At 38.7% G+C, this 144,179-nt stretch overlaps 5 protein-coding genes across 7 annotated transcripts in view; 3 read left to right on the top strand and 2 right to left on the bottom strand.

Annotated features, from left to right (window-relative positions):
• The first annotated feature begins 11,926 nt into the window (after window positions 1-11,926).
• gucd1 (guanylyl cyclase domain containing 1) lies at window positions 11,927-30,758 on the top strand. Its single transcript, XM_066643642.1, has 6 exons — window positions 11,927-12,248; window positions 12,589-12,673; window positions 12,761-12,926; window positions 20,248-20,339; window positions 20,505-20,746; window positions 30,227-30,758. The coding sequence occupies exons 1-6, from the start codon at window positions 12,140-12,142 to the stop codon at window positions 30,316-30,318; spliced, it is 786 nt and encodes a 261-aa protein (XP_066499739.1). The 5' UTR covers window positions 11,927-12,139; the 3' UTR covers window positions 30,319-30,758.
• An 8-nt stretch (window positions 30,759-30,766) lies between these two features.
• On the bottom strand, window positions 30,767-51,947 carry upb1 (ureidopropionase, beta). The gene is made up of 10 exons (XM_066643641.1): window positions 51,535-51,947; window positions 45,874-46,045; window positions 45,650-45,737; window positions 42,851-42,945; window positions 41,537-41,698; window positions 36,244-36,413; window positions 36,080-36,161; window positions 35,740-35,782; window positions 32,168-32,322; window positions 30,767-31,631 (listed from the first exon to the last, which is right to left on the bottom strand). The coding sequence occupies exons 1-10, from the start codon at window positions 51,636-51,638 to the stop codon at window positions 31,548-31,550; spliced, it is 1,155 nt and encodes a 384-aa protein (XP_066499738.1). The 5' UTR covers window positions 51,639-51,947; the 3' UTR covers window positions 30,767-31,547.
• A 3,816-nt stretch (window positions 51,948-55,763) lies between these two features.
• Window positions 55,764-64,935, top strand: asb6 (ankyrin repeat and SOCS box containing 6). Of its 2 annotated transcripts, none has more exons than XM_066644043.1 (7): window positions 55,764-55,896; window positions 56,308-56,442; window positions 56,856-57,028; window positions 57,478-57,584; window positions 57,680-57,788; window positions 59,053-59,139; window positions 63,532-64,935. In XM_066644043.1, exons 1-7 carry the CDS (start codon window positions 55,859-55,861, stop codon window positions 64,251-64,253), a joined length of 1,371 nt encoding a protein of 456 aa, XP_066500140.1. In that variant the 5' UTR covers window positions 55,764-55,858; the 3' UTR covers window positions 64,254-64,935. The 2 variants fall into 2 exon arrangements, with proteins under 2 accessions (XP_066500140.1, XP_066500141.1); XM_066644044.1 differs by having other exon boundaries at window positions 55,849-55,919.
• Window positions 64,936-70,023: 5,088 nt separating this feature from the next.
• Window positions 70,024-73,035, bottom strand: nefmb (neurofilament medium chain b). Its single transcript, XM_066644615.1, has 3 exons — window positions 72,065-73,035; window positions 71,538-71,662; window positions 70,024-71,417 (listed from the first exon to the last, which is right to left on the bottom strand). The coding sequence occupies exons 1-3, from the start codon at window positions 73,004-73,006 to the stop codon at window positions 70,823-70,825; spliced, it is 1,662 nt and encodes a 553-aa protein (XP_066500712.1). The 5' UTR covers window positions 73,007-73,035; the 3' UTR covers window positions 70,024-70,822.
• Window positions 73,036-129,755: 56,720 nt separating this feature from the next.
• Window positions 129,756-144,179, top strand: part of dock5 (dedicator of cytokinesis 5) — a 208,447-nt gene continuing 194,023 nt past the window's right edge. For both annotated transcript variants that reach the window (XM_066643473.1, XM_066643474.1), the window contains exons 1-2: window positions 129,756-130,175; window positions 136,777-136,860. In XM_066643473.1, the coding sequence (XP_066499570.1) occupies window positions 130,133-130,175; window positions 136,777-136,860 (127 nt within the window). In that variant the 5' untranslated portion in view covers window positions 129,756-130,132. The remainder of the gene's footprint in view (window positions 130,176-136,776; window positions 136,861-144,179) is intronic.

A 144,179-nucleotide genomic window follows, 5' to 3' on the forward strand; every position in this document is an offset into this window, starting at 1 on the left:
TCCATTTTGAAAAGGAAAATGACCCACTAAAAAAGGCATTTACCTCAATCTTAGACTCTATTGGTATTACTCAAAATGTAACAGGGCCTACACACTTCTGCAGTCACACTTTAGAGTTAGTTTTGACACTAGGTCTTAACATAGACAAAATAAATATCTTACCGCAATCCTCAGCAATCTCCGACCATTACCTAATTTCATATGAGCAATGTCTTAGCCATAATATATGTAAGTCCCCTCGCTATTCTACAAAGCATATAATAAAACCATCTACCGCCCTACAATTTATACAAAACCTCCCAGAAATATCAACACCAGTTCCCACTCCATCAGGCCCAATGGAGCTAGATGTACTAACTGACTACTTAGAAAATACCTGTCGATCTACTTTAGAAAATGTGTCACCACTTAAAAGAAAAAGTATAAGACAGAATAAGCTCGCCCCATGGTATAAATATAAAACCCGTACCTTAAAACAAACATCACCAAAACTAGAGTGGAAATGGCGATCAACCAAGCTGGAAGTGTTCCACTCTGCCTGGAAGGAAAGGCTTTTAGAGTATAGAAATGCCCTCACTAAAGCTCGCTCAGCATATCTGGCCTCGCTGATCTCCAATAATAAAAATAATCCTAGAGTACTGTTTTCCAGAACTACAAAAAATCAAGCAGGTTCTGAACAACTAATTCCAGCAACTCTCATCAGTAAAGATTTTTAACTAATAAAATTGAGAATATTAGACAACAATCTCAAGCCACAGTATTAAATCCAACCTGGCTGCCACCCAATGTGACTGATATAAAACATAATGTAATTGTAAAAGAAAGACTTGAAACCTTTTACCCAATCCCACAGTTAGAACTAGAGAAGATTATCACCTCCGCAAACTGTACAACTTGCACACTTGATGCAATTCCCACAAAATTACTCAAAGAAGTACTACCAGCTATTATCAATTCTCTTTTAACTATAGTAAACTCATCCCTTATCCTGGGCCATGTACCCAAAGCTTTTAAACTAGCAGTTATTAAACCTATGATCAAGAAACCAAATCCAGGCCTATTTCTCATCTGCCATTTCTATCCAAGATCCAAGATAGAAAAAGCTGTGGCCCAACAACTTAGTTCATATCTACATAAGAATCATATATATGAAAAATTCCAATCTGGATTCAGGCCACATCATAGTACAGAGACAGCTCTAGTCAAGATAACAAATGATCTTCTTCTTTCCTCTGATCAAGGCCATGTTTGTGCTTCTTGACCTCGGCACAGCTTTCGATACGATAGACCACAATATTCTCCTAGAAAGGTTAGAAAACATGGAATTAGAGGGACAGCCCTATTATGGTTCAAATCTTATTTAACGGAACGTTATCAATTCGTAAAAGTAAAGTCGTAAAACAATTTAAATTCAAATTTTTCTAAAGTAAGATTTGGAATTCCACAAGGCTCTATTTTAGGACCATTATTATTTACATTATACATGTTACCGCTAGGCACAGTTATAAGAAACCATGACATTAAAATTCACTGTTACGCAGATGACACGCAATTGTATATTCAGCCAAGCCTGATGACAAACACAGATTAAAGAAAATAGAGGACTGTGTAAAAGGCATGAAAGGCTGGATGTTGCGTAACTTGCTCCTTCTAAACAGCAACAAAACAGAGGTCCTGCTTCTGGGTCCAAAAGTGGCAAAAAGTAAATCATCAGATTTAATTTTAAATCTCACTGACTTTCCAGTTAAACCTGGTTCAGCAGCAAAAAATCTTGGTGTCATAATTGACCCGGATTTATCATTTGATCAACACATAGGCAGTATCACTAGGACAGCTTTTTTACATCTTCGGAACATTGCTAAGATTAGAAATGCCTTATCCCTGCAGGACGTAGAAACATTAGTACATGCCTATATTACTTCAAGGCTTGACTACTGTAACGCACTACTGTCAGGATGCGCCAGCAGAAATTTAAGAAAACTTCAACTAGTTCAAAATGCTGCAGCCAGTGTCCTCACTAAAACTAGAAAATTTGAACATATCAGCCCTGTTCTATCATCACTTCATTGGCTGCCTGTAAAATTCCGCATCCATTACAAAATTCTGTTACTAACATATAAAGCTCTATATGGGCTTGCTTCAAGATACTATTTCCTATTATGAGCCTCCACGTTTTCTCAGATCACAGAATACTGGATTTTTAATAGTTCCTAGAATTCAGATGGCCTCAGCTGGGGGAAGAGTTTTTTTTTATAACGCCCCCACAACTCTGGAATGATCTTCCAGAAAATGTTCGGGACACAGTCGCAATCTTCAAATCTAGGCTTAAAAACTCATTTGTTTAGTTTATCTTTTGGTAGTTAATGCTCCCCCATAGATAAAGGCGGCAGATCCGGGGGGTCCATGGACACAGGGAATTATAATAAACTGAGACGCTGGTACGACACTACACCCTACACTTCACGCGATCACTCAGGTTTGTTGACGGTGGACCAGAGGGATGCCAGTGTTTCAGGATGCTCGCATGTCTGTGTGTCCTTCTTTTTCTCTTCTTTTAGGTAAAGCTGTCATAGTCAGATCTGCCAGAGTCATCTGCCACACTCTGTAAATATTCACATTTTCTGCTTTACAAACACCAAACAGTTCAAAACAGCTGCCCTTACACTGAAGTTCTCATGGACTCCTAACTATTATTACCAGTAGATTGACCAGAGGAGGATAGGTCACCCCTTGTGAGCCTTGGTTCCTCCCAAGGTTTCTTCCTCAGCTGAGGGAGTTTTTCCTTGCCACTGTCTCCCCTGGCTTACTCACCTGGGGATTTTTACATTTCATGTCAAATCTTTGTCTTACTGGAATTCTGTGAAGCTGCTTTGTGACAACATCAGTTGTAAAAAGCGTTATACAAATAAATTTGATTTGATTTGAATATAAACTGAACTGCTTTGGCATTACGTTTACATCAGTACAAATGTACGTTGAAGATTAAAATTTCTTTTGGACCGTTCTCAAAGTAATTAAAATTTAGCAAAATATCCAAAAGGTCCAAAATACACCCTCCCTCTTCGGGGAGACGTGTTCGTTCCGGAAGAGTCGCAGAAACCAGTCGAGTGAAGTTCAAAGCAAATCAAAGTATTTATTTAACAATACTGGATCCAGGAGAACTAATACATGGAAAAAAAAAAAACAGTGTAACACCCCTTCCACGTAAAGCTCTGACCTCTCCAAGATCTGACTCCACAGTTATACCCCATATGACGTATCCCCCTGCTGGTGAGGCGTTTCTGTCTGATTAGCATATATTAATATGCATAATTTCACATGTTAGTACTTCGCATGCAAGTTTCACATGCATCCCTTGACCCCAAAACATTCATCACATCCAGTCTTGAAAATGGACCTTTTCTTCCCATGCCTCCTTCTCCTGTGAGCAAAATTTAGGGAGTTCCTAATGGACTTCAAGGTCATCAGCCTGCCCCTACACTTCAGCCGTGCTGACCAACGCTTGTGATTAATGTGAGCATGCTAAAAGCCTATAGTGCACATCTGTTCAAGGTTAGACGTTTAAGAATTAAGAAGGTGAGTCATCATGCCAGTTAGTCGTTCATATAAATGCATATAAGGTACAAGATTTCACACAATTATAAATGCTTAATTTTAACTAATCATCATTTAAGAATATTTGTCCACAAACATAAAGTAATACAATTGTTTCCTACAACAATTCCCCCTTACGACGTGTCCCAAGACATGTCATCACACTCTAGGTCCTCCAAACATATTTTTGACATGTGTTTAACCTGTGAGAGCGAAAACCTGTCGGGCAGCCAACCAACCAATTTTTTGACAGGAAAAATTCTTCCACTTGCCCCTTCTGCCCCCAGGCGGCCAAAATTTTAACCATGTCAACAGGAGGAAGTAACATTATTTCCCTGTTTGTTATCTCCCAGACTACTTGTTCTACAACAGTAATTGTGTCTGTATTTTATCCTGTCGCACCCCCTTTTACCATACCAGCCATTATTAAACAATCAATGTGTTTCCCCACTAAGTTTCCTTATACTTAATAAAATACTATCTATACTCTTATATGTATAAGTGTTAAAGTTACAGGGTGCGTTTTTTTTTTTTTTTTTACAATTTGTTCAGAAAGTTCAACCTGCAAGGAAGGAAAAAGGAAAAAAAAATTAAGAGTCCAAGCAACCTGTAAAGAAGAAGAGTCCACGTCAACCTGTAAAGAAAATAATAATAATGTGTTCTGGACCTTCAAGAGCTTCAGACAGCTCTCCGGTGACACCTGTCGTTCGCAGAGTGTCCAGCTGGCACTTGTTACTAATTAGATGCTTGCTTCTGCGTCTGGTGCTCCTCTGGTGACAGTGCTGGCTTGCACTGAGACAGGTGGTACCATGAGCTGCCTTTACCCTTGAGTCGTACCGCATGGCTGGTTCTCTCTGTCACCCGGAATGGGCCTGTCCAGCGAGGCTCTGACCACTTTCACTTAATGGCTCTCAGATACACCCATGGAGCCACGGCCACCTCGGGAGGTATCTCATGCTCCTCGTCTCCTCCTCTGTTTCTCCGTACCTGCAGAGATAGTTCCTCACACACTGATTTTAGTTTCAAAAACAGTTGACGATACTCATCTGTGTTCGTCCCAGGCGAGCCCACATCAGGATTCAGTCTTGTTTTTGGGCCTGGAAATGCTACGCCTCTGACCAGTTCAAATGGGGAGAAGCCTGTGCTGCTATTAATAGAACTCCGAATACTGATCAGGGCAATTGGTAGGGCATCTAGCCAATTCATGCCCGTGGTCAGTGTAATCTTAGCTAATTTGGATTTCAAATTTTGATTCATCCTCTCCACCTGACCTTGTGAGGCAGGATGATACACACAACCATAGCTATGGTGCAGCCCCAACGACTGCTCCACCCACTGCTGTGTTTTGCTCATGAAATGACTCCCATTATCTGAAAAAATTTTCCTAGGAAACCCATGGTTCGGAATCCAACAATTAATCAGAAACTTACAGACTGATTTTGCATCTTCCCTCAGAGTGGGGAGTGCCTCTACCCACCCCGAGAATTGATCTACAACGACCAGGAGATATCTATATCTCCTAATGGGGTCAATCATATCTGTGTAATCCATTTGAATCTCATGTCCATGAGAATCTGGCAATGTAAACCTTCCTGGAGCTAGTTTAAATGCTTTTGCTACGTTCTGTGTGTTACAAATCTGACATTTAGTGATGTAATCAACCACTAATGCTGACATGTATGGGTGCCACCATTGTTTTAGATTTTCCAGTGTCTGTCGTCTTCCTTCGTGCGCCACTGTGTGTGCTTCTTCTAAAACTGCTTCTGCTAATGACATTGGTAAAACTACTTGTCCTTCTTGTGACGTCCACACCTGACTGTTTGGGCTAGCCCCCTTTGCTAGCCATACTGACTTTTCTTCTGGACTTGCCTGATCCTGTATGTGTCTACGGTCTTGTCCTGTGGGAATCGGTTCCCAGGGTACACTGGAGTCCAACACAAGCATGTTGTTGGGTTCCGTGTATCCTGCTGCTCTTTATGCTGCCTCATCTGCAGCTTCATTCCCTCTGTTTATTATTGTGTCTCCCTTTTGATGTCCTTTACACTTCACAATTGCTACCTTATTTGGTTTGTGTATAGCTGCTTCTAATCGCATCAGTTCTGTCTTGTGTTTGACTGGTTTCCCTGTGCTTGTGACATATCCAACCTGCTTCCAATGTGGAATGTCTACGTGTGCAGCTGTGACTACGTACGCTGAGTCACTATAAATAGTGACGTCCCTTCCTTCTGCCATAGTCAGGTCTGGCTAAGTCAACTGCAACGGATAATGCTTGTTTAACATCTATAAACGCCTGTTCTGACTCCACCGTCCAAGTGAGCTTAGCAGACAAATTTCTCATCCCTAGAGATTTCACCATGTCTCTAAGAGGTTGTGTACGTCCGACAAAGTCAGGAATGTATTGTCTGCTGTAGCCAGTCAGTGATAATGGTACATATTTATATGTTCCTGTACTAGTGGCCACTAAAGGAAGCATAGTGCCGACGTTAGTGTCAGTCCTATACCTGTCAGGCGGGTGTCGGGGTCTGGTGCTTCGTCTCAAAATGTCCGTTTTGTCTGAGGTGTGCATGTCGCATTCTAAAGTCTGTTGTTGTAATTCCAATTGTCTCTTTTCTTCTAGTATGAGGTTTTCCATGGCACGCAATGTATGGTTCAAATCAGTCATCCGTCTACCACCACGTCGTCCGTTCGCACTGCCCTCATCATCTGCTATATGTCCCTCATCATGGTCAGATTCGTCAGTTGTGACATGTCCTTCAAAATCTGCTTTACTCCTGATGTTTTGTTTAGTTTTATGTGGCATCGGGTTCTTAAATGGTGTTGTCAGTGTTTGTTTATTGGCAAGGCGCGGCTTATCCTGTTCTACATAATTTCCCGTGGTATCTATAAGGTCAGAACAGTCGGTGTTAATATTTGTGTGTGGAATTGAAATTGACTCATTCGCAATTGAAATGGATCTTCTGTGTGTGCGTTTGTGTGTGTGACTCTGTGGGCTGCCTGCTGACAAGCAGAGCCCCTCCCTTCTGTGTCTGTCTGTAAACTCACTGTGCCTGAGTCTACACTAAAGACAGGTAGGATAGTATCAGGTGGTGGGACGTGGCCTAAGTTGTATGGCGGAGGCGGAGCTGTAAGCTCCTTCCCCTTGTGTTTTGTATAGTCACTTTCCACTTCCGCCTTCTCGGCAGTAAGTGAAACAGCCTTCGACTGTGACGGACCTGATGTTTTCATTGTAACAAGCTGCGCGGTCATACTGAGGAATGCCATTTTAATAGCTATTAGCCCTGCAATGTCCGTTTTAGCTATTTTCAAACTTTTCTTTGCCTTAGCTCTTTTGAAAAGGCTAGCCCTACTTACCTCTGCTTCAGCCTGACGTAATATTTGCTCCTTTTCTCTCTTCAACTGATTAACGCAGGTTATCAAAGATACAGTATCCCCTGTGTGTGTTTTAACCCAGTTATCAAATCTCTTGAGCACACTTTTGTGCACAATATCCCACTTTTTCAAATTTATCACTCCATTTTTCACTCCCTCAGCTATCATTTCAATTTGCTTAACTAACGGTTTCCATTCCCAATTCCCCACGCCGTAAATGGCGTTTAATTCATTATGCAAATCTCTAGTAGTAGCCATGTTGTCTGTAAGGAGCTGATTAAAAAAAATTGGATCTCACCTGAATGGGTCTTCGTTCTAGTTCACTCTTTAATTGCAAATCAATTAACACCGCAAAGTTTCATCACAATTCAGAGTGAATAAAACAGCTTCCCAAGGTCACCCCCACACAGCGCCCAGGCAACTGCACTTAGCGCTCTCCGCCTCAGTTTATAAAAAAAAGGAAAAAGTCCAAGGTTTAGAGTCAAGTTTTCAAACTCAGCCAAGAAAAGAAAAGAAAAAAAAAGTACCACCTCAGCCCTGTGAAGAATTTCACAGGTGGATAAAAAACATAAGCGTGTCTTCAAACACAGTATTGAATTTAAAAGCAAGCAAAGTCTAATTTACATTAATTATCAAACCGGCCCACAGACTGAAAAAGCTCTTTAGTCAGAAACATATAACACACCAATATATGAAATAGAGTTTGTAGTAAATAGAAAAAACTATAAGGACAGGACAATTATCTCACAATACAGAATTAAACCAAAGACTATATTTTAGGAACGAAAACTAGTTACCGGACACACTTAACAGTCAACAAGACACAAAAGTGTCTAATATGTGGAGGAAGAGTTCCAACCAAACAGAACGAACATCATCAGCACACCGTTAAAAGGCAGTCAAATTACAAGATATATTATAACAATTGAAAGCAAAATTTTGAGAACTACTGAAATAGCAAGCAAGTTACAAAATATATTATGATGAACGAAAAACTAAACCGAGGCAGAAAATAAATTGTTAACACAAACTATTACAGTCAAAAAATGCAAACAGAACCGGAAAAATAAGATTATTTGTACAATAAGTAGTAAGCGAAGTACAAAATATATTTTATCTACAAAAATCCAAATCACCCCAAAAACAAAGGAAAATGATTAGGAATTAGAACAGGTGGTCTTATACAAATAAATGGACCAGTTTATGCAATCCTCTATCGCCCTCTAGCGAGCAGAAACATACTCAACAGTCATGTAAAGAAACCCTAAGAAATAACACAGCCTCTTAGAACATAGAAAACATGAATACACAATCAAGTTTCATTAAAATACACAACAAACCCAGGTGGGAACAGCATCCACCAATATCAAATTTGCGGGAACAGCATCCGACAATATAAAATTTGTGGGAACAGCATCCGACAATATAAAATTTGCGGGAACAGCATCCGCATGTGATTATACTTAAGAGGAGATAAAATCTCACGTACGGACCCTCCGACTGGGCAATTAACTCGATACCTCATCAGGTTCCGAGTGGAGCACGCCAAGTCTCAGTCTCAAAATGGGAACAGCATCCATCTATTATATTTTTTAATTTATTTTGTTATTCTTATTTTTATTTTTATTTTTTTTTCAAACAAACAACCCCAAATATATAAACAAATTGATTTGCTCTATGCCCCACTCCGGACCGCTGTCGGACCTCCGCACCACTCCAACTTAGAGAATTCAATATGCAGAATTTGAATATAACAGGGTCTGCGCACCCACCTTATTATATTGCGGCCGCGAGTGGAACGGAGTCCGAAGTCGTCCGCCGTCTGGACCTTGCGCACGTCGGGGTCACCAATGGAAGATTAAAATGTTCTTTTGGACCGTTCTCAAAGTAATTAAAATTTAGAAAAATATCCAAAAGGTCCAAAATACACCCTCCCTCTTCGGGGAGACGTGTTCGTTCCGGAAGAGTCGCAGAAACCAGTCGAGTGAAGTTCAAAGCAAATCAAAGTATTTATTTAACAATACTGGACCTGACCTCTCCAAGATCTGACTCCACAGTTATACCCCATATGACGTATCCCCCTGCTGGTGAGGCGTTTCTGGCTGATTAGCATATATTAATAATATGCATAATTTCACATGTTAGTACTTCGCGTGCAAGTTTCACATGCATCCCTTGACCCCAAAAACATTCATCACATCCAGTCTTGACAATGGACCTTTTCTTTTCTTCCCCTCCTTCTCCTGTGAGCAAAATTTAGGGAGTTCCTAATGGACTTCAAGGTCATCAGCCTGCCCCTACACTTCAGCCGTGCTGACCAACGCTTGTGATTAACGTGAGCATGCTAAAAGCCTATAGTGCACATCAGTTCAAGGTTAGACGTTTAAGAATTAAGAAGGTGAGTCATCATGCCAGTTAGTCGTTCATATAAATGCATATAAGATACAAGATTTCACACAATTATAAATGCTTAATTTTAACTAATCATCATTTAACAGGTTAAGGATATTTGTCCACAAACATAAAGTAATACAATTGTTTCCTACAACAACGTTTACATCAGTAAAGGGAGCTTTTCCCTTAACTTTTTCAAAACATGACTCAAATCACATTGGTTTTGATGCTTCTGCGAGGAATGTCACAGGCTTGTAGTAGAACATGGGTAATTCCCATCATGAAAATGTCACCTTTGTTGAGGAAAATAAAATTATTGGGACACTTGTACATTTAGTTAGGCAGGCACAATACAAGGGCTGTGAGGGTGCAAGTTCAAGTATCGGGACAGTGGTTTTAGAATTTTGTTTTTCTTTTTTTAAATGTTAACTGGTAACAGGTCAGCTCAGAGATGTAGATGAATTACAAGTTTTGAAAAGTGAAATTTCCAGAGGGTATTTTCAAGCCGAATTTAACCATCTGAAATCCTGGACAGAAATCCTAAAGTGACGTTAAGAGAAAGTGAAAACAATATGCACTGAATAATAAATGTGATTTTTTAACAATGCTTTGGAAATTAATATGGGTTATTGAATATATTTTAAATGAATTTCTCCACAGTGATGACATTATTTTGGGTAGAGAGCTCAAATTTTCCCTGTTAAAAAATACAAACTGCGCACACAGAAAATATAAGCCATTTGTAATTCAGTAAGTATTCATTCAGTTATTTTTATTCAACCAGTAATTTTTATTCAACCTGTTTTTTACTTCAATAAATATTGTCACTGAAATACTTGCATACAAGTGTTGTCTGTAATTTTTGCATGTTAAAGTAGATAAAATATTTTAAATGCCTGTATGTTCTGTAAGTACCAGGGTGTGTGTGTGTGTAGTGTTGGAAGTGATCATTTTAAGATTGTGGTCTAAACTTCTCCCCTCAATGGTTTTGTTATAAAATGTGCATAGGAAGTGACCCATGTAAAATGAACCAGAAAGTACTGTAGCACTGAAATTTTTTTTACATGTTTACTCTTAACATGTACTCTAACATTTTTTAGAAAGAATGTAATTAAAATTGTGTGAGCATTTGTTCTTTACTTAGGATAACAATCAAGAGGAGAAAAAATGATCATCATTGATGTGACACCACAGACATGAACATGGCCACTGTCATCATGCTTTTTGAAATGTTGTATTCACTGAACTTGGCATATCCAAAGAGACTACATTACACATTTGGGGCAGTGCAAAACATTTGTTGGACATTTGTTTAAATTTTATAATTGATTACTTAAAGTGTACATGATTTGACTCAGTACTGTTCATCATCCAGCCACCTAACGGTACACAAAAGGACTTGGACTGAAATGTATACTTATATTAAACATATACTATAGTGTATTGTGTAGTAAGGTGTACCATAACAGGGTAAAATATTTTTAATAATATATTATTGAAATATTTGTTTAAAAATACTTTTATGCATATATTTGCATAACACACACATATATGAGAAGAAGAGTCAGTCACATTTTTGGGAGAGTCAGTTATATTTTGTAAATATAACTTAACATAATTTTAAAATATTTTACATATGGGAATTATTAGGAAGTATTTTTTACGCCTAAGTGTATTGAAAAATGAAATATTCAGTTTTAATACTACATGGATTTTTTTTAAACCCTTTGAGGTTCTGATTTTTCTGCATTATCACAATTAAACTGACTTCTGTATGAAAGTTTGTATAGCATTCTCTTTTATGAGTAGTGCAATCATGGCTTCTGATATTTTTAAGTATGTTATTAGATTAAAATTCTTGTTTAAATTTACAGTTCTTGATAATAACCACAGCCTATGATGGATTAAATGTTGTATTAATAGAAGTCACTTGGCACTGATTCAATGTTCATTAAGGAACCATAAATCAGTCGAAAGCAATGGTTGATTTTTTGTTGGTTTTGTGTTGTGGATGCATCACAACATAAAGTTGGACCAATATTTATTCATTCATTCATTCATTATCTGTAACCGCTTATCCAATTCAGGGTCGCGGTGGGTCCAGAGCCTACCTGGAATCATTGGGTGCAAGGCAGGAATACACCCTGGAGGGGGCGCCAGTCCTTCACAGGGCAAACAATATTTAATCAACATAATATCTATGTTCACAAATATTCTTACGTCGGAGATCACCGCTGGTTCAACCATTAAGACGATAAAAAATGAACGTTGAATCAACGTACTTTTGCTATCTGGGTAATTACAGAATATAAATGAATTAATGTTTGTTAGAACTGTTACTGGCTTTCAGTCGACTTGCCATTAGATAATAGCACCGCAGTTCCCACCTTATTTTGGCTGCGTTAAAAAATAAAACAAAATAACGGACTGTTAAATCTGGCTACTGATTGGCTTAGTAAAAATGATTGACAAATAAGTCTAGTATCTGATTAGTTGCGGTCAAAAAATATTTAACATATGCCCCGTCCATTTGTCCCGCCCATTTGTCAAGCCTGCAGCATTACGTACATTGAGACGTAGAGCCGGATGTAGGTGCTGCTAAAGGCAAAACATGAAAACAAATAACTGAGTGTTATATGCACGAATTATCATGATGATCCCCGGAGAAAGCAAATAGATGGATTATTTCATTCGTATTCATACAAAGAAAACACATCGAATCGTTGAACTGAAAGCAGACAGTACTATTTACTTGCGAGTTCACCAGTCAGCTAGCTAGCTAATGCTATTAGACGGTAGATTTCATGAAATTGCAAAGCTATGGTTAAGTACCGAACGAAGGACTAAGCTTAAATTCGTGGAAAATATACTCGCTATTTACATAATGACAGGTAAGTTAAAACCATCAAATGTTAAGGTTAAGCTAGCTAGCTTCAAAGAACCTTAAGTTATTTAAAGGAAATTAGAAATGAGTTTCAGGGTGCTAATTATTTCAATAGCTGTTAGGAATCCAGCTGGCGAATATCATATAACGAATAGCATCAGTTTTATTTTCTCAGCTCTAGCTTCAGAAAAATAAAGCCTCACTGAATTAAATTCATTTTGTTCAGAGTTACATCTATGTGATATATAATTTGCTCGTTAAGCCAGTGGATATATATTGTGTTTTAGCGGTTGATATAAATTAAAGATATTGCGTCCAAGCTAAAACAATACATTTTTTTTTTGTAGATGATGTCGTTCTATTAAGTGTACCGATTGTCAGACAGCTTTACCACTGGGACTGTGGTTTGGCATGTTCCCGAATGGTTTTAAAGTAAGTTCAAACCCGTACGACTTAAAATAATTCAGCTTGCTTCGTCTTGCAACTTTATGCTTTAATATGTTGTTCCAAACGGACTAGATATCTGCATCCGGTGAGTGAGGAGGAGTTCCAAGGAGCCTGCTGGGATCTGAAGTTGACTGAGAGTGTGTGGACTATCGACCTTGCATATCTCATGTGTCAACTAGGTGTGAGGCACTGCTTCTGCACTCAGACATTAGGTGTTGACAAGGGCTTCCGAAATCAGGTCAGTCAGAAACCTGGACATTTGTAACTCCTGACAAAAATAGTGGAATCCTAAAACCTAAGAGGTTCATATAGCTTTTTTTATTATTATTTATTTAATTTTTAAGCAGTTAAACTCCACTAATGAAATACACAATAATTATCGTTTACTAATCACATTTTCTGGCTGTGTTAAACATAGTGCTACATCCACCATTAAATGCAAAAAATAAATATAATTATTTAATGACATTTTAAATACATTGTTGTCCTCTTGCTTGTAGTGATTGAAGTATGAATTTTATTAATGAAAACCAATCAAGGTCCATTCCTGTTTCCCAAATAGCAGTTGACAAGAACTTGTCATTGACCATCTCTCTCTCTCTCTCTCGCCCCACAAGTATGCTTTAATATGCCATTTCTAACACTCCTTGCCCTGTGGTTAGATGCGTTAATTAGAGCTAAATCAAACTCATAATAATCAATTAATCTTTTTTTTTTGTTAATTTAAAAAAAGAATCAGTATTTAAATAAAATCAATTGCATCATTTTAATGAAATGCATAGGACAGTGCAATTTAAAATTAATTATTTAAACAATAAATATATAGAGTTCTCTTTCTGAAATAAGAAACCCAACAGAAGTAGCATTACTCACAAGTAACACAATATTAAATATATACTGTTGATGGCAAAAAGGGTAAACAAAGACAAGGTCATTGCAATCGAATTACAATATTTAGTATTTGGATAATGCCCTGTGATATGTGAGATGGACTGGTGCCCTGCTCAAGGTGTGTTTTTGCTTTGTGCCCAGTCATTCAATAGGCTAAAAACTCACTTTGACCATGAACAGGATAAAGTGGTTACACAATATGAATGAATGAATTGGATACTGAGAACACAAAAACACAGAGAAAAAGTACATTTTGTATGCTCACTTTGCAGAGCAAAAGAGTAAACAGAATGTTTTAGAACAAAAGTTTTAAATGAGTGTATACTCTGTCTCAGAATTATGTATTTAAGTTTAGTGAAAATTTTTAATATTATGTTTACTATGATTCTTGTGGCAATAGTATTTGAGCTTGAATTAGGCAGATCTGTGTGGGTTTTGTTTCTTCATCTAACTTTAATATTGGAAGTTGTACATTTGTATTCTATAATATGAATATATTTAAGTCAGTTTTAAATGTGGAAAATTAAGATTTAGACTGAAAAACATAAAATTCAGACTCAACTTCTCCAACTCAACAACCAGGGATTGTGGGAAATCGCAGATTCAATCATCCACATCCATTAAACCCAGAATCCCTTCTCACCTTTTCTTCTCAGCTTTATAACTATAGAGAGAAAAAACATACACATACACAGCGCAGCGTAACGTAACTCAGGAATAAGCGTTGGCCGATCCTATCGTTTCTAAAAATAGTACCCTCATTGCAGTGTGGTGAAACCTCTGGGAGAAAGCTAGTGTGAAAGAACACCTGTCCTTCAAGTAGGCTGTCCTTCAAATGTTTATTTAGCTATTATAACTAATTTGTTCGCTCAAACACATGAATTACAGTGTTTATATTCAGCTTCATTTTTAGTAAACCTGACATTAACACTCGCAAATTTCAGGGCTGAAAAATCTCATTCAGAAAAAAAACCCATGAAATTCTCTTTATTTGCATTTTTATTTATTTATAGTGTTTCTAAAATATTTGTATGAGGTTTTACAAATATTTGTTTAGCTAACCAAATAAAACCTGAAAAGCATGAATAATTTTTTTAGTGTGTACTCTAAATAAGTAAGTATTTATTTAATCATATTTTAGAAAGATTCTTTTAATAATAGTTACAATTATAATTGGCTGGTTAACTGTCAAAACAGTTTTTATTAGTGGGGGGATTAGCCTTATTGGCCATGGATAAAACGCTCAAAGTTTTATCAGTCAGATTCTAGAGCTGAGAATATCAAGAAAAACATGTCCATCTGATGCTACTCATTTATTTGGTCACAGTAATGTCACAGTAATTTAATAAATTATCATTAAAATGCTTATATTTTTAACTTACTGTCATGGCTGGGCAGGAAGACAAGGAGGTGGACATACATGCAAGGAATTTTTATTAAAAGAACAAAGCTATAACAAAACAAACACGAGTAATGGAGAAATGTGGACTGGACAGGGCCAGAGACAGGAGCGGAGCTAGGTGACTGGACAGGGGACAGGATAGGAACAGAAACATTAGACTGGACTGAGGACAAGGCAGGAACGGAGACAGGAGACGAGTACTGGGACTGGACGGGTGACAGGACAGAACCAGAAACACCAGATGGGAATCGGGACAGATACTGAGACTGAACGGGGACTGTACACTGGACTGGAAAGTGGACTAGACTAGGCAGGGGAACAGGGACAAACACAGTGACAGGGACTATCCAGGGGAAGACGATTCCACAGTTTAGGTGCACATACAGCAAATGCAGAGTTTTCATTTTGCTGTAGTTTAGTTATTGGAATAACAAACAAACCTTTATTTGTGGGTCTCTGCAACCTGGTACTTAAGTGGGGGAACTAACAGTTTACATATTCATGTGCCTCACCATGTGCATCCAGTGAAGAGAGGCCAGAACTGGGGGGGGATGTAATGTGCATTAATTTGTCGTTGACAACTTAAAAAGAAATGTGTCTTCTGCATCACCTCAGCCCTAGGATTGAGGGAGGGGGACATTACTGTTCCTTCAGTCCCATTGCCCCCAATTTTCCTGCCGGTCATGCTAATTGAACCAACAGTCTTTCAGTCCTAAGCCCTCTTCTCTGAACATTAGGCCATGGCTGCCTATTGCCATTTTGTTTTTTGGTATAATTCTTAACTCTCCTCAAAAATGACCAATACTGCTCTCAATGTAGAATGGGCAGTCCTAAAAGTGGGTAATGCTTATGTCACTATTACTCTGACCAATCACAAGGCTACCTTAGCCATGCCTCCTGTTCAAGAGACTTGTGAGCTAAAGCTTAGAAGCCGTTAGTAAACGAGCTAGCTATCCAGCTATTCACCAAGCTAATGGGGTGGAAATGAAAGAGCAAAAACAGAGCAAGCAGAACACAAAACAATACTGAATGAGACTGAATGGATTATGTCTGAGTACAGTAGAGATAGCAGAAACATCTGGTCAGCGTGTTTAACGGCATATCTGCGGGGATGTCAGCCGCAATTGGCCGGCTCACATTTTCCTCAAGCACCCTCTGATACAGTGAAGAATTCATAGGAGATTCTATGATGGAGAGCTTGCCACGCCCTGCTGCAGCAAAGCAGCCCCCCCAAAAAAATTTCTACCTCCCTGCTTCACGGTTGGTATGGGGTTCTTGTGCTGTTAGTCTTCTGTTGCTGTGGCCAGATAATTCAGCTTTTGGATTCATTTGTCCAAAGCACATTGTTCCAAAAATCCTGGTCTTTGTCCATATGCTTTCTGGCAAACTTTAGTCTTGCCCTGATGTCTTTTTGACAGCAAGGGTTTCCTCCATGTGCAGTCGTTCCTTGGTGCTATATGCATATACCTTGACATCAACAAGAGCCACTTATAGGTCCCGTGATGACATTTTAGGATAGTTGGAGACTTTTTAATGCACCTTGCGGTCTGCTCTTGGACTGAACTTGTTAGGATGGCCTAACTTGGCCATGTTGGCAGGTGGTTTAAATGTTCTCTCAATACTGTTCAAATGAAGCTCATATGTCCATATGTTTAAAAATGTTCAAAAAGACCAAGGTTTTCATGAGGTGTCCTAACTTTTTCACATAACTGTATGTTAACATATATATAATACTATAAAAAATTACACGAAACCACACATGACAACTGCAGTTCATAGTAAATATGTGACTGCTCTTTCTTGAGGCTGTATGTTGCCATGGTAATGTAAACAGCATTCTGTTCTCAAGTGAAAGAGAGCTGAGAGTCATGCACAGTCATTTGTATATTGGACCATGCCCTCACCGTTCTCAGAGAGTTCCAAAGAGCATATTTTGGTCATATTTGAGGAGGGATTGATAGTATTTCTGTTTTTTTTTTTTTTTTTTAAACTTTGTTCAGCTTTAGATTGAAAAACGGGTGCCACAGTAAGGTAGTGTTGCAGTCACACAGCTCCTGGATCCTGGGTTTAAGTCCCACTCTGGGTGACTGTCTGTCAGGAGTTTTGTGTATTCTCCCCATGTCCGCATGTGTTTCCTCCAGGTGCTTCAGTTTCCTCCCATGGTCCACGAACACACGTTGGTAGGTGGATTGACTTCTCAAAAGTGTCAGTTGGTACGAGTGTGTCACTAAATTTTTGAGTTATGTCGCCCTGCGCAGAACTGGCGCCCCTATAGAGATATAGTTGTGCAAAACCCCTGTGTACGTGGGATAGGCTTTGGACCCACCACAATCCTGAAAAGGACAAGTGGGTACAGACAATGAATGAAACACAGAGGCAAATATAATGCCTTTATGGTCAGAAGCACACGTCTTCAAACTGACATGTCTCTGTCCTAGAGAAAAAACTATATCCAAATATGCCCATGGTTTTGTAAGGAATTGCTCACTGGTATGTGTTTGTGTTTTCACTAACATGGATGGGTCAAATGCAGAGAAGCAATTTCAATTTTAGGATCAACAAAGGTCCTCCTCCTCCTCCTTTAAAGTCACCCACTAGCTGAACTTTGTCATAATCAATCACAATAGAAGACAATAAATCTGAAAACACTGATGAATAAACAGTCAAGTGACATAATAATTGGTAAAATACAGAAAATGAACCAGCATAAACTATAAAAGACAACTGCTCAAACAATGAAAAAGGTTTTTGAAAACAACAGAAAGGCCCCAACCTGGCCCACTTAATCTAGGACAGTTAAAATATCTGTAGTCAGATGGGCACAGTTCAGTGGGTGGCAGCCTCCAGTGAATGCAGAATAATAGAGTGGCCGAACTGCTTGAACACACCAGCAGAAAGAGCAAACTGTCCTGGTTCACAGAAAACCTGTGCACAGCCCATAAACAGCTACTTAAACCAAAACAAAAAGCCTAATTTTCCCCCATCGTTTTTCCGCCTTTGTTTTCACTGGTTAGACTGTCGCCCACAGCAAAGATGACAACAAATCTCAGGAGGAACTGTCAACTTCAGTAAAGGTGTGGGAAATCATTTTGTGAATTAATCCTAGTTGCTGCACCAGATAAAACCTCTACACGCTCTTAAATATGATGCAAAGTTTCACGATCATAGACAACAAAATAACAATGCCAATAATAAAAACAAACACAGGACAGAGAAGCATATTTGAGGAGATGCTGCCAAGGACCAGCACCATCATTGGAACTCATATGTACTTGTCTGACTACAGAACATGTTTCTGCTGCATTTAGAAATGCTAAATGCTTAAACTACTATGCAAAGAGGAATCCATATATTTATTTGGACCCAAAGTCATCTGAGGTGTACCAAAAACAGTAGAAACATGTTCTGTAGTCAGACAAGTACATATTTGAGCCGGCACAGGAACAGAGGCAGCCTGGTTGGCCGTCTTCACAGGAACAGCTGCGGTGACGTCCTCGGAGGCAGGGGGCCCTGCAGAGACGTCCTCGGAGGCGGGGGGCCCTGCAGAGACGTCCTCGGAGGCGGGGGGCCTTGAATCCTCTGGATCACCCAGGGGCTCTGGATCCTCTTGAGTGACTGAAGGCTCTGGATTGAGGCTCCAGTCTCTTCGGGGTCGTGGACATTCGGGCTTAGTAGTTGGGAGCTCCTCAAACAAATTCACTAAAATAGTTAACTTAAATATAAAGTCAGCGAGTTCTCCATTGCTGTTGGCCCTGAACTCTGGTAATGATTGTTTGATGGACCCAACTTGTTCAGTTAATTTTGCCCTTAAAGATCGGGCATATACCTGTATTACAGTGTCCACGTACCCAAAATCACGGCTGGCTTTGAAGGAGTGGTACTGGAGACAGGAGCAGGACTGGAAGCTGGAACAGGAATGGAGACAGGAGCAGGACTGGAAGCTGGAACGGGAATGGAGACAGGAGCAGGACTGGAGACAGGAGCGGGACTCTTGGACTTCTTTTTGATCTTTTTCTGAACTCTAGAACAGTCCACTAGAGTCTCCCTGCACTGATCCCCAGCCATAGTCAGTTCCATAAGTCCCACAGACAATCCAAGTTCTTCTGCTACCTCTATGATTTGGTGGGACATTCTGTCATGTGGTGGTATGTAGGGGAGGTCAAAGAGCAATGAACAGGGAGGAGGTAATCACAGGAGACTTTTAATTAACACAAAAAGGGAACTAAACAGAGAGACAAGGGATCTAAACAAAGACTACTAAACTCACTTAGCAAGACTAATATAACTCATAGAACAAAAACAATACAAAATCTTGAAACAAAAACAAAGAGCACTAAACAAGGCTAGACACTAAACAGAAACTAAACACAAAAGGGACTAATACTAAACAAGACTAAAACTGAGAAAGTAAACAAGAACAAAACAGAACAGGCTTAACACTTAACAGATGATGAACACAAAACAGAGGTTAACTATACACAACAAAGCTAAACACAAGAGCTAAACACTGAACACTGGAGTAAACACGAACAGATCTAATGGGGCAAGACACTAAACCATAAGATAAACATTACACAAGGCTAAACAAGAAGGCTAAACAGCAGAACACCAAAACATAGCATCTTAGAATCTTACACACAGCCATGGGCCATGAACCACAAACATACATGCAATCACAATGTCCCACAACCAGGAACCACTGACATGGACTATAAAAAGACTACACAAACAAGAAACACCTGGGACAGATAACGAGGGGGCAGGAACACAAAGGAGACACAAGAGGGAGGAGCAAAGGCGGAGATAAATGAGACAGACAGCAGGAACACACTAGACTGGGCTATACATGACAATTACTCACCTCAAAGTACAAGCTATGTCGTTAAGCCAACATTATTTTAAATGGGATGATTTATTTAATATATTTTGACAAACTTAACATGTTCCTACATCTCCATCCAAGGGTTTGACATGCTTTAATTTACATGCTCAGCATCATAGTTTTGCTTCTGTGCTATCTAAGTCAGCTTAATACATTTTGCAGATAACAGCCTTTATTTGAAGAGGCTAAAGTAAAATGTTTCTGTATTTTGGAGGACTTTGGTTTTACAATTTCTCACTAATTTCATCCACCATTTTCATAAAATTTGTTTATATCTCCTGTGTTTGAACTGCAGTGTTAAAGCAGGTCTGGAGATGAGTTACAAGAATTAAGGAAAGCATGAAATCTTCATTTACACAATATATTTTTTCTCTATCTTTGTAGTCGTTCTACAAAAAACACTTTGACACAGAAGAAGACAGAGTGAATGAACTCTTCCTGAAAGCAGAGAGCAAAGGAGTTGTGGTAAAAAAATGGTAATGATTTTATTCTTCTTTTAATGAAATTATTCTTCAGCTTGTATATACATTTAGTGTGTTACATGATCATATCAATTCCAGTTTACACCATAGCCTATGTTATCTCTTGATTATTAATGTATTTCTATATTTAAAATATATATAATCCTTGTTTTTATTTAGCTCTGTGACTGTTCAGGAAATCCAGGCTCATCTGATCCAAGGTCATGTAGCCATTGTGCTAGTCAATGCTGTAGTGCTGGTCTGTGAACACTGCTCCAATTCCGTCAAATACTGCTGCTTCCTCCCTGTGGGTCAAAAGTGTTTCTGTCGGAAGCCTGACTATCAGGGCCATTTTGTGGTAGTATGTGGATTTAATCGTACGACTGGCTGCATTTTTTATAACAACCCTGCATACTCTGACCGTAAGTACTATACACATTTAAAGGTGAATACGTGTGTCTAGCTGTGAAGTGTTCTTATTTGAAAATTGGCCAGAACGGACTAGGCATTATTTGATTATTTAATAAAAATACACCAGGTAGCTTTTACATATCACCCATTCTAATATATTTTGCATACATAAAAGAGTGTAAACAGTATTACATATTACATAAGCATATTACAACAGTATTGCAAATAAGTCTGTGGCACAGTGACACAGCAGGTAGTGTCGCTGTAATACAGCTCCAGGGACCTGGAGGTTATGGGTTCAAGTCCCACTCTGGGTGACTGTCTGTGAGGAGTTGGTGTGTTCTCCCTGTGTCCTCGTGGATTTCCTCCGGGTGTTCCGGTTTCCTCCCACAGTCCAAAAACACACATTGGTAGGTGGATTGGCTACTCAAAAAGTGTCTGTAGGTGTGAGTTAATATATGTGTATGTGTTGCCTTGTGAATGCCTGGCGCCCCCTCCAGGGTGTATTTCTGATGATTCTGGGTAGGCTTCGGACACACCGCAACTCTGAACTGGATAAGTGGTTACTGATAATGAATGCATGAACTCAAAAACGTGAATTAACACGATTGAACCCTTGAGTGAAGTGACTGACTGAAGTGCAAAGTATATTTCTTATTTTGTCACTGAAAATATTGATTGTATTATGTAAACATAAACAAATTTTAAATCTTCAGATTCTTTAGATACCTGTGACACATTATTCTGTCTCACAAAAACAGTAGTGGTGTTGGATTGGATCACAAGTTTTGAGTCATAAATCGGATTGTTTTTTGGATCACCAAAAAGAAAAGGTAACAGAGACAAACGCGAAACAGGAATTTTTGTTTCCAATTTAATAGCATTGTAGGAAGTATCAAAAAAGTGGTCAGAATAGGCATAACCCAATGCTGAGAAGTGGGGAACCTCATTCACAATTACAGACATCATGCATACACATGCAAGTAGTGACAAGTTAAGCTAACATAGGGGCTTTGCTAAGCGACCTCACATTCCCAACATTACAGTGGACATGCACCCCAAACAAATCTGAACAGTGAAAAGGGTAATATAGGGGTTAAATTGGTAAAATATAGCAGCTTCCACAAGTCACCCCCCATTATGGATGCTACAGTAATTATTACTGAGTTGTTTGTATTACATACTTTTACATTGAAGTGTTGTTTGTGAAATAGCAGCTGAGTGGGGTGATTGCTCTGTTTAATTTTCTTTTGTTGATTTCTCAATTTTACACTCAGCCCTTGTCCATAAGACACTCTCTTGCATTAAACAAATATAACTGTGCTTTCCATTGACATGCCACACACTCCATATATCAAAGTGATGTCAATGCAGATTTGCAGGTTTCATCATAGCCACCCTGGCTCCCATATTACATTGTTTACAACAGTAACTGTTTATTCACCTACTTTGTTCAGATGAATTATCTCTAATCCATTACATTACTAAACAGAGACATGTGTACCATCGTGTTACATCACATTTCCGTATAATTCAACCCTATTTCCAAAAAAGATTTGACGGTGAGCCGAATATAAACACAAACAATATAATAATGTGCAACTCCTTTGAATCATACATTTAATTTAAAAAAAAAATCATTAAATGTATCATTTTCATTCTCCAGAGCAGAGCCTGCATACTGAACTATGGAGATGTTTATGTTTTAAGAATGTATTTTTGACACGTTATTTTTTGTTCCCTATCAGTCGATTCACTCGGTACAACACAAGCTGTATGGGATATTATGCCTCTTCCATATCTGGCTGAAGACACCTCTAATCACGCCTGTAAGGCAGATGACGCATAGTGACGAGGGTAGGTGGGCCCGCCCCTCACCTATAACCTCTGGACACTAGCGTTTCTCCTCAGTTCTTATGCTCTTCACCTCGCTAAGAACACCTTACACTTCTCTGCTAATCTAGCTAGCTAGTTAGCTCTTTTCCTTAGCAAAGACACTACAAATCGCTTACTGTTCCAATAGGAAAGAACGGCAACAACCTCACGTTGGTGAGTCGTCTTTCCGCGGAGCGCTGTTTTGGAACGTCTTTTGCATTCTTCTCTTGAGCTTGCTTTGCCTAGTCTCGGTGCTAGCCCGTTTAGTTTTGCTAACGGCTATCTAAATGAGCTCGCAAGCAGCTACCCGCCATGGCAGGAAAGTCCCCCGCCCTTGTCCTCAAGGGTGTGGGTTCGCTATTCATGAGAAGGACCTACATGATGCGTGCCCAGTTTGCCTGGGAATCGTTCATGCTAGAAGGGCCTTACTGCAGCCTGAGGCGTGCGAGTTCTGTCACCGGCTCAGACGTTCTACCCTGGAGCGCAGGGTGTCGTTTGTTGAAAAAATTCTCGGACAAGCAGCGTTGGACCGTGAGGATCCCCTGTTTTCCGAACAAGTTGAGCCTTCTCACTCGGACGCTGAAGAGGCTGAATCAGTGGGTGAGCCGTGTATTAATTGGGCTGAGCACATGGAGAGTCTGGGGGACGTGTGTGAAATGGGTTCGCAGTCACCTGCTCTCCTAATGAAGCCCCGGATCCCCGAGCCCGCAGCTGAACTAGAGGACGACGACCCTTTCGATCTCGGGTTAGATGAGCACGGTCTCTCCGAGGACGAGCAGGAGGACCTACCGGCTCCTCTCGTTGCAGCGGCTTCAGGGGGGAAACAGGACGAGGCGGACACGTCCTTTATCTCCCTTTATCGCCGTGCTGCTCAGAAACTGGATGTCCAGTGGCCCGCTCCTCACACAACCAAAGCGGCTACGAGATTCTCTGGGTTTTTCCTTCCCCCGGTCCCGACAGCGGTGAAACACCGTCTCCCGCTGTTTCCGGACTTCATCGCCGAGCTAAAGTCCTTATGGGCTAAACCACTGTCGACCCGTACGGCGGAGGAGACAGGTCTGCTGAACCCCCCTCCCATGGAGCCGTCATTAGCAGCTTATCTCGCCCCATCACACAACCTAGGAGTAGCAGGACCAGCCGTGCTTCCCTCTAAGCCCTGCCGTTTTTCCTCCTCGCAGCTGGATAAAGTTTACCGCGCTCAGGCAGGCACAGCTAGGGCTATGAATTCGGTCTCTCTTCTCCAAACATATCAGGCGATGTGTCTGGCCGAGCTCAGAGAGCAACTGCCGGCGGAGAGCCCGTTAACCGCCTTGCTTAACGAGGTCAGAATTGCCTCGGATTACATCCTGCGCATGTCCCGCTGTGCTGCACTTGGAGCTACTGGCGGTTCATCTAGCCTTAAAGCACTTTCTCCCCGTTCTGTGTGGGCAGCATGTCCTGGTCAGGACAGACAACACCACTGTGGTGTCTTATATAAACAGGCAAGGGGGGGACACGTTCCCTTCCTCTGTTGAAGCTGTCCCTTTTGTTGTGGAGCAGTCTCCACCTTCTGTCACTCAGGGCGACGCATATACCAGGTCACCTGAACCTGGGGGCAGACCTCCTCTCCAGAGGGGGCCCTTCAGCACGGGAATGGAGAATCAGTCCTCTGGTGGCAATGCAGATATGGGATCGGTTTGGCAGGGCCAACGTAGATCTCTTCGCATCCAGAGAAAACGCGCATTGTCCTCTGTTTTTCTCTCTAACGGACCACAGCGCGCCCCTGGGAGTGGATGCGCTGGCACACCCGTGGCCCAACACTCTTCTCTATGCGTTTCCTCCAGTAGCTCTTATATTGCCAACACTGGAGAGGGTGCGCCAGGGAAACCTTTCCCTAATTCTGGTAGCCCCCTGCTGGCCATCGAAACCATGGTACGCAGAGATAATCAGTCTTCTTGCAGGGGACCCTTGGCCTCTCCCTCTTCACAAGAACCTCCTGTCTCAGGCAGGTGGAGAAATAGTTCACCCTCGACCGGAGTTGTGGTGTCTCCACGCTTACCCGCTGAAAGGTCAATGTTAATGGCTCGTGGCTTACCCTCCAATGTAGTTGCCACTATTCAGAGTGCAAGAGCAGCCTCTACAAGAAGTCTGTATGCATTTAAATGGCATGCATTTGAGCTTTGGTGTCAGGAGAGGGAATTGGTCCCTTTCCAATGTTCCATTGTTGATATTTTAACTTTCCTTCAGGAGTTATTTGAACGAGGGCTCTCTTTTTCAACAATAAAAGTCTATCTGGCAGCTATATCAGCCTGTCATGAGGGCTTTGGTGGGTTGTCACCAGGAGCACACCCCCTAACCCCACGTTTCATGAAGGGGGTGAGGCGCCTAAAGCCTGTATTTAGGCCCACTGTTCCTCCCTGGGACCTGTGTATGGTACTTGGTGCACTATGTGCACCTCCCTTTGAGCCACTGGAGTCTGTGGACATCAAGTTCGTTTCATATAAGACTGCTCTACTCCTAGCTTTAGCATCTGCAAAACGGGTGGGTGACCTCCACGCACTGTCAGTGCACCCTTCTTGTACCCAGTTTGCACCAGGGGACACTAAGGTGACTCTGTGTCCTAATGCAACATATGTGCCAAAGGTGTTGCCTATGTCTTATAGCTCACTGGCTTTTGAGTTAAATTCTTTCTCTCCTCCTCCATTTACATCTGAGGTGCAGCAAAGGCTACACATGCTCTGCCCCGTGCGGGCACTGCGCACATACATTAATCGTACTCAGGATTTCCGTAGGTGTGACCAGCTTTTCGTCTGTTTTGCTAACCCAGTTCGTGGCAGGGCTTTGTCTAAACAACGTCTCTCTCACTGGGTTTTAGAAGCTATTTCTATAGCTTACAGCAGCAAAGGTATGGATTTACCAGAGGGGGTGAGGGCTCATTCCACAAGAGGAATAGCTACATCCTGGGCTCTTTTTAAGGGTGTCCCAGTTGGAGACATCTGTGCCGCTGCTAGCTGGGCATCACCTCATACATTTGTTCATTTTTATCGCCTGGATGTGCTGGCCCCTTCGGTAGCTCATGCTGTCCTTTCTATAGGGTCTAACATGCACTAGGCTGCTTTCTTGGTTCGGTGTCTGTTTCTCGGGGCGTGAATTTAGATCCCATACAGCTTGTGTTGTACCGAGTGAATCGACTGATAGGGAACGTTAGGTTATGTATATAACCACTGTTCCCTGAAGAAGAGGAACGAGGTGCAACACGGGCTGCCCCGTTTCACTATTAGCTCGGTGAAGATCAGCATCTTGAACTGAGGAGAGACGCTAGTGTCCAGAGGTTATAGGTGAGGGGCGGGCCCACCTACCCTCGTCACTATGCGTCATCTGCTTTACAGGCGTGATTAGAGGTGTCTTCAGCCAGATATGGAAGAGGCATAATATCCCATACAGCTTGTGTTGTACCTCGTTCCTCTTCTTCAGGGAACAGTGGTTATATACATAACCTAACGTTTTTTAGTGTTTGTTCATTACCTTGGCAGGCTAATAAGAATTTATATTAAATTCACACGTAAAATCTTTGCTTATGGATTTGTATACTGTACATGCATATTATTTTCTGATAAATATTTTCATATTTTAAATAATAATATTAAAAGTACTAATATTAAAAACATTTTGGTGTATCCAACAAAAGATTTAATTATCAGTCAACATAGAAAAATGTATTGCGATATCGTTTTTTTTCATATGGCCCGAGCCTACATCTGCATGAATGTTGAATGAATACATGAATGTTAAAACTGAAAAGAGTATTATATTGGAAAATAACAAAATAGAATATAAGACATTTAATGCAGCATACAGTACTGTGCAAAGGTTTTAGGCACCAGAGATTGAGATTTAAAAAGCTATTTACCTGAGCAGTAAGTATTTATTTGATTTTTAAAAAACAACAACAAACTGATTGATTGATTTACAAACAAACAACAAATAACATCAACATTAGATACGAGATGTGCAGAACCTGAAACTACGGATACTGGAAGCCTGTGCTAGCATTTCTCCTGCGGTGTTGCTATCAGTGTGTGAAGAATGGGAGAAGAGGGTTGCATTGACAATCAAACACAATGGGCAGCAATTGAACACATTTTATAAGTGGTCAGACACTTGTAAATAACTCATGAAAGAATAAAGTTACGTTAAAACCAAGCACACCATTGTTTTTCTTGTGAAATTCACAATAATTTCAAACAAAGTGTCTCATGACCCTCTTCCCATTGAAAAAAACAAAAGTTTGATCCAAAATGGCCACCATGGTCACTACCTATAATGAAAAGTTTCCCCCCTCCTATATACTAATGTGCCACAAATAGGAAGTTAATATCACCAACCATTCCCATTTTATTAAGGTGTATCCATATAAATGGCCCACCCTGTATATAATTTTATACAAGCACCACACTTACAGAGAAGGCATTAGTTTAAATATATATATACCTCTGGTGCCTAAGACGTCTGAACAGTGCTGTAAATTGCTCTAATATCTCAGTCAGGGCTAGACAACAATTCAGTGTCAATATATACCGCAATATAAACTGTTTCAATAACAATTATATTATTTTTATACACATTTTTAATATTTCAATATATATTATTTACAGCATATTTCACTGACTTACCAGATGCTGCCATCAGTTAATTGCACTCAGTTTTAATATTGACAAAGTCAAGAGGTTGTTGCTTGATGGTAATATTATGTTGCTTTCAGTTCTTGTCAAATTTTTTGTGGCATTTTTATTGTTCATATCTGTGTCTGTGTTATATTTTAGTGTGTTATATTGTGTTGCGCTGTATCGGCACCGATACTGGCACTTAAACACAGTATCCGTATCGGTTACAGAAAGCACCAATACCATAGGTGTGTTTGAAATGGTCCACTACTCACTGTTCACTACATGTAGTACACAGGGCACATTTCGGGACACACCCCATGAAACAGATGCTTGCTGCTAAATGCAGTTCGAATTTAAAGATGGGGCAGATTATAAACAGACTGGGTATTTCACACTGCATGACTGTTTTGTCCATTTTTAAGGAGACGAAAAATGTCACATATACTAGACGACCGGGGATAACACGCTACACAACCCCAAACTCCCCAACCAAACACGTTTCCTTGGAGACACAGATATATATGGATGTACAATTTGCTGCGGTTATTGTTTGCGCTGCTATTTGTGTAGATCCACGAAGGAAAAAAAAACACATAAAAATGTCTTTGGGTCGTGGATAAAAAGTTTACACTACACCAATATATCCATAGTTGGGTCAAAAAACTCAAATGTTTGATATGCTGCGACTGGTCTGAAATGAGATTTCAAGGCAAAATTATTTAAAATCAGGCTAAAAGTGGTGTAGTGTAACCCCAGCTTAAGGCATGCCAAAGAACACTGACTTCATTCAAGAAACCACAAAGACTTCCTACTTGTACTTTTTACAGCATTTTGGAAATATTAATTATTTCATGGCTCTGAAAAGTAAAATTTTTTAGTGTGCAGTTAATAAAGACGTAAATATGGTTCATTCAAGCTTATATCTTATTAGCGATACAGAACACTGCTTTAACAAAATAAAATCTCTGTGTATAGCAATATAGAGTTTAGGCATCTATCTAGTAGTTAAGATAGATAGAGTTGATATCGGCAGATACTTGAACATGAAATATCAGTATCGGAAGGGAAAAAGTGGTATCAGTGCATCCCTAATATTGACAGATTAACTTCTTCACAGAAGTGTAAATGACCTTTTCCAGGGTCATTGACAAACCCTGGTTTTCTGACCTTTTACTGACAAGTCTGGATGGTCCTTTTTTGTCAGGAGCACACCAAATCCATTTATTCAGATTATTCAAAATATTTCATCATGCATTTTTTGACAAACTGGAGATCCTATGCCCATCTTTAAATAAATAAGCTTTGCTAATCAAACACCCAGCCTTTCATGGGTACAGCATTTTGCACCAATTTATGATAAAAATCAATATCATTATTTAGTTTATCTCACTAATGTCCATAAATTACCCCATCCCATATTTTGGACTGTGTTTTTGGCCTAAAATGCAGGAATTGCAGGTATATTAACAAATGTAATGAAGTTGCCCAGACGAAACCAGAAAAACCTGGGTTCATACTGCAAGATTTTCTGCTTTTGTCTGGGCAACTTTATTTCATTTGTTAATATACTTGCAATTAATTAAAATGTAATAGAAAAGTAAGTGTAATGTAACACTTATTTACAACCTCAATTATAAAAAAGTTGGGATACTATGTACAATTTAAATGCATGTAAATAAAACAGTGCAATGATTTGTAAATCTTATAGAACCACATTTTATTCACACTAGTACATGGGAAACTTATCAGATGCTGAAAGTGAGGCATTTATCCATCTCTTGAAAAATATTCACTCATTTAAAAATTGATGGCCACATTACATCCAAGTAGGGGAACTACATCTCTCTCAAGCTAAAAAAAAGTTCAAATTAAATAGTCACCACTAGAATGATTCAACTGACAGTAATGAAACTTGTGCCTAGGTTTGACATCATGATGTTAATAATTCAGGTTTCATGCTCAGCCTCACATGTGACCTAAATAAGGACAGGCCTCATTGCTGTACTTGACTGGTCGTCCCATCGCGCTTGATTCCATTCTGACTTGTGATGTTGTGTTGATAGCATCATTTGCAGGCGAAGTATGCCTTGGAGAAGAGTTCGAAGGCAATTTGAGCAGTTGGATTGAGAAGTTTCACAACGTAGGGCTCTGGGAGGCATTGTGGTCTTATTGATGTGTTTTGTGCCATGCTAGTTGTGTGAATATTACCATGGTATGCTGTTGGCAGCAGTGACTAGAAGAAGACATGAATCAGTGACATAAAGGATCTGGGAGACCTACACAGACCATGGAGAGGGAGAACCGATGGGTTGTCCAACGTGGTGTGACAACAGCCATACCTGCAGGCATTTAGCGAGTGTATACACACTCGCTAAATTACATTTAGCTGGATTACATTTAACAAGCCTCTATTAAATTGCCTCCTTATAATTCAATTAAAATATTAGTTTCAGTATAGACGAAATGTAGATATCTGGATATATTATTTATTCAGTTAAGAATGTTTATTCTTTATATTTTTTATTATGAATTATAGAAAGTTAACTGCAGTGTTTGTACTATTGGTTACCAAAATCAATATTGTGTAACAATTTGAGAGGAAAGTTACCATGATGATGTGAAACACAATCAAACACAAGTAATCATGCTATAAAGCATGAACCTCCAAGAAGACCCCTGCAAATGGCTTTTATATTCTCATGTATCTGCTTATAGTCTAATGTTTAAGAACATTGTATTGGAATATTATATAAAATATGCCCTGTAACAGCTTTTTTGTGTAACAGGTATCAAATTTATTTTTGTTTATATTTACAAAATACAGTCAAACTGATCAGGCAAAATATGACTATTTTCTTGGTCAGTTATAGGTTGAAGAGAATTTAAAATTCTTAATTATTATTGCATTTTGCACACACATTTTTATAAAAATGTAACATAAATAACTGATCTTTTGATCTTTTTGGACAGGTGTGTGCTGCACTAGCATAAGTAATTTTGAAGAGGCAAGAATGAGCTATGGAACAGATGAGGACATTCTTTTTATCTTCAAGGACAGCTGAGGACATTCATAGATGACTCTTAACTGTGAGGCTGGAATGATTGAATATTTGGGCTGTATAATTTTAAACAGGTGCTTGTGCTGCTTACAAACAAGAAGTAAATTATCTTTGGCTTTTATTTAAAAAAATATAAAGGGACAGCACAAAGATATCTACCACTACAAAGGAACTTCAGTCAATGGTGCTAAAAAAGCCAAATGAGATCAAAAGAGTTTATTGTTAAGATATAAGAAAAAATTAGAGAATATATAGTCATTTGTAAGGAAAATGAAGTATTATTTAAAGCTTTTATGAACAAATAAATTCATAGAGCTGTAAAGAGATTTTAATGTTTTTTCCTTGTTAGTACTTTATTCTTTCATGTGGTATGTATATTTTAATTGCAATAAAATACAGAGATGTACAGAAACTCAGGTTTAGTAAAGTTTATTAAAACCCAGTGCACCAAGATCACCTTAATGTCACATAAGTGGATTCATCCTGCAATTACTTAATAAATAATCATGAAAAAAAGAAAAATCTATCACATTTCTGGTGTAATAAAAGGGTGTGTGACTATGTCATGTCAGCATTTGTTCACAGTTGTGCCCAAAATGAGTCCTTTTTGTTATTTAATTAGCTCTAGGACTGTTATAGTCTTTATTTGCTGTCCAATTAAAATGTTTTCATTTTTGTTGATTTTTAGTTTGCTACATCATTTATAAACAGAAGCTCTCCTTCAAATCGTAAAAATTTCATAATAAATGAACAGATTGGTGTGTCTAATACACAGTGGACAGTGGTTGGATAGGGATACACAAATTGGGGGAAAAGGATGTGCAAATTTTTTTTTTTTAATATAGAATAAAGCAAATATTATATAACTCCTCAGTAATATATTGGTGTACAATTTAAAACATATTTAAAATATATGTCTGATGTGTGAGCATGGGTTTATGCCCATTCTGACATCTTTGATGTTTGCTACCAAATTTTCAAACTGAAAATGAAAATTATTCTTCTATGTTTGTTTTCCTTTTTTTTTTTTTTGATCTGTAAAATAATCAAACTCATGACTCAAAACCTGTGATCTGACGTGAAATGTGAGTTTTGTGATCCATTAATTACTATTAAATATTTATGTTGACTCCTGCTCAAAACAATATGGTGCTTCACACATCATTAGAGGATTTTCCATTAAAAAGATTTTGGAAGGGTGGGACCCAAGAAGTTTTCTGTGGTCTTGAAGTTTATTCTTTGACAACATTAGGCTTGAAATCATGCTGGATAGCACTGGTGAGTTCCTCTGCATACATTTCATGTCTCCCTGTCATCTGCAAAAAGATTCATAGTTCACAGAATTGGGCATTTGTGAATATGCATATTTATGGAATATGAACTGCAGGCTTTAAGATTTGTGAATATTTTGGATTTATGCATTTGATTTTGTGAATTGCATTTATGAGTGTCAAGTACAACGATGCAATCCAATAACTATTTGTTAATTCCTAACCTAAAAGATTTAAGCAGGATTTAGAGATCCATACCTATATTTAACAGCATCACAGAAGAAGGACAAAGCCATACAGTGTGTATATTTTGCCAAAAGACTAAACTGATTCTGCTGGTCAGAATTTATTTCTTTTTTCAGAGTTTAAATACATAGTATAGCTGAAAATATATATAAGTAATGAACATTGAGTATATACAAAACTTCACTTTTGTCTTATTTTGGACCACCACAATACTAATATTGTAAAAAAGCTAATATATTTGGGAAAATCACAAATTAAATTTTGTTTGTTAACACTTTAAACCAATTATATCTAGTATAATTAATTATATATCATATATAACATTTTTATCTCACCTTGAAATTCCACTTGTCTGCCACTTGGCGGTTCAGGTTCAAGTCTAGTTCTGTAATTAATAACCCATCACGTACTCTGGATAGTCCTGGGGTCCGACTTCCATCGGGGGCAGACACATAACTGGAGCCATAAAAGTGGCCAAAATCGTGATGAGCTTTAAGGGGTAAAAAAAAGTAAAATAATGTGTAAGTAATTAATTATAACCCTATGCCAATCTACTAGAGCTTCACATAGGTCCCAGCAAACTCTCTTCCTACCTGCAGCCACCTAAATTCCTGTTGAATCCTACACCTCAACCTACACTTTGCTGTGGCCGTTTACGATCTGATCAGCAACCAGCTATCCTTAACAACTATGGTTACTCACTGAGTCCAGCCCATGAGTACACAAACCACTCACTGTATCACAAGCTCTTTACAGGAGTCATCAGGCAGTCACTTACCTTACCCTTTACCATCAACAACTGTAAATCCACACGGGCCTCCCTGGTGACTAAGTATGTACCTAGCCCCACTTGCACCGTTGATGCATGCTCAGTGCAACCAATTTCATGTGAACTTTACATGCTACATCAACAACAATACCAATAGCATCTCTACAGTGCATTTCCCAAGTAATTTGTGCTCTCCTTATCCACAACCACTGACTACACCTTCCAGCTATTTCTGATAACTCCTTCACAGCTGCCCATAGTTTCCAGCCCCTGATGCCGAACTGCACAAGCAGGTATGTGGCCGATTTGGCTACAAATCTTCTAACCATTATCTCCAACGGTCTTACATGTGCCTGCCACCTGCTAAGTCCACATACTTCAACTTCTTCATTTCTAAAGCTTCATCTACTGCATCCTCAAATGGAACAGTATATTTCATAGAGTTAACCATCTGTTTAGTTACAGAGTACAGCACCATATCTGACCTCAGTGTAATTAACACAATGCACTCTGGGGCCTGCAGCTTTTTTCCCACGTCCACCAGCAATGTCCAAACTTGTGCTTCACCCCATCTACCAATATTCCCTCTCACGTACAATGCTAAATATTTTATTACTACAGCCACTCATGAATGCATTAACTTCTAGCCTTTAGCTGTCCAACACTCATAAAATATTCTTTAGAAAGTTTTATGAAATCTCTTTTCCAAGCTACAGGGCAAGCAATTTCTGATACCACTCGTAAGAAACATTCAGATGTGTTTGGCAAATATTTATACTCAAGTTCGTTTCACACTGGTAATGTCTATCCAGAAGGATTGTCTGGGAGCTAATAAAATATTAATAGAAACTGAAAGCAGGTTTCGTGGCTAAATTTGACCAGCCTGGTGGCCAATCTTGCACTCTCGCCCCTCGCTGCCGTTGTATGCTTAGCTGAACCTATGTGTGCTTTTAGGTCCTTTACACCTTTATTTGCTACACAAAACATGCAAATTTCTTTATTAATTCATCCGAGAACTTACATTTATGTTTTGGCATAGCAGCTCGAGATGAGGGTGGGTACAAGAGATTTGCCTGACGTAAACAAGGACTACTGATGTGCAGACTGACCAATTAAATGTTTACAGAGAAGGTTATCGACCAATAATGGTAACTCTACAGTCAGACCGTCCAATCCGAAGATTTTAGGCTACTTCACCACTCCCTCTTCTCACTCAAGCGAACCAAACGGAGTAGGGGAGGGCGGGACTAGTTTGTGAACGAAACAATTCTCGAAATTCTATGTAAGCTCTAGAAAAACAAAATCCCGGACATTTGTGAAATTCCACCCGGACATTTTTTTTTAAGTCTAAAAAAGAGGACATGTCCGGGGAAAAGATGACGTCTGGTCACCCTAGACATACCAGAGTTCAAAAGAGGACAAATTGTTTGTGCACGTCTTGCTGGTGCATTTGTGACCAAGACAGTCTTTGTGATGTATCAAGAGCGGCGGTATCCAGGGTAATGTCAGCATACCACCAAGAAGGATGAAACACATCCAACAGGATTAACTGTGGACGCAAGAGGAAGCTGTTTGAAAAGGATGTTTGGGTTCTAACCCAGATTGTATCCAAAAAACATAAAACCACAGCTGCCCAAATCACGGCAGAATTAAATGTGCACCTCAACTCTCCTGTTTCCACCAGAACTGTCTGTTGTGAGCTCTACAGGGTCAATATACACGGCCGGGCTGCTATAGCCAAACCTTTGGTCACTCATGTCAATGCCAAAGGTTGGTTTCAATGGTGCAAGGAGCGCAAATCTTGGGCTGTGGACAATGTGAAACATGTATTGTTCTCTGATGAGTCCACCTTTACTGTTTTCCCCACATCCGGGAGAGTTCCAGTGTGGAGAAGCCCCAAAGAAGCGTGCCACCCAGACTGTTGCATGCCCAGAGTGAAGCATGGGGGTGTATTAGTGATGGTTTGGGCTGCCATATCATGGCATTCCCTTGGCCAAATACTTGTGCTAGATGTGCACTGCCAAGGACTACCGAACCATTCTGGAGGACAATGTGCATCCAATGGTTCAAACATTGTATGCTGAAGGCGGTGCCATGTATCAGGATGACAATGCACCAATACACACAGCAAGACTGGTGAAAGATTGGTTTGATGAACATGAAAGTGAAGTTGAACATCTCCCATGGCCTGCACAGTCACCAGGTCTAAAAATTATTGAGCCACTTTGGGGTGTTTTGGAGGACCAAGTCAGGAAACGTTTTCCTCCACCAGCATTACGTAGTGACCTGGCCACTATCCTGCAAGAAGAATGGCTTAAAATCCCTCTGACCACTATGCAAGACAAATTGATGCTGTATTGGCCGCAAAAGGAGGCCCTACACCATACTAATAAATTATTGTGGTCTAAAACCAGGTGTTTCAGTTTCATTGTCCACACACACACACACATACATACATACACATACATACACACACATTATATATATATATATATATATATATATATATATATATATATATATATATATGTGTGTGCTGTAGTGGTGGAAGAATTTCCTGTGTGGTGCTTACCATGGCTCAGCACTGAGATATGCAGCATTACTACCCCAGATTACTTAATTTATCCTTATTCTAAGTGCTACAATTCTGTCCCCTGGGACCAGCTTGAACTGTTCCTTTTGAGAATGCTCCATGACTTTCGTGCTAGTGGAGGCAGTTGGGTTTTGGTGTCTGGATGCTGGTAGCTAGATGGGATCTCAAATGCACATTACCCCACTTCACAGTTTCCTTTCTGGGACAGATTTTGCATACTGCCCCATTTAAATTGCCTGGCTCTATTTTCATTTGGTTGAAAGCCAAAATGCTCCCAAACTGTCAAAGTTGCATTTGGATTTGCTGCTAGGTTTGCTGCCATTGTGTCCATTTTATAAAACAAATACTGGCACTCAACAGACCATGCAAAAATAAAATGGTAAACATACAGTGGTGAGGGTTCTTGCCATTCCCTGCAGTTGGCTGGTAAATAGTGAGGTATTAGCTCTTGTTTCTAGCAGCAAGTGGCTGTATATTTACATATATACTAGCATTACTAGACATGACAAAAAGCAGCCTACTAGTTTTCAAAAGGAAACTTTTACCTTTTGATGCATCTCCAGACGTGAACTCATTCTTGAAATATTCCTTGGTGTTATGTAATAACATGTAACAAAAAACATTTTCATTGTCAGTTCCTCTTGTTAGCTAGGGCCACGCCAAATACAAACAATACTTTCAGGCTGTGCTTTTATTAAGGCACAGAAATCACATTAAGGAAAAACTTTATGAAATCACTCATGTTAAGGAAGAAGTTCAAAAGCAGAGTCTAACAATTCATGAGTAGGCTACTGCTGTATCTGTAAAATGCTAAAGTAAATAAGAGACAGGTCTTCCTAAATTGGCTCAAATTTTTCACAAATATTTTTGTCTTCTTCTACATACCGTTCCAACTCTGTTGATAGCACAAGTGAAACAGTGGTTGGCAATGGCTGCATTTCTTGCTTCAATGGGCCACATTGGTTCACTGTAATACAAGGCTAAACCATAAGTACCAAAGAAAAATAATCTGTTTTCCTGAAAGAGGGACAACAGTGCATGTCTCCTACCTCAGAGCTCCCACAGTTGCTGAAGGGTTAAAGATAATCTCAGCTCCATGCATGCTGTACATGAACCAGTTAAGAGGGTGGTGGCGGCCATAGCAGATATTCACACCTATTTTTCCAAAATGTGTCTGAAAGACACGGTGCTTTGTGTTGCCCTCTAAATAATATGATGACTAAGGAGGGGAAAAAAAAAAAGAACACAGAGCATTGGATTAAAAACTTTCTAATGGAAAAGTGACCAGTTAAATGCCAATGCGTGAAAATAAAGAAACATACTGTTGATCTATTAAAAGTGATTGAATGTGATTAATTTTTTTCCATCTTAAAGGCAACATTCACAGTTTTAATTTAAAAATGTTTAAATAAAATTCTGATGAGTTTTCCTCAAAATGTGCTTGCCCTCCAGTCTGTTTACAAAGCCCCAGTGTAAATGGCTTAAAAAAGGTGCAACTGGAAATGTGTGAGAGCACTAACTGCATAAAAGTAAACAGAGCGAAAGTGCTACAAAACTAAACAACTTGAGTTACAAATGAGTTTCTGTGGTAATTCAAACAGTGGATCAAAACCTAAAGGCTAGTTAAACTTCAGCCACATATAAACAATAATTTTCTTCCTCAAACATACCATTCTACCTTAAAATATTCAGAGCTTCTGAACCTTATTCTGAACTTCTCACCAGATGTCGGTAACAATCCATCCAATCCGCACTTGCAAAGAAATTTTGTGTCAAAATCCGCAAATGTGAATTTTGTGTTTTACCAAAGGAAAAATAAATCTGCAAACAAAATTCTTAGAATCAAGAGTAGTAAGTATATGTTGTGCAAAACAGGAGAAAAATATTTAATATATTAAGAAATTGGTTACTTTATTAATTTTTGCAGCTATTTGACACTTATATGGGTTATTGTTTTTTGTCTTTTTTTTTTTTTTTTTTTTTTGGAGTTTGCCAGTAACGTCTTCTGCTTCTGACTTTTGGAGCACTTTTCATGGGTGGGTGGGTCTTAGAAGAAGGCGTTCACTTTGAATGCATAAAGAACTTGTACAAAGAAATGCCAATTTACAAACTCAAGACAAAACAGACCAGTGAAGCAAAATTAATAAAACACAATATTGAGGCGATAATAAAACAATGGGAGCCCATGGAAACAGGTCTGCATTCCCAGATCTTGCACAGGGAGGGAAAGAATAATAAGTTAAAACAGATTACATTTCCTGTCATAAAAAATTGGGTCTTATTACAGACACATATAGACGCCAAGGTAACCAATTATCATTAAAGACATCAATTTGCATCCTCTGCATAAAAGTAATTCTCTCCGTAATATATATCCATCTGTAAAATCTATCCATTTGTTTACTGTTGGTGAATCCTTTTTAAGCCATTTTCTGGTCAAGCCCTTTTTACATGCCACTAAAAGCACTCTAAGCAGGTATTTATATAGGATTATATTATATAGGATTTTATATCACTTAATGCACTCAAGTTCTTCCAAATCACAAAGGTACATTCCTTTGAAGTCCTAATTCATTTTCATCTTAAAAACTTCTTCCACGATGTTATGAAATTTTTTTCAAAATGAAGCCACAGAGGGACAGTTCCAGAAGATGTGGAAATTATTTGCTACAGTTTCTCCACAAACTCTCCAGCAATCAGACCGACCGGAATAATGCAGCTTTTGAGCTGTAGTACAGAAAAAACTAATCAGATTATTCCAGCTAGAGATTCTCCAGGAAAGAGAGCTTGTTGTTAACCATTGCTGTCTACAAATCCTATCCCATTCCTCATGTATTATTAGAAGCTAAACCTTTGATTCCCATCTTGCTTTAATTTTCAAGGTATTGTCTCTTTTTGATTCTGTAAAGCTAAGTATTTTTGGTGAGTTGTACCTTCATAAGCTTTTAGAAAAATGTTGATAATTTCTAGGATTGTGAATTTAATGATGTTTTAATCTATGAAAAAAAAGTGGCTTGACTAAGAATCAACTATGGACATAAATTTAAATGAATGTTTTTATTTAATCTTATTATAAAACCAGAGAGTGCCTCTAAAGTACTTAACCAACAGCAGCATTATTAAATTAAATTTTTCCTATAATTGTAAAAGTTATTTTTGTTGGTAGTAAAACCTTGAGCTTGATATTTTGCTACACCTGAAACTTTTCAGGGTTGTTGACCCAAAGAAAATCTTCTAGAAACCCCTCCCCATATGACTTTTACCAGAATTGTCCTTTTTATAAATTAGGATCCCTAATTTCAATTTAAATTCATGAAATAAATTATGTGAAGGTTTCTTTAAATGAATTTAGTTGCTGTGATTTCTCCTGAATTTTAAAGTAATTATTTTTTTCAGCTTGTTCTAATCCTCTGTTAATAAACCATCCATCCATCCATCCATTATCTGTAACCGCTTATCCAATTCAAGGTCACAGTGGGGGCACCAGTCCTTCACAGGGCAACACACACTTTTGAGTCACTAATCCACCTACCAACTTGTATTTTTGGACTGTCGGAGGAAACCAGAGCACCCTGAGGAAACCCACACATACACAGGGAGAACACACCACACTCCTCACAGACAGTCACCCAGAGGAAACCCATGCAGACACAGGGTGAACACACCAAACTCCTCGCAGACAGTAACCCAGAGGAAACCCACACAGACACAGAACACACCAAACTCCTCACAGAGAGACACCCAGAGGAATTTAAAAGGAATTTTTTCCGCTTGTTCTAATCCTCTTAATAATCCATCCATCCATCCATTATCTGTAACCGCTTATCCAATTCAGGGTCACAGTGGGTCCAGAGCCTACCTGGAATCATTGGGCGCAAGGTGGGAATACACCCTGGAACTCCAGTGAACACACCAAACTCCTCACAGACAGTCACCCGGAGGAAACCCACGCAGACACAGGGAGAACACACCACAGTCCTCACAGACAGTCACCCAGAGGAAACCCACAGGGACACGGGGAGAACACACCACAGTCCTCACAGACAGTCACCCGGAGGAAACCACACGGACACGGGGAGAACACACCAAACTCCTCACAGACAGTCACCTGGAGTGGAAATCGGTCCCTGGAGCTGTGTGACTGTGACACTACCTGCTGTGCCACTGTGTCACTCTGTTAATAATAATAAGTTATGCTTATATAGCACCTTTCCTAAAACCAAAGATGCTTAAAGGACACTTGTTATTCAGATGTGCCTTTAAGATATTAAAAACACATCACAAAAATTTAATCAACCAGCCAAAATAAAAGTCCAAGACTTATCATCGACAATAGAACACTTCAAACACAAACAACAATGATGAGCAAAGGAGAGAAACTCAGAGGAACACATTTGGCATCAGTGACCAGTTCCTTTGCAAAATAGTGGGCAAATGCAAAAAACTCTTAACTACTAGGAATGACTAGTAGTTCACTATAGTGCTCACTATATGTCAAAAAAAAGCGGTGTAGCCATTCTAAAAAAAAATTAATAATAATAATAATAATTATTTATTCATATATCAATATCACAGACCCTGAAGGCAAATTTATTACCAAACCAATGTTCTTTCAAAATGCTTTTAAATAAATCTCCAACATTCCCGACTCCCCAGTTATAATTGGTGGTGATTTAACACAGTCAGCAATCCATTGATGGATCAAAAATAAAACACAAAATAAACGTGAACAATCAAATTACAAGCTGATCCAATTTGAGTGGAAATTCCTGAAGAAAAGTTAAAATGTGGCTCAGTAGTGTGTGGCACCACGTGCCTGTATGACCTCACTACAAAGCCTGGGCATGCTCCTGATGAGGCAGCGAATGTTCTCCTGAGGGATCTCCTTTCAGACCTGGATTAAGACATCAGTCAAGTCCTGGACAGTCTGTGGTGCCACATGCCGTTGGTGGATGGAATGAGACATGATGTCCCAAATGTGCTCAGTTGGATTCAGGTCTGGGGAACGGGCAGGCCAGTCCATAGCATCAATGCCTTCATCATGCAGGAATTGCTGACACACATCTGAAGGAACCCTGGGCCAATTACACATATGGTCTCACAATGGGTCTGAGGATCTCATCCTGATACCTAATGGCAGTCAGAGTACCTCTGGCTAGCACATGGAGGGCTGTGCAGCCCTCCAAATAAATGCCTCCCCCCACCATTACTGACCCACTGTCATGCTGGATTATGTTACAGGCAGCAGAACATTCTCCACGGCGTCTCCAGACTCTGTCACGTCTGTCATATGTGTTCAGTGTGAACCTGCTTACATCTGTGAAGAACACAGGGCACCAGTGGTGAATCTGCCAATCTCTGGTAAATGCCAATTGCCCTGCACGGTGTTGGGCTGTAAGCACAAGCCCCACTTGTGGATGTCGAGCCCTCATACCTCCGTCTTGGAGTTTATTTCTGACAGTTTGATCAGAAACATGGATATTAGTGGCCTGCTGGAGGTCATGTGGCAGGGCTCTGGCACTGCTCCTCCTGTTCCTCCTTGCACAAAGGAGGAGGTAGCGGCCCTGCTACTGGGTTGTTGCCCTCCTACGGCCCCCTCCACATCTCCTGGTGTACTGGCCTGCCTCCTGTTATCTCCTTCATGCTCTGGACACTGTGCTGACAGACACAGCAAATCTTCTTGCCACAGCTTGCATTGATATGCCATCCTGCATGAGCTGCACTACCTGAGCAACTTCTGTGGGTTGTAGACTGCAAAAAAAAACTGCAAAAGTGACCAAAACATCAGCCAGAAAGGATGAGAACAGAGAAATGGTCTGTGGTCACCACATGCAGAACCACTTCTTTATAGGAGTTGTCTTGCTATAATTGCCTCTCATTTCTACCTGTTGCCTGTTCCATTTGCACAATAGCAGGTGAAACTGATTCACAATCAGTGTTGCTTCCTAACTGGACAGGTTGATTTCACAGAAGTATGATTGACTTGGAGTTACATTGTGTTGTTTAAGTGTTCCCTTTATTTATTTATTTTTCTTTTTTGAGCAGTGTATATTATACAGGGTGAGTCAAAAGTTGCATGACACCCTTTTGTTTCTTTGGTATGCTACATGACCACCTTCCCACTGGAAAAAGTTCCCCTTGATCCAATAAGGCAGCTTTCAAGTTGGTGGCCATATTCCAGACATTGCTTAAAAAAAATAGGTCCCCCCTCACCCATTATTTGCTGGGGCATTCAGATAAAACTGTGTCCTGTGATTTTTGACTCACCCCATATATAATAGGGTTGGTATATTAACCCTCTCCCCTCTGTCCATCCCCACTCTCCCCAAGATACACACTGACCTCATTGAAATCTCCCACGCGTGGAATATGATTTTTTCTGCTTTTTCCCAGGACATTCCCAGTATTAGACACCACAACTGCAGTGTTCCAAAGTGTTGATCCATGGATCTCATCCCTCTCCAAAATAGGAGATACTATTACTATGTTGTACTTTTCTGCCAACTACAAACAAGAAACAAAAAACAATATTAGTGCTTTAGAAATTTGCAGTTTCAGTTGATTTTATAAGCAGTTTAGTCTGGACTGTAGAGGCTTATGCTAGTTTTTGTTGACATAAACAACATCTATATACTTATTAACCCTCTGGGGTAGAAGAATGCGACAGCGCGTCAATGACCATTCGTGATGTTTCTATTAATATCTTAGCGATAGCACAGCACAGAAATGCAGTTCAAACACTGTGAATGTGCAGAAACTACTCTTTCGATTGCATGTTATTGCGACTGTACGCGATATTATACATCGCAAGTTACGAGTCTATGAATAAGATGGAAACAAGTCTCCTCTGCCTCTCGCTGTGGATTTGCTAGTTTTTAAGAGTCTGATAAATCTATTTAATCCACATGAGTAAATGGATGTTTAGCTAGCTAGAAATGCTAGAAATGCTAGCATTTCTCCTGCGGTGTTGCTATCAGTGTGTGAAGAGTGGGAGAAGAGGATTGCATTGACAATCAAACACAATGGGCAGCACTTTGAACACATTTTATAAGTGGTCAGAAACTTGTAAATAACTCATGAAAGAATAAAGTTATGTTAAAACACCATTGTTTTTCTTGTGAAATTCCCAATAAGTTTAATGTATCACATGACCCTCTTCCCATTGAAAAAACAAAAGTTGGATTCAAAATGGCCACCATGATCGCCACCCATCTTGAAAAGTTTCCCCCCTCCCATATACTAATGTGTCACAAACAGGAAGTTAATATCACCAACCATTCCCATTTTATTAAGGTGTATCCATATAAAACGACCCACCCTGTAATTAGGCATGTGCAATGTTTCTTATGTCCCGCAAACCTATCTCCAGTAACTTATTAAAGTGTGCCCTATGTCTCAAATGTACATTGCACAAGATCACACTGAACACTAAATTAACATTTTCCCCACACTCAAATCTGGCAAGCCTGTGTACTATGGATTTATTTGTTACATTCATTGTTTAGTGCTGTTTTGCAGAACTCAGAACATCTTGTCTTACTGGTTACATTTAATTTGATTATTAGATTCATTTGATTAAAATTCATACATTTGAATTTTTGCTAAGGTATTACTTTAATCTTGAATAATGTTATAGACACAAATTTAACTTTTCACCTCTCTGCAGTAGTGTGTCGTGAAACCTTCTTCGGCAGACTCAGCAAATTCTGTCCATGGTGCTCTCTCTCTTGTGCAGAAAGCAAAAGGCATTGCTGTGGGGGTGGACACATACCAAAGCATTTACATTACCCTTGAAAATTATTGGTAATGTGCACAGGGTGGGTGGAGGCACTAATCAGTTTTATCCAGATGCATGACAGGGCCTATGCTATGGACATTGTTAGACCTGTTTTAGGTGGGCTGTAGAGCACTATGACCTGGGGGAGCTGCAGCTGTTATGCCCATATTTTTTGACAGAATACGCAGACGAAATGGTGCTAACCATCCCGTAATATACGGGATCATCCAGTGTTTCCACACTAAAAATACGTTCCGATTTTAACTGTATTTTTGAGGTCACACAGTTATGAAACATGCAGCTCTCTCTCAGGCAGAGTGAGTGGCAGATTTTCTATGGTTCCTAAATGGAAAACACACTTTTCAATGGCACTAAAAACAGCACAGCTCTATTTTCAGATAGAACTAATGTTAGCATCATGTCCTGAAGAAACTACATTTAATTCTCCCTCAACATACCACAGATAAATCTTTGAATCAAAGTAATTATCTATCCATCCATCCATCCATCCATCCATCCATCATCCACCGCATATTCGAGTCTGGGTCGTGGGGGAAGCAGTCTGAGTAAAGAAACCCAGACGTCCCACTCCCCAGCTGTTTCCAGCTCCTCCAGAAGTATACTGAGGCATTTCCAGACATGTAGTCTCTCCAGCGTGTTCTTGGTCTTCCCCGGGGCCTCCTCCCCATTGGACATGCCCGGAACACCTCACCAGGAAGGCGTCCAGGAGGCATCCGAACCAGATGCCTGAACCACCTCAACTGGCTCCTCTCGACGTGGAGGAGCAGCAGCTCCACTTCGAGTCTATTTCAGATGCTCTGAGAATTGCTCCTCAAAGTCGTTCATGTTTGTGTTGTGACATGCCTCTTTTGTACTGACCAACAAAAAGCTTTGTCGCGTGGCATTTATGCAATGGAGTGTACGGCGTAATTAATGGCGCCACGCCAGGAGAAACACCGTATTTTTTGCCATTTTATAAAGTAAATACGTCTTTTTTTTTACCCTCTTGGCGTTCCATATCTTCTTGCCAGATCAAAATATCACAAAAAGTAATGCCATATTTGGGGATCTGCTCTGGGAAAATGTGGTGTGGCCTGTGCTCAGGCCTGTCACTAAAGATGAATGATTAGGGGGGCTAAGTGTTAACCAGACATGTCTGGGGTAATAGCAGAATTGTGGCACAAAAAGTGCAGAATTGTGGCACAAAAATAACGCCTTACCCAAGCCAGCAGAACAGCAGCTGTCCATATTAGCACAATGCTAATATGTGTGATGCTACTACTGATGGTGCCTCTGCTCCACCCCTAATGCATTTTTCAAACATTCAGTGATGGCAGGGTTTACATACACTTTAACAAACTATTTAAAGACACAACCCAGTTTTGAAATCAATTTTTACCATTTTTCTGCTTTATTAATTTATCTATGATCTACATAATATGACACACTTGGTCACTAATATACCCATTTTTTTTAAACCCAAAGAATTTGACATCCATTTAAAATGAGAAGTTCTGACTTACTGGACCACACCAAATGATTATCTAATTAATCCATTTAGGATGAGCTAGAGTCTTGAGCTTCTGAATTCAGCTGTATTTCTATTATAAGAACTAGGGCTTGTTATGTATTCAAAATAAATAGACCTTTTATTTACTGTCCAAAACCACTAGTGTCTTTTGAGTTTATACTGTGTTTTAGGTATATGGAAAATTGTATTTCAAAATAAATGCACTATGCATCTAAATAACTTGTTTCAAACTACTCTTGCAACAGGGACAATATTCCAGATTTCAGTAGCATAAACCACCTTTGGAGGCATGGTGCCACCGCTTTCTGTTACAAAGGTATTTCAGGGAAGTTTCTGGCATGCTGAGTGTCTGCCACCCTGTGAATTCCCAGTGCTGATGATCCACATCTTTGTCCAGCGAGGCATAAAGCATTTGGATCCCTCACCGAAGTGGAGAAACATATCCAACAGCATTTAAAACAATATGAGCCAAAAACAACTTAGACTATTTCGGGCTAAGCTAAATATATGCATGCTCATGCTGACATGCCTCACGGCATGCAGCATGCACTTAATCTTTTTGAAGCTGAGTGTCTAGAGTCCAACATGCAAATCACAACGAGTCTTTGAATTTCTCAGTGGAAAAATGTTGGCATTCTTCCACCAGTTAAATTGTGAGGGCTAACCCCAGTGGAGTGGAATAATCTTTCAAACATCAATCAGTAATTTTTTATTTATATTATCTGTGTATTATTACAGATGACTCTCATTTAAGGCCAAGCTAATATTAAAATCAATAATTAAATCCAACAGTATAAACTCTAATTTAAACAAAGCATTACACAGAGTAGTCTAGTGCCAAAAAGTAAGAAAATAAATAAATGTATGAACAGAAATATAAATCTTTAGAAAGATGGAACTCTTTCAGATGGAAATTTGGTCTCACTCTTCATGATAAGTTTAAATGTACTGGAATTTGGAAGGAGCATGAATTAGAGCCACTATCCCTTTACAATGAGAAGTGCCAGGCTGACAAGAATGCCCCTTGGTCTCCTCCGACTAAGGAGAATATTGCCACCTCTGTCCTGAATCTGGACTAAACAGAAAAGGCTATATTGTGAGAGACTTATTATTCCAATAGTATAAATATAATTATGAAACTTCTTACTCCAGGCTTCCTGGAAGCAAACTATATTGACTCCACAAAGAGCAGCTACCTCCACTATCTCACCCACTCGCTTGTGAAGAGCAGTAATCTATAAGAACAAGACATCAATTAGCCAATAATCATGGTATCAGAATGACTGAATGAACATTCACTGAAAATTAAATGAGCTTAGAGGTAAGGCTATGCCACTTTAAATGGATAAGTGTACATTGTCTGAATCTTACCTGATCAAGCACAGGGGCATCAGTGGGAAGAACTATCTTGTTCTGAATGAGCCCCACACGGACAATCCTGGGAGCCCTGAGCTGCTCTGGTGCAGCCTCAAACACATAACCTTGCAGGTCAAAATCCCTGTTCAGCGCAGCATCCAATGCACTCTGGGGCAAGATTAGTTTCCTGAAATTATATTTTAATTAATGCTAAATGTTGTATACATGTATGCATGTATAAATATCGCAGTCACACAGCTCCAGGGTAGCATGTGGATTTAATCGTACCTGACTGCATTTTTTATACAGACCCGTAAGTACTATAGGCATTTAAGGGTGAATACGTGTTTTTGTTGTGATGTGTTCTTATTTGAAAACGGGCCAGAAAGGACTATGCATTATTTGATAATAAAAATACACCAGGTAGCTTTTACATATCACCCATTCTAATATATTTTGCATACATTTCTGAGAGTGTTAAACAGTATTGCATATTACATAAATATGTTCACTCTATAACTCAAACAGTGGGCAGCACGGTGGCGCAGCAGGTTGTGTCACTGTCACACAGCTCCAGGGAGGTTGTGGGTTCAAGTCCCACTCCGGGTGACTGTCTGTGAGGAGTTTGGTGTGTTCTCCTCGTGTCCACATAGGTTTCCTCCCACGGTCCAAAAACACACGTTGGTAGGTGGATTGGCAAGTGTCAGTAGGTGTGACAGTGTGAGTGAATGTGTGTGTGTGTTGCCCTGTGCTTGCACCCATTGGGCCTTGTGCCCAATGATTCTTTGTAGGTTCTGGACCCACGGCAGCCCTGAACAGGATAAGCAGTTACAGATAATGAATGACTATATGAATTTTCTTTAAATATTCATTCATTCATTGTCTGAAACCGCTTATCTAGTTCAGGGTCACGGTGAGTCTGGAGCCTACCCTGAACACATTTACCCCACATTCACTCACACCTCTGGACACTTTTGAGTCGCCAATCCACCTAGCAACTTGTGTTTTTGGACCATGGGAGGAAATCTGAGCACCTGGTGGAAACCCACATACATGGGAGAACTCGCCAAACTCTTCACAGACAGTCACCCAGAGTGGGGCTCGAACCCACAACCCCAGGACCCTATAGCTGTGTGACAGCAACACTACCTGCTGCGCCACTGTGCTGCCCCAACAATTTGATGAGTTCTGTTTAGTCACTGAAAACTAAAACATATTGCACAGCTGCTAGATACTACAAATTATACAGGTGTAATGAATATGTAAAAATTCTTCTAATTTCTTGGAAATGAACTAACAAAATGAACTTACCAATTTTACAAACACTATAACTTGATGCTCAGCTATGTGCTCACAGATATGAGGCTCAAGCAGTGGATATCGCTCATCCCTACTTGGTGATATATTCAGTTTTCCACTTCTACATTTATCAGCTCTGTCCTACATTTTTCTGTACAATCACAGAATTAAAACCACATATAGGCCTTTGACATGTCTATTAATGAGATGGGGGTGTATTTTGGACAGTACCTTACCATTGTTGAAATGCCAGAACACACCTGTATGACAAAACACAAAGCAGCTAATGGCGGTCTGGATAATCTAGGCTTGCTAGTATATGACTTTTTCCAAGGTATATAAAGAAATCATCAGATCATTAGTATTGCTGCAACTGCTACAAATATTAAAACATTATGAGTAATACAAGTATGTTTCAAAAACATGTAAACATTGTTGTCAGGCGGACTGACGGAGGCGGACGCACGTGCTAGAACACAGCTTTTATTAAACTATAAATAACAAAACAGAGACAGACTTGGGTAACATGACAGAATACCTACCAAAGAAAGACCTAGACTGAGAGACTTGGACAGGATGGCCTGGACAGAGGGGCTTAGACAAATAGAGAGGGAACTGGACTGACAGGGAACTGGACAGACAAACCTAGACAGATAGAGCTAAACAGAGAGAGCTTAAACAGAATAAACTTAGACAGGGGGAACTAAACAGACAGAGAACGCTAAACAGACTAACCTGAAGAAGTACACAAAGCACAAGGAAGGAACAAACATACCAGACTAACAAATAAAGAAGCAAATCAAAAGAAGTAATGTGAGAACCAACGATAGACAGATTAGAGAGAGTGAAACAAATGTCCAACAACCAGGAAATGACACAAAGGAACTTAAATATGCAACACAGACAAGGGACAACGAGGATGCAGGATTACAAATGAGACACCACGAGAGGGCGGAGCTAAGGCAGGACAAGGGCAGTGACAACAACAACAGCAACAAATAGCCATGTGCTATGTGAGCACATGATGGAAACAGATAAGACGGGGCCAGGGCGTGACAATTGTGTGCATATCTGTGGATCCCAGAAATGTATTAATCCTACTTTTTTAATACATGAATTTAGCATTGAGTGATTTTCACCTGTTCACAAATTTTTGAATTAAATTATTAAATTATTTTTTAGTAATATGAATAATGATCATTGTGCTGTGAACTCTGTTTTTGCTAAAACATGGATTGTTATCGGCATTATTTTAGGAGAATATGCTGCAGGCTCTGGTTACACAGAGTTGGACGTGGCTTGTTGGAATCCACTAAAAGTAATCCACGTTTGTCAATATTTGCTATCTACAATTCACGCCAGTCCATTTTGGGTGATTCTTCAACTTTGGGAAATTTTATGTCCCCAGGTTGTAAATTCATGTTAGAAATACTTTATTACATAAAAAGTAGCTTAAGTATTAAATATATCATTTATTGTATCACCAAACAAACATATCAGACAAAATTATTATAATTTCTATATTTTGAAAAGTTATAAAATCAATATTTAAGACATTCAGACTTTAAAAGTTCTCAGCTCCAGTAAAATGATAAAGAGTGATCATCCATCCATCCATCCATTATCTGTAACCGCTTATCCAATTTAGGGTCGCGGGGGGTCCAGTGCCTACCTGGAGTCATTGGGCGCAAGGCGGGAATACACCCTGGAGGGGACGCCAGTCCTTCACAGGGCAACACAGACACACACACATTCACTCACACACTCACGCCTACGGACACTTTTGAGTCGCCAATCCACCTGCAACGTGTGTTTTTGGACTGTGGGAGGAAACCGGAGCACCCGGAGGAAACCCACGCGGACACGGGGAGAACACTAAAGAGTGATCAATTCATAAAAAAAAATCACAATGTGTGTATTATTATTTAAAAAAAAGATAGAATGTGTTACTTCAAAAGTTAAAATCTATACAACATTTGCATATTTTAAACAATTAATTATTGTCTTCAACATACCCATCATTAACACAATACTCTATGATTTCTGTAAGGAATTATTTGAAGGTAACACTTTGTCACGACTGAGCAGGGAGGACGAAGACATGGACGTACACACAAGGAATCACTTTTATTATGACAAAGAACAAAACAAAAGCACATGCAGGAAATAAACATAGCAAGAAAACTAGAAACAAACTAGAACAGAAACAAAACAGAAAACAAAACCCGTGAACTGGTGTAGATGCACATGAAACACTGAGATACTGAAACACAAACATCTGCACACAACAACAGACAAACAAGCATTGAGAACAAGATTGTATATATACACTGATTACAAACAAATACCACCCGTGAAGGATAACAAGAGGGCAAAACAATGGCGGGGCTAGGGTGGAGACTAGAGACAAAACAGAAACAGAGCCATGTGCTCCTAAGCACATAGCAAACAAGGAAACTCAAAACACAAACAAATGTGTAACAATTCCTGCTCTGTTTCTATGTCATAAACATGGAAACAGATACTGACAGAGGAGCACATGTTAGCCATGAGATAAAGTGACATGTTAATGTATGGAAATGTGAGTAATTAAATCATGTATTCCTCCTGATCATTGAGTGGGTTTATTCTGCATCATTACTGTTTATGCCGTTAAAGCAATATTTTATATATATAAAAAAAAGATAATCTTAGCATTATTTAAATGTATTTAAAGTGCATATTTTAATAGCCGTTGGCTAGCATTAGCAAATCCATGACCTAGGATCTTTTTTCCTGAAAATTGTCATTACTGCAACATGTCATTACCAACACATTACTTGCTGTGATGGTAAACACTCCATGATAGTAATGACAGATTTTCTGTTTCACCATCAAAATCTTTTTATCTGTTTTGAGATTACACATTATTAAGCATAGTAATGCCATTTTATAATGAAATTCAAGTAAAATGCCTTAATTTCTAAAACTAATTTTCTAGTTTTTTAGTCAATATTGCCCACAAGACATCAGCAGAGAGGTCTAAGGAAGACATCAAAAATAAAGAGAAATCCAGTGAAATATCAGGAATATCTTGATAGTGAAAAAGAAAGATACAAACAAAAAAAAAGAAAAAGAGACAGGAACACTTAAAGCAATATCCCAACTTTCAAAATGGGAACAAAGACAAACCCAGACAATGGAAAGTTAATCAAATAAATAACAGTGATAGGATAAGACAGGAAATACAGCAACATTCAATGACAAACACCCCTCCTAGGTCTCCATGCACTCTTGCTCCCAATTTTTTAATTCTTTTTAATCTTTTGCTCTTTAGACATACCATCTCTCTTCATATCTCAATTGCACCTCTCATTCACATTTTTTTGTGTCATGTTTGAAAGCTATCATATTTTGCTAAGCATTGTTTATTGCGTTTATTGTGCTATGTTTTGATATGTTTCTGTTGTCTAATATTGTCATTGTTACATTTATTTCTCTTGAAAACAAAGGGTATGTATTTTTCCCCTCTTTTGGACTGTATAACATGCATTTTTCTTCATTGATGTCATCAACAATACATTATGTCATGACCAGAACACCATTGTCATTACCACCATGATACTTTACTTATAGAAAAAATAGTTTTTAAATGCTCCATCTACAATTTTGTGCTGTTAAATGAAAAACCTAAAAATTCATTCAACCATCCAAAATAATATCTATGAAATGAAAAAATTCATTCAATTCATTCATTCATCAAACCATACAAAATAGTGTATGGTTTGATGAATGGTTTTCATCAAAGCTTCAAAAGCTATTGAAATTTATTCTCAAAAAGCCATCACCACAGGTCAGCAATGGTTAAATTTACCAAAATAAGAGGTGTAGTATGTCATGTGGGTGGCACTTGCTCAAATAAAACTTGTTTAGAAACAATATCATAAAAGGTTCAAAAGCTATTGAAATTTGTAATGAAAAATGTATCACCACGGGTCAGTAATGGTTAAATTTGCCAAAATAAGAGGTGTAGTATGTCATGTGGGTGGCACTTTATCAAATACAATTTGTATTGAAACAACATCATAAAAGGTTCAAATACTATTTAAATTTATTCTCAAAAACACATCACTACGGGCCAATAAGGGTTAAATTTACCAACGTAAGAGATGTAGTGTATGTCACGTGCGTGGTTCGTCAGCTTCGTTTTTACTGTGTAGTGTAGTTTGTGACCGGTCCCTTAGCTTAAATGGCAAACATTGTAGCTGCTTGTCTTGTATCCCAAAAACAATACTTTGCAAGTATTAAGTCATTTGCATGCACCGTTTGAGAGCTATTGAAGAAAGAAATCTGAATATGCGAATATGAAACCAACTTTACCTTTACTTTTGCACTTACTTGAGTTCTTTCCCGTACAAAATTCGTTTAACCTCCTTGAGTTCCGTATCAGGGATATGAGCTTCCAAAATTGTTTCGATAGATTCAAATAGATCTTCAGACATTCTGAGAAATACTGCAAATACTAAACGCCTGTTTTTAAGTTGTTTCTTTAAAGACCAGGAATACTTATCTTCCGTTATCGACTTTTGCTAATTATTCCCTGCATGCACTCTTACCTAAAACCACAAGGAAGTCTGTCCCTGAACTTACTTGCTGCATCCCACCCCTTCAAGCTCAGCCTATAGGATTCACGAAAAAAGCACCGCCTTCGGAACAACAAAAAAAATGTTCTATTTATCACGACGCCTCACATGGACTTCTATAGATAGACCCCTAGTGCAGGGGTCAGCAACCCGTGGCTCCAGAGACGCATACGGCTCTTTGATCCCTCTGATGCGGCTCAGCTTTTGAAAATAATTAATGACTATTTAATTAAAATGTATTTTATTTTAGTTCGTTCATTTTCAAAATGTAATTCTATGAAGATTATGGCAATCTTGTAACATCTAAAATATTTTAATATTTAAAATATTTTTGTCGCTCTTAATACACGTCACAACTTCCAATGTGCGACACCAGCCAGTGTGCGGTTTCTTGAACTTTTTGACAGCTGACTGCACAAGCGCCAGTAAAATAATGACGGCACGCAGAAAGAGGACAGCATTTTTGTTTGCTGCCAGTAGATCATTTAAGTTCGGCGTATTTTTCCATTACTACAAGGACTCAAATAGACATTGAGTATTTTACTTAACCGTCAACCCAACGTCTTTTTTTCGGAGTTAAAAATGTTTTTTGTTCATTACTACAAGGACTCAAATAGACATTGAGTAATTTACTTAACCGTCAACACAACGTCTTTTCGCGGAGTTAAATTTTTTTTCCATTACTACAAGGACTCAAATAGACATTGAGTATTTTACTTAACCGTCAACACAACGTCTTTATTTCAGAGTTAAAAATGTTTTGTTGCATGCATAAATATTATTTAATTTTCTCTGCAGTCGTTCATTGATTTCATAAATGTAACACAGTATAGTTTGTTTATACATAGCACAAAGGCAAAAAAAAAACCCTGTTATGCGCATAGTTATTTCATTTAAAAATTTTAAAAGGGTTTTGTGGTGTATTCTGCCCTAGTGGTACTCAAGCACCTGCCCTTTTGCCCTGGATGAGAAAACTGCCCTTTCTGCTAGAGCCTTTTTTTTTTTTCATTCATCAACATTTCTGCCCCGATTTGATCCACAGCGCGCACAAGCACCCGCCTTGCTCCTCCTTCCTCCTGTTAGTACTCATGCCGTGCTGAGTGCTACTGGAGCCAGGCTAACCCATAGGGCAAATAAAAAACGGGTGCCGTCTTAGGTTCCGTTTCTTGTAATAAATTATGATGATGTGCCCTCTAGAGCATTCATTCATTCATTATCTGTAAGCGCTTATCCAGTTCAGGGTCGCGGTAGGTCCTGAGCCTACCTGGAATCATTGGGCGCAAGGCGGGAATACACACTGGAGCGGGCGCCAGTCCTTCACAGGGCAACACACACTTTAGAGTGCCAATCAACCTACCAACGTGTGTTTTTGGACTGTGTGCAGTGTATTCAAAATATGAAAAAACACAAATTTACAAACAGTTTATATTTATTAACTACTGATTTTCACGTTCGCCTCGCTCCCTCGCTAGGATCCTGGAGGGTGCATGGGAGTTTGCTCAACCAGTCTACATGTGTTTTGTGGATCTGGAGAAGGCATTCGACCGTGTCCCTCGGGGTGTTCTGTGGGGGGTGCTCAGGGAGTATGGGGTACTGGGCTCTTTGCTACGAGCCATCCAGTCCTTATATAAACAGAGCAGGAGTCTGGTTCATATGGCTGGCAGTAATCCGACTGGTTTCCAGTCGGAGTTGGACTCCGTCAGGGCTGCCTGTTGTCACAGGTTCTGTTCATAATTTTTATGGACAGAATTTCTCGGTGTAGCCAAGTGGTGGAGGGTGTCGGGTTTGGTGGTCTCAGGATTCCATGTCTGCTTTTTGCAGATAATGTGGTCTTGTTGGCTTCATAGATCCGGGACCTCCAGCTCTTGCTGGACCAGTTTGCAGCCGAGTGTGAAGCGGTAGGGATGAGTATCAGCACCTCCAAATCCGAGTCCATGGTACTCAGTCGGAAAAGGGTGGAGTGCTCTCTCCAGGTTGGAAGTGAGATCCTGCCTCAAGTGGAGGAGTTTAAATACCTCGGGGTCTTGTTCACGAGTGAGGGAAAGATGGAGCGGGAGATTGACAGGCGGATCGGTGCAGCGTCAGCAGTAATCCGGGCTCTGTACCGGTCCGTTGTGGTGAAGAGAGAGCTGAGCAGAAAAGCAAAACTCTCGATTTACTGTTCAATCTACGTCCCAACCCTCACCTATGGTCACGAGCTTTGGGTAGTGACCGAAATAACGAGATCGCGGGTACAAGCTGCTGAAATGAGTTTTCTCCGCAGGATGTCTGGACTCTCCCTTAGAGGCAGGGTTAGGAGCTCGGACATCCGGGAGAGACTCGGAGTGGAGCCGCTGCTCCTCCATGTCGAGAGGAGCCAGTTGAGGTGGTTCGGGCATCTGGTTCGGATGCCTCCTGGACGCCTTCTTGGTGAGGTGTTCCGGGCATGTCCAACGGGGAGGAGGCCCCGACTTTGCTCCGACTGCTTCCCCCGCGACCCGATCCGGATAAGTGGTGGATAATGGATGGATGAATGGATTATCCAGCAAGACAATACTACTAAAAAATATGAGTACAGGTCTGTTTGGGACTGATTTATAATCCAGCTTGGTTTGCAACATTTGGTGCAGCACTTCTGGTGGAAATGAAAAGAAAGCTGTGGTTGCTTCGTGTCTCCCATGCTCTGACTCTGAATTTGACGCACAGAACCGTGGAACAATGTAGGAGAGAGTGCTTGGCGCATGAACGCTCACGTGGGGAATTAGCACTAGGCTGAGGGTGGCTTGGACTAGCTTGGGCTATGCCACTGCAAGTGGACATAATTTTATTGTTAAACAGGGTGTTTATTTTAAATAAAAAAAAAGCAAGAATAAAATATAGTACATTTATTTCTGTGTGTTGTGCTTGCTGCAGACAGCACAGTAAAAACCAACGTGTGTTTTTGGATTGTGGGAGGAAACCAACGCAGACACAGGGAGAACACACCAAACTCCTCACAAACAGTCACCCGGAACGGGAATCGAACCCCCTGTGTGACTACGACAATACCTGCTGCGCAGTGTGCTGCCCAGACATAAAACACAATTTTTTATTACTGATATTACATACTAAACACAAAATATAATTTCTGTTCAACTTATTTTAACATTATTAATGTTAATTTAATTATGGAGTTAATCTAAAAATGTGAAAATTAGACTTAATTATTTCATGTTCATTCATGTTAATTGTATGAATTAAGGATGAAAGGATCTTATGTATAAATTATGCCTAAAATTTACATCAAACATCATTATTATTGAAAGATTAATATAATAAATATTAATACTTAAAACTGATTCAATAAAAGATATTTTATGATAAATAACAAGATCTTTATCTGCGAGACATGAAATGTACTCGCAATTCTGGAATGACACACGTATTCATTATCTGTGCCTTCCTCCTTGTCTTTCCCTGATTTGAGCAGGAAACTAGTTTTTGACTGCGCATGCGCTGACATTTCACGCATATAAACTTAGCACAAAAAGTAAGTAAATATGTGTTTGGTACAATATTTCTTTGTTGTAACAGTGCTTCTTGGCAATAAATCTTAAATTAAGTAAATAAATCTGTTTTGTGTTTCGCCTTGCGCCCAATGAATCCAGGTAGGCTCTGGACCCACCGCGACCCTGAAGTGGATAAGTGGTTACAGATAATGAATGAATGAATGTTTTGTGTTTCAATAAATCTGTTAATTTCCCTTTTAAATGGTGCCACATTTGTAAGGAACATGCATTTGTGGGACGAGCTGAGTATGTGGGTTGCGTCCATGAAAAATCTTCCAATGCCACACAGCTTATTCTGCCATTGATTAGTTTGGTGTTTGGTTGATTAGATGATTGACGTTTGAATAAACAAGACATATCGGCAATTTAACAATTTATTCATTTAACAAACAGGAGCCTCATCAGTGTGTGGAAGAACAGTACACAGTCACAAAGCCTGGTATCAACCCGGTAGATGGCGGTAATACACACCATTTGTAAACCGCCAATAAAACTAACAGAAGAAGAAGTATGCGGCTATTTTGCTTCTACAGAGGAAGGGCGGATCTGTAGATGTTGTGTGGGGAAACCAACGGCCGGTCCTGTTGTGTGTACGTTAGCTTCCTTTTGATTGGTCTGTATATTGAAATGCATTAATATATATATATAGATATAGATTATCATATGGCAATATGGCTGTCGTTTTATGAACTGAAACAATACTAAAATCAGGGCACATTGTTTACTTTAACGCATCCCCACAAATGCTTTGAAAGAGGTTAGTCTGATTAGCTAGCTATCTCGCTAGAAGTCTTAAGCGTATATAAGGTTTGGGGATTTTATGTATTATTTTACCTGTTTATGCTAATAAAATATACTAATTATAGCGAATACGGGAAGCTAGCGATTAGCTTTCACATAAAACCAGATTTAACAATTTTAATTTACAACCACAAGCGGTTCAGAGACTGTAGTTATAGAATTATTTAGCATTACGAGTTTTATATGGTTTAATGTTTCAGGGAAAAAAAAATAGGGCAAGACAAGAATATGCCTTTCTTGCACGGATTCCGAAGAATAATTTACGAATATCAGCCGCTTGTGGATGCAGTAATGTGCATTGTAGGAATGGAGGAAGAGGAACAAAACTCTGACAGGTAAACATATGCTTATTTCATAAGCATCCTATATTCAACAAAATTAGATTAGATGTAAACGAAGGCTTGGCTGCTCATAATCAAATTACATGCATTGTTGGAAATATGAACACATTTTGTAACTTTTGCATATTTGGATGTATAATTGCCATTTTTGCTAAACCAATTATATTGAAAAAAAATGCAAAATTACTGTGATTTTAAATTTTAGGTATTTAATTCTAGCAAGAGAGAACTATATTTATTTACTGAGAACTTAAGAAAAATATTATTTGACCAGATGATTCCAAAGCCTAAGTCTATGTAATATATAAGTTAATAAAAAAGAATTTTTGCACATCATTTGACTGGCTGATATATGTACATTATTCAGAACATCAGAGTTTGCTTAAGCTTGTTTTAACCTTGTTCAGGCCAGATGGGAAAGATGATACCTGTAAATCTCTCACGGAGCTTCTTGAAAAAGAATCCCAGTTGGCAGTGTTTACAGAAGGAATTAGCTACTCTTTGTTTAAAATGGCAGAACTTGGGAAAATCAGTGCTGCCAAAGTGCTGTTATGCTACGGAGCTGACATAAATTTTGAAGGTAAGTGTAATTCCAAGAGAATGCATTGGATTTAAATGCAGTACAGAGGTATGCACTTTGTTTGCTGTTGAATGGGGTGTGTTAAATGATGCTAAATTTACAAGCATGCATTGTAATGCTATGATAAAGTGTAAAAGCCTATATATATATATATATATATATATATATATAATGTGTGTGTATGTATGTGTGTGTGTGTGTGTGTGTATATATATATATATATATATATATATATATATATATTTATATATTTATATATATATATATATATATATATATATATATAAACTAAACATGTTTTGTGTTTGTACTTGTATCTCAAGAAACATTTAATGCTTTAAAAGTGTCTCCTTTGTACTTTAAAATTGAATTCACCACGTGTGAGCATAGTCCAGTATATCTCTTCTCAGAGTATTGTTCAGTTTTATATTTGTATTCTTTTCTTACAGACCCAGTGTCGTACTACACTCCATTGCACATTGCAGTGCTTAGGAATAAACCACAAATGGTACAGTTGCTGGTTCAACATGGGGCTAACATTGACAAGAGGGATAGAGTGAGTTTGTTATTTTATGTCAGAAGTTTTTACTCTCTAAAAAATGTATTCTTCTCTTTCTTGCATAAAAGGCATTTTATATTTTATGCCTGCAGATTCACGAGAGCAGCCCCCTGGATCTTGCCAGTGAGGAAGCAGATAGATATTCCTGCCTTTCTATGCTTTTGGATCTGGGAGCAGACATCAATGCTAAAGATAAGAATGGTAATATATGCAGATGCAGAAATATTAACATTAAAATGTTGTAAAATGTGCCAGTGACACAGACATAGTCATTTTTATGAGAATGTAAATATGGTTTTAGAGTCATTTAGAAGCATAAAACAAAATCTTATCAAAAGATCTTGTGATACAAGTAGTACTTTTATGATCCATATACACGACAATGCATATTTGATACTGTAATTAATTTTTATATTTCATATATCAGAAACATATAATGTTGACTGTAGCTCAAATGTTCACATTTGAGAAACAGTGCTTACACATATTTACAGTTAAAATTTCAGAAAAAATTAAAGATATGTAATATAAAAAAACAACAACAACACACACACATACATACAGTGAAGCTCAAAGTTATTCATACCCATGGCAATTTTTTTTGACTGGAAATGACACGGGTGTCTCCCAAAAGATAATAACAAATAGTACAAGAGGCAACATTGTGGAAAAAACTATTTAATATTTGCTGACCAGGTTTTGCAAGTCTACACTGGTATTTTTGCTTTTGTGTGCCTTTTCTGGAGAAGTGGCATCCTCCTTGGTCTATGGAACCGAGCAGTCTGCAGTGTCTGTTGGACAGTCTGCCGTGAGATGTTGCCACCAGCAGAGCCCAGATTCACCAGAATGGCCTTGGTGGTGATCCTTAAATTCTTTTTCACCTCTCTGATTGTCCTCCTGGCCAGCACTGGTGTCTCTTTTGGCTTCCGACCATGTCCTCTGAGATTCTCCACAGGACGAAACATTTTTTATTTTTTATAATAATACTTTGCACGGTAGCCACTGAAACTGGAAAACATTTGGATACGGCCTTCATAGCCCTTTCCTGACTTGTGAGCAACCACAATGCACAGATGTAAGTTCTTAGTGAACTCGTTTGTCTTAGATATGACTGTCCAAAACCAACTGCAACTTTTGCTTATTTGTAGGATATGAATAATTTTGGACATGCCACTTTTTGTTCAAATGTGTTTAAAAAAAAAAAAAAAAGCTGGGAAATATTTTTTTCTCCACAGTGATGCCTCTGTGTTTATATATGCATATATATATATATATATATTAGTAATTCACATTTCCAGTTCACATCACATGCTGAGAAGTGCTGTTTCATTTTCATAAATATGTAAATCATCAACAACACTTTTATGTGTATAATAATACACAATTATGATACATATGTGTGTAATAACTCACACAAATAACCTCTGTAATGGACAACTCTTCTGTGTTTATCTTTATTTTTCAGGCAAGAATGCCTTGCTGCATGCCTTTGCCAGTAGTGATGGCCTGACAATCAATAATGTATGCAACATTCAGCTGCTGCTAGAGAGAGGTACTGAAATGTGAAATGGACAACTTATTTTCATTTAAAATGATTAAACATGTTGAACATGTTTTTCATTCCAAAATGACCCGATTCATATAGTTTAATTGGGTTGGATTGGAGATACAACTTTTCAAACCCCTAAATCGACCAGACATTCATTCAGTTAAAAAAAACTTTGAAAATGGGCTTAAATTATGGTGTGACATCAGTGTCAAAAGTAGAGGGCACATAAAATAGGTGGAAAATATAAACCTGCAAGTTTTAATATTTCATAAGTGTAAATATCCCTCTCATGAGGGCAAATGTAAAACTCGTGAGCACAAAGAGAGGAATTACATGCGTACTGATCATAAAATCCCGCTCAGACGTTTTCATGAAAAATTTTCATTCTCAAAAGGCTTTTAACACTTTCCCTTTGCACACCAATATCTTTTTCCTCTGCCTCTTTTTGTGCTCCAGAGGATTTTCCACACTTAGAGTTTGCAATGAGTGTTTTGAATGAATTGTCTAAGATGCGTTTGGTAGACATGCACACTTAGTAGAGCAATGGTCATGAATAGGTGAAATGCAGTCCGGACCTGGACTTGTAACTGATAAGCTATTAAGAGCTGTTTAATTTTGAACAGAGTGTTTGTTTTAAGTGGTGTGACTCGTTTAGTCATTACGCTTCAGGAAACTCACAGACTAATCGCATGCGTTTCTGCCTATGACACCCAGCCAATCAAACCTGTGCATTATGAAACTTTAATAAGAAGAGAAGGATTACCGGTTGAAATATTCTCATAACCCTGAACATTGATTCTGTTTTTACGGATAAAGCAGAGCCATATAGAAAGAGAGTTGCGTCAAGTCCATTGACTCCAATGGACCAGTTTTTGTTTTTTTAATTTTGTTTTATAGCAATAGCCATAGAGTTACAGCAGAATAGACACGAGTGTAATGCGTGTTTAATGTTTAAGGTGTTTAAGGAAAGAGTGTTTATATTATCAGCATATCTATATCCAATTAACAAATTTGTTGAATTATGCTAGTAGATTTCAGCTGGGGAGGTAATTGTTTGGCTGGGGAAGAATTGGTTAAGTGTAACTGGGCGAGTGCTTCCTGCACCTCAAGTCTCAACACTTTGTTTTGCCTTGTTCCTTTTTAATAAAGCAAATTAGCCTCCCAATGGTGTGTTCTTTGCATGAAATATGCAGGTGTTTGAACATTACACATATTTCATTTGTTATTGTAATATTTAGTTATGTTAATGTGCTTCACTCTGCTGAATATTGAAACAGCCATTTCTGTTAGTGTTTTTTCTTTAGACATTTATTAATTGTGGTAATGGGAGCATTGTAATTTTTTTGTGTGTGCAAACATATGTGATTTAATATCCTTTCTGGATGTGTTATGTTAATGTAGCATTTTTAATGGCAGAAGTCTACACGAAGGCTACACCATCTATCCAATCTGATATCATAGGTTTTATAGTAGTCTTTAAGATTAGGTCCTATAGGATTACTGAAACAACCATGATGTGTTAGAAAGCTAATCTTAATCCCTTCATCTCCCTCTAATTTATCAGAAACCATAGGTTATATTTCATACTGAACACCTTACAAGTTTAAGAAGTAGTAATTATAATTATAAAAATTTATAGGAATATGCCTTTAAGTGAAATATACCTACGAGGCAAGTAACGCCAGATTTTCACACTAATCCTGAAAGCATATATGTAACAACATACACAGGTCAGTATGCTGCAGAAATATTGTAAATCAATGCATTTATTAAAGACTAATGACCAAAAATGCACAGTTTTTTGGACGCCTATAGCTTCCTGGAACTATTTGGGGCCTGCGTGAGTCTCGTGACCACTAAACAGTTTGGACTTTTGTTCGTGCAACTCTCTCTCTCTATCCTCTTGTTAAGTCATGACGTGTCGACCGTGTGAAACGTCACGTCAGGGTCCAAACTGCTGCTCAGTATAGCCAAGTTAGTGATTTTGCTTCTAGATTTAGTGACTTTTCAGATGTTCTAGCGAATTATTATGAAGAAAAAGAAAACCAACCGGCACCAAATCTAGCTCCTTTCTTTACAAACCTTAGCTACTTTTTATTAGATAATTGATAGGGCAACTCGTTACAACACTGGGACTGATATTGAGCGGGAGACGAAATATGGAGAGAGATTAGTCTCAAAATACTTTACAAATGCGTAAATGTTAATCCACAAATTAAACACAAGTCACATATGTTTCACTATTCACAAATGAATACATCCCAGTCCGTCTCTCATGGCCTGGAGTTTGTAAAAATACAGTTACATTCATAAATACATATTTTTGGTTTTCAGAGATACATTATATAATATATATTATATAATAATTTTATGCAGAAATTAATACATTTGTTTTAAAAACTTTAAATTGCATATATTTGTAAAGTCAAAGTCTCAAATTTAAAATTTATTTGTAAATTGTAGAATCTGCATTTGTGGATCAAGTCACTCAAGTGGATCAAGTTTTCTGTGACGTGCATTTGTTCATTTCCTCTCGCGGGTTTTTGGATTTTGAGACTTTCCTTTCGCGTTTCACCCGATCCAAATACAAATGCAGCTTGATCCACAAATGTGGCCAGCAGGTGAACAAGCCACTGCTAGTTGAATTGTGTAACTATATAACTGTATTTGTAAATTGCAGACCGTGAGACACAGATTGGGATGTGTTCATTTGTGAATAGAGAAACATATTTATGACTTGTGTTTAATTTGTGGATTAACATTTACTCATTTGTAAAGTATCTTGAGACTAATCTCTCTCCATACTAAACCAAGATAACATTCATTCATTCATTCTCTGTAAGCGCTTATCCAGTTCAGGGTCACGGTGGGTCCAGAGCCTACCAGGAATCATTGGGCGCAAGGTGGGAATACACCCTGGAGGGGGCGCCAGTCCTTCACAGGGCCCAAGATAACATAATTGAGACATTCAGCTTTATTCAAACCATAAACACATGCCTTATGAACGTAAGAGATGGGACCAAAGGCGCAATTGGACCCGGAAATGGTCAAACGTTATGCGTGGAGTCACACTTAACAAGTGGGTACGGCTCTGGGATATAGTTCCGTCCGTCAACATAAAGAGCCAATCAAATTGCTGTTAACGGATTAAGTATCGCCCTCCGGAAATAAGAGTGCTGGTTATGGAAATTAAATAAATTCAACTGCCACTACAAATGTCATTATGGACTTTTAGCACCCTCAGTAGCCCCCCTATATTCGTGTTTCACATGTCAGGATAAAGATTATGTAGAACACACATAACAGGATGTCAAATGTTACATGCTAACACATATATTATTTTTCTATTGATAGTTTCTTTCTAACTCACCAGTGAAATGTATCAAAATAGACACACAATACTACAAGCAAAGTATCTATTCTGCGTAGGTTCTATGTAGCAATCTATCACATTTAGAATTTTAACAATATTTATTACTTATGGATTTTCTTAAATAATTCAATTAGATTCTTCCTCAATCTTGTCTCAGTAAACCTATAGACACTGCTAGACGTAAAGCCTTTGAAGGTTTTATCTGTATTCTTAACAATTTTGAGATACTGAGTTTATGCATTCCATATAGCAACACTGAAGTTTACTACTTTGTTTCCTAGATAAAGAGCCCAAAAATGCACAGAGAAAAAAACTCTTATGTAATGCTAAGGAAGAATGTAAGGATAAATGAATAACTACATTTTGACAAAAATGTCAGATACATTATTATTCCAAGGAGACAATTTGTCTAAATAACCCTGCTGTCACTGTGGACATATTTCTGAACAACAATAAGCAATAATTTTTTATTCACAAAATTACTCATAAATTACTACCAAAGTTTATGCTCCTAAGTGAAACTATGCATTAAACATTGGCCGGGGCAAATTTAAATTTTTGAGGAGCTTAAACTCATGGCATCATCTCAGATGACTTCATCCTCCCTATGCAGTGAGCTCTGTTGAACATGAAATGGCAAAACCTACACCCAAATTGTGCACAATACACCTGACCTAAAGCCATGTACAGGTGCTGGTCAGAAAATTTGAATATCATGAAAAAGTTTATTTATTTCAGTAATTCCGTTCAAAAAGTGAAACTTGTATATTATACTCATTCATTACACACAGACTGATATATTTCAAGTGTTTGACTTTCTGATTCTTTTAACAAGAGTGGATCCCTACTTTCAGCTGCTCAAAGACTCAATTAGTTTGTGAGTTGAATCATGTTCACCAGCTACAATTACTTTGTGTTCTTCCTCATACTATACAGAGACGCTGTGTTTAAATACAATGTAAGTTGTAGTATATAAAATAGGCTCTGTTATTTTATATGCTAACTCTGTACATTCTCTCTAGGGGCTGATGTGAATGTCGCCACTCGTGATGGTGAAACCTCTTTGTCCTCACTAGCCTTTCTAGTGAAAGAGGCCCTAGATTGCAGCCAAGAAGATGCAGCAGTGATTGGACATTACTGCACTCATGTTGCTGCCCTACTCCTTGACTATGGTGCAGACCCTAGCAGTTGCTTGAGTTCTAGTGATGCAGAAGAGTGGAAGCCTTGTTTAACTTATACCAGTTTGGAAAACTTTGACCACTCCTTCCCTCTGGCTGCTCTTCTTCTCCAGCGTGGGGCCTCTTTTTTTTGCTCACGCCATGGCACTTCATGTTGGATAGGTCATAACTTGATTTTTGCACGGCTAAAAAAAGCCCTGCTTGGAACCCTAGATACTGCTGAGGTGGCTGACCTACTTGCTAAAGCTGAAGGCATACTTGAACTTGCTCAGTTGTGTTCTCCAAACTTTCCCCTTTTTTCAACCCATTCTGTCCAAGAGCAGGATCCCATTCTCCAGCCACTTCAAGAACTACAGAATCGGCTCAGAGAACAAGAATCCCGGCCACTCTCATTACGATGCCTCTGCCGGGCCTTTATCCGCCACAGTCTGCAGCCTTGGCCACTGGAGCACAAAATTAAGGCCTTACCTTTACCAGAAAGACTAAAGAATTATCTGATGCCAGAACACACACTAACACAGAGACCTGGATGGGACAGCTTTAAGCCCCTCTCTTCAGTTTGTTAGGGAAAAAATCTGAATGTGCATTGAATTTTTTCCTATTTTCTATCATTCAGATTTTTTGGCAGGGATTTTTTTTTTTTTTTGTGGGGGTGTTATTGATGTTATTGTTGATATGGGTTTTTTGTTCTTGTATAGTTGTTTGCTTTTTAAAATTAAGATGTAATGTTTAAACCATGTTTTGAGTCCTTTGAATGATTTAACACTAAACAGTATTCACAACTTTTGTGAAATCAGTTGTGTAATGTCAACTCACCTGACAATTCTGAGCAAATGTTAACTGCTGTTTATACTTGCAAACAAATAAATATTTTGTCTAGATCATAAAAACCTGTAGTAGCTCAACAGTTTAACATACACAAAATTGGTGTAGTGAAGGCAGAATCTCCTAAAAATCTAGTATACATTTTCATTTTTGTAAATGAGCAGGAGTTCTCATCTTTCAATATGTTTTTTTTCATTGTGTAATATGTAAACTTGTCAGGATTTCATACCCTTAGAAAAAGTTTAAAATATTAATCAATTTATTTCATTCTTGTATTGTTCACTTGATTATGATGACTTATTCTGTGTCAAATTGTTGAAACAATTAAAGCATAATAGTATAGCCTGAAATTTAACATTTTTATGAATTGCCATGTACTGATTGAAATGTTTAAATCTATGGAAGTAATTTGTTTACAGACATATTTGAAATAAAACAACAGGGTTGAATGAGGAAAATATGAATGAAAGCTTATTACCATGTCTTATATTTTTGTGTGCAATTTTCATGTTAATTTGTTTATTTTTATACTTATAATTCAGTTGACATTATTCCAGTGCTTTTATTCCATTTTAGAATTTCAAGTTAAACATTTTAACATTAAAAAAATATAATTTTTAATCTTCAACTATTAAAATTCGATCTTTAATTGTCAAGCAGGTAGTGTCAGTCACACAGCTCCAGGGGGCTGGAAGTTGTGGGTTCGATTCCCGCTCCGGGTGACTGTCTGTGAGGAGTTGGTGTGTTCTCCCCGTGTCCGCGTGGGTTTCCTCCGGGTGCTCCGGTTTCCGTAGGTGTGAGTGAATTGTGTGTGTGTGTGTCTGTGTTGCCCTGTGAAGTACTGGCGCCCCCTCCGGGGTGTGTTCCCGCCTTTCGCCCAGTGGTTCCAGGTGGGTCTGGAACCACCGCTATTCTACCGCGGTCACGCCATCTGCACTTTGCGAAAACGCAGTCAAGCCATCTACACTAGGATTTCCTGTGCGCGTTTACATCACGGTTTACGGTAGAACGTGTGCGAGCGAGTGGGGGGACTCGCAGAAAAGCGCAGATATTGAAAATTCATAAGAAATGGAATTTAAAACATAATTCAATACAGTTAATATTAAAAACAGGCCTGATTGGCTAAAAGAACGGTTTGCAACCCTTAAAAACTCCATAAAGATCCATAAAATGGTTTCACTGAAATTAAAATGAAAAATCAAATTGTTACCAGGAAATCTCACTCTTCTATTGAAAAACATGTCCTCAGGTACACAAGGTATAATATTTACGTGTATTTACTGTAAGAATTAGAAGTAATAGGCTTGATAAAAACTCAGATATTAAATTCCATAAAATGGTTAAATAAAACTCTTACCAGATCACTCCACTGCATTCTTGAAGAGCATGTTCTCATGTACTCAGGGTATAATTTTCATACATTTTTAGTGTAGGATTCTGAAGTAATATTATTTGATGATGTTTAATTTACATATATGGACAATTTTGAGTTCTATTAAAGGGTTAAATCAAACTGTTACCAAACCACTCCACAGCAGCCTTGAAGAACATGTTCTAGAGTACCCAGAGAATAATAGTCATACATTTTTACTGTAGGAATTTGGAGTAATATCATTTCAAACTCATAAATATGCTGTTGAATTTACAAATATTGCAAAATTGTGAGAGCTATTAAAGGGTTAAATCAAACTTTTACCAAACCATTCCACTGCAACCTTGAAGGACATGTTCTCGGGTACCCAGAGATAATTTTCATACATTTTTACTGTAGGAATTTGGAGTAATATTATTTCAAATCTCATAAAAATTATGTTGAATTTACATATATGGCAAATTTTCCATCCATTATCTGTAACCGCTTATCCAATTTAGGGTCGCGGGGGGTCCAGAGCCTACCTGGAATCATCGGGCGCAAGGCGGGAATACACCCTGGAGGGGACGCCAGTCCTTCACAGGGCAACACAGACACACACACGGACACTTTCGAGTCGCCAATCCACCTGCAACGTGTGTTTTTGGACCTTGGGGAGGAAACTGGAGCACCCGGAGGAAACCCACGCGGACACGGGGAGAACACACCACAGCCCTCACAGACAGTCACCCGGAGTTGGAATCGAACCCACAACCTCCAGGCCCCTGGAGCTGTGTGACTGCGACACTACCTGCTGCGCCACCGTGCCGCCTATGGCAAATTTTGAGTGCTATTAAAGGGTTAAATCAAGCTGTTACCAGACCACTCCACTGCAGTCTTGAAGAGCATGTTCTCAGCTACCCAGAGAATAATTTTTATACATTTGTACTGTAGGAATTTGGAGTAATAGCATTACAAACTTCATAAGAATAACAACACAATTCCACAAATTGCAGAATGCTGAAGGCCATAAAATGGTTAAATCAAACTGTTACCAGACCACTCCACTGCAGTCTTGAAGAGCATGTTCTCAGGTACCAAGAGAATAATTTTTATATATTTTTACTGTAGGAATTTGGAGAAATATCATTTCAAACTTATAAATATGATGTTTAATTTACAAATATTGCAAAATTGTGAGAGCTATTAAAGGGTTAAATCAAATTGTTACCAAACCACTTCACTGAAGCCTTGAAGAATATGTTCCAAGGTACCCAGAGAATAATTGTTGTACATTTTTACTGTAGGAATTTGGAATAATATTATTTCAAATCTCATAAAAATGATGCTTAATTTACATATGTGGCCAATTCTGAGTGCTATTAAAGGGTTAAATCAAACTGTTACTAGACCATTCCAATGCAGCTTTGAAGAACATCTTCTAGAGTACCCAGATTATAATGTTCATACATTTGTACTGTAAGAATGTGGAAGTAATAGCATTACAAACTTCATTAGAATAACAACACAATTCCACAAATTGCAGAATGCTGAAGGCCATAAAATGGTTAAATTAAACTGTTACCAGACCACTCCACTGCAGCCTTGAAGAACATTTTCTCAGGGTACAATCGTCATACATTTTTACTGTAGGAATTTGGAGTAATAGCATTTCAAAATTCAGTAAAAATTGTTTAATTTGCAAATATTGCAAAATTCTGAGAGTTATTAAAGGGTTAAATCAAGCTGTTACCAAACCACTCAACTGCAGCCTTGAAGAACATGTTCTAGAGTACCCAGGGTACAATCGTCATACATTTTTACTGTAGGAATTTGGAGTAATAGCATTTCAAAATTCAGTAAATATTGTTTAATTTGCAAATATTGCAAAATTCTGAGCGCTATTAAAGGGTTAAATCAAACTGTTACCAGACCATTCCACTGCAGCCTTAACGAAAATGTTCTAGAGTACCCAGGGTACAATTGTCATACATTTGTAATAATATGTATGAATAATGAATGATAATGAAATAATGAAATCTTATGCAAATTGTACCTAAGAAAATAGGTTTTAAAGACAGCAATTGGCTCCCTGGTAACACTGCAATTGTATTTAACCATAATTTTTAGGGAAAGCTGAAATATTACTATTCCGAACACACACACACACAAAAAAAACATATACTTTTTACCTGAGACCATGTTTTTCGTAAATGCAGTACATATCCCTGGTAATTAGTACCTAGTACTATAAACTTTTTATGGTCTTAAACATTAGATTCATAAAATTAATTTTCTGAATTTTACCATATTATTCCTCCAAATTCCTAGAGTAAAAAGTTATGAGAATTATACCCAGGGAAACTGAAAATATGTACTTCAAGACTGCAGTGGACAGTTTCTGGTAAATTATCTGGTAACATTTTGATTTAACCCATTATTAGCACTCAATTTTGCAATATGTGCAAATTAAACATAATATTTTAGTGAATTTTGAAATGCTATTACTCCAAATTCCTACAGTAAAAATGTATGACAATTGTACCCTGGGTACTCTAGAACATGTTCTTCAAGGCTGCAGTGGAGTGGTCTGGTAACAGTTTAATTTAACCATTTTATGGCCTTCAGCATTCTGCAATTTGTGGAATTGTGTTGTTATTCTAATGAAGTATGTTATGCTATTACTCCACATTCTTACAGTACAAATGTATGAACATTATAATCTGGGTACTCTAGAACATGTTCTTCAAAGCTCCAGGGTGTATACCTGCCTTGTGCCCAGTGATTCCAGGTAGGCTCTGGACCCACCACGACCCTGAAGTGGATAAGCGGTGACAGATAATGAATGAATGAATTAATTAATTGTCTGTACCTGAAAGGACTGGCGCCCCCTCCAGAGTATGTTCTCACCTTGCACCCAATGATTCCAGGTAGGCTGCAGACCCACCGAGGTCCTGAATTGGATAAGTGGTTACAGACAATGAATGAATGAATTTCTGTACCTGCTTATCCATTTAAGGGTCGCAGTGTGTTGTGAGGCTACCTGGAATCACTGGACACACCCTGGAGGCAGTGCCAATTCTTCATAGGGTACCAGCTTGATTGTGTTTTTTTACATTAAAAAAAAATTAACCTCATGTCTTCAATGCATCACCAAAGAAGGAACCATGAAAGAAAATATTATAGAATATTTAAGTTACAATTCTGAAGTATTCCACTATGTGTAGGAGAAAAATTTAAGGTTCAAAAAAATGATCCAGCTCAGTGATTACAAACAAAATGGGTCATGGCTCCCCACTATCCCTTCAACTTGTGTACATCACTTTGGATTAAAGGAACACTAGGTATAATTTGGTTTTTCTGCTCCAGTGCTGCCCCTACAGTTGCAGAGTATATTTCAATTTTCCAAAAGTTGCATAGTTCATTTTCTGCAGTGCTGAGCCTGAAGTATCAAAGACTGAGGCTTCATCTTCCCTATCACAATGATTTGTCACAATGATGAAGCTGTAAATTTAAGATAAAAATATTACATATTTTTCCTTTAACTGACATATTACAAAAAACAAATATATTCAATGTTTTGACCTACTTTCTTGATTCATTCATGAATATTCATTCATTTTTTTTGCTCATGATCTATAACCTCAATATCTTCATCAGGGTAGTGGTTGGTCCAGAGCCTACCTGGAATCCTTGGGTACAAGGCAAGAACACATTTGGGACAGGACGCCACCATGTCCCAGGACATCATCAGTTACATCATGAACACATGCATTCTTTTCCTGATTCCTGACTACTTTACTTAGTGTAAGGGAAGCATGTAACAATAAAGACATATAATTTCCACAATGGGAAATTAGTGTCCATTCACTGTTAGTTAAATTAACTTTGTATCTTAGAGAAACCTAAATATTTCTCATCTGACCGCCTACATTTGGGGTCAGTTTATACATTTTAAAAATAACTACATATTTTTCCTCATAATTTTATGGTAACAGAAAAAAATATTCCAATCATGTTTGTAGAAACAGCAAGAGATTTTGTATGTTTACAGTGTTAAAAAAGGCACATTCTGTTTATGGCATTTCATGAAATTTACAGCCCATAACACACAAAATAAAAACAAAATACAACGACTTGAACAGATTTTATTTACTTTAGTAGTTTTCAAAGTGCAGCAACTTGACTGATGGATTTGCATCAGTTTCACACAAAAACATTGATTCATCAGTTAACTGTGACATGAGGCAATTGTCAGGATCAGTATCATATAATACATTTCATTTTGGCTTGAATGGCATGTGCAGATTTTGTTAATGAAATAGCACCAAATGACAGTTGAAAAACTACACAACATTCACCCCTATTACCAATTAGCAGTCTTGTCGTTTTCTTCAATTTCTTTAAAGCATTCTATGTTTGTTTTCCGCTTTTCTTTGCTTCTGGTCTCTATTTTCACATGCAAAGATTTCATACAACACACATGCAAGAATTTTAGCAAAACTGCCTCTAGTGACACTCTATTTTTTACATTTGCTTTGCATTTTATTTATTTAAGGGATTATTACTATTTGTGAGGTTGATTGGACTTTTCACCAGTCATCAATCTTTTGTTTTAGTTTCATTCATATTCTGTACTTTTTGAGTTGAAATCTGTCCCCTGAGGCTCCTTTTCTGCTTCAATCTCTTTCTTGATGGCTGATTTGTTGCTTTCTTTGACTCCATTTCTTTTAGACTCTACAGTCCCACTAGAATCTTCTTGGTCCTGGTTCCTTCCTATTCCTTTTCTATTTTTTGTAATGAAGGACCGGTTCCTATTTTAAATGCTCCACTGAATCGCTATTTTTGTTGCCCTCACCTGGCTTTACTGTCACTTCTCCCTCTAAGCCATCTGCCTTTTCTTCTCCCTGGAATTTTACCCCCTCTTCCTCTTTTTTTGTTGTGCACATATTCTTTATCTCATTTGGATCCCTTTTCATCTTTGTCCTGTCTCTTTCCTTCATCATCTTCTTTTTCTTCAACCTCTTCTCCATCTCCTTCATTTTCATTTTCACTCCTTTCCTGTCCTTTGCCTTCATCATCTGGTTCAGCACCTATTAATTTGGCTCCTGTATTACTCAGTTCTGTTTCCTCAATGACCTCAGCTTCCTCTCCCCCCTCCTCTTCTCCTTTGTCATTTTGTTCCTCCCCTTTCTCTTCCTCATCTGGCTCTGCTGTTTCTTCCTTCTCAAGTTCTTCACATTCAGCTCCTTCATTGTTGTCGTCCTTCCCTTTATCAGCACCAAGTTTTGCTTCATTGGACATTACAATCTTCTCTGTTGATTCACCATCATACTCTGGTCTTTTATCATCCTTCACGCCAGCTTCAGCTGAGAGTTCATTTGCTACATCAGCTAAGTCATCATCTATGTCACAGTCCACTTTTATTTCTTCAATGATTTCCACAAATTTTTTCTGAGCTATTGGGGATTTGGACTGCTTGTAGGATAATGCTGTATTTGGGATACTTCCAGATAGGGTTTTGAAATGAGTCTCTTCACCCTCTAAAAGTTTCCTGTAGTAAAAAACAAGAGCTAATTATGCAAGCTTATACATTGTGTGTGGTTTAGAAATATATTCTGTTACAGTACAGATTATAAGGTTTCTCTATAAAATACTTAAGATTCTGAAATACCTGTAGGCTGCAATTTCAGAATCTAGTGCCATTTTAACATTGAGCAGGTCCTGATATTCTTGAAGATGATGAGTCATCTCCCACTTTGTCACCTTTAGATCACTCTCCAGCTGATGGATCATCTCCTAATGCAAGAAAGAGAATTTACTTATAACACAAATAATATGTAAAATTTCAGTAAAGTTTTCAAGAATCCAATTCTGCTTTACAGAGAAATATATAGATACTGCCACCAAAACCACATATGTAAATACAAATAAAATGTATTTGGAGCCTTCGGATAAAGTAAAATAAATTATAAAATACATATTATTCTAGAAACTAAATTGCTTGTGATTACATACCACATGCAAAATGCAGTAACGTCTGTCCTCTACACATTTTATACAAACAAACACAAGAGTGTAAAGTCTGTTCTAAAGAAAATCAATCTTAATTAAGTACAAGGGGTGCATGTTTTGTGTACGAATATTGAAATAAAACAGTTTAACATGCAGGATGAACTGAAGGAATTTGAATGTAGGGACCTGATAACTGCTTATATCGCTGTTGTGCCGGTCCCCAATGTCGCTGAGCCTCCTCTCCAGGGACACCTTCGTGCCACGGATCGTCTCCAGTTCGGTGTTCTTTACTTGAAGCTGGCGGCGATAGTCGTCGATTTCGTTCCGCATTGACTTAATCGCATCTTTGTTGTGCTCAGCCACTTCCGTCAGTTTGGCATAGCGGCACTTGATAACATCTTCAGTTTTCCGCATATTTTTGGTGGAGAAGCCGTCGAGCTGCGCACGGATCTCTCTCAATGCGGAGGTGATATCGGTCCTCTGGAAGTCTCTCCTCTCCGCCGGCGCCTGGGCTTTCTGCAGCTGCGCCTCGAGCTCCTTCATTTCTTCAGCGTGGTTGTCGCGCAGGAAGTCCATCTCATCAAAGAGGGCTTGCACTTTCTTTCCCAGCTCAATTTTCGTCACGATTGAGCAGTCTCTGTCTTTATTCATGCTGCGGACAGCCAACTGAATCTGCTCCCTCGAGCGGGCCTCATCTTCGTAGCGCTCCATCAGCCGCCGAATGTCCTCGTCGGCGTGCTCCGTGTCCAGCAGAATTTGCGCTTTCTCCCCGCTCAGCTGCTCTAGTGTAGTGCGCAGCTCACTGATTTCTTGCTCGTAAGCGTCGCTTAGGCGGGATTGGGACAGCTTTTGCTCCCGCAGAGTCTGAATCTCTCCTTCCAGCTGCTTGTTCTGCTCTTCCAAGTAGCGCACCTTGTCGATGTAGCTAGAGAAGCGGTCGTTAAGCCCTTGCAGTTGCTGTTTCTCGTTGCTGCGCGCGTGTTCATCGTTGAGGATATTGCTGAGCTCCAATGTGCCCGACGGCGAGAGCGCGTTGAAGTTGTAAACCCTGGGTATGGGAGCGTTTGCAGTTCTTTTGAGCAAAGTGGACATAACGGGCTTGGATTTGGACCACGAGTGTGACCTCATGGTAGTAGATGGGGAGGAGCAGACCGTGCGCATTTCCAGCAGTCGTAGGCGGGAGAGAGCTCCAATTATGTCCACTGGGGAGACAGCTCTGGGGCTGGATCAGTGCTCAATGCGGCTAGGCTGTATTTATATTCACGCTTAACTTTGGCAACGAGGCAAACGCAGCCTGCCACTCCCTTCCATGCAGAATATTGATCTGTTTGAAGGAGGTCGAACGAGCCACGGTGGAGATATCTGCACGCCTAAGGCATACGGCATAATGCATACTGTGCAGTCTTGAGCGTTCCAATCATCAATTAAATCCAAAAAACTTATCTCTCTTCACGAACGTTGCATATTTCCATGCAATTTCCAAGAAATAAATGTGATTCACTTAAATTTATTAATAGTGAAACTAATTTTCCTACTTATTTAATAGCAATGCTCAAAATAAAAAAAAAATATTTTCCAATACCACTCATTCTTTTAAGGAGAGAAGCATTCAACAAACAGAAATTTATTTTCTTAAAACAGTGAAGAAATGTAAAAAGTAAAATAGATATAATGAAAAGATTAAAGGAAAATAATTATTTAAATTAATAATAATAAAAAATATCAAACTCTCTAAGTGCATTCCCTGTTTCTACCAGGACTAAGTCCAGCTGGTCATCACACAGAAAAAAAGGCCTCATTGTAATTTTGTTTAGTACTAGAATCCAAAATGCTTTCTTCAAGCAGTTATGGTGAAATAATCCAATTTGTTGAGGTATACATCTATTTTGTTTTCAGTTATTATTTTATTTATACTTTATTCTCTTTTCTTTTCTATCTGTTGTTCTACAGGGTGGGCCATTTATATGGATACACCTTAATAAAATGGGAATGGTTGGTGATATTAACTTCCTGTTTGTGGCACATTAGTATATGGGAAGGGGGAAACTTTTCTAGATGGGTGGGGACCATGGGGTCCATTTTGAAGTCAGCCATTTTGGATCCATCTTTTGTTTTTTCAATGGGAAGAGGGTCATGTGACACATGAAAATTATTGGGATTTTCACAAGAAAAACAATGGTGTACATAACATAATTATGTACATAACATAACGTTATTCCTTCATGAGTTATTTACAAGTTTCGAACCACTTATAAAATGTGTTCAAAGTGTTGCCCATTGTGTTGGATTGTCAATGCAACCCTCTTTTTCCACTCTTCACACACTGATAGCAACACCACAGGAGAAATGCTAGCACAGGCTTCCAGTATCTGTAGTTTCAGGTGCTGCACATCTTGATGGTATGGTGTGGTATATGGGGTACAAAGATAGTGGGGCCATTCTTCATCCAAGGAAACCGCAAGGCCACTGGATATGCGAAACTGCTATATGATGATGTGTTCTCCTCTTTATGAGCTGAAGATGGCACGTTCCCTAAGTTTTTCCAGCAAGATGGTGCACCGCCACATTATGGGTGTCAGGTCCGAGCATTCCTAGATGAACAGTTTCCTGGAAAGTGGATTGGTCATCGTGGGCCAGTTGAATGGCCCCCAAGGTCTCCCGATCTGACCCCCTTAGACTTTTATCTTTGGGGTGATCTGAAGGCAATTGTCTATGCTGTGAAGATACGAGATATGCAGCACCTGAAACTACAGATACTGGAAGCCTGTGCTAGCATTTCTCCAGCGGTGTTGCTATCAGTGTGTGAAGAGTTGGAGAAGAGGGTTGCATTGACTATCCAACACAATGGGCAGCACTTTGAACACATTTTATAAGTGGTAGAATCTTCTGAATAACTCATGAAAGAATAAAGTTACGTTAAAACCATTGTTTTTATTGTGAAATTCCCAATAAGTTTGATGTGTCAGATGACCCTCTTCCAGTTGAAAAAACAAAAGTTGGATCCAAAGTGGCCGAATTCAAAATGGCCACCATGGTCCCCACCCATCTAGAAAAGTTTCCTCCTTCCCATATACTAATGTGCCACAAATAGAAAGTTAATATCACCAACCATTCCCATTTTATTAAAGTGTATCCATATAAATGGTCCACCCTGTATAATCTAACACACCATTCAGAGAAACTATTTTAGCTACATTTTACTCACAGTAAAGCTATAACTCAGGTGAGAAATAATGTAAAACGGTGTCAGAGAAGTTGTCACGGCATGCAACCTCAATCTAGGTTCAGGTTTTGTTGTGGGTTAGTTCCTGGATTTTGTATCTTTTTTAAGTAAAGCCATTTTGTTGTTTCTCTTGTGTTGGACTTAGTGCTGCATTTTTTTTGTCTGATGTTTGTTTGTTTTGCTTTTGGTTTTGTGTATTAGTCCTGCCCTTGTGTGTTTTAGTTTTTCTTGTTCACGGCTTATCACACACACACAGCGATGCAAGTGATGTAGTTCATGACTTTGCTTCTTGCAAGTACACACATGAACACCCACCCAGAAACATATACAAAACAAACACAAAAACAACCCCTCTCCCCAGAATGTACCCAACACATTAACAACAAACAATCCCAAAAATTCCCAAATTAAGTGTCCCCTCCCCCTAGTCAATCTAACTGGACCCATATCATCAAAGAAACAGTTTGCTCTCCTCAACCGGAAAGCCAGCTCTAGCCAAGATTTTACTGTCCCCTTTTGTTCCGGTACACACAGCAGCACAGCGGCTCCTGTGCCGGTACACACAGCAGAAGAACAGTACACACAACAGAACCGTGGCTCCTGTGCACATAGTGGCTTATGGTCAATATTCATTCATTCATTCATTGACTAACCGCTTATCCAATTCAGGGTCGCGATGGGTCAGGAGCCTACCTGGGCACAAGGCGGGATCACACTTTGGAGGGAGCACCAGTCCTTTGCAGGGTGAATGTAAATATTATAAAAGTAATTTTATTTTTTATTGTGTTTTCCTGCTCTGCTCAACTTTTAGCTCAGGATAGGGGATTACTAACTAACAATATACATTTAGATCAGGTGGGAATATGAAACTATGCAGAGCAATACTGGGGTATTTAAAAAGAAGTATTTCTCAGTTTAAACTGATAATTTAAGCCTAACAACATTTGAATGAAAATTACATAACCTGCCTCATGCAACATTTAAATCACTAAATTAACAAAATAATATATTTACATACTTTTTTACAGATGGGTGCATTTACTACAAAATTAATTCCATTTAAAGCCTTAACATTGTTAAAGTAGTTTCTGAAGTGTTTGTTCTGTGTGGAGGACTGATTAGACTTAAGGAGGAAATAAAAAATATTTTTCAGAAACATTGCCTTTTTTAATGTTGACTGATCCAGTGACCTGTGTAGAGCCTCGGGTTGTCGGTGTGACTGTGTTAATCATATAATTTCAAGAGAAATTGCATAAATGATAATTAAGCCATAAATTAAATTAATGCAGTACAGGGTATTTTCCTTAAAATTACACCTCTACTAAAATCATTTCATGGCTAAATTGGACCAGCCTGGTGGCTAATCTTCATTAATTGCACATTGCACCAGTAAGAGTGTGAAGGTTCAATTAGCAGGGTAAGAGCACAGTTTTGCTCAAAATATTGCAATGCACACAACATTATGGGTGGCATACCAGAGGTCAAAAGAGGACAAATTGTTGGTGCACATCTTATTGGCATCTGTGACCAAGACAACAAGTCTTTGTGATGTATCAAGAGCCACGGTATCCAGGATAATGTCAGCATACCACCAAGAAGGACAAGCACATCCAACAGGATAAACTGTGGACGCAAGAGGAAGCTGTCTGAAAGGGATGTTCGGGTGCTAACCCGGATTGTATCCAAAACACGTAAAACCACAGCTGCCCAAATCACGGCAGAATTAAATCTGCACCTCAACTTTCCTGTTTCCACCAGAACTGTCCGTTGTGAGCTCCACAGGGTCAATATACACGGCCGGGCTGCTATAGCCAAACCTTTGGTCACTCATGCCAATGCATGCCAACTCTTGGGCTGTGGACAATGTGAAACATGTATTGTTCTCTGATGAGTCCACCTTTACTGTTTTCCCCAAATCTGGGAGAGTTACGGTGTGGAGAAGCCCCAAAGAAGCGTACCACCCAGACTGTTGCATGCCCAGAGTGAAGCATGCGGGTGGATGAGTGATGGTTTGGGCCATATCATGGAATTCACTTGGCCGAAATACTTGGGCTAGATGGGCTGCCAAGGACTACCAAATCATTCTGGAGGACCATGTGCATCCAATGGTTCAAACATTGTATCATGAATGCGGTGCCATGTATCAGGATGACAATGCACCAATACACACAGCAAGACTGGTGAAAGATTGCTCTGATGAACATGAAAGTGAAGTTGAACATCTCCCATGGCCTGCACAGTCACCAGATCTAAATATTATTGAGCCATTTTGGGGTGTTTTGGAGGAGCGAGTCAGGAAACGTTTTCCTCCACCAGCATCACGTAGTGACCTGGCCACTATCCTGCAAGAAGAATGGCTTAAAATCCCTCTGACCACTGTGCAGGACTTGTATATGTCATTCCCAAGATGAATTGATGCTGTATTGGCTGCAAAAGGAGGCCCTACACCATACTAATAAATTATTGTGGTCTAAAACCAGGTGTTTCAGTTTCATTGTCCAACCCTTGTAGCTTCAAAAAATATTACAGATATTCTCCTTTTGTATTTCTGATATTTTAAGTGCTAATTATTATTATTAGTCAATATAGTGTGATCGTGAGTATTTGAGCTAATTGCTGATAATTTTATATTTAATTTCAAACCCAAAAAACAGAATATCAATTACTTGAATATTTTTTAAACAAATAAGGTGAGACAAATGAGTAAGTAGATTTAGGCTATGCATATCTCTTGCTTATACTAGTGTTGGCAGCATTTTGTTACACTACATTTATCTGAGTATGTGTTTTACTTGAGCAACTATAAGTATAAAAGTACATTTCAACAAGGTAGCACAACTCGTCAGAACAGTCAGATTTGCAATAAAATGGTGGCGGTAAAAGGTGCCAGTACAACAAACATAAGAAATCATCTGCGGATCCACCACCCTAGTTTGCCAAACTTGGGAAGATCATCAACAGGTCTTTCCAGAGGCTCTCGTGTGAGTATCTATGGTTATGTTCACGCAACAGGTAAAAACGGACCAAATCTGATTTTTTTGTTCTGCTGTTCACACTGTCTATATAACGTGACCTATATCTGACATAAGTCTGAACAGACTCCTAAACTAACCCACATGCGCAAAGAACAAAGCTTCAGATGCTGACAAGAAAGAAATGTCCATTTCATACAAAGCACTTTAATTTTTTAAATGAAGGAATTGGACCGGACTGGTGTTTTTACTGCGTTGTATTCCAAATTAGTTCTATTTTAAAAACAGGGTATTACTTAAAGTCTGTAAAGAATACTAAACCATGAACTAATATTTCTTTCAATGTAAGCGCAAATTTCCCGGGTCTCTCATGAATACAATGCCTCAAAAGAGAACTAGTTAAGCATTGACATTAATTTAATATTTCCATGAGCCACATTTATACAGCTTCATACATGAATAATATAAAAATGATACTGCTAAAAAAGAAGCTCCATACTTGTTTGTTTTATATAAAAAAAACCCCATGAGTTTTATTTTCTCCTAAATGGGAGATGGGAACCTGGTGTCAGGATTTTCACAGGTTTCTCGTTTTGAATATATATATATATTTTTTTTTTCACAAATTCTTTGACCTGGTCATTTCCACTTCTTAAACACCTTAAATAAAAAAATGCTTTGGACCATAGTCCAGAGATCATTCTCAGTGGCCAGAATGATGTAAAAATCACATTAATTCAGACCTGGATGTTCAAACAGTCAAATTTCCATGGATCCGATTTCAGTAACATATATGAAAATGGCCCAAATCTGATATGAAAAAGCCAGATTCAATGCGATTTGTGATGCTCACACAGCCGCATGAATAACACATCCATGTCACCTATGATGATCGGATTTGGGCCTCTTTACCTGCTGTGTGAATGTAGCCCTATTATTCCTTGTCCAGAATATGCCAAGTCAATAAATAACAGATGTTTAAGTACATTTGATTTGATTTTTGGGTCTGTCCCGAATACAATTCTTTGGACTCCTGAACTTCAGCTGGGATATTCAGCGAATATTCGAATACTTGGAGAGTGGGGTGGTGTACATTGTTGTCATTAACAAAATCTGCTTCAGACCCCTGCTTTAATATCCCTCTCTCCAGGCTGCACCTGGCTCAAAGTGTGGCTTCGCTTGTTACGCTCTCCAACCTGCGAGCTAGCTCACTAACTAAGGGCACAGAGCATACACAATTTAACTAGTTTGAGTGGAGGTGCTCTAATTTCAGGCACAAAGCTGACAAAATGAACTGTGGCGTTGCCACGCTTCTGTGTAAGTGTGCTGTTTTAGCATGTTAAGGCTGTTTTATATGACTGAGTTTTAGGCCTCATTCGCACAAAGACTTTTATGTTGATAAGCCTGAATACGGGTAGAGTGGGGTTTTTACTGCTGAAGCATGAATGTGGTGGAGGGTTGCCTTTATCAATAATCACATTTATTCAAAAATATTCAAACCTCAAAAAAACAACATTTTAACCGAATACATATACAATTAACAAATATCTGAATACCCTACTGTTCAGAAAATCAGCTTCTTTGAGGTGTAAAGCTGACAAACTGAGCTGTAGCTTCCCAACTAGCAAGGTAGATCTGGGCCGATTCTGGCTCAGTTTCGACACTGTCGGCTGGCTGCCGTCTCTGCGTGAATGCGGCATGCTGCGTCTGGCCCAATTCCGGCTGCACGTTGGCTCTGTCGGCTGGCCGTGATACGGCGTGAATGCGGCACCCTGCATGTGGCCCAGTTCCAGCTGCACGTTGGCACTGTTGGCTAGCTGCCGTCTAGGCGTGAATGAGGCACCCTGTATCTGACCCAAGTCTGGCTGCACGTTGGCACTTTCGGCTGGCTGAAGTTTGGCGTGAATGCGGCACCCTGCATCTGACCCAATTCCGGCTGCACGTTGGCACAGTCGGCTAGCTGAGGCTCGGCGTGAATGTGGCACCCTGCATCTGGCACAATTCCGTTGTATGCTAAACCTATGTGTGCTTTTAGGTCCTTTACACCTTTATTTGCTACACAAAACATGGGAATTTCCGAATGATGCCGAACTGCACAAGCAGGTATGTGGCCGATTTGGCTACAAATCCTCTAACCATTATCTCCAACGGTCTTACATGTGCCTGCCACCTGTTAAGTCCACATACTTCAACTTCTTCATTTCTAAAGATTCAGCTACTGCATCCTCAAATGGAACAGTATATTTCATAGAGTTAACCATCTGTTTAGTTACAGAGTACAGCACCATATCTGGCCGCAATGTAATTAACACAATGCACTCTGGGGCCTGCAGCTTTTTTCCCACGTCCACCAGCAATGTCCAAACTTGTGCTTCACCCCATCTACCAACATTCCCTCTCACGTACAATGCTAAATATTTTATTACTACAGCCACTCATGAATGCATTAACTTCTAGCCTTTAGCTGTCCAACATTCATAAGATATTCTTTAGAAAGTTTTATGAAATCTCTTTTCCAAGCTACAGGGCAAGCAATTTCTGATACTTCTCGTAAGAAACATTCAGATGTGTTTGGCAAATATTTATTATGCTCAAGTTCGTTTCACACTGGCAATGTCTATCCAGAAGGATTGTCTGGGAGCTAATAAAATATTAATAGAAACTGAAAGCAGGTTTCATGGCTAAATTTGACCAGCCTGGTGGCCAATCTTGCACTCTCGCCCTTGGCTGCCGTTGTATGCTTAGCTGAACCTATGTGTGCTTTTAGGTCCTTTACACCTTTATTTGCTACACAAAACATGCAAATTTCTTTATTAATTCATCCGAGAACTTACATTTATGTTTCGGCATAGCTGCTCAAGATGAGGGTAGGTACACGAGCTTTGCCTGACATAAACAAGGACTACTGACGTGCAGACTGACCAATTAAATGTTTACAGAGAAGGTTATCCACCAATAACGGTAGCTCTAGAGTCAGACCGTGCAATCCGAGGATTTTAGGTTACTTCACCCTCTTCTCACTCAAGCGAACCAAACGGAGTAGGGGAGGGTGGGACTAGTTTGTGAACGAAACACTTCTCAAAATTCTATGTAAAGTCTAGAAAAACAAAATCCCAGACGTTTGTGAAATTCCGCCTGGACATTTTTTTAAGTCTTAAAAACACGACATGTCCGGGTAAAAGAGGACGTGTGGTCACCCTAACGTTGGCACGGTCAGCTAGCTGAGGCTCGGCGCAAATGTGGCACCCTGCATCTGGCCCGGCTGCACGTTGGCACTGTTGACTGGCAAAGCGAATGCCATTGCAGTTAGCACACTACACTGATCAGAGCATTTTATTAAATACTGCGTATTAATCATATGTGGCCCACATCTAAAAATAAAAGTCAATACTGGTAACTGTCTGGAAAATGATGTAAAAAATGTTAAATAAATAGTATCATTATTTTAACTTGTTTAAATGCCATACAATTATAGTTAAGCTTTGTTAATATTGTAATATTTTAGAATATTGATGGAATGACTGGGACACAACCCAGCTAGCAAGGTAGATCTGGGCCGATTCTGGAAAATGGAAGACTGTTCTGTGGTCAGATGAGTCACGTTCTTTATGGAACACTGATGGTATGGGGTTGCATGAGTGCTTGTGGCATGGGCAGCTTGCATGTCTAGAAAGGCACCATTAATGCAGAGAACTATGTTCAGGTTCTAGAACAACATATGCTCCCATCTAGACGTCATCTCTTTCAGGGAAGACCCTGCATTTTTCAACAAGATAATGCCAGACCACATTCTGCAGCAATAACCATATCATGGCTACGTAGGAGAAGGATCCGGTCACTGAAAAAGTCAGCCTGCAGTCCAGATCTTTCATATATAGAGAACATTTGGCGCATCATAAAGAGGAAGGTGCGACAAAGAAGGCCCAAGACGATTGAACAGTTTGAGGCCTGTATTAGACATGAATGGGAGAGCATTCCTATTTCTAAATTTGAGAAACTGGTCTCCTCTGTCCCCAGACGTCTGTTGAGTGTTGTAAGAAGAAGGGGGGATGCAGTGGTAAAAAATGGCCTTGTCCCAACTTTTTGGGTATTTGTTGACGCCATGAAATTTTGAAACAATATATTTTTTCCTTAAAATGATACATTCTCTCAGTTTAAACTTTTGATCGGTGATTTGTGTTCTATTCTGAATATAATATTAGATGTTGGTACCTCCACATCATCGCATTCAGTTTTTATTCACAATTTGTTTAGTGTCCCAACTTTTTGGGAATCCGGTTTGTATTCCAGTTGGAAAAATGGGGGTTATACTCCACACTTAAACTTGATCTAAATGTTAACTCCCTTGTGAAACCTCATTCTTCCACTTACGAAACAGCAAAAATCAGATCATCCCTCTCTCAGTCTGCTGCTGAAAAAGTCATCCATGCATTCATCTCAAATAATCCTGATTACTGTAACTCTCTTCTAATACTAATTCTTTTAGTACTAATTCTTCTTCTCTCCTTAAGCTCCAGGTGGGTTCAAAACTCAGCAGCCCGCCTTCTTACCCACATCCACTCGCAAGAACACCTGTCCTTTATAATCTTAACTGGCCCCCTGTTAAATAACATATTCAGTATAAAATCCTGTTGCTCATGTACAAAACCTTAAATAATCTTTCCCCTACCTACCCAGTCTAGAAGAGGCATATGCACTTACTGACTGACACCTAATGTTGAAACGCGCATGTGCGAGTGGGAACTGTTAATTCAGCCCTATTTCAAAGAAAGAACTTAAGGTGGCTCCACTAAACTGTATTTCACATTCCAATTTGTGAACTAAATTTGGAACCTGTAAATCATTCTAACAAATGATTGTTTATGCTGTGTGTACTATAACGGAGGCCATACTTGCTGAAAGTGCGCATGCTCAGTAACTCATTAGTTGGATCTCACGTTCACGTGTCGTTCCTGCCAGCATGTCTATGTTCAGTTCTGATTAAAGCCACTAAACCACAGTATGGTCTCCTCATGCATTTCGACAGAACCATTCGGCAATGACCAGATGTCCTCTTTTCTCTGGACAAGTACCCTTTTTGGTACCTAATAAATGCGTGTTCAAGGGGTCTGAGAGTTGAGAGCTGGATTGGGACACACTCATGCGGCTTCTGCTCTGTAGGTCCACCATTGACCATGGCGAGCAGCTCAGTGTTTTACTGGAGCCTCGAACAGAAATGTGTTGAACGTTGTTGAGGTAATATGCATCATAGTTTCTTCTTTATGTTTGGAGAATATTTCTGTGACCCAGCCTTTTGTATTCTACTATATATTTAACAAAAATAAATTAATCTTGTCTGTCCATATAACACCACGAATACACAGACACATATCACCGCTGCTGACTTTCTCAAGAGTAAATTACATTTGCACAGCTTTTTGTTTAGCTTTACATGAAAATGGACAAAATTTCTGGATTATTAAAGTCAGAATACCAGAGTGAGGTGTTACTCAAAATAAATGAGGCTGTGAATTTGTTACAGCACCGTTTTATCAGTCAGACCCTTATAGACATATAAGTCAATTCATAAATATCTATCACTAGTTCCAAGTGATGCCCTGTTCCTTTATCAAGTATAGATTAATTGGTTGATAAAATGTTAAAAGCTAAGCACCATCTATATGAAAGTGTCAAACAAATAAATACAGTGGAATTTGAGTTCCTATGGAACGCCTTGGTCTCTAAACGTGTTGGATTCTCCGTGTTAACACGTAGCGTATAATTTCGTGTTAACACGCTAAGGTATTTACGTGTTAACACGTTAAGTCTGTGTATTTCGTGTATTTCGTCAATCATGATTCTTTACTGCCACCTATTGGTGTATTGCGTTATTGCTGAAACAAGATAAAGCCTTAACTTACCAAATAACGGAAACATTCCAGTGTTTAACATTCTGAACACTGTTGTTTTATGAGATTTTGTATAAACATTATACATATTTAAATATAATACATTATATTATTGAACGTATATATATATATATATATATATATATATATATATATATATATATATATATATATATATATATATATATATATATATAACAGAGGCGATTGCTCTAAGACTGCAAGGGAAGCTCAGCTTCCCCTAAAATGTCAAAAAATAAGTGATCAAATATATACTGTTGGGTCTACATGTCATTGAATTAATATGCACTACAACGCGCTCAACTTTTGTTCAGAATAAGCTTCTTATCACTGGTAAAATCCATAGAGTTCAATAGCGAAGCAGCGAAGTGCAGGGAATCGAGACGAGCCATTGGATAAATTCTGGGCTTTGTCCCGCCCATCGGACGCTCAGCGTCTCTGGGGTCTATGGGGCAGTGGGCTGGCCTTCTGCATGATGATTGAATGATCTGTCTGAGGCTGAATCCCTTTTTGATTGACAGCGAAATGAGCGATCCTTTGGTGTAAAGATGCGTGGGAGAATTACATTTTAATTCTGTTCTGAGTTGAACCGGAGACTTTCTTAAACCTCTAAGCGGCATTTTCTTTGTTAAAAACGACTAGCGACAAATCGAGCTTCTATATCTGGTGGGGATTTTTGATGCTGCTGAGCCCCTCCACCGTCACAAAACATTCATAGGCGGACACACTTCAAATGGGCCAATGCCGTTTAAGCCTAGCTCTGCTGGCCATTGAGAGAATACTAGTTAAGTCCTTGGAAAAGACGCCTTGTTGGTACGACAGGGTCACAGATCATTTTCTTAAAAAGGAACGGGGGTAGAATTTACGTATAATAAACCGACACATTTTATGATGTAGGCGGAAATTGAGCTTCCCCTCCTTGAAAGACCAGCATCCGCCAGTGATATATATATATATCACTGGCGGATGCTGGTCTTTCAAGATATATATATATATATATATATATATATATATATATATATATATATATATATATATATATATATATATAACCCCTCACTTCAACCACCACAGAACTTACTGCTGAAAAAAGCTGCTTTTTAATTCAGATTTTTTGGTTCAATTCCATTTTGAAGGAGATTTAACCTCTCAAGTTTTTAATTCATTCATTTAACCGCTTATCCAATTGTGGGTCCAGAGCCTACCTGGAATCATTGGGCGCAAGGCGGGAATACACCCTGGAGGAGGCGCCAGTCCTTCACAGGGCAACACAGACACTCAGACACACACACACACACACACACACGGACACTTTTGAGTCACCAATCCTACCAACGTGTGTTTTTGGACTGTGGGAGGAAACCGGAGCACCGGGAGGAAACCCACGCAGACACGGGGAGAACACACCAACTCCTCATAAACAGTCACTCGGAGCGGGAAACAAACCCACAACCTCCAGGTCCCTGGAGGGCAGCCCCTGGAGCCCTCAAGTTTTTAATGTACATATAAAAGTAGATACACATAATTAAATAAAACATGAGTAAATTAATGTATCTTTAAACATACATGTTTACAGAAAGAGGAGGATCTGGAAAGTTAATTTCACTATGGGTTTGTATTGACACCGTATTGTTTAGCAGTATGCTATTAAAAGAATGCACATAAATTATCAATGTGAATGAATTATGCCCCAGTATGTGTCACACACATAGTGTGAGAGAATAGTGGCTTGTTTGATATACAATTATGAAAAGCTTTAGAGCATGTTATAAATTAAGTTATATAATAATATGCATGTTTAAAAATTTAAAGGTATTAAACACCAGATTCTTTTATTGTGAAAAATAAACTTCCAGTTGCTATGGGGATCAGCTTACTAGTATTGCTCTCTTCACACTGCTCACGTAGGGCTCAATGTAGCCATAGGTCAGTGCTTAGCTCACTATGTTATGAATAAGTCAGATGAAACGGACCCAGTAAACATTTAGCCATTGATTCAACGTTGAAATAACGTACGTGGCTGTCGTCTAATCTACGTTTTCTTAAGGTTGAAAATGAAAGTTGAAAAGACGTCCAAACACAGACATTGAAAAGACGACTAAACAAGTCACATTAAAGATGTCCTTTTAAAGCCGTTATTTCAACGTTGGAATCACGTACCTAAATGTTGTTCAATCAGCGTTTTTTTAAGTTTGAAAATGAAAGTTGAAAAGACGTCCTAAAACAGACGTTGAAAAGACGACTAAAAAGTCACATAAAAACAAGTCTTTTTAAAGCCGATATTTCAACGTTGAAATCACGTACCTAAATGTCATTCAATAAAGACTGAATTAAAATTGAAAAGAAATCCAAACATAAACTTTGAAAAGACGAGTAACAGTCACATTACAAATGTACTTTCAAAGTACAGTAGGTTCCATGAAGAATTTAATGGTTCAGACTGGTTTTTAATGGTGTCTACATCTAATATTTTTCATCATGTAACCCATTAGCACTTAATGTTTCCTAATAGTATAACCATTATTTCTTTAATAGTTTCCATTATGTAACACTTCTATTAGTATTTAATTGTACCTGTCAGTTCACAATCCCGGTTGGAAAAAACATTACACCCATAGGTAAAAGCAAAATATTTATAAACATAATTGCAATTTTCTAATTAGCCCAAAATATGTGACTCAAATATGACATGTATAAATGTACTTTTATATATATATATATATATATATAATGAAAATGTAAAACATTTAATATTCTGTATTAGATTACACTGTAAATGAAACAAATATTTACATACTAAGAAAATGAAGTACAGATTTGAACAAAGTACAAAGTACAGAATGTACAAAAGCTTGTCACTGGGGCTGTACCTCTTTTAGGTACAATACAGTACAGTACCTTTCAGTATTCTTTTATGTACTCATGTTTTTGTACTAGTTAATATACTTGGAACCATAAGGGGCTAAAATGTATCACCACCCCAGTGACAAACAATTTTGTACCCTGTGGTGACTAAAGTGCACCAGAATTATTCACACAAATATTCATACTGACTTTCTGTGCTGTTTATTTAGTTGTAAACATGCACCTTCAGATAAAAAACATTAATGTCAATATAAATCTATGAAATTGCAAATGTAAATTGAATTATTGATTGTAATTTTGAGATAAAACTTGCATGTACGAAAGGGAAATTTTGAATTAAATTGAAACTTAGAATATTTTTGCCATTTTGAATATTATATTTTCATTTTTATTTTAATATTGATAAGCTTCCATAATCAACAGTGTACAAAATAAAAAATATAGCAATTTTTAAATTAATAAAAACCCACCTGAAGAGGAAATACGCAAAATTAACATTTTAATATATGCATTAAATTTTACCTTTTTTTTAATCTGTTTAACCCAATACATTTAATTAATAAAAATATGACATTGGAAGGAAAATTATTGCTTGTGTTTTCAGTACACATCTTCTGTTAGAATGGCAGTAAATTCCACAGGTTATACTATACATGTCCACGCACAGGCCAATGTGTTGTTTGAGTTTGGCAAAGGTAAACTTTCTATGCAGGAATTGTGTGTATTGGTTCAGTGAATGCATGAAAGGTGGTTGATCACTCAAGTCACACTCTGCAACTCCATGTTTGAAATGCATCTCTGGAGAAATGTCATGATGTTTTCAGGTGTGCAGGGTATTCAATTTTGAAGTCATGATACATATAGGAGTTTGTGAAGAAGGCCTCATCTACTGCACTATGACAGCAAACAGCAATCTTATCGCAAAATCAACAGATGGCCCAGGGCTACCTGATGGTGACCTCGCAACGTGAGTAATTTCTTAAATATTTTTTTATAATTTTTTTTAATATATATAATTTTTTTTTTTACCCTTTTCTGCTCACTTGCGTATAGCAACTTTCCCTCCACACTCTACTACTAACAGTCTTCTTTTGAGATTCACAAGTGAACTCAAACACCATACAGACTAGCATTTATTTGTTAGGTACTCAGTACAGGTAAATTTTAATTCAGGTCAATTTTAAAAGGGATTAACGGGATTAATCCTAATTAAATAGAATTAAGGTACACCTCACAGTTAGACACAGCTAACATGGCAGAAGGGACTTCTCCCCCAGAAGTATATGGAGAAATCTTGTGGGATGAGGCATTCTCTGTCCTGACCAGCCTCACCAGTGATGTGATGCCTGGACTCGCAGAAACAGTGCAGAAAGCCTCACAGGTCTGTCGTGACCACATGGTGGCCAAGTGGATAGATAACCACTTAAAAGACATACTCAAGGGCAAGTCCCTAAGTGAGGCATTAGGTCAAATAGCCATCCTCGCTGTAGTACAGCTCAGGGCCAGTCAACTGGATGTGTCACGGCGACAGCGGGCAAAGGTGGAGGCAGAATTAAGTCAGCTTCAGCATGAAATGGCTGAAGGGAACACATTGCCCCAGGTCACTCCTGATGTGCCACCTAGTGCCGCTACCGAAAGGCAAGACCAACAGAAAGACAGTGAGGATCAGGAACCAGACTCAGGGACCATAAGCTTTAGAGCTGCTGTAGCGCCTCCTCTGGTATCAACAGGTATTTTGCCTGCCCCTGTGTCTCCTGTCAGCCGTCCATTGCAACGCCCTGCTAGACCCAGAGCACTGCAACCCAGTGCCTGGCCCCCTCAGCCTCTACACTCTCCTGGTCATACAAGCACCTGGACAAAATCGCACACAATATAACCCACTTTGATCCCAAACCAGATGGTTCAAATGATATCTTTTCTTACCTGAAAGATATTGATTTCTACCTACAACGGTTCCCCGGAATCACAGTAGATGACAAACTATATGTGATTAAACTGACCTCCAGCCGAGACGTCAGTAACTTCATTGAACGTCAGCCAGACTATGTGAAAGCGCGATATGATGTGCTTTGCCAAGCATTGGAGGAATTCTCCAATTACCTGTCACAGACAGGACTGGCCGCTGCTTTGAGTGTAAAACAGCAACGCCAGGAATCCCCTCAGCAGTATTATAACAGACTCAGACAGGCATATTTCGGACCTAGAAATGACTCCGGAATGGAGGAAGAGTTAAATTTTAAATCATTATTTATCCAAAACCTCCATCCCCACACTAGTCATCAGCTGGGAGTCTCAGCTTGCCCTCGCACCCTGTCTAGCAGACAGCTGCGTGACTTAGCACTCAGAGGTTTTGTCGTTACCACGACGTGTTAATCTTATATCTAATCTAACTATAACACTTGAAAGAATAAGTTCTAATAAAAGTTTCTAGTTCTTAAAAAATACTTGGAAGACCAAGACAACCTCTTGGAAAATCAGCAGGCTCTTTATTTTCTTAAAGCATTGGAGAGCAATCACAGAACGCCTCCTGCAGAATCACTCACAATGACATACTGAAAACCACAGTTTACATACACTTTTTTGGGGTGAGATCATCTCGCCCCTCCTATTTTTTTAAATTAGGTTGCATTCCATAGAACCCCAATTAAAATGATACCCTCCTCTTCTAGGGATGCAGTGTATCATAGGAGCCCAATTAAAAAGGTATCCTTATCTTCTAAGGATGTCTTATCTTGCTGTACCAAACAATCTCATGCTACCATTTGCCTTTTTTCCCACAGAGTTCAGGCCTGAGTTATAAACTCAAGCAGCCCTTTAACCATTTTAATATTTATTGCCATACAACTCATTTGTTTAAAATAATTCTCATGACTTTATATTATTTGTTTATTACAGTCACATGTCTGCATATTTTTGCCTCTGGGCAAATGTCCCATGCCTGATCTATGAAAAAGTGAATTCTCCACCAGTTTCCTAAAATCACAACAAAATACAAACAAATGGTCTGAAACACCCCAGGTCTTAAATGTCAACTTCAAATCTCCACATTTAGAGTTGGAGGGTGCTACCCAGGCCGATCCACAAAGATCCGCCCAGGACCCTTCACCAACTCCGTGGTCCAGTGAGGGCCCGAAATCTCCTCTGCCCTCACATCACTACAAACACTACCATCCTCGCAGGCCAGACAGAAATTGCGGCAAAGATTTCTGGAACCCTCGGGACAGGGCTGGGTATGGTTGTGACTATTACCCTGCAGAAAACCGCGGTGCGGGCCGTGGAAAACCAGCATATCCCCATAAGGGATATGAGCAAAACGCTCAGAACCAGCCTTCTGATTCTAATAAAGAAAAGAAGGAAAAATCCTGGTATCAAAATAAAGAAAATCATGCCAAAGACAAGTTTAAAGGCAAGGAATTTAACTCTAAGGAGTTAGAGGACATCCGCCAAATGCTTGCAATGATTTGCAAAGAGAAAAAGAAAAAACCTGACGTTCTTTCTATCACCTCTGTGCAATCTGACCTAGAGCCATCCTCTAACACCCCAGAAATGAGAGTTATGTATGAGAGGTGATAAGCGAAGCTCCGTCTTCTAGTGTACAGTGCGATCTCCTTGTGACCCAGACAAGTGCTGAGGACCAAATGGTACAGGGGGGTGACTCACAAACACCCTCCAGTGCTGTCTTGGTTGTTCAGTTCAGCAAAGAAGGTTTAACGCCTGATGACCCTTCGGTCATTGAAGGTGACACACCCGTCCAACAATTCATGGGACATTTAACTGAAAAAGGGGTTGCACGCAAGTTCTATTTGTCCACCCTTGTGGAGGGAAGGCTAGTACATGAGGCCCTGCGGGACACTGCATCAGATGTCACCCTAATGTCTTCCACCTTGTTCTACCATGTTTGAGCCATTGCGTGGCATGACAATTGTGAGATACAGCTCCAAACCTGTTCTCTTAAGATCCAGCCGTACTCACATGCAGGCCTCACAATCCAATCTATGGCACTAATACACTTAGCCATTGGACCAATAACTTTAGTGCATCCAGTTCATGTGTCTCCTCTTGAAACAATTCCCTTCCTCATCGGCTTAATCGATTCAAACCACTGATTGACTTCAAAAGGTCAAAAATCTGGGCACAAGTGCCTGAGCCTTTGCCCATTTGCACCCCACACCACCGGGAAGCTCAGTGTTGCCGCCTTGAAATCCGGCCTGAATCAATAGGAGATCCACCAAGTCAGATCCCTCACTTTGAGGAAGAGGAAACTGAGCCCATGGTGGCCACACCAGAGGCCGCAGTCTCTTCTTGGCCTCCTAATGCCATGTTAGAACAGTGTAGCACATTTCTGTGCACTTTCACTAAGCCTTCCACAACAGACACTCCCGGCCTTCCCATCGTGAACAGCCTCACAATGCAGGACTATCATGTTGACAATGCCGTTATGGCTCTGTGGACTGACAATTCCGCCATAAGCCAAACCCTCTTTGAGACCCTGCGCCTCACTTAGCCAAAATTGGTGAGCAGTCCTTGTCGCTTTCCTCTTGACCTAACATCAAAAGTAATGTCACCCACTGATGGAATATGTGCTCTAACCAAAGTGGAACAAAAGGGTACTCACCCATTACTTCTTGGTCACATGACACTTACATTGGGAGTGACTTCTTGGTGCGCCTTGATTTCCACGTAGACACCCTCAATAATGTGCTGTGGTCCTTGACTGATGTTTCGACAGAAACCTGGTCCTCAGATACCAGCAACCTAGGCTCAGGACAAACTATTCCTGAGGTATGTCAGGTTACTAACCAAGGATCCCTTGTGGTACCCGCGAACACAGCAAATGTACACATCCGCTTGGTCATGTGGCCTGGCCAACACTTTAGCCACGCTCATGCACTTTTCCAACCATCACCTCAGTTCTTTGAACTAGGTCTCACCTTAGAAGCCACACCTTTGGTAGAAACACGAGCAAGGTCCACCTACCTGTTCGTACGAAATGAAACCAATCAACCCTTGACTATTCCTCATTCATCTCCTCTGGATTGGTTGGTAAGTATGAAATTCCATGACTTCGAGTTGCGAATCCCTATTATAGGACTGATGCTTGAATCCTTGCTTCTTGATCACCCAGAATCAAAGGTGTTCTATATTCAACCGACACGAGCCGTTGCTCTCTTCTCGGCTCTGGACATGGGCAAAGACGCCATTTGCAGAATAGATCTTGCGGATGATGTTCAAATGACAGTCATGGTCCTTTCTTTAGGTTCATCCCTGGAATCTTCCTGGGAACCATCTCTTCTCCCAGAAATGGGAGAAGACACTTTGAGTCCACCCAATTCAAAAGAACTATCTGACTCTGAATTTATGATTCAAGTCGAACAAGTTCTAAAGGAGGCCGATGCCCTCCAAAGCGAAGAAGAACGTGAGAAACTCTGCGAAGTGCTTCTTAAACACCAAAAATCTTTTCCAAAGGTTCAACGGACTGTGGTCTCACTGACATTCACTCAGTGCGCATTCCCACTCGTCCAGGAGCACCACCCACGTTTGTCCGCCAATAAAAAAACCCGTTGGCATCCTATGGACCGGTACAAAAAATCATTGATGACTTGCTGGAAAATATATTTCGTATATATTTTGCAGGGTATAATTCGACCCTGCAACAGCACGTACTCTGTACCATTATAGCCGGTCATAAAACCCAATTGTAAATGGCGCCTGACCATTGACTATCGGAAACTAAATCAACAGGTTCCATTGTCTCGGTGGCCGATGACACAATTAGAGCAAGAACTTCCCTTGGTCCGAAACGCTAAATACTTTTCCACCATCGATGTAGCCTCTGGATTCTGGACCATCCTGGTGCAAGCAGAAGACCAACACAAGCTAGCTTTCACCTTCGCGAACCGACAGTATACCTTCACTCGGTGCTCCTTTGGGTATGCCAACTCTCCAGCTGAGTTCAACATTTTCTTGAACAAAGCATGCCCTGATGCCCACGAGCGAGGCACCCTCATATATGTGGATGACATACTCATGCGTAACCACTCCCTACAGGCCCACATTCACGAGATTGATCATGTTCTTGACCAGCTCACAACAGCAGGTGCGAAAATATCACTCTCCAAATGTCAGTGGTGCAGAACAAAGGTGAATTATGTCGGTCTGCTCGTAAGCACTGATGGCATTGAACCACAAGTGAGTCGAGTGCAAGGGGTAACCTCGCAGCACCAACCAATCTTAAGGAACTTCATAGTTTCTTAGGAGTATGCAACTACTCACGCCAGTTCATCAAAAATTTTGTGGACCTAAGCAGTCCACTTTATGGCCTACTAAAAAAGGATACTCCATTGACATGACAAAGACAAATGTGTCATAGTCTATGCTAGTAAAACTATGCTGGCTGCTGAACACAAATATAGTGACTGTGAAAAAGCACTACTAGCAACAGTGTGGGCAGTCAAACATTTCTCCAACTACCTAGGTGGTCAGAAGGTGATTGTTGAAACTCATCATCAGCCAGTCACTTTCCTGAACAGCCAACGAATTCGAGAGGGTGTAGTAACTAACGCTCGAGTAGCCTCCTGGCTAATGGCTCTCCAAAGCTTTGACTTGGAGGTACGTTACGCACAAAACTTCAGGAGCCCTCTAGGCACAGGCCTTGCCTCCTGCAGGCGATGCAAAGGAGACATTCCTTCCCAAGTGCCACAGACTCCGGAAACCCTTGGACCTACCGTGGCTAACCACCACTATTTCGACCCTAACACATGCAAAGACCTTGTCACTGCATATATAGATGGTTGTTTGTTCCGCCGAGAACACACACTAATGGCAGGTGTGGGTATTGTCGGAATAAACGGGGGGCCTCACGAACCCCTAACGTTCAAATTGGGTGCTCAGTCCTCCCAATATGCTGAAATAGCAGGAAGTCTCATCACAATTCAGTCTGCAGTCCAGAAAAGCATAAAAACGTTGGTGATCTGCACAGAATCCAATTATGCGCGCCTAAGCTTCACATGCCTCTTGAAACTGTGGAAAACCAACAATTACACCACATCAAACAAAAAGCCAGTAAAACCCAAAGAGCTTTTTGTGGCGTGTGAACACTTGGTAGACACACATGACCTGCAAATCTACTGGAAGAAAGTGAAGGGTCACTCCAGAATCCCGGGAGATGACAAAGAATTCATTGACCAGGCAGATAGCTTAGCCAAACAAGGGGCCCGCAAAGGCACATCATGGACATTCGATCCCTCCCTTTATCCAAACCCACCCAACATCGATGTCCTAGCTATTACACAGTCTCAAACTGTAGCGACAGTGTCACCTGACAATGCTAAAGGTACCATTGTCTCCATTAAACCTGCTTTTTCTGACGCCGACTTAGTTACTCTCCAAGCTCAGGACCCATCCATTTCTAAAATGCTTATGCATGTCTCTGACCCATCTACATGTCACATCTCTGCTCAAGATCTTGACACCATACCAGGCCTTAAAGACCTATACGGCGCCAGAGCGTCCCTCCAAGTCGTCAAAGGCTTGCTTGTTCATGCCACTGACTCGCACACTTCACCTGCGTTCATGGTTCCTCAGTGCCACAGGCACTGATGCACGCTCATGACTCCCCATCTGCGGGACACAAAGGGGTCAAAGCAACACACCATGCGCTCCAGCAGGTGTCATATTGGCTCCACACGGTAAAATATGCGGCTAATTATATTAAAGGCTGTCTGGTATGTTGCCAATTTAAACCCTCAAATCTTCTTCATAGAACCCCCTTGCAAAAGAAAGGGTTATCGTTCCCTTGGTCAAACTTCCAGATAGACTGGGTTGGACCACACACCCGAACAGTGAGAGGTAACAAGTACTTCCTCACAGTCACGTGTGTATTCACTAAATGGGTAGAATGCCTCCCTGCACCGAATGACACAGTGCTAACCACTGCCTACTTACTAATGAACCATGTCTTCTCACGGTTTGGCCTACCCAGCCGTGTCGACTCTGACAGAGGGACACATTTCACAGCGGAGGTCATGCAGCAGCTCTGGCAACTCTTAAGAGTAAAAGCCAGCCTTCGCATTAGCTATCGTTCTCAAAGCTCAGGTCAGGTAGAGCCAGTCAACCGAACTGTTGTTAGCATACTGAAAAAGTATGTAGCATCAAACCAGCAAGACTGGGATGTCAAGCTACCCCTTGTAATGATGGCCATACGTGCGACCCCACATGATGCAGTCGGGGTCTTACCCTTTAAGTTGATGACAGGGAGACAGATGACTCTGCCTCTACATCTGTTATATCAGCCAGGTGAAGCTAGCATATCAGTAGCCTAAACCACTCATCAGTATATGGAGGATTTGCAGAAACATCTTAAAGCCACTTTCGCCTTTGCCCAGCAGAAATTGGAAAAAAGTGCACAAGGTGTACTATGATCACAAGGCATCCCATGACGAACTTCAAATAGGGGACAAGGTGTGGTACTACATCTTTGTCCAACCTGTTGGAAGGTCGCGAATCTGGCCCGCAAATTCCTACTCCGATGGTCCGGTGCCTATATGATCACAGACAAACTGTCCCCCGTTGTGCACCAGATCATAATCAACAAAGTTCGGGGCACACTGTAAAAAATGTGACCCATTAGTTACTTAAAAAAATTATGGCAACAAAGTGACACGTAATATTAATGAGTAGATTCTAATTTTCCAACTTTTAAGTAACATTCAATGAATAAATTAACTAAATTTAAGCAAGAAAATTTTGTAAATGTTAATAAAATGCACAGTTAAAATGTGTTGGATTTAGTAATAACATGCCTAAATATGAATTAATATAACTCAAAAATATTGAGTAAATACAACTTAATTTCACAAGGAAAGGACAATTACCTGAGTAAACTTAATCAATATTTACTAAATATCTTGCAAGTATTGATTTACATTTACTAAATATCTGGCAAAAATTGAGTAGCATGTACTAGCTTGTTTCTATTTACTAATTATAGTTACTTTACATCTATTCAATAATATCACGTGTCACTTTGTTGCCATAATTTTTTTATGTTAAATCTACTTAATTTGTCCATTTTGTGCCATGTTCGTGTCAACAGGTCAATATGCATAAAAATAATACCAGGTAAACATTTATTCAACTCTCGCAACATTTATTCATACAAAAATTGAAAACTGATACAACTACATCAAGGATCACAGGCAGAATATATTATGTGATGCAAGCTCAAAACTTGCTGGTGCACTTAAATCACAACAATGTTTTGAGACTGCACTTATCTTATACCAGATCAATTTAATTAGGATTCAGCAGGCACCTACAAATAGATGAATATTAGTTTTAACTTCATAAGCAAGTGTAATGTTTTGGTGTTGGTCTTTTCTATTCATCTATTTGCAGGTGCATCCTGAGTCCTAATTAGATTGACTGGGTATAACTGTTAACAAAATATGATATCTTGTATTTGAAATACATTATGTACATGAAATATAAACAGACATAACTTTGCTGTACAATCAAATAATTTAAACCAGACTGTAGACAGTGAGCAAACACAGGTCATACAATTTTTTAGAAATGATTGGAATTGGAATTTTTCTTGCTTTTAAAAAGTACTAATTATATGTTTATAGTAGTGCCCTCAAGAATTTAGTTTTACGATTCAGATTCACAGAAAAAACGTAAACTGGGAGCCATATCGGCTACAGCCTGTTTTCGAACGCTACAAAATGTCCGAAACACAAATTAGTGCAAATAAACAGTGAATATCACACCGTTTCTGACACAGAAATAACATCAGCAGTAAAAATTCAGAGTGATCTGAATGGTCTACTTTAACAGAAACCAGGTATCTATATGGCGCGGAAAGAGAAAATGCGATTGGAAAATAGATAAAAAAAAAAAACTTAGCAGAAAACCAATAAAATAAAAATAAAAACAAATGTAGCTAGGTGTTCCTACACAATATTATGAACATGCATTCTAATATATTGAGTATGGAATGCTAACATAATACGTAAAATGTTAAATGTTTAGTAAACAGACGAATCTTTGCCTCTGACTTCGTGATGCGCAGTGTTCCTCTAATTTGCTGAACTCTGTGTTCAAACGCAGCTCTGTGTATGAAGTGAGAGTGCGCTAGTGCTGCAATGACTGTTTGAAAGTAGACTCTGACAGAGACTGAGCATCGTGTCATGGCTTCATTATACCAACAGACACATGAAACGACAAACTACAGAAAGCACAACATCAGCTGTAAAACCGTAATTCAGGATTGTAATCACAAAAACACTTTGTTTTTTAATCAAGCGTTGTTCCTCACCATCAGCTAACTCTCCAGTCTGTGCTCGAAACCGGTCTTTACGAAGCACCAGTGTTTGTAAATAAACCGCCTCAGTTACCTGCTAGGTCTCTCTCTCTCCCTGCTCATAGCAGAAGCATCTGGTGTTGTTTTAGACAGAGAAAAGAACTCTAAACGTTGAAAACAACGATCAGAAATGAGGATTACTCTATTCCTGCTCCATGGTTTTGCGGTTTCAGATCTCTTAAGGTGGAAATGCCTCCAAACTCCAGAGATGGCTAACTGCATTAGCGACAGTGCTACAAACTAAACACCTCAAGTTACACATGAGTGTCTCTGGTAATTCAATCAGTGAATTAAACTTCATCCACATATAAACAACTGTCATTTTTCCTCCTCAAACACACCGATCCACCTTAAAAAATGCGGAGCTTAGAACTGCGTGTCCCCACATTTAAGAGCACCTCAAACAAAATACACAATTTTAGATAAAAATTGTCCTTTCCCTATTAATAATTTAAAAGCTGTTCACTTTGGGAAGTCCGAGGACGTTCAGAACCCAGTAATGCTGGTGTCCATGAGTTTCAAAATGCGTTGGGCGGAAGTGTATGATGATTAAAATTAAAGACCTCCCAATGAGTATAATCTATTACATTTTCTGGATCTTTGGTGTTACTCATAAAATATGAATACGTTCTATTCAACATATCCCAGCTAATTTTATTCAGCCAAAATTGTGTAAATTGCAATTAATACTTTGTTCAAATTTGTTGAATTTAGCTCAATTTTATTTCAAACTACATGAAGTCTTTTTATTAAGTGCAAGTTACTATTAGTTTTTAACTGAATATTAATTTACCCCAGTCCCACTTTTTACAGTGCAGTGCTGAGCTCAAGTGGATCCACCGCAATCAAATCAGGCCACACAAAACCCCCATGGGACTTGTAGGGGATACTAACGTTTGTGTTAGGTCATAAACAATAGAACCAAAGGCAAGAAGGGTGCTGGTTAACAAACAACTACAGCCTTCTACTCACACCTTAGTTCTTCTATCTCTTTTCTCCTCTTCCCCTCACTCTTCAGCAGGCAACAAGCTTCTAACCAGACTGAGGACACTCAGGGTGCAAGACCCTAGTCCCTCATCGTCAATTATTGTAGAGTGTTTATCCTAGACATAAAACTTTTATCAAAAGGGGGTTATAGTGGTAAATTTTTCTAAAAAAAATGACTCGCCGTAAATACCCTAAATCTAATCATGAGCATTTCTTCCGGTAGGATGGCCCTGCTGCTCATTCTCCTGATCGTCAGCTCCCTAGAAACTGTTGTGCTCCCTGAAGTGATTGAACCGGGTCCTGACTCCGGGATAATACTGAAAGACCAGCCAGGACTGCTAATCACTAATTGTCGCCTCCATACCCAGAGAGTATTCATACGGTTGAATCCGTATGGTGGAATGGAGCTAGATGGACTGAGGAAGCTATCAGCCATTCCGAAGCTGACGTAACTCATATGCTCCACCAGCTACAAAAGTTTACTGTAACACAATCAGAATTAAGTGGTTTTAACAAATGATTTAAACGTATCATAGGGGGATTGCTGGTGGCAGCTGCAACTGTGGGATCACTACCTAGCCTCGGAACGTCTGCCGTCAACGCCGTCAATGTAGCCACTGTCAAACGTCAAGTAGGGGAATTGCAGGCTGAAATTCCAAACATTAAAACCCAATTAAACAAGCAGCAACAACACCTGCAAACAATCGGGCAAACCCTACACAGCACCGTCGTAGTACTCAATGCTCACAGTGTCGCTTTGAACAAAACGCTCCAGATGGTTAACCCTTTGCTTTCAGTAGTACAACTTGACCTTGCCCACATCCAGCTTGTGAATATGCTATTGTCTGATATGCTACAAGAAATCAGCTCCTATTTGGATAGCCTAGCCATGGGGAGGATTCCTCCCTATCTGGTGCCTCTATCCTTAGTACAGGAGATTTTGTCTACAGCAACTTGAGAAGTAGTCACTGATCTCCAGGCCCACCTAGCCTACACCTTAGGTAGCGCCATCCCAATTTATGTCAATCCTCAAGACAGAGAATTAGCATTCATCATTAACCTTCCCATAATGGCGCCTGAAAACATCTACTGTTTGAAAGATGTTGTTAACGTTGGTTTCTGGCAAGATTCTGCCTATGTTCGTGTAAAGACAACGCCTATTGTAGCATTCCAAGATGATAACCCTGATCTATACTTGGTGCCTAACTTGCTTATGTGCACACTCACCAAAGACATCCACTACTTGTGCCCTAGAAAACCTTTTATTCGTGACAGCGCAAATGGGATTTGTGGCCTTAAGCCTGTGATGAGTAATACTCAGTGCCCGGTGGTCGTCACACCTCGATGTTTGGTAACCAATACCCAAGCTGAGATTGTTGGAAACCGTTGGTTGGTTAACACCACTTAAGAGAGGCCCTACTAACCTATGATCAACATGACACCTCAGAAGGGTACCCCTTCCTGGCCAGACTTTCTGGGTATACATCCTCGTAAACGCAATCCTACATGTAGGAGACCTGGCCCTGTATCACCTGAACCCTGACCAATATGAGAGCGACATAGAAATGTCAGATTTCTTCTCCAAGCACACTATCGAGCTAGATACTAGCTAGATACTAACTTGCCTAGAATATGAGGGAACCCAAGTCATTGACCTAACCTCTTTTGATCACACTCTTAAAGAACTGTTGTCTCAACCCCTCTGGCCAGTACAATCTGTCATATATGCATGGTCCACTCCAGACACCTTATTAGTTACACTGGTAGGATTAGGATATCTTTTGACCTTTGGTATAGCATGGTTCTATTTCAAACGCACTTGAGCCCTACAGAGCAGGTTAGAAACTTGGTCTAATAAAATGGTTAAGTTTGTTAGACATAAGAGAACCCAGAGAGGTGAACCCCCAACATTTAGATATGAAGCCGAAGGCAATGTCGAAGAACCAGCTCTCGAGGCTGCGTTTGAACAAGACCTACCCATAAGTAATTAGAATCCCTTCAGCATGCAAACATCAACACTCAATATGCACCCATACACTGATAGGAAGACATCAGCTCTGAAAATGTGTTTGAATATGCTTGCTGATCTCACCTCCCTCCACAGCAAAAGTTCTTTTCAGCTCCATGCTCCCTGCCGGACCATAAAACTGAAAAAAGGGGGGAATCTAGTGGAGTATCAGATCAAGAAAGGAAAAAATAAGACTCTGACTCTCCATTCTGTTTTATATAAAAGGAGAAGACGGCACCTGCATTCCACAGAGTGTGTGTGTGCTGAAAGACTACGCACCCCCACCTACATACACACACACAAACCCACGCACACACCTATATCTGATAGCGAAGGCTAAGCAGAACATTTTTCAGTGTCCCCCAGGATGACACTGAGTGGTCCTCTTCAAACTTTATGATGACCAGACGACTAAGACCCCCTTCTTCTTCTGACACTAAGTGGTACCCCCCAATTTTATGACCCCATTAAGCCTAAAAGATCAATCAGAGTCTCGGAGGCCAGGATTAAAGAACCCAGCGTTTACTACCTTCAGCATCGGACTGGCGAACAGCAATCTTATCGCAAAATCAACAGACGGCCCAGGACTGCATGATGGTGACCTCGCAACGCGAGTTCAAACCAGACAAACAGCATGGACCAACAGTGCCCCCAAGTGGACATTTGCGAAATCATTTTTCGCCCTCTCTCCCTCTAACAAAGGATCTCGGACGCGTATGTTTCGGCTGAAACTAAGCATGTATTATGCAATGTGTTATTGATGTTATCCTCTGTTATTCTCAGGTGACTGTCTACTAACTAACCAAGTGATGTGAATTACTGTTTTAATCAGGAGGAAAAATTCCTGTCTCAATTTAGAAAAATGAATTAATCTCTAACATCTAGAATAGTTGATAACATACTCGATATATATATATATATATATATATATATATGATAAAATTACTCCAGTATACTCATTAGGCTATATTCAAGTATGTATGAAGTATTTTTATTCATTGAGGTTATGTGTTCGCCCAGAAAAAGTGATCTTTTTCTTTCTCTGGAACGTGAGACGGTCACATGGACTCCCCAAACGCAGGAACCAATCAGAGGACGGAGACCTTCCAAGTGGGCATGACCATGCCATCTATGAAAAAGGGAGTCACTCTCCCTTGCCCTCTCTCACTCTTCTTACGCTCTCATCTCTTCTTACTTACTCTCTCATTTTCACTCCTTCTTACACTCTCCCTTACGCTATGTTTTTCTCTCTACGCTGATGAAGCTGACTCTTCCAAAGACTCTTAAAAGAAGACAGACCTTCATGCGAACTAGCAGAGGATGCCTTGTGTCAGTTAGCATTGCAATACAGAAACTAAAAGAGTAAACGGTTGATTAATTGTTAGTAATTGTTTTTTTTTTTTTTTGTGTGTTCTTTGTTTGTAGCCCAATCCAAGTTTAATTTTACGACTGATCAAAGCAGGTGAAACTTATTTTGGCCAGAATAAGGGCCACCGCTGAAATTAGCTGAAAATCGTAAAATTAGAATTAGCTAATTAATTAGGAGTATATAGCTTCTGAAGATCAGAGGAAACAGAGTGCTTCCTTGCAACGTTCTCCCTCTCCAGCAGTTGTCTGTGAAGGGAATCCCTGACGGACGTCGGGCTGACTCATCCTGGAGGGAATCTCCTCACTAACCAGCCTACTTCCAGCTGTGACAAGTCAAGCACCGGAAGAACAGATTGAAAATCTGCTGGACCCATCGGCTCGGTTCTGAGTTGCGGCAAGTGTAAGCAAGTAAATTCCTCATCTTCAGAAGCTGATGCCGAATTAAGTCTCTTGATAAATTCATCCATCCATCCATCCATTATCTGTAACCGCTTATCCAATTTAGGGTCGCGGGGGGTCCAGAGCCTACCTGGAATCATCGGGCGCAAGGCGGGAATACACCCTGGAGGGGACGCCAATCCTTCCCAGGGCAACACAGACACACACACATTCACTCACACCTACGGACACTTTCGAGTCGCCAATCCACCTGCAACGTGTGTTTTTGGACTGTGGGAGGAAACCGGAGCACCCGGAGAAAACCCACACGGACACGGGGAGAACACACCAACTCCTCACAGACAGTCACCCGGAGCTGGAATCGAACCCACAACCTCCAGGCCCCTGGAGCTGTGTGACTGCGACACTACCTGCTGCGCCACCGTGCCGCCCTTGATAAATTCATACACTAAGTAAATCATTTAGCAACACATTATTCACAAGTCATATAGCCAATTATTAAATTCGAACTGGTTTCACCTGCGTTGATTCCGTGAGATTTTGATGATGGTGCTATGTGTATCAACCTATTATCATTCCTTTTAATAAAGTATTTCCATTATTTGAAATAATACTGTGTGTGGAGTTTGTTCCTTAAGAGTCTGAAAATCCCGAGAACTCATCCCTAGCGTTGACAGTATTTCAATCTCTGATAAGTTATTAATATTTTGGTCATTTAATTCAGTAATAATAATAATTATTATTATAAGTGATAATCACCATTAAACATAACCAACACAAATACGGTTACTACGCTACAATATTATAGTATTATATTATAAATCAAAAATATTATATACAATATTTTCAGAATTATAAAAGATAAAATAATACTAATATGATGTTGGTTCACTTGCTATCAACACTGTGCATTTGGTGACAATGCTGTTGATGCATCTGTTGACTTCCTTGCCTGATAAAATTACTGAAACCTTCAGATCTCTGCAACATTGAAAAATGGCACATTTTCTAAGTTTTGTTTGAGTGACATATACAAGGTGTGCTGGAGGATGGACAGTATTACCTCAAAACATGTATGTTTTTATTAATAATCAGATCACAGCTTGTAAGTTTGAAAATATTATTACTATTTCTACAATATAATAAAATACATACTTGCATTAGTGTTCCCCACAACATTCATATTTCACAATTAAATCTTTGGGAACATGAACATACTCCAAGTTAGTTGGATACCTGTGTGGGAAAAAAATTGTCAGTCTAACAAAATATTGTATCATATGTAAATGTTTTGGTGCACCTAATAAAATTATATGTATTGATTTTCTACGTAAAAGTAATAACAGAGTACAATACATCGATATTTTACGCACAGCTTCAGATAAAAGTACCGTTCATCTGATGATTTTCACACACAAATCGGATTCCAAAAAAATTTGGGACACTAAACAAATTGTGAATAAAAACTGAATGCAATGATGTGGAGGTGCCAACATCTTATATTCTTTTCAGAATAGAACACAAATCACCGATTAAAAGTTTAAACTGAGATAATGTATCATTTTAAGGGAACAATATGTTGTTTCAAAATTTCATGGCGTCAACAAATCCCAAAAAAGTTGGGACAAGGCCATTTTTTACCACTGTGTGGCATCCCCCCTTCTTCTTACAACACTCAACAGACGTCTGGGGACAGAGGAGACCAGTTTCTCAAGTTTAGAAAAAGGAATGCTTTCCCATTCATGTCTAATACAGGCCTCTAACTGTTCAATCATCTTGGGCCTTCTTTGTCGCACCTTCCTCTTTATGATGTGCCAAATCTTCTCTATATATGAAAGATCTGGACTGCAGGCTGGCCATTTCAGTACCCGGGTCCTTCCCCTACATAGCCATGATGTTGTGATTGCTGCAGAATGTGGTCTGGCATTATCTTGTTGAAAATTGCAGGGTCTTCCCTGAAAGAGATGACGTCTAGATGGGAGCATATGTTGTTCTAGAATATGAACATAGTTCTCTGCATTAATGGTGCCTTTCCAGACATGCAAGCTGCCCATGCCACAAGCACTCATGCAACCCCATACCATCAGTGATGCAGGCTTCTGAACGGAGCGTTGATAACAACTTGGGTTATCCTTGTCCTCTCTGGTCCGGATGACATAGCGTCCCAGTGACTCATCGTGACTCATCTGACCACAGAACAGTCTTCCATTTTGTCACACTCCATTTTAAAAGACCCCTGGCTCAGTTCAAACTTCTGAGCTTGTGAAGCTTGCTTAGAAATGGCTTCCTCTTTGCACTGTAGCGTTTCAGCTGGCAACGGCAGATGTCACTGTGGATTGTGTTCACTGACAATGCTTTCTGGAATTATTCCTGAGCCCATTCTGTTATTTCCTTGACAGTGGCATTCCTGTTTGAGGTGCAGTGACGTTTAAGGGCCCGGAGATTATGAGCATCCAGTAGAGTTTTATGGCCTTGACCCTTACGCAGAGCAATTGTTCCAGATTCTCTGAATCTTTTGATGATGTTATGCATGGCTGATGATGATAACTTAAAAGTCTTTGCTTTTTTACGCTGGGTAACACCATTCTGGTATTTCTGCACTATCTTTCTGTGCAACAATGGTGGAATTGGTGATCCTCTTACCATCTTGGCTTCAGAGAGACACTGACACTCTGAGAAGCTCTTTTTATACCCAATCATATTGTCAATTGACCTAATTAGTGTTAATTGGTCTTCCAGCGGTTCGTTATATGCTCAATTTCCTTTTTCCAGCCACTTATTGCTACTTGTCCCAACTTTTTTGGGATTTGTTGACACTGTAAAATTTTGAATCAACATATTTTCCTTTAAAATGTTACATTTACTCAGATTAAACTTTTGATCTGTCATCTATGTTCTATTTCGAATAAAATATTGACATTTGCCATCTCCACATCATTGCATTCAGTTTTTATTCAAAATTTGTTCAGTGTCCCCACTTTTTTGGAATCCGGTTTATATTTGGAAAAGCACAAATGTGGCCTGCGCAAATGGTATTGTATGATTTTACTTTCCAGCCCAGCACTTCTTTTAATATTTGGTTAACATTCGCATTGTTAGCAAGGTGGCTTGCATGTAACTGCAACCCAGACTTGCTGAAATAAATGTCAAAAACATTACTGTTAATAATGTAATATTACTTTGAATTTTTTTATACAGAATGGGTTAACTATTATCCTCCTCTACTCTTTCACTTGTCTTTACTGAGATGCTAACCTAGCATAGATGTTGCTTTGCTAGAGCTCTTTAAATACTTATACTTTACCAGAATGAGTGAAACTAAAGTTTTATTAAGATTAAATATCACTTACCTCTGAATATACGAGTTTCCTCCGATGTTTTAGTAATGCCTGCTCCCACAAACCGTTGAAAAATCATCCACTGAAACTTATTTTGGTGCCGTATTCAAACTCAGAGTAACCGTAATCTGAAGGGGAGGGGCTCTCTCTCTCTTAAACACACACACATTCTCTCTCTCTTTCTCTCTCCCACACTCTCTCTCCCTCTCTCTCTCTCTCTCTTTTTTAACTGATTTAAAACGGATGTCCACTGACATTATAAAATTTTCCCAAAATAACAGACATATTTTGAACGTCCACTGACGTTATCAATTGGTCCCGGAATAACTGACTTGTTTTCAATGCATTTTGGACATCCAATGACGTTATCAATTGGTCCTGAAATAACTGACTTGTTTTCAACGCATTTTGGACGTCCATTGACGTTATCAATTGGTCCTGAAATGACGAACTTGTTTTTAACGCATTTCGGACATCCATTGACGTTATCAATTGGTCCCGAAATAACTGACTTGTTTTCAACGCATTTCGGACGTCCATTGATGTTGTCAATTGGTCCCGAAATAACAGACTTGTTTTCAATGCATTTCCGACATCTATTGACGTTGTCAGTTGGTCTCGAAATAATTGACCTGTTTTCAATGCATTTCAGATGTCCATTGACGTTGTCAATTGGTCCCGAAATCACAGACTTGTTTTCAACGCATTTCGGACGTCCATTGATGTTATCAATTGGTCCCGAAATGATGGACTTGTTTTCAATTCATTTTGGACGTCCACTGACGTTTAAAATATGTCCTTGATGGACCGACTACTTTTAGACCTTTTTTGAACGTCCAGGGATGTTCCTTGTTTACTGGGTAGGGACTACGTTCACAAAGGATTTATGTTTTGTGTCAGCTACAGTGTGTGATGTAAATCCTATCTCGAATATGTAAGTACGCCTGGATTTGAGGCCTCCCATTGGCGAAAACCTTAAGAAGCTTGTAAAGGTGTCATTTTTGGTCACGTTATTGCAACAAAATTGTATGTGTTAATACGCAAAATTTTAATAATGTGTTAATTGCATGTGTTCACATGTTTAGAGCCCAACGGCATTCTATAAGTTCCTAACTTGTGTTTATTGATAGTCAGAAAACATGTTATTTCTTACTAATTCAAGGAATAAGGTTTAAAAGACCATTGGTCCACCCCCCAACGGTGTTCGGAAACTCTAATAAGCGTCTTGCATATGATGTAGGTGGTGGACAACAACTCTAGAAGTTGCACTTAATTTAATGCAAAACGACAAAAAGGTGTGTTGTTTTTGGCTGCAATAATTCAATGTACAGTGGGACATCTGTGCACAAATGGCCCAAAGATTTTTTTAGAAAAACACGTAATTTATATTCAGTTTGTTGAGATTTAAATAAAATATAATATGATCACGGTCAGCGCAAATTATTGTGGTTAGCTCAAACAATCGCTACAGGTCTAGTGTTGCTTACACACTGGTGTTAACTGCTTCCTGATATATTAAATAGTTTTCTATTCTAGTGGCTCATACATTAACACTGTGACACTGTATATAGTGGCTCACACATTGACTATTAATAAGATAGGTTTGAAACACAGGTTAGAAATCCCCTCCCTACTGTCAAAGTTAATGGCCCATTAGACCCCACCACATCAGTGTGATCAACTGAATAATTTTTAATCAGTGCCATTTATTTATTTAGCAAAGAGACAGACTACTTTAGAACAAAAAAGCCATACACACAGTCGACTTCTTGAAAGCAGCAGAGCACCCAAATTTTACTACAAGCTGTTTTTTCCCCTCTATTAGCTGAACTCTGCACATTTACAATACATTTACCATCAGCTTCACAAATTCCTTCTCTAGAATTTACTGCTGAACTAGCACAGCATCAAAGCTAACAGCACTAAATGTGCTGCAGAAAAACGAGTCTATTATATTCACTTACTAATCACATAATAAAGCCGTTCTTCCTCAGGCAGCTGAAAAGTGTGACTGTGACTTTACTTAACACTGATGTTCGACTTTCTCACTCACAAAATTGTAGAGCTGGACAAGGCTGGAATGGGCTACAGGACAATAGGCAAGCAGCATGGTGAGAAGGCGACAAATTTTGGCGCATTTATTAGAAAATGGAAGAAACAAAAGATGATTGTCTCCCTTGGTCTGGGGCTCAATGCAAGATCTCACCTCGTGGGGTAAGGATGATTCTGAGAAATGTCAGGAATCAGCCCAGACCTACATGGGACTATCTAGTCAATGATCTGAAGAGACCTGGGACCACAGTCTCAAATATGACAGTTAGTAACACACTACGCTGTCATTAAAATCCTGCAGGGCATGCAAGGTACCCTGCTCATGCCAGTTCGCCAGTGATCATCTTGATGATTCAGAGGAGGCATTGGAGAAAGTCATGTGGTCAGATGAGACCAAAATAGAGCTTTTTGGTATCAACTTCACTCGGAGGAAGAAGAAGGATTGGGATGGAAACATAATACGTTGAGGGTGCTTTTCAGCAAAGGGGACAGGACGACTGCACCGTATTGAAGGGATGATGGATAGGGTCATGTATTGCAAGATTTTGGCCAACCACCTTCTTCCCTCAGTAAGAGCATTGAAAATGGGTAGTGGCTGGGTCTTCTAGGGCCTTGCCAGTCTCCAGACCTGAACTCCATAGAAAATCTTTGGAGGTATTTGAAACTCTATCTATAGAAAAAATCTATATCGAGGAGTGGGCCAATATACCTGCTGTAGTGTGTGCAAACTGCAAAGATTCTGTCTCTCACAGTTGAAGTGTACTTGCGATAAAAATTACAGACCTCTCCATTCTTTGTAGGTGGGAAAACTTGCAAAAGTTATCACTTTTCATATACATCACAAATATGCTTCCTACGCAGAAATATGTTCCCTACCTGGGTTCCAACCACTCAACAGTGGGTGTGTCCCTCTAAGATCTCTGCTGTTCTTTGAAGGTAAAAGAGTCCATGTTATCATTCATTCATTCATTTATTCATTATCTGTAACCACTTCTCCAATTCAGGGTCGCGGTGGGTCCAGAGCCTACCTGGAATCATTGGGCACAAGGCGGGAACAAACCCTGGAGGGGGAGCCAGTCCTTCACAGGGCAACACAGACACACACACACACATTCACTCACACACTCACACCTACAGACACTTTTGAGTCGCCAATCCACCTGCAACGTGTGTTTTTGGACTATGGGAGGAAACCGGAGCACCCGGAGGAAACCCACGCGGACACGGGGAGAACACACCAACTCCTCACAGGCAGTCACCCGGAGCGGGAAATGAACCCACAACCTCCAGGCCCCTGGAGCTGTGTGACTGCGACACTACCTGCTGCGCCACTGTGCCGCCCCCATGTTATCATTAATATTAATATTCAAAACTATTAGGCATTTAGCCTTATCACAGTTGCATAAATGTTTTGTTACATAAATGCTAAAACTGTTAATCTGGCATGTGATTGTCTACTACAGTGTTAAACCAGAGCACTTGCTGTTTTTGTTACACAGCACTACATTTAAACATCCACTAAAAGTGCACTTGGTTATTTTGCTGCTTAGATTGTGTGTTTCCAACTTTGCATGAGCTTTGTCTAAAACCAATAAGTCTACAGAAAAGCAGAACTACTGAGCCAGGAACAGGGAAACGTGTGGACTGCTAGAGGATATAGAGGTGCTATGTTACAGACCTAAAAACCATAAAGCAGTATAATTCATTCATTCATTCATTCATTATCTGTAACCGCTTATCCAGTTCAAATAAGATATTTAATTTAATTATATATAATGGATAATTCCTGTTCTAAATTGTGATTGGCCTTTCTATGTTCAAAGCAAAATACAATATACATGACTGCACATATCAGTTGAATTCTGTTTTAAACTGTAAAGTTCATTACACACAGACTGATATATTTCAAGTGTTTATTTCTTTTAATTTGATGATTATAACTGACAACTAATAAATCAAATCAAATCAAATTTATTTGTATAGTGCTTTTTACAACTGATGTTGTCACAAAGCAGCTTCACAGAATTCCAGTAAGACAAAGATTTGACATGAAATGTAAAAAAATGTAAAAACCCCCAAGTGAGCAAGCCAGGGGCGAAAGTGGCAAGGAAAAACTCCCTCAGCTGAGGAAGAAACCTTGGGAGGAACCAAGGCTCACAAGGGGTCTCCCCTAATAAAAAACCCAAATTCAGTATCTCAGAAAATTAGAATATTGTGAAAAAGTTCAATATTGAAGACACCCTGTACCACACTCTAATCAGCTAATTAACTCAAAACACCTGGTTTCTCAGTCTATTTCTGTAGGCTATACAATCATGGGGAAGACTGCTGACTTGACAGTGTCCAAAAGACGACCATTGACCCCTTACACAAGCAGGGCAAGACACAAAAGATCAGAGCTCTGTGTCCAAGCACATACCAGAGGGGCAAAGTGAAGGAAAAGATATGGTACAAAAAAGTGTACAAGCAATAGGGATAACCACAACCTGGAGAGGACTGAAACAAAACCCATTCAAAAATGTGGGGGAGATTCACAAAGACTGGACTGCAGCTGAAGTTAGTGCTTCAAGAACTAAAACACACAGACGTATGCAAGACATGGGATTCAGCTGTCGCATTCCTTGTGTCAAGCCACTCTTGAACAAGAGACAATGTCAGAAGCATCTCACTTGGTCTAAAGACATTAAGGACGGGACTGCTGAGTGGTCCAAAGTTATGTTCCCTGATGAAAGTAAATTTTGCATTTCCTTTTGAAATTATGGTCCCAGAGTCTGGAGGAAGAGAGGAGAGGCACAGAATCCATGTAACTTGAGGTCCAGTCACAGTCAGTGAAAGTTTGGGACATGTCATGTCATGCCATGTCATCTGCTGCTGTTGGTCCACTGTGTTTTCTGAGGTCCAAGGTCAACTCATCCATCTACCAGGAAGTTTTAGAACACTTCATGCTTACTGCTGCTGACCAACTTTATGGAGATGCAGATTTCATTTTCCAACAGAACATGCTAACAGTACCTGGTTTAAGGACCATGGTGTCCCTGTTCTTAATTGGCAAGCAAACTTGCCTGACCTCAACCCCATAGAAAATCTATGGGTATTGTGCAGAGGAAGATGCAATACACCAGACCCAAGAATGCAGAGGAGATGAAGGCCACTATCAGAGCAACCTGGGCTCTCATAAGACCTGAGCAGTGCCACAGACTGATCAACTCCATGCCATGCCGCATTGCTGCAGTAATTCAGGCAAAAGAGCCCCAATTAAGTATTGATTGCTGTACCTGCTCATACTTGTCATGTTTATACTTTTCAGTTGGCCAGCATTTCTAAAAATCCTTTTTTTTTTTGTATTGGTCTTAAGTAATATTCAAATTTTCTGACATACTGAATTTGGGGTTTTTGTTAGTTGTCAGTTAAATCAAACAAAAAATAAATAAACACATTAAATATATCAGTCTGTGTGTATTGAATGAGTATAATATACAAGTTTCACTTTTTCAATGGAATTACTGAAATAAAACTTTTTCATGATATTCTAATTTTATGACAAGCACCTGTAGTTAAAGACTAAAGAACTTAAATAACTTTGATTATTATTCTTGGAAAATGTCAAAACTTTAGAATTTTACATCCCTTTATGTCCTCTGTCCTCTTCACACAATTTAATATAATGTGACTCTTGCGGGCTGTCAGCATCTTCCCTTGTAGGTCAGCATTAACTTTCCTGGATGGAGTCCCGGCTGACATCCCTGTTTTTTCCTGCAGACTCACTGCTCCTCCCCACCCCTAGTGTAGATTGAGGTCTGCAGAATTATTTTACAGCTCAGCCATCTGCCAGCCACTGCAGCAAACAGCGGCACTTGGCTAAATGCTTAGTGATGATACACAATGCAGGGCAATATCTCATTTAACAGCTAGCATTGACGGAGCAAGATAACTGCATACCCTTGCTTCACTGCAGCTAGAAATCAATGAGCATTCAGTGTAGTAAGCGAGCATATGTCAAAAATCAGATATGGCACAATCAAAATTACCTTTGCTCCTGTGATCTTCTCACATAAGTACTTTTGTGTACACCATTACAGAAAAAAGTTATAAATATGGCTACGTTTTCGATGTCTTATATGATTCTATGGTTGAATAGACAAATTTATTCTCATGTGTTTCCACTATATGTGCCTGGAGATCAATTTATTATATATTTTTTACGACCCACTGCTTTTTAGTACAGCAATAATGTTAAAAATTTAATCTTGAAAATGGTACATTTCTCCTTTAATTCAGTGACACTGAGGTTGACATTAAAGTAAAAAAAGTATAGAGAAATCCCATCCATTCATTCATTCATCTAACGTAATTGCATATTCAGTTAGGTGTCATAGTGTGTCTGGAAAAGAAATCACTAGGTTCATCAAACATATATGTCATAAATAAATGAATATGTCATTATATATGAAGAATTTACAGGGTGGGCCATTTATATGGATACACCTTAAACTGCACCTGTAAAATGGTCTGCTAGGGTTCCGCTTATCAGTTTGCAAATAATCTGAGTACCATTCTCAAGAATCAATTTATCAATTCGTAAAAGTAAACAATCTAAATTCAAATTATTCTAAAGTAAGATTTGGAATTCCACAAGGCTCTATTTTAGGACCATTATTATTTACATTATACATGTTACCGCTAGGCACAGTTATAAGAAACCATGACATTAACTTTCACTGTTACGCAGACGACACACAATTGTATATTTCAGCCAAGCCCGATGACAAACACAGATTAAAGAAAATAGAGGACTGTGTAAAAGACGTGAAAGGCTGGATGTTGCGTAACTTCCTCCTTCTAAACAGCAACAAAACAGAGGTCCTGCTTTTGGGTCCAAAAGTGACAAGAAATAAATTATCAGACTTAATTTTAAATCTAGCTAACTTTCCAGTTAAACCTGGTTCAGCAGCAAAAAATCTTGGTGTCATAATTGACCCGGATTTATCATTTGATCAACACATAGGTAGTATCATTAGGACAGCTTTTTTACATCTTCGCAATATTGCTAAGATTAGAAATGCCTTATCCCTCCAGGACGCAGAAACATTAGTACATGCCTTTATTACTTCAAGGCTTGACTACTGTAACGCACTACTGTCAGGATGCACCAGCAGCAATTTAAGAAAACTTCAACTAGTTCAAAATGCTGCAGCTGGGGTCCTCACTAAAACTAGAAAATTTGAACATATCAGCCCAGTTTTATTATCACTTCATTGGCTGCCTGTTAAATTCCGCATTGACTACAAAATTTTGTTATTAACATATAAAGCTCTACATGGGCTTGCTCCTGAATACCTTCAAGATACAATTTCCTATTATGAGCCCCCACGTTCACTCAGATCACAGAATACTGGATTTTTAAATGTTCCCAGAATTCAGAAGGCCTCAGCTGGGGGAAGAGCCTTTTCTTATAAAGCCCCCCAACTCTGGAATGATCTTCCAGAAAATGTTCGGGACTCAGACACAGTCGCAATCTTCAAATGTAGGCTAAAAACTCATTTGTTTAGTTTATCATTTGGTAGCTAATGCTCCCCCATAGATAAAGGCGGCAGATCCAGGGGGTCCATGGACACAGGGAATTATAGTATACTGAGACGCTGGTGCTGTCGTCCCGCCGCTTCTCGCGATCACTCAGGTTTGTTGACGGTGGAGCGGAGGGATGCCAGTGTTTCAGGATGCTCCCGTGTCTGTGTGTCCTCCTGGTTCTCTCCTTTTAGTTAATGCTGTCATAGTCAGATCTGCCGGAGTCATTAGCCACACTCTGGAAATTTTCATATTTTCTACTTTACAAACACAAAACAGTTCAAAACTAATTCCATCCCTTTACATCTTTCCGAGTAAACGACTGCCCACCTGTCTGTCTGGACACTGATGGATGACTGTCGAGATCCTCCTCCACGCTTCAGACCAGCAACCACCAAGTGCCTTGAAGCTGTCCCTACACTGAAGTTCTCATGGACTACTAACTATCATCACCAGTAGATTGACCAGAGGAGGATGGGTCACCCCTTGTGAGCCTTGGTTCCTCCCAAGGTTTCTTCCTCAGCTGGGGGAGTTTTTCCTTGCCACTGTCGCCCCTGGCTTGCTCACTTGAGGGTTTTACATTTGTCTTTACATTTCATGTCAAATCTTGTCTTACTGGAATTCTGTGAAGCTGCTTTGTGACAACATCAGTTCTGAAAAGCGCTATATAAATAAATTTGATTTGATTTGATTTGAAGAATAGCAATGGATGTAGTGGGCCCACTACCAAGGTCGCAAAAAAGATAATCGCTACATTCTAGTTATTTGTGATTACGCAACCCAATACGCCAAAGCTTTTCCACTAAAGAGAGTAAAAGCAAGGCGAATTGTAAATGCTCTAATACAATTAATATCAAGAGTGGGCATCCCTACTATCCCGTCGTGCAGACGGATGCGTCTGGGACAGGACTTGGAGCCACACTTTTACAAGGAGAAGGCATGGAACAATGTCCTATTTTGTATATCAGTAGAAAATTATTCCACGTCGAGAGAAGCCAGTTGAGGTGGTTCCGGCATCTGGTCCGGATGCCTCCCGGAAGCCTTCCTGGACGCCACTGGAGAGACTACATATCTCGTCTGGCCTGGGAACGCCTCGGTATACCCCCTGAGGAGCTGGAGGCAGTGACTAGGGAGAAGGAGGTCTGGATTTCTTTACTCAGGCTTTACTAAAGCTGTTAATGATTACTCTTTACATTGACTAATTAATATGCAGGTAGATATTGATGTGATGTAATAATAGTCTGGATGGGAGGTGTTTGTTTTCTCTGGTAATATCCAAATATAATATTCAGTTAGTCCAGTGGGTGGGGCTAGGGTTATTTGAGGTGAAGCTAGAGGAGAGTTAAGAAGGGGGGCGGTGTATTCTTTGAAGGGAAGACAACTGTACATCACAGTGGGGTTTGAAAGGGCTCAGGGAGATTGTGTACCTGTGGGATATATAGGTAACTTTTAGTGAAACTAGCCCCAAAGGGATAATAAATGAGCTGCTATGAGCTTGCTTTTTTTTCTCCCAAATAATTGATTGTGATAGTGGGTGAAGACCCTCCCCTTGGCAGTTTTTTTAATACCTTTTTGTATAATAAAGTGGGAAAATCGTTAGTTAAAAAGTTAGTCCTCCTGCCTTCTGTTTAAGTCAATATATCACTGCAACAAGGGATCCTACACACCATTTGAGAACGCATTACCACAATATGTTTACTTTTTTTTTTCAACCTAATTTTCAACCTTAAAGATTTTTATTTTTAATCTTTATGTAATATAGAAGTGAACATCAAAAATGTATGTAAAATGAATAACACATTAGTGTGTATTTTTAAATCAGATGTGATTTCGGAACATCACAGTCTATTGTGAACTTGAACCTCACAGATGACTTTTAAGCGACATTATTTAATAAATCCACGAAATATAACATCTTAAAAATATGTATTTCTTTATTATAAATGAATACATTAATACATACATGCATGCATACATATTACATGACAATGTTGCTACATTATCAGTAATAGCAGAAATTATTGCTATATCTCACCCATACAGAATTGTAAATGTAGGAATGTAAGGATATTTGTGTTTGGAAGATTATTTCTTTGTTAGAACAATGCTTGCAATAAGTCTTATACTGTTGGAAACCTGTTCATTTGTCTTTTAAATGGTGGCAAATTTGTAAGGAACATGCATTTGTGAGATGAGCAGTAGAGCTGAGTATGTTGGTGGTGCCCATGAAAATTTGCCAAATCTTTCATGGGCAAATTTGACTTGGATTGAAAAATGCTTTTGGATGCTTTCCAGATTTGATTACATTGCTTTTGTGTGTTGGGTGACATATATTTGTAAGAACTAGATGTCCTTGCAACAAAAAAGGTTTGTCATACTGTCAGGACACTTTATTGGTCCTCACAGTTATTTTACAAATTGGTACTTTCAAGTGAAAAACTAAGAGGGAACAGGTATATTTTTGGTTACTGAATTTAAGGTTAGGCGTAGATGTAGTGTTATTTAGCTACATTAGTGGTTCTCAACCTTTTTTGAGCATGTACCACGTATTATCAAACCAAAATCTCCAAGTACCACCTATGAATACTATGGATGTCTTGCTTGAATATTTATAATTTGCATGCATTACACAAAATTATTTTTAAATACTTACTACTAATAATAATATGAATACAATTTACTAGGCCTAAACTGAAATTATACATTTAGGAGATCATATACAATTTTAGGGAAATAAGCATTTTGAGAGGAATACAAATAAGAAGGGGTTTCAATTTTATATTTGCTTTACTAGGCTATATGTGAAAACAGCAGTGCTTGGACAGCAGTGCTTAAAATAATATTTAACCCAGTCCCAGCACCTGCTCTCAGCACTTGTATTAGTAGAAGGAGGCAAACAGTGTTTAAGGACTCAGTGTTTAAGGACAATGATGTGAAAATCGGCCATGTTGATGTACTTCAGTTAAGTGTACTCTCCAGGGCCTCGTAGTGTGGTGAAAAGTGGGACTGGGTTAAATATTATTTTCCTTTAAATTTTAATATAATTTAAAGATCACAATAAATGTTGCTAACTAATGTAAGTTTAAAGTTTTTGGTAAAATCTTGGTTGATTGATGGATTGAATTGTGTGTCCAAACCTATAGTATCTGAGAACAGACACCCTCAGCCCTTGCACAAAATGATTTAATCCACCTTCACTGGGCTTTTTAACTAGTCACATTTATTGAAGTGGCAGTGTGTATTGTATCTGTGCTATGGAAGATGATGCCCAAGAAAGCTAAACCCGGTTTTCAGAAAAGAATAGAGGCAGGAAAGAGATAAAAAAAAAGAAATGAGGGAAAGCAATTGCTAACAAACTTCTTTCCTAAGAAAGCTGAGCCCAAATCTGAAAGCAAATAAATTAACTCCTGTGGTTATAAAACCCTTCAATACCATAGTGATTGTCAGTGCTGAAAACTGCATAATACAAAACTAGAAATAATATGGTATTATCTGTAACCTGAGGTAAACTCTAAATAAAGTTTTGTTTGCTTAGCCTACCACACCATTGCAATACTATACTAATTTGAAAATTAAATAAATATTTATCATTGAGCAATAAAGCCCCACTCCGGCTGACTGTCTGGGAGGAGTTTGGTGTGTTCTCCCCATGTCTGCTTGGGTTTCCTCCAGGTGCTCCGGTTTCCTTCCACGGCCCAAAGACACACGTTGGTAGGTGGATTGGTGACTCAAGAGATTGTCCATAGGTGTTGTAGGAAAAAATGGGACGTCTCTCAAAAATTGATGAAAAACGGAAAACCTTTATTACAGTAAGCAGTTGCAAGATACAAAGATGTACCATGGGTTCAGCGGAGCTAGATTGAACATTGAGTAATAGAAAAACACAGCTTATATAGTTTGACAATACCGCCTTCCATCTCAGCTCCTCCTAAGGAACACAATACACATGGAACCCTGTCATCTGTGAGGAACTTAATGTGTATTAAGTTCTATCACCTTCATGTCTAGACTAGTTCACTTTGTCTGTGGTGGTTGTTGATTACTCAGTAATAAACTTCCTTTGATATTGATTAGGTCTTTTGGTCCCACAGTGAGAGCTGTTGTGGCTCTTCCTGCTTTGCCTGTTTATATACTAAATATGCCAAATGGTCAACCTATCTCTAGGAAGACACACTGGTTTGGAACATTTATTATGATATTAATATTGTTGATTGCAGCAAGTTAAGCCAGTCCATTTGGGTCCATGCTGTAATTTCTTACAGTGTTTTTTGTGTGTGTTCCTAGCCACTGCATTTTAGTACTTTGAGTCTCATGGGCACTGCTTGTGCATAGGGCCCAGAATTTGGTGCTATGCCCCTGGTACCATCTATTTTTAAGCCTCTAGATTTATTCCTTCTGGGCTTAGAAGTATTTTGTTGGGTGGGTCTTGGTTTGTTTTCTCATTCAGTTTGCTGTTTTTGTAATAGTCAAAGTGCCCATGTCTGTCTCTACCCAGTGGGCACAAGTCAGTTGACAGGACATTGAGATGAGATCTCTCCCTGGCGTCAGCTGACGGTTGCCATATGGTTGAATTCTTTTTCCTGATGTCCATGTGATGTCTGCACAGTAGTTGTTTACCAAGTTATTTTTAGGTCTATTTGATATCTTAAGTAATTTTAATAATGGTCCTTCAAACCATACTTTAGTCATAATTTGTGCTGCATATATAATGTTTCACTCCAGAAGACTGTATTCACAAGGTCACATACCTTTAATATTCTTTGTTTACATAAGATCTAAAAATAAATGTTGAAAAAATACATACCCAGTCATAATTTCACAACAAGAAACAGTTTTGCAAACATTTCAAATAACTTTCCCACCCATTTTACACAGTTACATTATGGGACGGATTACATCACCTGTGAGTGGTTTTGATGTTATGGATGATCTGTTTATAACTAGTAAATAAATAAATGTTCTCTTTGTTTCTCACTCACACACACAACGTTACACACAATATTTTTCATCTGTGCCTTCCTTCTCCACCGTGTCTGTCCGGGGGAAACTACGAGTTTCCTTGAAAACATAATAACGGCATTTTAATCACCAGGCATTATATAAAATTGAAAGATTATTATATATAATATATTTTTTATATATTCTTACCTGATGAGACTAAACAAAGTGCCAGTACTGCCTCTCTAACCAGCCTCTGGAGAACAATGAACAGTTTAGAACTCTCCCAGTGTTTTGATTTGAACAGCAGTGAGTTGCTGATCACCAACAAATTTTACCCCACAGCCGTGGACGAGTGTAATTTACAGATTAGGAGATCTGCCACCTTGTTTTTAAGTGAGGCATTTAAGAAGCTTAATATGAATGGCAAAATAGCGATAGCAAAGCCATGAAATGTTTAGCAATATGTTAATGGAAATGCTGTAGATAATAACTGGATCCACCCTTAAAGTTAATAACTGAATGCAGAACTCTGTAGTGATATATGTGTATGATTTGAATGGCGCCCTGTGAAGGACTGGCGTCCCCTCCAGGGTGTATTCCCGCCTTGCGCCCGATGATTCCAGGTAGGCTCTGGACCCCCCGCGACCCTAAATTGGATAAGCGGTTACAGATAATGAATATCAGGCTTATACTCATTATTATATCTCTCATAGTTGTTGGTAATAGTTGTATTAGTTTGTTTTCCAGAATAAAATTCTCTGTGACAGTAAAATCTGTTTGAGGTGAACCTGGAGGGGGTGCAAGTCCATCACAGACACACACTCATGGACACTTTTGAGTCGCCAATCCACCAACCAACATGTGTTTTTGGACTGTGGGAGGAAACTGGAGCACCCGGAGGAAACCCACGTGGACACGGGGAGAACACACCAACTCCTCACAACACCTCACCCGGAGTGGGAATCGAACCCACAACCTCCAGGTCCCTGGAGCTGTGTGACTGCGACACTACCTGCTGCGCCACCTGATATAAAATGATTAAATGCTGAAAATGTTGACACTGTGCTGGATTAAAATTATTTACTAATCTTATTCATAAAGGGTAACAAAATAACCTTGAAGGGAAATTCTGTTTAATTGCCAGTGGTCCACCCAGAAAACGCAGTGGACCTCCAACTTTGACCTCAGTGGTCCAACAGTGGTCCGCCGTCTCTTTGCTATCAGGGTCCAGGGCAGGAGCATGAAATAAATTTCAGACAAAACCCCCTTTGTCTGACATGTGCTATTGCAACCGAAGTCAATTTCTGATGCGCCCTTTGTCTGACTTGTACTATTGCAACTGAAGTCAATTTATGATTCCCCCTCTTGTATGACTATTGCAAGTAAAGTTAAATTCTGGTGCCCCCTCCCTTTCATATGACGTGTGCATTTAAAGGCTCTCTGGTGCACTCTTGTGTATGACTTGTGTAAGTACAAGTTGATCTAAATGCAAGTTGTTTTCCTATGGCATACTGAGGTATGTTAATTGTATTTTATTTAGATTTACTGTTTCTGTCCCTTACCCAGGCTTCCATAAGTGTAAGTAACTAACCAGTTATTGATTATAAAATCTATATAGGTTGAGGTGAAATAAAATAAAACAGCATACCTAATTGAGCATTAATTAATATTAAATTTGGCACACAGTGAATTTGGAATTAGCCAACTCAGCTGGAGCCACTGTCAGAATATAGAGCCTTGGTTGACGGCGCTGAGCCCTTTCACATGGCAAATTTGATGTCGCAGTTGATGGTCTGCTAGTTAATGCAGGAACCTAAGGACAAGGCCTTATTCAAGGTGGCAAGATGGCTACACTAGCAATAGAAAAGCTTAAAGTCTCCCAAATCCAGCCATAGGAAGCTAAAGGACAACATGAACTAGCCACCCTGATATGCCTACAAAGGGAATGTGAAAATACAGTTTGACAGGACAAAGTCACAGAAATTAAACACTCCCTCACTGTCGTGGATATAGAATTAGAAGCAGTGAAAGCACAAATTATGAGCCCAAATATGGAGACCATCACAAATGCTCACAAAGAGACTGATTAGTTAATGCAATTTTGGCAATGCAAGCAAAAACAGCAGCAGAATTGCTGCAGTCAAAGATGAACTCAAATTGCCTCAGCACCTGCTGTCAGAGACAGAAAGCAAGCTATAAAGTAGGTATGCTCACAGCTAGTTAGCCACCACCAGAGAACTGTTGACTTTAATAGGGAGCGGAAGAATCCAAAGTCCAGAGGTATCCCTGAGTCACCTTTCCATCAATTGTCCCTAAACCAGCTCCCTCACCAGAGGTTAACAGAGTCCTCTCAAACACGGCTGAACATAGGTTCCCATTAGTGTAGTTATTTGCCCTCAATACATGTAAATTTAAATGTAAAATACATTACCAGACACCCTCCTATAGGGACTTGAATAAAACTGTGTGCCACAACGCTCTTGGAGCCAAAGCCAGATGGCTCAAATTAAATCTTTCCCTATCTAAAAGATACTGATTTCTTTTTGCAAATGTTTCCTAGAACCACAAAATTTCAGCCATTATGCTCAGCTTCCACCTATGGAGCTAGAAGAAGCCTCTAATTCTGAATCATGGGATTCCCTCTCAGATCCACTGGCTTAGAGAAAATCAGGAGAATAATCAACTTTTGCAATCCAGCAGGGGTCATTATCACTCAGGTAAAACCCTACATCACTCAAGCCCCCAGGTAACTCAGTTGATGTCAGGACACTGCCAGGAGAAATTCCCAGCCGGATGGCATGAGAATCCAGCATCCAGGAACAATGGGGTGGACTACCAAGGTCCCTACTAAAACTTAAACACACGTGATGAACCTGTGAATAAAATCCCTTTTCCTAACTCTAATAACAAGAATAGAGAATAGAGAACCGGTGCCAGTGTGAAAGCTCTGATGCTTCAAGTAAGTTAGAAGTATCTGGAATTAGCACAGAAATTCCAGAAACCACTGAACAGGTGATTTCACATCTGTGTAAAGAGGTATGTCGGACAGCTGACCTCTTCTTAGACACCTCAGGTGAAACTGATCACTCAGGCAAAGATAATAATAAAGAAGTATTTGCATTGGTAACTATCCCTGAATTTTAACAATGACTTAGATATTTTCCCTAGCTAATAGACACTTTTAAAATAAGGTGTAAACTAATACCAGCTTGCATATTGAATCAAGTCCAATAAAGGATTATTCACGTATTAAACAATCCCAGAAAAGTATCAGTGTATGAATGAATGTTTCCACAGACATTATCATATACATTCATCTCCACATTGTTGGTCCACTGCTTTCACAAAGAAAAACCCCAGAGGGGGTTTGTAGTGTTATAAGATGAATGGGCTTTACTATTTCATATTGAAGATTTGATTTTTGGGACATTAATGTTCAGAACTTGGCCTGGTCATTGACTTATCTGATCATCTCAATTTCCCCTAGAGTCTAGATAACTTTTGGTGCCTCAAAGTCTGGAAAAAGGGCTCATAAAACTACCCTCCAGGGCCTGTTTATGGCACAAGGTCACCAGGGGGCAAGAAAATAATTCAGCTTCAGTCAGAGACTAAATTAATAATAAACTTTAATTCAAATTTATTTCTGTTATAGCTAGATACTTTATGTGTTCTTTGGTTAAAAAATGTGTAAAAAAAAAAAAGTGAAAGCCTCGGCATCTGTGAAGTCCTCTGCTCACATTATCTCCAGTTATGAAGTAAGATCATGGCTAATTTAATTTCATGCCTCAGAGGTGGTTTCGAATGTTTTCCTGGGATAAACTATAGCCTATTTAGAAATTAGGGTAGTTATCATAGACATCATCTATTTATCTCCCTCTTCCCTCATGTAACGCTGTACTCCATTTCATTATATGAATGTATAATCAAAATTTAATTTCTGATGTTACATTTAATAAACCAGTTGTATTCATAAAAACAATCCTTGGTTATTCATTTGTGTGCACACGTTTCTTGTATGGAATATTTATTTTCAGGTCAGGTTAAATTTCAGAGCCAATAATCCTTCAGCAGGTCAATGAGCATAGTAATTAATAGGGTTTGCATAAATACCATTTTTTTCCCCCTAACCGAGTACGAGTACAAGTGTGTGTATTTTTCTACTTGTTGATACCGATACTTAAAATTAAGCAATCAGGAGCATTGTGTAATAGTGTAGTTATTAATTTAAAAAATTTGTTTAATAAAAATCTTTATTGTTAATTTCTGGAACTGTCTATTTTTTATTTCCGACATTACACTAGCAATAATTTGAATTTCCCTCTGGGATCAATAAAGTATCTATCTATAAATTAGTAACACGAGCAACAAGCTTTCCTTTATACAATAACGGCTGGGAATTTTGAACTTGGGCCCTAACACATCAAGAAGGCGCATAAATATCTGGTTGTTGATGACCAAAAATGATTCATCATCAAGAACAATTTACTGGGTAAGAGAGATAGAGCTGGACGACACGGCCAAAAATGTTATCAACATAAGTTTTTATATATGTATTTATCTTGATATTTATCACAATATTACAATTTTAAAACTGTAGACAGGTTCTAAAACTGTAGACAGGTTCATTACTATACAATATTACAATTTTTATTATCCAGTGTAATGTGCCTAGTTTTGTGTTCTGTTTTGTATTGTTTCTTGTTTGTGCTCCCTGTGTCGTGACTTTTCCCCCTGTCTTGTGTCTGCTTCATGCTTGTGTGTCTAGTGTCACGTGTCCTAATTAGTGTCCAGGTGTTTCTTGTTAGAGTTGTCTTCTTATAGTCCATGTCTGTGTTTCCTGGTTGTGGGTCATTGTGTTTGGGGATTCATGTATGTTTTTGGCCTAGTTTCTGAGTCCTGCTGTGTAGTTTTCCAGGCCAAAGGTTTGTTACCTGAAGCCTCATTGAATCGTTCTCACTAGTGAAACCTGCTATGCAAAGGGATATATGACAGACTAACTTAATCCTGAGCCAGAGCATCCTGTAATGTCTATGTATAAAATAAACTATTTTGCCACTCTTTTTCAATAAATATTAAAGTTGTGTGTTTGCATGGAAATATTATTAGTTGGGTGTTGTGATGTTGAACACTCAAAATAAAAAAATAAAAAAAAGTTATGTACACTGACACTGAATGCTAAAGTGCTTATGGAACTGGGAGTTTAAAAGGTGCTTATGAAACTGGGAGTTTAAAAAGTGCTTATGGAACTGGGAGTGAAGGACAGTAAACTGCAACAGAGCAGTATGGAGTTGTTAACCTACTATTCATTTCATGTTCTAGTAGCAATGAAACACATAATCCATATGCCTGCCACAAGCACCTGTCTGGATGGTAGAACGGATCCAGTATGTGAATGAACTACTTAATTCCCACATCTTCCACAATGTAAGATGTGTTGTTGCTGTAAGTGAGCTCTTTATGATACAGCAAGCACTTTACATTCATTATAACAATAAAACAAATAAGGAAATATTATATAGGCTATGGAGGAGATCATAATGATGACTTTATGAAACTCAAATACAATATTATGAACGACCTTATTTTGAGCATTCATTCATTCATTATCTGTAACCGCTTATCCAGTTGAAGGTCGCGGTGGGTCCAGAGCCTACCTCGAATCATTGGGCGCAAGGCATGAATACACCCCGGAGGGGGCGCCAGTCCTTCACAGGGAAACACAGACACACACACACACACACACACACACATTCACTCAAACACTCACACCTACGGACCAGAGGCGATTGTTCTAAGACTGCAAGGGAAGCTCAGCTTCCCCTAAAATGTCAAAAAATAAGCAATCAAATATATACTGTTGTGTGTACATGTCATTGAATCAATATGCACTACAACGCACTCAACTTTTGTTCAGAATCAGCTTCTTATCACTGGTAAAGACTTTCCTCTCAATCATTCCCGCAGCTTCACAGTGACTTAAACAGTGTGGACGCTGAGCGTCCACAGAGTTCAATAGCAAAGCAGCAAAGTGCAGCGAAATGAGATGAGTCATTGGACAAATGCTGGGCTTTGTCCTGCCCATCGGATGCTCAGCGTCTCTGGGGGTCTATGGGGCAGTGGGCTGGCCTCGGCTGGCCCGGAGGCTCAGCTTCTGCATGATGATTGGATGATCTGTCTGAGGCTGAATCCATTTTTGATTGACAGCGAAATGAGTGAATCAGCGATCCTTTGCTGCAAAGATCCGTGGGAGCATTACATTTTCATTCTGTTCTGAGTTGAACCTGAGAATTTTTTAATCCTCTTAGCGGCATTGTCTTTGTTAAAAACGACTAGCAACAAAGCTTCTATTTCTGGTGGGTTTTTTGTAGCTGCTTTTGTTTGGAGACTGACTTCTATCACTCTTTCTGACTTCTATCGCAGTTTCTGTCCAGCGGGTGCTGCTGAGCCCCTCCACCATCACAAACCACTCACAGGCGGACACACTTCACATGGGCCAAGGCCGTTTAAGCAGCCTAGCTCTGCTGGCCATTGAGAGGACACTAGTCAAGTCCCTGGAAAAGAAGCCTTGTTGGTACGACAGGGTCACAGATAATTTTCTTGAAAAGGAACGGAGAGTAGAATTTACGTATAAATAAACCGACACGTTATGATGTAGGCCGAAATTGAGTTTCCCCTCCTTGAAAGACCAGCATCCGCCACTGCTACGGACACTTTTGAGTCGCCAATCCACCTACCAACGGGTGTTTTTGAACTGTGGGAGGAAACCGGAGCACCCGGAGGAAACCCATGAACTTTGATATATATAGAATGAACTTTGATATATATAGAATAAAAGTTGATATATATAGAATGAAAGTTGATATATATAGAATGAACGCTGATATATATAGAATGAAAGTTGATATATATAGAATGAACGCTGATATATATAGAATGAAAGTTGATATATATAGAATGAAAGTTGATATATATAGAATGAACGCTGATATATATAGAATGAACGCTGATATATATAGAATGAACTTTGATATATATAGAATGAAAGTTGATATATATAGAATGAACGCTGATATATATAGAATGAAAGTTGATATATATAGAATGAACTTTGATATATATAGAATGAAAGTTGATATATATAGAATGAACGCTGATATATATAGAATGAAAGTTGATATATATAGAATGAACTTTGATATATATAGAATGAAAGTTGATATATATAGAATGAACGCTGATATATATAGAATGAACTTTGATATATATAGAATGAAAGTTGATATATATAGAATGAACGCTGATATATATAGAATGAAAGTTGATATATATAGAATGAACTTTGATATATATAGAATGAACGCTGATATATATAGAATGAAAGTTGATATATATAGAATGAACGCTGATATATATAGAATGAACGCTGATATATATAGAATGAAAGTTGATATATATAGAATGAACGCTGATATATATAGAATGAACTTTGATATATATAGAATGAAAGTTGATATATATAGAATGAACGCTGATATATATAGAATGAACTTTGATATATATAGAATGAACGCTGATATATATAGAATGAACTTTGATATATATAGAATGAACTTTGACTGTCTCGTTTCCGAAGACTTTACTGCTATCTGTTTATTGTTGCCATGGAGGCAATCACCAGCCTCGCGGTGCGCGATTTCAAAATAAGAGCGGACAGCGCGATTAAAAAAAAAATCATAATAAAAAAAAACTTTTCAAAACAGCTTTCGTGCCAGAAATAGATGACCAATGGGCCTAAAAAGGCCAGGAGGCCGCTATTTGAGTATGGGGGATATATAATGAACGCTGATATATATAGAATGATCATGGCCAAGGACTTCCGAACCATTCTGGAGGATCATGTGCATTCAATGGTTCAAACATTGTATCCTGAAGGCGATTCCGTGTATCAGGATGACAATGCACGAATACACACAGCAAGACTGATGAAAGATTGGTTTGTTGAACACGAAAGTGAAGTTGAACATCTCCCATAGCCTGCACAGTCACCAGATCTAAATATTATTGAGCCACTTTGGGGTGTTTTGGAGAAGCGAATCAGGAAACGTTTTCCTCCACCAGCATCACGTAGTGACCTGGCCACTATCCTGCAAGAAGAATGGCTTAAAATCCCTCTGACCACTGTACAGGACTTTCTCAAGACAAATTGCTGCTGTATTGGCCACAAAAGGAGGCCCTACACCACACTAATACATTATTGTTGTCTAAAACCAGGTGTTTTAGTTTCATTGTCCAACCCCTGTATGTCAGCTTTCATTCTATATATATCAGCGTTCATTCTATATATATCAAAGTTCATTCTATATATATCAAAGTTCATTCTATATATATCAACTTTCATTCTATATATATCAAAGTTCATTCTATATATATCAAAGTTCATTCTATATATATCAACTTTCATTCTATATATATCAAAGTTCATTCTATATATATCAGCGTTCATTCTATATATATATCAAAGTTCATTCTATATATATCAGCGTTCATTCTATATATCAGCGTTCATTCTATATATATCAAAGTTCATTCTATATATATCAGCGTTAATTCTATATATCAGCGTTCATTCTATATATATCAAAGTTCATTCTATATATATCAACTTTCATTCTATATATATCAAAGTTCATTCTATATATATCAGCGTTCATTCTATATATATCAGCGTTCATTCTATATATATCAAAGTTCATTCTATATATATCAACTTTCATTCTATATATATCAAAGTTCATTCTATATATATCAGCGTTCATTCTATATATATCAAAGTTCATTCTATATATATCAGCGTTCATTCTATATATATCAAAGTTCATTAAATATTTCCTGTTTGGCTTGCCATATGCCATATACACCACACTAATACATTATTGTTGTCTAAAACCAGGTGTTTTAGTTTCATTGTCCATTGTCCAACCCCTGTATGTCAGCTTTCATTCTATATATATCAGCGTTCATTCTATATATATCAAAGTTCATTCTATATATATCAGTGTTCTTTCGATATATATCTAAGTTCATTCTATATATATCAGTGTTCATTCTATATATATCAAAGTTCATTCTATATATATCAGTGTTCATTCTATATATATATCAAAGTTCATTCTATTTATATCAGCGTTCATTCTATATATATCAGCATTCATTCTATATATATCAAAGTTCATTCTATATATATCAGCGTTCATTCTATATATATCATCGTTCATTCTATATATATCAAAGTTCATTATATATATATATCAATGTTCATTCTATATATATATATCAGCTTTCATTCTATATATATCAGTGTTGATTCTATATATATCAGCGTTCATTCTATATATATCAGTGTTCATTCTATATATATCAAAGTTTATTAAATATTTCCTGTTTGGCTTGCCAGAGTATGTATATATATATATATATATATATATATATATATATATATATATATATATATATATATATATATATATATATATATATATGGTGTGTTCTCCCCGTGTCCGCGTGGCTTTCCTCCTCGTGCTCCGGTTTCCTCCCACAGTCCAAAAACATAACAGGTGGATTGGTGACTCAAAAGTGTCCGTAGGTGTGAGTGAATGTGTGAGTGTGTGTTGCCCTGTGAAGGACTGGTGCCCCCTCCAAGGTGTATTCCCGCCTTGTGCCCAATGATTCCAGGTAGGCTCTGGACCCACCGCGACCCTGAACTGGATAAGCGGTTACAGATAATGAATGAATGAATACTAAATAGCAATAAAGTCAAGTAGCCCACTAAACACTAACCTAATAATATAATATAGTCTAATGCAGTATAATACTAATAATAGCTGATATAATCTATGATATAGTAAATTAGCTTTAAACACTAACTCTGACACTTATCAAACACACACTCCAATTGCCTCCCTCTCACCAACACCAAATGCCAACTAAAAATCCACAAATGATACAGGCCTCAAACTGGGGTTTTAATCTGTCATGCCCCTTTTTGCTCGACACATACTCTGAAGCTTCGCTTCAAATGTCACATCACTAATCCTACTCCATATGCCAGTATTCTGACAGAAATTCCATTAAACTCATCATGGTTTTCTGTGACAGATTTTGCTGACACTTTTTTTTCAGCATTCTTTGAGGTGAGACTGCAGTGAAATTGTTCTGTGTTTGGGAGTGCCAAAAAATATTCCTCTAATACTGGCACAAACTTTCTGAATAAATTATCTCACATCTTTCTGAAATTAGAGCTAAGGACACACTGAGAGTATCAACAGCAATCAGGTGGGGATGTGGAAAGATCAAATCAACCCATCAAACAAAAATTAGAGAAGTTTGTCGAATACAAAGAAGCGCTGACCATCAAATGTGTTTCAGCAAAGATTAACCATGTGAATAACTCCCACTTTACAGGTTCCAGTACACTTCACATTGCTGGAACACAGCTAAACCAGACCTAGTGGTACCTCTAATCACAACAGAAGAGTCTGGAGGAAAACCAATGAAGTCTAGACAGTAAGGAGAACACTGAAATGGGAGAGAGCTGAAGCAAAGATGCAGATTTTATCTGTGTCATCTATTCTGATCAATGGGTTGTCCATTAAGAGGAGGTATGTGCATCCTAGCACTCCATAGCATCGTCACAAGTGTCCAGTCCAGCAGAAACTGATGCCCAGTCACACAGTACCCAGCTTATGGCCTTCAGGCTCACCTGAACTTCTGGGACAAAACTTTGATATTTCATGTGTGCTCCCAGATCTACATGACTAATAATGTTATTATATTATTTCGTAATATAAAATGTTAGTAACTAAGAGTTCTATCAGTTATATCTCAAAGTCTGAAGAATGTCAGATTTTTTTTCAATATAATAACTGAATTGGACAGTGTGCTCGGTTTTCAAACATATTTGATTGCAGTAATTTAAAATTATTTTATTATTTGTAAACAAAATCTTTAAAATATGTGTTTCTCTGCAAAATATTAAATGGGATGTTTTGTAGATGTATGTTATTTTTGCATGTTATCTGAATTTGTTTGTTGGTGTACATACATTTCATTATATGCCTAAGGTGTGTGGAAAAATATTTCCCACGCTATATCCTGTACCCGAGTATGGTCTAAGTGTCAATAATTGATCTCTGGTTCTTGGCATTAAACTTAATTAAATACTCTGAGCAAAATGTAGTTGTCAGTTTTATGTTTCTGCTTGGATGTCCACCACAGCTTTTAGCACCATCACTTAATTACGGGTGTTCAATTGTAATAATTGATGGACACATCTGTAAAATGTGTTTCTCTGCAGAACGTTCAGTCCCACCACTTAATTGAAGGTGTTTAGGCACTCCTGGCTGCATTAATCATAAAAATTCTGAGAAAATCTGTAACATATGTTTTTTGCTGCAGTAATTTTAATTAATATTTCTTTAAATTTATCATGTTTTCACCTTTTACATTTTACCTTAAGTTTTTTTTTTTTGGTTTGGCTTCTACTGGTCCCAGTATGTTGAACCTTTTTCTATTATTACTAGTGCCTATACATATATATCATGTATTATGTAGTACACATAAATAGTAACAGCACACTATATATATGTTGTAATGTAAAACATTACCTAAATATCTTCAAGAATAGGATGTCAGACATTCATTTTTCTTATATATAACTGATTTTTTCTGATTTCAGCAAGAAAAACCCTTGTTTGCCTTTTTTTCATATGGGCAGACACATTCCGGAAGCTGAGAGAATATTTGGATCGTTTACTATCCAGGTTAATCCTACATACGAAAAATACCACATGGAAGTGCAATAGGCACCAGGCAGGAGTGGATGGTCAATGTGTTTTCTTCCGCATGCAAAAAATAATTAAAATGCTCATAATATAGCGCTTGTTGGACCAATAAACATTTAACTGCGCATTTAACGCATTTCAAATATAAAAGCTTTTCACTCTCATGATTAAAGGAGATAAAAAAATAGCCCACAATTTGAGCCCAGGTAAGGAGACGCGAGGAAAAAAACAGCCTGTGCGCATGAAAGACGTAGCTCAGGTCTGCGCGAGCACGCTTAACGTTACACACGTTCCCGTGTTTCTCTGCGTCTCAGCAACAGTTCTACGTATAATACAGGAACTGTGATGTTCAAGCAGGGAAAGACGTTTCAGCTTCTGATGGCATATATTTATTAATTTATTTAATTCCGCAAAGTCCCCCGTAATGTCACGCTGGATTCCCACCAAAAAGGAAAAATATGGAGTTGGTAAGTCTTGGAATTTTCTTTATTTAATTTGTTTTGACATTTTGAAATACGTTCGGTCGTGTGGCAGCACTTCTTGCTTGTTTGCACGGAAGTTTACCAGTACAAATCAAAGCCACTCAGCAGTTAGATTTACGCGTTTAACCCTATTTTTCCAACCGAGTGATGTCTAAAAGCTGCTTCACAAATGTGACAGGATTTAAACGTGCAGATATAACGCAGCGGAATAACAGATGAAGGCACCAACCTTACTCTGGTAGTCGGACTTTAATTAATACATTGTTGCTTTTCGTTGACTCAGCCATAATGGAGTACCTCTGTAGGATTTCGGTGATTAAAAACTATAATATCAAGTGATAACTTATATATCTTATTACAGTTGTGTGGCTTTGAAAAGCGGATAACTCATTGCTATTTTTTTCAGGTTTTGTATGTAGATTAAACACAAAATCAATCTGATACTAAAATAAAAAATGCAGCTTTAATACTTATTCATACTGCCAACTTGATCTCACACTCAATCTTAATATAGTTTCCTGAAATATCTGTGGAATATAATCTGTCCGAATAAAGGTCAAAGATTTGCTAATTCCAAGACTAGTTTGTGAAAATCTTTTAATGCTTATGAAGAAATTTTAGATTTATTTTCAGCATTTGTTGTACTACATTTTATAGTATTATATCTAAGTAAAATTCGCTGAATCTAACGTGTAGTGTTACTCTCTGGCATATTAGTTTTTAATAGACAAATAATGATTTTGCACTTATTTCAGAAATCAAATTATTAATTAAACCTCATTTCAGGAAATGTGACCTGTAGCTAAAAGGACAGGCGCTTGTGTTCAAATGCATGCAATAATTCATTGCATTTCCAAACATTTTTACAACCAGACAACTCCCCTGGCAATTATGTGTGGAGTGCTGTTAAATGTTGATATTGTTATTCTAAATTTTAATGCCACAGTTCAAGACCGTTTCTCTTTTACTTTGAGAGCAAAATTGATATAATTTTGGTAATTAGTTTATCTTGTGAGTCAGCTAACTATTGTGCTTGTACCTTCAGTGCAATATCATGGAATCTTGGTAGAGTTATGAATTTTGGCCTATGAAATTGTTACTTTCTTGTCATTGTACTGGTCCTCAGCTCAACTTGGAATAACAACAGACAAACTGTGATTAAAAACACTATGCCAAAATGATAATTCTTAACTTAATATGTCATTATGTTGGCTACTGTTTATAGACCAGTGCAGTGAAATCGTTGTAAATGAAAGCATTCCTTAATCTGGTTTCTTTATAAAGAAATTAAACTCTTGGTCCTTGCCAGCTATATTTGCTGTAGTTGGAGATGGGTGCTACTGCCTGTACCATACATTGGTAGGTAATTAGTTGCTCAAACGTGTCCATAGGTGTCAGTTTGAGTTAATGTGTGACTGTTCGGTGCCTTGTGATGGACTGGCTCCCTGCTCAGGGTGTGTTCCTGCCTTGTACCCAGTGTTTCCGGGTAGACTCCAGGGACACGTGTTTATAGGGACAGACAACATCTTTTTTCAACATTTTGCTTTAAAAAAAAGTCTCATTATGTCATGTTTTCAATAAGTAATCGATCAAATCATGACAACATTTTACAGCATATATAGGTAGTTTTCTTAGAATTAGAAAATGATCTGTAAGAACGCAAGGAGGATTTATTTTCTTTCTTGACTGGGTGTTTTGGATGAACTTTGCATGCCATAGCCTGAGGTATCTAAATCTGCTTCTCCTTCGTTTGCCACTCCTCTCCAAGACCTAGATTTGCATGGGTGTGGATTTCACAAAGGTAGTCATTTACTGTGCTTTCGGTGTTAATGTTTAAGCTGAACCTGTGCAGAACAGCCAAGGTCCTCATGCAAACTCAAAACTTTTAGATGATGTATAATAAACTTGTGGAAGAACAATGTGTTGGTAACTAAGATGTCTATAAATGTTTAACTTAGATTTTTTAAGACATTCTAAATGTTATATATTTTAATGCATGGAACAAGAGGCTTGCAGTGCAGTGGTATTAAGGAAGAGTGCAACAGCCTCTTACTCATCTGTGAGTCAGATTTGAGATTTGTAATGTGCTGTTCTATTTGAGATATTTTATTGAAAGCTACCTGCCAGAACAAGGGACAAAATGGAGCATGCCTGGGCAAAGCCTCAATTTCTGGCTTAAGAGAAGGAAGTTTTACACAATAAATTATGCTTTGAGAATATTTCTTATATTCAGTTATGTGTATATAAATACATAAATACTCTTTATGAGTACATAGATGAAATGTTATTTCCCCTCATCTTGTTCAATAGACATATAAACCCTCTACATTTTTTTCCTGAACAGCTGGATTTTGTTTTGTAAATATAAACAAATATATAATTTTATGCCTCCAACATACTCCAAAAATCTGAGACGGTGCACAATAAGAGTGAACAGAAGAGCGTAATTTCAAAACACAAAACACAAAAAAGTCTGTGGATATGAAATTTTATAAAAGGAGATGCCAAAATCTCAGTATTTGGTAACTGGGATTGTCTTGCCTTCTCATCTGTGTATCTTCAATAACAGCCCTGGACCCATATTTATAAGAGAAAACAAAGAACCATTTAAATGAGCAAAACAAACACCATGAGCATGGTGAAATAAGTTCATATGAAAATATGAACAGAGAATAAAGAGAACCAAGTGAAATTGGCTAAAAGCCAACTCTTCTTCTCACTTGATGCTCTGCTGTGCTGAAGTCAGCTGTAGCTGATTCTCATTTAAGGCAAAAGGCACAGAATCATGTTGTTCTGAAGAGGGCCCTTTTATACAGGAAAAAAATGTGCTTTGTTTGATCCTTGTGGTATTCTAATATATATACTACCTGGTGCTAAAAGCTCCTCATGCATGCTAAAATCAGGACTGTTCCAGTAATTGCATTTCTGATGGGCTTTCTCTCCACTTGTGTCTGATTTCTCTCTTCATTTGTAATCTGATCACTGGCTTTCTCTCCACTGTTATCTGATTTCTCTCGTCATTCATAATCTGGTTTATTTTCTTGATGTTCGATTTTATTTTAGATTGTTAGTTCATTTTCTTGTTTCATGCCCTTTCAGATAAAGATTTGGTTCATTATATCTTTTTCATGTCTTATTTTATATTTGTGTTAAATTAAACTTTCTTTGCCCTGTGAAGGAATGGCGTCCCCTCCAGGGTGTATTCCCGCCTTGCGCCCAATGATTCCAGGTAGGCTCTGGACCCCCCGCGACCCTAAATTGGATAAGCGGTTACAGATAATGGATAATGGATAAACTTTCTTTACTGCCAGTCACTGCCCTCAGACTCCATATAATACAAAAAATAAATAAAACGTATGTGTTTATAACAGTAAAAATAAGTATAATCCGTAGAGGTTTTTTTATCAGTGCGTACTCTAGAAGTAAACTGAAGACAGTGAAACACGAGCTGAACGCTGTTTACGGTGAACAATGTAAGGACAGTTGCGATGTAAAGAGTGATACAGTGGTTGTGAAAAAAAGACATGCTGTTATTGTGAAATATCAGTACGGTTAAAATGCTTCTCAACAAATTACTGTGTGCGACCTAGGGTTGGGTGGTATCCACATTTTTCATACCATCTCAAAATATTATCACAGTATACAGTATTACAGTGTGGAGGGGATGCTCCGTGAGGCTGCGCTGAGTCTTATATCTGTGAGCACAAAGTAAAAGTCATTTAGCTAAACACAGCCCAACAGTGCACACCGACACACATGTTGATGATAAAAACCCTTTCTGAGAGAGAGAGAGAGAGAGAGAGAGAGAGAGAGAGAGAGAGAAAAAGGTTGATTCTCAGTACGGAAATATTCACTTGTATGCCCTCTGGCCATTTTGAACTGACATCCACAGCTATCAGGAACATGAACTTCATGAAAGGTGAAAGGTCCTATGAAATCAATATATACTCTTTGCAATGATGTAGATGGCCACTCGCATGGGTGTATGGGTGCCAGTTCTTAACTTTGTGGCATTCTGAGGAGGTCTTGGTAATGTCCGCAATATGTATATCTATTCCTGGCCACCATATGTACACCATGGGCGAGACTCTTCATCTTATCCATGCCAAGTAGACCCTTGTGGGCTTTCCAGTACTCTTGTGCATAGCTTGGACGGCACTACTACACGTGATCCACACATTAGTGTTCCCTTGCGAACAGAAAGTTGGTCACTTCTTGCATAAATGTCAGAAAACATGGCATTGTCATACACTTTGGATAATGTAGGATCATTTCTTGTCTCTCTCTGAATCTCAGCATTGGTTACAGGCAGCTGTTCCACAAGCGTTGTATGGAAAATTTAGTTCCTACCGGCAGCAGTGTGTTCAGAATCAATACTGAGGCAAGGTTTGGGAGAAACTTGTGATTGTGATTTTCGAGGCCCAGATATGATCTTAACTGGGACACATTTTCTGGTCTGTGGGCCTTTTAGCACTGCCTCAACCTTTTTTGTGTGGACCAAATCTGATTATCTGTGTCATCCTTTCTTGTAACCAGAATATCATCCAGGTAGCACTGCGTTCTGGGTATATCCTAAAGTACTTGGTTCATCGCACTTGGCATTAGATGGCAGGTGTTGATGTGATGCCAAACACAAGCCGATTATACTGGTACAGTCCCTTATGCATGTTGATGCAAAAATCTCCTGCTTGACTCCTCCACTACCGTTTGAAGATAGACCTGAGACAAATCAATTTTTGAAAACTTCTCACCTCTGGCTAGTGAAGACAAGATATCTTCAAATCTTTAAAGGGTACTAGACAGTGCACAGCACTGGGTTTATGCTCACTTTTCCCTTAATTAATAACTAGGACTATGGGAGTAGACCAGTCTCTTCAATCAACCTTTGAGAGGATGCCAGATGCTTCCAAGTCCTGAATTTCCACATCAATTTTTGGACGTAGTGCATATGGCAATGGGCGTGCCTTGTGGAATTGTGGAGTTACATTGTCATTTAGTTCAGTTTCTGCTTTTAAGTTGGCCGACACCTTTCTCAAACACCTCTGCATGAGCTTTTAGGAGTTGTGACAGTTTTTGTTCAGAGCTAGTGTCAAGGCTTTGTGATATGTTGAGGGCCTTAGTAGCATGCCAGTCAAGCTGGATTTTTGTTAGTCTCTCATGGCCAAAAAGAGTAGGTGCTTCACTTTTCAAGACATAGAACTCTAATTAGTGTGTTTTGTCATCATAAGTCACATCCAGTGTAAATTTTCCTTTAGGTGACACTTGCTCTCCAGTGATGTCTTTAGCATTACTGACGTCTTTTCTAATGGTAACTTAGAAAACATTTGTATTTAGTTTAGAAATTACAGACAGTACTGAGCTTGTGTCCGACTCTGTTTTCAGCTTTGTTCCAGACAAATCTGTTGTAATCCATATTATTTTCCAATCCATTTCTGTCATAATATGTCATTCTAAACGTGCCCTAAACAATGGCATGGTCTGTAGGCTGTGATGGTTTAGATGCACTTCCACGTTCAGTGGGGGAGTTGTGGAAGTGCTCTTCAGCATATAGCTTGTAGGGTCTTGAATTTGGTTTTACTACTACTATTACAACTACTACTCAGACTGGTCCTGGTTGAGTTGTAGGCCTTAGCATCACCTGATCTGAAAGCAGTGTCTCATGCTTTCAGCAGCAGATGAACCTTGGCATTCATCCAGTGCTTCTGATTGTTCCTAATCTTCTCATTTGATAGAGGTGACATTGTCAGTACATGAGATTTTATAGTCTGTGATGGCTGAGGTGTGTGTGTGTGTCCAGGTCTTTGTGAAAGTCCAGAGTGATGTGTGACAGAGGTTTTTGGAGAAACATGTTGCCATCTTTTTTCTGGGATGTTTTTTCCTATTTGAGTAAGACAAGGCCAATCCATGTTCTGCATGTAATCACAAAAGAATGGTTCTTGATTTATTTCAGTCAGAAACAAGCGTAGCATAGCTGCTGACATCTCCGTTTCTTCACCCAGGGCTGTCGGACAGTAGTAATGGACATACTTCACAGATTTGTTAGCACACAATGTTAGTTCCAGAAGATGCCGTAGACCCTGAGCTCTCCAGAGTAGGTGGTTAATAGATGTTTCAGAGTCCAAGAAACCAATTGTTGATCCCTTCATTAAAAATACAGTAAATATATTAAAGTAAACCAGTTTGGCTCTGTTATAGTCTTGAACCCCCCCCCCCCCCCCCCCCCCCCCCACACACACACACACACACACACATTTTTAAATAGTGACACTCTAGTGACACTCTCTCTCTAGAATTACACTGCAGTTTATATATAATATAAATAAGCACATAATAATCATGACTATTTTGAATGTTTGTTTATAGGAGTTTATAGGAGGAGTTTATAGATTAGTGAATATGTCTGACCTCTTTTAAATATTGGTGATAGCCACACCTTTCTCAGAATTTTTTTCATAGAATATTTTATTATTCTTTTTGGAATGTTGTTTTTGTGTTTGGTATGACTTCTCAAAACACACAGTATCAATATTATAGTTTTGAAAACATATTTAGAGTGCTTACTATCTCTTTGAATTTTTCCATCTAGCAACCTATAACTATGATGCGAATAGGGAAGAGGAGCTCTGTCTGCAGGTGGGGGACACAGTGCACATTCTTGAGATGTTTGAAGGTAAGTGTCAAGCTTGTACATGTTTGGCTTTGTGTTAAACATGATACTGAAGGCTGAAGTGCTCTGTAATATTCTTAATTACTACTGTAGATTTGAAAAACTGAGTTTTCATGGACATGAAGCAGTACAAGTAGAATTGTCCTTTAGTATTTGCATAAATAATACTGCATTAAATTCTACAATCTAATATATCATTTTCCACCAAAAGCATTACTGGCATGATTGCTTATACTAATCCTATATTGGGATCAAATTCTGGTAAACTTCTGTGTCACTTTGTTGTAATGATGAGAAAAAAGAATGTCTCTAATCACACTAATACACTGTTCTTGTCATAATTTTGTAACATTTGATAATGCATCAAAATACATACAAAAGTAAAATGCCTATAGGAAAATACTGTCTGCCTATATTACATGTATTTTTAATTAATGAGCTTTTTAAAGACTATGGAAAGTGTCTTAATATCATTTAGATGTTATTAACAGGATAACCAATAACACATACACACACACACATATATTAGTAATGTCCTCATCAAGTTTTTTGTCACCGATCTGAGTCTTTTAATATTTGGCATTTGCCAAAATGAAGTCCCAATTCAATACTTGTTTTCCTATATAGTACTGTTACTCAGTGCACACTTCATATACATTATATTAAAATCAGCTGGACATTGAATATGTCTGCATCCAAGATGCTGCTTAATTTTTCTATAACAAAAGTTGTCTTCACAAAAAGCACATATAAGTAATTTGTCAATATTATTTTTAATCTTATGAAATTATCTAATGTGATTTTTATGTATAAAGAATTACTTTGGTTCTCAAAGTCAGTGAGCCTTATTGTCACCACAGATGTGTTGAAGGAGAAATGAAATGTGGTTTCTACAGAACACTATGTGAAAAAATGTATACATTTAAGTTAACAAGTTTTGACATACCACATAGGATGCTACAGTCAGAATAACAGTTACCTTGGTTTTACCTCAGAGCTATAAATGTATCCATGAATTTTTAAGAGGAGCAACTTAAAATAATAATAATAATAATAAAAAAAAAATGCTACATTTAAGTTATTAAAACCAATCACGATGCAAGGAGCAGGTCTGCACTGCTGTTCAGAACAACCTTCTTAATAATAAGAATAACCACAATAAAATAACCATAATAAAAATAATAACTTTATTTATATAGCAAAAATATCCAGCAAATAAATACAACTAATTTTAAAAATATTCATCATCATCATCATTTTCTTCTCCGCTTCTCCATTTCAGGGTCGCGGTTTTAAAAATATTAAGATTTTAAAAGTACAAGAGCAGAACATAATGAAAGACAAAGCAGATCACTCAAATCATGGGGAATAAGAACAAGTAAAACCATAAAACCTAAGAAAATAAGAATCATAATTAAAAAGGATAGATAGAGCGTCACTGGAAGAACAGAAAATAGAATAAAATAGAATAATGTATAATAAAAAGAAATAAAATAAGACATAATACAATAAATATATGATAGTAACAGATAAAGTAGACTGTCTGGCTAATTATAAGCTCTTTTTAAAGAGGAATATTTTAAGTCATCGTTTAAAAATGTCTAGTGAGCCTGAGTCTCTAATATTGTAGCAGGGGGGTTATTTAGTAGAAAGGACTTAAAACATTAGAGACTGTGATGTAGGAGGGTAAGGATGTAGGATGTAAAACTTGTAGAGTTTTATATACAAAAGATTTTAAAATATATTTTATAATGTACAGGAAGCCAGTGCAATGTAGTTAGAATCAGAGTAATGTGCTATCTCTTCCTGGTTCTTGTAGCAGATTTCTGAATTGGCTGAAGTTCCTCAATTAAATGTAGATGTTATTTCTCCTTAACACTGCTGATTCAGATCTGCTAGTCTTTTTGGCTTTGGAGCCATCTAAGAGTATTTCTTTTTTTTATCCACATTCAATTTACAACCCCATTTCCAATGAAGCTGGGATGTTGTGTAAAACAAATAAAAACAGAATACTATGATTTGCAAATCCTTTTCAACCTACATTCAATGAATAAACTACAAAGACAAGATATTTAATGTTCAAACAGAGAAACTTTATTTTTTTTCCAAATATTCACACTCATTTTGAATTTAAGGGATGTTACTGATGGGACAGAGAGAGATTATCAATACATTATTCTATACAAGAGTGAATACACTTCTTCATTGAGACTATTATCTTTTCACTCTACTCCACCTACTGGATAATTTAAGCAACTGCATAGAGGATTACTGCAGTATTTTAATCTAATAATAGACAAATATATAGATTAATATTAATTTATATAATTAGAATATTATAGAATATTACATAGAATATTGAGCTACTGGGGGTTCAAATTCAAATCACACACTAATTCTAATATATATATATATATATATTAGACATGTCAATTATATAGACTTCAGCCTGTTCATAAGAGCTATTCTACAGCCAGATCAGTTACTGTTTAGGAAAAATTTGTTCAAGATTTAGGACTAGCCAGTTTTTTTGTTTTGTTTCCCCCCCCCCCCCCCCCCCCAGGGCATCTGGTCACCCTATTGTGGACAATTTTCACACCATTTTCACCTTTCTCTTTCACCAGAACCTGGCTGTTTTGTCTTGAAAAATAATCAAATATCCATGGCTGACTGGATAATCACACACACACACACACAAACACAAGATATGTTAGGAGTTGGTGGTAATATCATTTATATCATGTCTTCTATTTTTTCATTCTAATACTATAACTTTAATTAGCCAGTACACATACAGACAGTAGTAGTCTAGCACCTTGGCTCTACCAGTGGTAAACCATCTCTTATTTCCAGTTCAAACATTTAATAAAATAAAGAGTGATGTATGATTCAGTTCAGTAAACATGAGGAGTGCTGTTAATGATAATGTATTGGTACTGACAGTGATAAAGTACAGAAATCATCATCAGAACTAGTCACTTACTGAACTCACCTGCTAACACTGGCACACGAGCGTCTGTGCGCTAGGCATGGAGGTTGGGAATGATGGGATACAGAATGGATTCTGTGTGTGTGATGTGTGACGTGATGGGGCAGGGGGATTGCTGTATTGTCTTTGTTAAAATATTTGGTTTAAACCATATTTACTTGCTATGGATGTAATTTTTTTATTTATTTTTTCTACAATTTAAAAAATATTTTTTTGTCTTTTGAGAGAGAAACCTAAATAACTATATTAAGGAAAATAATATTTCTTCTTACATTTTAAGGGTGCTTGGATTCAAATTATGGGTGATTCAGGCATCCCTAAAAATGGGCTAGAAACTGGATAAGCAGTTAAAGACAATGAATGAATGAAAGTCCAGAACAGAATATGTTTTAGTCTTCTCACTATTACAAGTCTGTTCGGGCATTATATGATGTACGGGCATTATATGATGGAGAAAGCAAGGATGAGAAAAGAGAGAGAGAGAGAATGAGCAGCCTTACAAGAGTTAATACTGGACTGAATTTACACAGTAGAGTTTACACAGTGTGTTGTGCTGTAGTTAGTGATATGTTTTGTTGATGAAAGTGTTATCTGTTTTTTGAGAGTTACTGAGCCGTGAGCCAGGGTTTGCGGCTACTAGTTTAAGCCAGATTGGCTCACTTTTTTTGTGTTAGACATACATTCTGGTACTTTTCTGTTGCTGTGATTATAACAGCTAGAGTACCACCAAAGTTACACTTTGGTTGTAATAACATGGTCCAGTGTGTATTAGGAGCGATATATTATCAACAACATTTTATTCGATTTCACACTTCCTTCCTGCTCAATATCAGCTGAAGTCCCAAGAGCCATTCGCTACTTATGTAAACATCATTTGGTGAGTAGGTAAGGGAGAGAGAGTAAGAGAGGTGTGTGTGTGTGTGTGTGTGTCTGTGACAGAGAGACAGGGAGAGTGTGTGTTAGTAGAAATCCTGAGAGACAATTGTGTTTGAGTGAGAGGGAGAGAGAGATGTGTGTGAGACTTGATTTTACAGCAGTACTGTAAACATGAGTTACACTCAGCAGCGCTTGGGGGTGCTCAGGAGACAAAAAATATTTTGTAAATGTGCATAGACAGACCTCAGCTGATAGAGAGAAACTTACTTGTAGCAACATATGGGTTCTCTTTGCTGCTTTCAAGAAGTCATCTGAAGTTCATATGAATTAATATATGTATATGTAGTCTGTGTCTTTGCTAAATAAATTGCACCATTTACAAACACATTATTCAGCTATTCTCACTGATAGGGTGGGGTGGGGGCTAATGGGCTATTATCTCTGACAATGGGGAGGGGATTTCTCACCTGTGTAGCGTAGTAACAGTATTTGAGTTAGTTATGTTTAATGGTGATTATCACTTATAGTAATTATTACTGAATTTAGATTATAAAAATATTAATAATTTATCAGATATTGAAATACTGTCAGCGCTAGGGGTAAGTTCTCAGAATTTTCAGACTCTTAAGGAACAAACTCCACACACGGTATTATTTCAAATAATGGAAATACTTTATTAAGAGGAATGATAATAAGTAGATAAACATAGCACAATCATCAAAATCTCACAGAATCAACGCAGTTCGAATTTAATAATTGGCTAGGCTATATGACTTGTGAATAATATGTTGCTAAATGATTTAATCAGTGTATAAATTTATCAAGAGACTTAATTCGGCATCAGTTTCTGAGAATGAGAAATTTACTTGCTTGCTTACTCTTTGTCGTTATCAGAACCAAGCCGATGGGTCCAGCAGATTTTCAATCTGTTCTTCCAGTGCTTGACTTGTCACAGCTGGAAGTAGGCTGGTTAGTGAGGAGATTCCCTCCAGGATGAATCAGCCACTTTCGGCGTTCTTAGATGGTGTGACGTCAGTCGGGGATTCCCACAGAGAATTGCTGGCCTGGCTGGCTTTTCCCGGAGCGAGGGAGAACGTTGCAAGGAAGCGCGCTGTTCCAATCCTCAGAAGCGATGTACTCCGAAATAAATACTAATACTAATTTCACAAATTTCAGCGGTGGCCTTTATTCTGGCCAAAATAAGTTTCACCAGCTTGGGCAAATATATAACCTCAATGAATAAAAATCATTCATACATACTTGAATACATCATAATGAGTATACTGGAGTATTTTTATCATATATATATATATATATATATATATATATATATATATATATAGATCGAGTATATTATCAACTATTCTAGATGTTAGAGATTAATTCATTTTTCTAAATTGAGACAGGAATTTTTCCTCATGATGAAAACAGTAATTCACATCACTCGGTTAGTTAGTAGACAGTCACCTGAGAATAACAGAGGATAACATTAATAACACATTGCATAATACATGCTTGGTTTCAGCAGAAACATATGCATCGAGATGATTCTCTTTTGAGACAGAGGGAGAAGGGTGGCATATGATTTTGCAAATGTCCACTTGGGGGCACTGTTGGTCCATGCTGTTTGTCTGGTTTGAGAGAGGTTACCATTAGCCAGTCCTGGGGCCATCTGGCGATCTTGGATAAGATAAGGTTGGACAGTCAGACGCTGGAGGGTAGTAAACGCTGGGGTTCTTTATTCCAGGTCTCCAAGGCGCTGATTGATCTTTTAGGCTTAATGGAGTCATAAAATTGGGGGTACCACTTAGTGTTCAGAAGAAGGGGGTTTTAGTCATCTTGTCATCATAAAGTTTGAAGAAGACCACTCAGTGTCATCCTGGGGGTGACTGAAAAGTGTTCTGCTTAGCCTTCGCTATCAGATATAGGTGTGTGTGTGAGTTTGTGTGCGTGTGTGTGGGGTTGCGTAGTCTTTCAGCACACACAAACTCTGTGGAATGTAGGTCCCGTCTTCTCCTTTTATATAAAAGAGAATGGAGAGTCAGAGTCTTAATTTTTCATTTCTTGATCTGGATCCATCCTCCACTACACCTGTGTTTCACACTTATCTCATGATTAGTCAATGTGTGAGTCACATGTATACATTAAAAAGTATCACATCATATTCATAGCAAAATAGAAGAAAAACTAATAAAAATATCAGAAAGCTCTACACACCAGTGTGTAGCCACACCCATGCCTATAAGTTTCAGAGCGCTAAAGAATGCTTCATAAATTTTCACAATGTGTTTTTCACTATATATCAGCACCTTAGAAAATAGCTTTTAGGAAAGTCCATGTTTAGAGTTAATTTACACACAAAACAGATGCATGACATATATACTTCTCTCACATTATTGTGGCTGGGTTTGTGCTGAATATTAGCATTGGGAACAAACTTTTTTTAGGTATGTGAAATTTGTTAAATTATCAAAGCATGTCAGATCACCTCAGACAAGGCTGAAAGGGCTTAGACTCCAGGGGTTAAGTGGAGTTGTTTATATGTAAATATGTCTACAGTTCAGCACTTGGGAATGTTTATTTATTTATTATTTTAAACTCTTCTTAATCTTAATCGTTTAATCTTTCTGCTTCTTTAAACACTCATGGTGGTAATGCCCTGAGAATGATTTCATGACACAAGACATATATATTTACATTATATATATATATATATATATATATATATATATATATATATATATATATATATATATATATAAATATATATATAAATATTTTTTTTCAAGTGAAATCTTTCCTTCAGCTACATTGTATTGATTTGTTTCAAACAAGCAGTTTCTTGAAAACCCTTGAAAAAAGAATCATCTGCTATCCCTTAGATTTAAAGTTCTAGTCCTAAATAATGTGTTCTAAATTCTGGTCCTGGAGTACCACTGACCTGCATATTTAGGTTTCCCTTGCTCCAAATATCAGCCTGCAATTGTAAATAAGAAGCCTGGTTAAATAGAAGTTAAAATAAAAAATAAAATGAAATAAAAATACAGCTGAGGCAGCTAATGAATCATATTAAAATATATTCACAAAAAAAAGTGCAGTGGGATTTGTAGCTTGAGAACACCCCACTTTGTAGGATAAGAGAAGATGGTGTTTGACAGTGCATAGTGTATCTGCATAGTCCTTAAATTCATCTGGTAGATGAGCCTGCATCCTCAGACAACCATATGCACACAGCCCCAAGCACTGTGTCACTATGTCACCAGAACTCAACTCACAGTAGACTGTTAAATCTGTGTGCCAGATCCAAGGGCGTAGGAGTGAGTTTGATATTGTGGGGGACATATTTGCTGAGACAAAGCCCACCCTGTACCCAAAATATTAGGTAGCTATAAGCTGATTCCTATGAATCAGGCAATAAATAGATAAGGCAATAAAATGCTGCATGTGTAATGATGTG

This window comes from Hoplias malabaricus, chromosome 14 (assembly GCF_029633855.1).
Source record: "Hoplias malabaricus isolate fHopMal1 chromosome 14, fHopMal1.hap1, whole genome shotgun sequence".
NCBI classification, from domain to species: Eukaryota; Metazoa; Chordata; class Actinopteri; order Characiformes; family Erythrinidae; genus Hoplias; species Hoplias malabaricus.

Coding starts and splice junctions, on each gene's coding strand:
- gucd1 (XM_066643642.1), top strand. CDS start 12,140: ATGCTATTAGACGGTAGATTTCATGAAATTGCAAAGCTATGGTTAAGT. Junction 12,249..12,588: donor CGCTATTTACATAATGACAG/GTAAGTTAAAAC, acceptor TTTTTTTTGTAG/ATGATGTCGTTCTATTAAGT. Junction 12,674..12,760: donor TGTTCCCGAATGGTTTTAAA/GTAAGTTCAAAC, acceptor CAAACGGACTAG/ATATCTGCATCCGGTGAGTG.
- upb1 (XM_066643641.1), bottom strand. CDS start 51,638: ATGTCTGAAGATCTATTTGAATCTATCGAAACAATTTTGGAAGCTCAT. Junction 46,046..51,534: donor TTGTACGGGAAAGAACTCAA/GTAAGTGCAAAA, acceptor ATATAATTTCAG/GAAACTAATCTTGCCCCAGA. Junction 36,162..36,243: donor GCAACTGTGGGAGCTCTGAG/GTAGGAGACATG, acceptor CTTGTATTACAG/TGAACCAATGTGGCCCATTG.
- asb6 (XM_066644043.1), top strand. CDS start 55,859: ATGTTGTGTGGGGAAACCAACGGCCGGTCCTGTTGTGT. Junction 57,789..59,052: donor CAATGCTAAAGATAAGAATG/GTAATATATGCA, acceptor TTTATTTTTCAG/GCAAGAATGCCTTGCTGCAT. Junction 59,140..63,531: donor TCAGCTGCTGCTAGAGAGAG/GTACTGAAATGT, acceptor CATTCTCTCTAG/GGGCTGATGTGAATGTCGCC.
- nefmb (XM_066644615.1), bottom strand. CDS start 73,006: ATGAGGTCACACTCGTGGTCCAAATCCAAGCCCGTTATGTCCACTTTG. Junction 71,663..72,064: donor GCGATATAAGCAGTTATCAG/GTCCCTACATTC, acceptor TTCTTGCATTAG/GAGATGATCCATCAGCTGGA. Junction 71,418..71,537: donor TCTGAAATTGCAGCCTACAG/GTATTTCAGAAT, acceptor TTTTTACTACAG/GAAACTTTTAGAGGGTGAAG.